General features: G+C 40.1%; 4 protein-coding genes across 9 annotated transcripts in view; 3 read left to right on the top strand and 1 right to left on the bottom strand.

Annotated features, from left to right (window-relative positions):
• LOC113415447 (perilipin-3-like) overlaps positions 1–1,477 on the top strand; it is a 13,112-nt gene extending 11,635 nt beyond the window's left edge. The window contains exon 8 of the mRNA XM_026672856.2: positions 808–1,477. Coding sequence (XP_026528641.2) covers positions 808–1,164 — 357 coding nt within the window. The 3' untranslated portion in view covers positions 1,165–1,477. The remainder of the gene's footprint in view (positions 1–807) is intronic.
• Positions 1,478–22,786: 21,309 nt separating this feature from the next.
• TDRD7 (tudor domain containing 7) lies at positions 22,787–70,085 on the top strand. Of its 3 annotated transcripts, none has more exons than XM_087957394.1 (17): positions 22,787–22,933; positions 38,244–38,456; positions 40,016–40,157; positions 40,995–41,202; positions 45,920–46,005; positions 46,962–47,179; positions 53,608–54,179; positions 56,349–56,535; positions 57,754–57,865; positions 58,918–59,120; positions 59,208–59,342; positions 59,786–59,866; positions 61,253–61,387; positions 63,616–63,726; positions 65,346–65,827; positions 68,500–68,660; positions 69,359–70,085. In XM_087957394.1, exons 2-17 carry the CDS (start codon positions 38,250–38,252, stop codon positions 69,553–69,555), a joined length of 3,237 nt encoding a protein of 1,078 aa, XP_087813520.1. In that variant the 5' UTR covers positions 22,787–22,933; positions 38,244–38,249; the 3' UTR covers positions 69,556–70,085. The 3 variants fall into 3 exon arrangements, with proteins under 3 accessions (XP_087813520.1, XP_026528719.2, XP_026528718.2); XM_026672934.2 differs by having other exon boundaries at positions 59,783–59,866; XM_026672933.2 differs by lacking the exon at positions 22,787–22,933 and adding an exon at positions 35,482–35,705 and having other exon boundaries at positions 59,783–59,866.
• A 1,884-nt stretch (positions 70,086–71,969) lies between these two features.
• On the top strand, positions 71,970–117,272 carry TMOD1 (tropomodulin 1). Of its 4 annotated transcripts, none has more exons than XM_026672931.2 (11): positions 71,971–72,381; positions 86,960–87,142; positions 91,714–91,870; positions 95,649–95,768; positions 105,513–105,602; positions 108,161–108,288; positions 110,096–110,203; positions 111,913–112,056; positions 112,916–113,060; positions 114,546–114,604; positions 116,380–117,272. In XM_026672931.2, exons 2-10 carry the CDS (start codon positions 87,023–87,025, stop codon positions 114,572–114,574), a joined length of 1,041 nt encoding a protein of 346 aa, XP_026528716.1. In that variant the 5' UTR covers positions 71,971–72,381; positions 86,960–87,022; the 3' UTR covers positions 114,575–114,604; positions 116,380–117,272. The 4 variants fall into 4 exon arrangements, with proteins under 4 accessions (XP_026528715.1, XP_026528716.1, XP_026528717.1 ...); XM_026672932.2 differs by having other exon boundaries at positions 114,546–114,610; XM_087957393.1 differs by having other exon boundaries at positions 114,546–114,620; positions 116,380–116,593.
• On the bottom strand, positions 116,835–141,343 carry TSTD2 (thiosulfate sulfurtransferase like domain containing 2). The gene is made up of 10 exons (XM_087957392.1): positions 141,173–141,343; positions 137,207–137,412; positions 133,924–134,231; positions 131,375–131,483; positions 128,774–128,899; positions 127,054–127,159; positions 126,034–126,152; positions 124,399–124,555; positions 120,932–121,072; positions 116,835–118,837 (listed from the first exon to the last, which is right to left on the bottom strand). The coding sequence occupies exons 2-10, from the start codon at positions 137,393–137,395 to the stop codon at positions 118,608–118,610; spliced, it is 1,485 nt and encodes a 494-aa protein (XP_087813518.1). The 5' UTR covers positions 137,396–137,412; positions 141,173–141,343; the 3' UTR covers positions 116,835–118,607.
• Between the last annotated feature and the right edge of the window lie 2,836 nt (positions 141,344–144,179).

Genomic DNA, 144,179 nt, shown 5'->3' with positions numbered 1-144,179 from the left:
AGAAAAATAAAAGAAACAATAGGACAGGGACGGTAGGCACGTTGGTGCGCTTATGCACACCCCCTACAGACCTCTTAGGAAAGGCATGAGGTCAATAGTAGACAGTCTAAGGTTAAATAAAGGATATATGAAAAAGGTCAGATGAAGAGCTGGTTCAAAGACCCTTTACAGAACATACACACATACACAAAATTGTGTGAGGAAGAAAAGACTTGCAGCCGCACCAAAAAAAGCATGCAGCAGCAGCAGGCATCTCACAACAAGCGGGGAGAGGACCCCCAGAATATCCACTCGCCCACCTGCTGGCTGGGCTGGGCTGAAAGAGGCACGTCTGCCGGGAGAAGGAAGAAAATGTGCTCCAGGAGGGCAGGCAGGTGGGTGGATGGCCCGGGGCTGCTGCACATGCGCACTGCATGTGTAATGGTTGCACACGCAGTGCGCATGTGTAGCAGCCCTGGGACATCCACCCGAGCTGTGCCACAGCCACCATGTGATATGGAAAGCTAGGAGAGCAACCGGGGCAAGTGAGCGACCGGGCAACCTGGTCGGGGACGTGGCCAGCCAGGGGTCGCTACCGGTTCGGCGACCCACGCCAAAAAACCGCTACCAATTCACCCGAAAAGGTGCAAACTGGTTGAATATCACCTCTGGCTGATATCGGGAACAACAATAAACAATGATGTCTCCATGCATAAGCCAGAATATTCAACTGCCCATGTCTCTCCCTCCCCTCCCTCTCTACCCCACTTTAGATGAACATCTATGATGTTCAATTAACAAGTCTTGTGTGTGTGTGTTTCATAACAGATGGAATCCCGTGCTCTTGTCACATCCTACATTGTGGCACAGAAGATGCAGGAAGTCTGCCAGAAAGTCTTAACTAACATGCAGGAGAGCCTTCCTGAACATCTTCAACAAAAAATCCAACAGGCTCAGTGTGATTTAAAAGAGCTACAAGATGTCCTCTCTACTGCCACATCTTTCCAGGATCTTCCCAGTGGCTTCCTGAAAGAGATCCCAAAGAAGATTAACAAGGCTAGGAAGGTTGTGTACGAAGTCATGGAATATATAGCTAAATGCACTTGTCTGTCATGGGTAGATGGACCTTATTATCCTGCTGAATATTCAGCAGAGGAATCCATGAAACAGAATAATGTATATTAATTCTTGACTATTAATAATATGGAGAATCGGTGTCTTCAACAGAGGTATTCCTTGGACAAGACTTAGGTGGCAGGGCCCTTAGAGAAGGAGAGAAATTAATAAATGGATTGACCTGTTTAAAGTAATTAATCACTTCCATAATATGCATGATCCTTTTAATATTATATAGTTGTAAGTGTACTTTATGTTGACTACTAGTCAAATACTCAACTGTATAACTTAATAATTTTAATTGCGATAGAAATCTAAGGTTTTAATAGGTGAGAGGCATTTGTACATTTTGTTTATCCAAATAAAATTGCAATTAAATAGCTGTGATGTGGTATAGCATGTCATAAGTGGCAGCTTGAAGTAGCGGGTTCTAGTAGTTGATCTGGTCCCAAAACATCTGAGTCATTGTTATACTTCAGGAATTGATAACTTCTCAGATCATGCCAAGCATTAATATGGCTTAACTAAAGTATATGGGTTAATATGTTGTATGAATCCAACTGGTCTACATTTCACGTTCATTTTGATTTTTGGCAGTTGGCCTTAGTAATAACAGATTGGTTATTTTCTTACAATTCCCTGGGGCAAGATTTTCGGATGGTTTTTGTAAAAGAGGTGGATGAGGAGGATTTAGAGGTGGTTTTCAGGGACAAGGAGGAAATGTAGGTCTGAGAGGTCAAAAAGAAAAATTAAGAGAAAATCAGGGAGTGGCACTACAACAGAATCAATGTGGTTGCTGCATTGAGGAGAGATGCTTAATAAACTATAGACAACCGTTACTTTTGACTCGGGGAATCAAGCAATGAAAATTCATAAACATAAGGCACGGAGGACAATTCTCCCTTTAATGCCAAGTGAATCACAATCTAGCAGCAAAGAAACAAGGTAAATTAGAGATGCAGTAATGTCCTGGCTGTGGGTTACCGGACTATCTGGTAGGGCAAAATATGTTAAGCAAATAATAGTCCAATTAAAGAATAATATTCCAATTCCTCGCCTCAAACAATATTCCCTTAAATTGGGGGCAAGAAAAGGTCTGCAGTCAATCTTCAGAATCGGCTAATGGTTGTTGAAAAGAAATCTGGCTAAAATAGGCTCAGGAAGCCCAGCTGCCTCAGGCTCTCCCCGTTGCCAAGGCCTTGCTGTACACCAAAAAGGAGAGAGTCCCTTTGAAATGATCTAGGCCAGGGGTCTCCAACCTTGGCAACTTTAAGCCTGGAGGACTTCAACTCCCAGAATTCCCCAGAGTTGAAGTCCTCCAGGCTTAAAGTTGCCAAGGTTGGAGACCCCTGATCTAGGCCACATCCAGGAATTCAGGCCTCTTGCGGTTAGAATATCATGAAATAGGGAATAGTTAAAATCTATTTAGTACAGTTGTTTGCTGCTTTATCTTCCCTTTCTGTCTACCTACAGTTAAACCAGTCAGCTGCATTGGACTATCCAGTACACTTCATGCGGTTATACCTGGGATTGAGGTTGCCAAATTGGAATAGGGATTGTTTAACATTTTGGCAGCTGAGAAGTTTACATCAGTGTGACTATAGATGCCCTTGGTTGATAATGGGCCAAAGTAATTTCAATATCTTAGGTGACTCTTCAAAACCAAATGGCTTTGGATTTCCTATTGGCCAATCAAGATGGTGTACGTGCCTTGCTAAATACACTGCTCAAAAAAATAAAGGGAACACTAAAATAAGAAATCCTAGATCTGAATGAATGAAATATTCTTATTAAATACTTTGTTCATTTCATAGCTGAATGTGATGACAACAAAATCGCACAAAAATTATCAATGGAAATCAAATTTAGCAACCCATGGAGGTCTGGATTTGGAGTTACACTCAAAATTAAAGTGGAAAAAAACACTACAGGCTGATCCAACTTTGGTGTAATGTCCTTAAAACAAGTCAAAATGAGGCTCAGTAGTGTGTGTGGCCTCCATGTGCCTCTATGACCTCCCTACAACACCTGGGCATGCTCCTGATGAGGTGTCAGATGGTCTCCTGAGGGATCTCCTCACACACCTGGACTAAAACATCCCCCAACTCCTGGACAGTCTGGTGCAACGTGGCATTGGTGGATGGAGCGAGACATGATGTCCCAGATGTGCTCAATTGGATTCAGGTCTGGGGAACGGGCGGGTCAGTCCATAGCATCAATGGCTTCATCTTGAAGGAATTGCTGACACACTGCAGCAGCATGAGGTCTTGCATTGTCGTGCATTAGGAGGAACCCAGGGCCAACCGCACCAGCATATGGTCTCACAAGGGGTCTGAGGATCTCATCTCAGTACCTAATGGCAGTCAGGCTACCACTGGCGAGCACATGGAGGGCTGTGCGGTCCCCTAAAGAAATGCCACCCCATACCATTACTGACCCACTGCCAAACTGGTCATGCTGGAGGATGTTGCAGGCAGCAGAACATTCTCTACAGAGTCTCCAGACCCTGTCACGTCTGTCACGTGCTCAGTGTGAACCTGCTTTCATCTGTGAAGAGCACAGGATGCCAGTGGCAAATTTGCCAATCTTGGTGTTCTCTGGCAAACGTCCTGCATGGTGTTAGGCTGTAAGCACAACCCCCACCTGTGGAAGTTGGGCCCTCATATCACCCTCATGGAGTCTGTTTCTGACCGTTTGAGCAGCCACATGCACATTTGTGGCCCGCTGGGGGTCATTTTGCAGAGCTCTGGCAGTGCTCCTCCTGTCCCTCCTTGCACAAAGGCAGAGGGAGAGGTCCTGATGCTGGGTTGTTGCCCTCCTAAGGCCTCCTCCACATCTCCTGATGTACTCGCCTGTCTCCTGGTAGTGTCTCTGGACACTACGCTGACAGACACAGCAAACCTTCTTGCCACAGCTCGCATTGATGTGCCATCCTGGATGAGCTGCACTACCTGAGCCACTTGTGTGGGTTGTAGACTCCGTCTCATGCTACCACTAGAGTGAAAGCACCGCCACCATTCAAAAGTGATCAAACCATCAGCCAGAAAGCATAGGAACTGAGAAGTGGTCTGTGGTCACTACTTGCAGAACCACTCCTGTATTGGGGATGTCTTGCTAACTGCCTATGCTTTCCACCTATTGTCTATTCCATTTGCACAACAGCATGTGAAATTGATTGTCAATCAGTGTTGCTACCTAAGTGGACAGTTTGATTTCACAGAAGTGTGATTGACTTGGAGTTACATTGTGTTGTTTAAGTCAGGGGTCCTCAACCACCGGGCCGCGGACCGGTACCGGTCCGTGGAGCACTCTGTACCGGGCCGCAAAGAAAAAAAAATAAAAAAAAAATGGCGGCTTTCTTCGCCTTCGGTGAATGCTGCTGGGATCGGGGATCAAGGACACAAATGAAAGAAGGGGAGGGAGAAAGCAACCAAAGCCTGTCCTGCTCTCTGGCTCAGCAGCTTCGGTTTCCTCCCGCTTTGTTCCTCTCTGTCGCTCTCTCGCTGCTCCACCAGCCCAGGAAGAAACTGCTTCAAAGAAGCCGGGGGGGTGGCTTTTCCTGTCGCCGCAGCTCCTCCGAGCGCCCGTTCACCCCCACCCGCCCGCCCGCGCGTTCAATTCAGTGCCCCGTTCTGCCTGTCTAGTTGTTTGGGAGCAGCTTGCTGAGAATAATAACTATTCGCCTCTTTTTATCAGCCGAAGCTGCTCCAAACGAAGAAGGCAGGCAGGCAGGCAGAACGGAGCACTGTGGATTGAACCGCACGTGGGAGGGCGGGTGGGGTAAACGGGCACTTTGGAGGAGCTGCGGACAGGAAAAGCCACCCCCGGCTTCTTTGAAGCAGTTTCTTCCTGGGCTGGTGAGCAGCGAGAGAGCGACTGAGAGAGGAACGAGGCAGACACCTGAGGGAGGGAGGGAGACACCTGAGGGATGGGGCTGAGGGAGGCAGGGCCGAGGCGCTCCCTGAACTTGGTGGTTTGCTGGCAGACGTTTTATTACCCGACTAGGTAACAACATCAGATGTTACCTAGTCAGGTAATGAAACGTCTGCAAGCAAACCACCAAACTCGGACTCTTCCTCCCCCCCCCTCCCGGTCCTTGAAAAAGTGTTTGTGCTTGAAACTGGTCCCTGGTACAAAAAGGTTGGGGACCACTGGTTTAAGTGTTCCCTTTATTTTTTTGAGTAGTGTATATGCACCTATATTGATCAGGGATATCAGATCCTTATGGATGTCCACTCTATCTTACAATTCTCCAACTTTCATGACATAACTCAAATAAGTTCTTCCATGCCCTTTTATAATCTTTGTAACACTTCCTGGCTGCCTAATTTGGGATGATTAAAAACATTTTAATATATATTTTATGTATTATAATTGGAGAAATTGCTTGCTGCTGTACTCGGTGTTTACCTCATGTCTTCCACTGTGTAAAACTTTTAATACCCAAATCATCAAAACAAACTTATAATGCTAAGTTCCTAACACTACCTCAACTCATGATTAAATAATATACAGCCTATGAAAGGCGGTGCTGACTTAAAAATAGGTTCTTTTGCACTGGAGGCCTGGTGTATGGAATGATGGCCGTGTTGACTGTTGCTGGGCAGAAAAGAGACAATTGGTAGAAAGGAATTATGAAATTAAGTATCAAGTTTTTGAAGTTGTATAGAATGCTGGTATAACAACTTGTGAGCACACTCCTTGTAAAGAAAGAACTTGGGTGCATGCATACTTTTTATTACTGAAGCAATAACAAGTTTGAATTGGATTTCTCTTGTCCTGCATGTATTTTGGAGAACCTGACACCAGATTCCGGAACCTTCTCTTGACTGTTTTTTTGTTTTCATCTAACAGGATGCTACAATGGTTGTAAGTGCAAGTATTGGACATGTCTTTTTTTTTCCACAGCTGTTGCAACTTTGAAAGATCACAAAATGAATGGTTGTATGTAGAGGACTGCCTATATATTCTATGAAGCTGGGAACTACGTTTCCTGAAAGGCTGTTGAATCACATTCAAAAAAATATTGATAACTGAGATGATATTTGAGTAATTTCCTGGTTTATTTGTCTGGGTAATACCAGAATTGAAAATCACAAAAAGAAATATACCAGGTACAAATAGAGATAATCCTCAACTTACGACCACAATTGAGCCTGTTACTGGGAGAGTTGTTAAGTGAATTTTGCCCTTTTTATGACCATTCTTGACAGCTGTTAAGTGAATCACAGTTATTAAATTAGTAACAGTTGTTAAATGACATTGACTTTGCTTGTCAGAAGGTTTCAAAAGCTGGTTGCATGACTCCAGGACACTGCCAACATCATAAATATGAGTCATTTGCCAAGCGTCTGAATTTTGATCATGTGGTTATGGGGATGCTGCAATGGTCATAAGTGTGGAAAACAATAAAATCACTTTTTTCAGTATTGCTTGAAACTTCAAATTGTCACTAAATGAACTGTTGTAAGTTGAGGACTATCTACTAATTTTTTAAAAAAGTAAAAAAATAGACATAAGTTTTATTTATACGTACGTGCACACTCGCCTGCACATAAAGCAAAGAGCAGACAAGATGGCGTTTCTGAGGATAGCCGAGTTAATTTAGTAAATGTAATAGCTCAATAATATTAGTAACAAGGAATTGGTCTCATGCATTGCAGAGCCTTCTGGTGGTGGGGATATTTTTCAACAACTCCACCCTGTTTGTCCTTTTGAATATATAGTAGGGGGCGTGCATAAGCGCACCAACGTGCCTACCGTCCCTGTCCTATTGTTTCTCTTATTCTTTTATTTTTCTTATATGTACCCATTTCATATATTCACAACTATGTATACACTTGTACTTATTATCTTGTAAACAATTGACAAATCAAATAAAATAAAATAAAATATGACTGGATGGATGGATGGAGAGAGAGAGACAAACAGACAGACATGCAACTTTCCACTTCCATTTGGATTTTAAATAAAAAGAGATGATTTAATCCCAAACAGATCACTACATCATCTGTTTAAGTCACTTAACGTTAACTCTTTAACACAGTCATAGTTTTAAATGATTGCTTTCTTTTTTTAACAACTGAGCTCTTTACACAGTAAAGATTGTCTTGCTTTGGCTATGAAAAGAGTTCTATCAAACCTGTTGTTCTACTTGCTTTGCTTCTATGTCTCGTATTGCCTCTGAAGTCATAAAAGCAAGGTCAATAAAAGAGCGCATATACAATGCTAGTCCTAATATTATGTAAATATTTGTTTGCTTTTATTTCTTAGAAATGGTATGACATCTAACAATGAAGTCCAGTGTGGACCGAAAGAAAAAAGCACACTGAAAAAATAAATAGAACATAGTTTGTACCATTCTACTAAGAGATTTTAATAAAATTTGTGACTAGGCAGATGCTTTAAGGATAGAGTGTAATACTGTTGTGTTACTTCCATGTAGATTTTGGAAGAAACCTGTAGGCCCAATGCAATAATTGAAATAATTGAAATTTGATATATTCTTTCTGCACTCATTTTTGTTTTGTTTCCCAACTTGTTTTTTTAGTATCAGTTTTAGATTTGAAGTCCGTTCTTTGTAAAATACCAAATATATGGGTGGAGATAAGTAGAGTGACATAAGAAGAGTTGACAAACGTTACAGAATAGAATAGGCTTGTAAAGAGAGCCATTGTGTTGAAATGCTTAAAGAGGAGGGTGTGCCATGAAGTTCTTTTTGACTCCTAGCAACCATACAGATAGATATTCTCCATAACTATCTATTCCCTAAGATGTTCTTTTAAATTTTCCAAAGATCTGTTCATCACCATTGTAACAACTATTGTAACACCATCTTGTTGATGGTTAGCTTCTTCTTTTCCTTCCTTCCATCTTCCCCAGCATTTTTCAGAGAGCTGGGTCTTTGCATAATGTGTCCTGTTGGAAGTTAAAAACCTACCCCTCTCCTAGGAAAATGAAATGTTTAGGATATACTAAAAAGGCAGAATATTTCCCCTAAAAAGAGAAGTAGAAACTCAGAAGCAAAAACTCACCTCAAGCTCACCCCCACCTTTGTTAATGGGTGGGCCATTAAGGCCTGGGCCAGAATATTCTACATAACAAAGCCCTCTACCCATCTCACCACATGGCCTGGGAAGATTGCATCAGCCATCACTCAGGTAAAGCCATGTGGTCCAGACAAAGTCTACAAAGTTAGCTAAGACACCAGCACCTGGGAGTCGGACAGCCAATGGGATACATTTCTTACATTTCTTAGGAACAGGAAACACTGAAGTAGGGCCCAACAGAGGGTATATAACCAAGGGTCTCTCAGCATCTTGCCCTTTCTTTTCCTTCACCCAACATCTTGAAGCATGTGATCATCCTTTTCACTTTGGAGCTCCAAGCCATGTAGTCCTGTCCACCATTAAGCCATCTTTCCAAACACCCTCCATGTTTCCAGTGTCTTTTCCCCCCACTTGGAACTGAACCCAGAAGGATATTTCTTCCAACAGTCGTAAGTAGAATAATTTGAGTCTAGCCATTTATGCCTTGAGTGAGAACTTTGGGTTGATTTGTCTGATGTTCCATCAGTTTGTTTTCTTGGCTGTTTATGGTATATTCTCAGATCCTTATACATGGAGGCCAGTTAACCTTGGGTGACCCAGTTATATTTTCGGTCATATTCTTTTTCTGCCACCCAAAACGTCTGGCTCTGTGACAAACCAGCTGAAGAATAGTCCTCATCACATCCATGAACAAGCACAGGACAAATAAGCTGGCCTTGCAATGATGGAAAAAATGCTTTAAAAAACAGATTGGTGAAATAGGTTTCCTTCTTTAAAGAGCTTCACACTAAAGGCAGCTTGACTTGTAGCCTTCTACAGTAGCTTCTGCAGAGGAACTGTATGGATGCAGAAGCCCATCCTGGCTTTTCCAAATGTCAAAAAGGAATATCTGAGGGCCTGCAAAACAAAGCAGAAAGAAGCAATATGTTCTCCCCATCATTAGAAGTGAAGGGAGGGGGTCACGTTGCCTTACAAAACAACTTTGATGGAGACTTTGCTCAAACCTTCATAAAACACCACTGCAAAGATTTTCACAGTCGGGTTGTGTAGCAGAGCATTACCTCAAGAAGCACCTGATACAATTTATATTTTTCTTACATACTGATAGGTATGCTTTCTTACACAAGTATACAATACCAGATTAATTTAAATATTGTATTAAAATGTTTCAACTCTCAGGTATTTGTAGGACAGGTTCATCAATTTGTTCTGTATTCTGCAAATCATCTCTTAGGAGTGATGCAGAATTAGGCCCCCCCTCTGATGTTGTATATCTTAAAGAAGAACTTATCCTCTGATGTGTCCCAACTATCCTGGTGCATTTTAAGCATTAAAAAAAAAACACACACATTTGTTTTATATTGGTCTCCCTATCAATAATCTCATCTTATTTTACTCTACAGCACTTTGGTTTTTCAGGTGTTTTTTTTATGGATATGCAGTCTGTAAATACTTTTATGAAATAAATAATAAATGTTTGCAAAGTAGGACAGATGTTAGTTGCTAAATATTCAACTTAAAAAACCAGCTAATACTCTTGATTAACAGTCACAAAGTGCTGGCATTTTTTTTTTTAAATTTAGTCGGTTACATAGTATAGTAGAATCCAAGATTGGTAAAAGATTAAATTTTAAAAGGAATCTTATATAGTATTGTAGGAAGTTAGCACCCACCCCTCTCCTAGAAAAATGAAATATCCTAGGAAATACGAAAAAGGCAGAATATTTCTCCTAAAAAGAGTAGAAACTCAGAAGCAGAAACTCACCTCAGAAGCAGAAGCTCATTACCTTTGTTAATGGGTGGGCCATTAAGGCCTGGGCCAGAATATTTTACATAACAAAGATCTCCAGGTAAAGCTATAGCAATTGCCCAAAGCCCTTTTCATTGCATCATCATCGAGCAAGGCTCAACCAAGCCTGGAATTCAGGACAGCCTACAGAGTTGCCCCTGCATTGCTCCATGGGAGTCTGACAACCAATCAGAATACAAGGTGAAATTCAAATCTCAACAGAGGGTATAAAACAAAGCACTCTCAGCATCTTGGCCCTTCCTTCTCTTTTCCTTCACCTTGGAGCATGTGATTATCCTTTTCACTTTGGAGCTCCAAGCCATGTGGTCTTGTCCACCATTAAACCATCTTTCCAAACAGCCTCCATGTTTCCAGTGTCTTTTACCCACTTGGAACTGAACCCAGAAGGATAATTCTTCCAACAGTATTGTTGGAAGTTATAACCCACTCCTCTCCTAGAAAAATGAAATATCTTAGGAAATACAAAAAGGGCAGAATATTTCCCTTAAAAAGAGTAGAAACTCAGAGGCAGAAACTCAGCCCTCTCACCCTTGCCAATGGGGCCATTAAGGCCTGAGCCAGTCTATTCTACAAAACAAAAGAGCCCTCTACCCATCTAACCACATGGCCCCTTACATCAGCCAGCACCCAAAGTCTTACAAAGTTTAGCTAAGACCCCACCCCACACCCCCTGGGAGTCTGACCGCCAATGGGATACATTTCTTACACAGGAACAGGAAACATTGAGGTGGGGCCCAACAGAGGGCATAAAACCCAGGCATTCTTAGCATCTCAGCCGTTTTTCTTCTTCACTCAACATCTTGAAGCATGTGATCATCCTTTGTTCATTCAGGAGCTCCAAGCCATGTGGTCCTGTCCACCATTAAACCATCTTTCCAAACAGCCTCCATGTTTCCAGTGTCTTTTTTTCCCACTTGGAATTGAACCCAGAAAGATATTTCTTCCAATAGTACTGTATTTAAAATCAACTAATCATTTCTCATTCTGAAAAGTTGGGAACAGGATTGGCTTAGAAAGTATTAAAAACACAAGCTATGCTCTTGTAATCCCACCTCTTTTTTTTTTTTTTTACAAGCATTGCACATGGAACACATAAAGTGCACACAATATAAATGAAATACATAGAAGAAGGTCATCATTCTATCAATGGGATGTAATTAGAGAAGGTTCAGAGGAAGGAAACTAAGATGGTTAAGAGACTGGAACATATTTCCTATGAGAAAAAAAATGGGGGCATTTTAGTTTTTAAAGGAAGCGAATGAGAGGGGACCTAATGAGTTGGGCAAATCAGGCATAGAGAGATAAAGGGACAAGAGTGCACTGTATTGGTGCAGTGTTGGGAGTTTTCACTCCAATGTGTGGAGGGTGAAGGATGTGTGTTTGTGTTTATTTTCATGGTCATGGTCATGATGTGCACTGAAGATGGTGTTTGATTTCGCTGTACAAGGTGCAATGACAATAAAGTAAACTAAACTAAAGAGGAAGATACTTTCTCCTTCCCAAAATACTAGAACCAGAGGTCAACCAATGAAATTGAATCTTGGAAGAATCAAGACAGACCAAAGACTTTTGTTTACACAACAGGTGGTTCAATTTTAGAATTCACTGGTCAATTCATGGAAATCAGGGGATCAAAAGCTGATAGTCTTGAGGGCAGTTGTGACTGCCTCTGTGGGCCCTCTGCTGGCCAGGCTAGTGGGCAGAAAGTCAGCTGCTGTGAGAAGAAACTGCTGGAATACACAGGCCAGGGGTCTGATCTAGCACGGCACTGCTCATTTTCTTTTCTATTGAATGGGGCTAACAGGATTTTGTTCTTTCTAGTATATATATATGTTTTCTTAAGTTTTTGCGGGTACTTACATGTATGGTATTCAGCTTTGTTTGGGTATTTTCCCACGTCATTATAGTTGTGCTTTTAAAGTTGTAGCAACGTTTCAGCAGAATCTCATCTGCCATCATCAGGTTTCCATCAGGCTGCCATCATCAGGCTTCCGGAACAGCTGTCCTGCCCTACACAAGAGGTACTACAGACAAAATCAGTAAGATACTACACAGGCATCACATCAAGACTGCCTTCAAAACAGACAGAAAAATAGCAGCCATCCTTAGAAACCCCAAAGATAAAATTGACCTGGAAAACCAAGGCATATATGAAGTCCCCTGTGCATCATGCCCGGCCATATACATTGGACAGACTAATAGAAGAATAAGCACCCGCCTGGATGAACACAAAAATGCAGTAAAAAAGCTGGAACACACTTCCTCACTAGTCTAACACATGGAAGCCACAGGTCATAGCATCAACTTCAATGGCACCAAAACCCTAGCCACTATAGAAAACCCCAGCCACAAAATTATCAGAGAAGCCAAGAGATTGAAAAAAGACCTGAAAGCATGAATAGAAGAGATGATTCCACCAGACTGTCAATTATTTGGAAGCCTGCACTCACAAACAAAAAAATTTCCACACCACTAGCCAGGCAAACACCTGGGCACAAACAGATCCCCCCCCCCGATACCTCCAGCTCAAACACACCCCAACTAGGCACCCAGATGAAACCTAGCTTCCTAACAAATGATAGCCGTCCATTTACTCGGAGCCAAGCCGCACTAAAAGCCTCCAATACAGGAACACAATGTTGCCAGCCGATCAAGACACACACACAAAAAGCCACAAAACAGACAGAAGATATTAGAAACACCAATCAAGCAGAACACAGCAAACTCCAAGACCAATAAGCACAGACCAAGACTCCCAACCAATCAGGATGAAGAAAAAACCATTCTGGCACAGCAGTAGGCTAGCCCCAAATTTAAAACTGAAACAACTGTAAAAGTCTGACTCACAGACGAACACAATACAGAAGCCTGATGATGGCAGATGAGATTCTGCCGAAACATTGCTACAACTTTAAAAGCACAACTATAATGACGTGGGAAAATACCCGAACAAAGCTGAATAATTAATATATATATATATATATATATATATATATATATATATATATATATATATATATATGTATGTATGTATGTATGTATGTATGTATGTATGTTATGTCCCACCTTCTAAAATAAACAGTTAAGGCTGAAAGCAGCAGTCCTTGTAAAGAAAGGCAGCAAACAGGAAAATGTTATGTCCCACCTTTTAAAGTAAACAGATAAGGCTGAAAGCAACAGTCCTTGTAAAGAAAGGCAGCAAACAGGAATTTTCACAGATAGCTCCAATAAGTAAAAGTTCCAACGAACTAAATCCAAGACTCAACAAGATTCTTCAGATCAAAGTCCTTCACAAAATAATTCCAATAAGTAGAAGTTCCAACGAATTAAATCCAAATCCCAACAAGATATTTCAGATCAAAATCCTCCAAACTGTGCTCTTCAGTTCTCTCTTGTAAATAGACACTTTGTTCCGGACAAAGTGCAAAGTCATATCTCTCCCTTTATAGAGTAACTAATTAGTCTAATTGCTGGTCTGCTCTCCTACTGTAACCTCGTTGGTTCCTCCTTGTCAGGAGACGTCTTGTCCTGACATCTACCCAGCAATCATCCAAATTATCATCTTCTTCACCTGAAGATAACATTTGTTCCTCATTATCACCCGCTCCCGGCTGACCACCTAATTGAAGGGTGGAGGAGTTTGAAGGTTCAAGCCGATCTTGCAAATCAAATGCATTCATCTCCTCCTCATCGTTAGAACTTGCTGATTCATATAAGTCCTCCTCGCTGGAGCTGTCATTCAAAAACCTGTAGCAGATGCCGGAATCACAACACTATCCTCACCGCAGGGCCCTTCCCCGGGTCTGGCGATCCGGATGCGGTTTCAAGGGAAGCGTGCATGAAAGTCTCGAAGCAGATCCGAAGCATGAAGTGTAGACGCATCCGTCCAGGAACAAACCTCCGAGTCATCTACCCTCCTCCTGACCAAATACTGGAAGCGACCTTTGAGCCAACGGGAATCAAGGACGCCGACCACCGTATCGCCAACAGCAGGCTCCTCAGAAGGCAATGATAACGGACCCGGTTCAGCAGAATCACGTAATCGACAAACAGAAGAATCAGGAATCAAAAGAGATCGATGAAAGACGGGTGAATACGCATGGATCGTGGCAAAGTGAGGCGGTATGCCACGGGATTAATAACTGCCTCAATCGGGAACGGACCAATAAACCGATGATCAAGTTTTCTAATAGGGCGATCGACCTTCAGATGTTTTGTAGATAGCCACACTTTATCACCCACAACTAACGGAGGTGTATCTCGACGGGACCGATCTGCAAACCGCTTATAATCTTCTTTTGCCTTGTTCAATTGTTGTATCAGTAGACGGCGAACTGCGTGTAGTTCTTCCAAAAACTCTCGGGTCTCAGGAACCGGGAATCCATCATAGTTAATGGGAAGAAACGCGGATGATAACCCATATTTGCAAAAATGGCGTGACACGGGTGGAGGTATGCTGCGAGTTGTTAAACGCGAATTCTGCTAACGGGAGGTATTTCACCCAATCGCTTTGTCGCAAATTAACAAAACATCTCAAATATTGAGTAAGAATCCCAATCACCTTCTCCGTCCCGCCATCAGTTTCCGGATGGTGCGCTGACGCTAAACATACTTTCACTTGCAAAGCCGCCATTAACTGTTTCCAAAATTCTGCCGTAAACTGGACCCCACGATCAGAAACCACTCTATCAGGCAGTCCATGTAGACGGAAGATATGTTGCAAAAATAACTGAGCCAGAAAAGGGACGATGGTAATTTCCGACAGGGAATGAAATGGGCCATTTTAGTCAACATATCCACTACCACAAGCACTGTTGTGAACCCCGATGAAGACGGTAAATGTGTCAGAAAGTCCATAGAGATCGCTCCCCATGGTCTACTTGGAGTCGGCAAGGGTTGCAAAAGTCCAGGAGGTGCACCGGATGCTGCTTTCGCTTGCCTACATTGAACGCAAGAAGCGACGTAAGAAGACACATCATGACGAACTCGAGGCCACCAAAAAGTCCGAGTGACCAAATGCAAGGTCTTGTGTAATCCAAAATGACCAGCGGCTGGGTTATCATGACATTGTGTCATGATGAGAGCCCTCAACGGTCTGGTAGGCACATATAATAAACCCCGATATCGAAGCAGATCGCCTTCAAAAGACCATGGAGAAGTTGGGCCAATGTCCTCCCGTCTCTGCTGCGCCCACACATCCAAACGTTGCGCCTCTCGTAGTTGGGCCCGTAAATCTACCGGTTCCTGCAGTACGGCTAGAGATTCCGGTGGTAACACTGTCCGTAAAGGAAGAGGATCTTCGGCATAAGTATACTCCGGTTTCGAGATAATGCATCCGCCCTCCGGTTCTGACCACTTGGAACGTAAGTAACCGAGAAATTAAATCTGGCAAAAATAACGACCAACGAATCTGCCTTTGATTCAATTTCTAGCCGTGGTCAAATGTTCCAGGTTCCTATGATCTGTCCGAACCTCCACCTTGTGTCGAGCTCCTCCAAATGATGTCTCCAAGTCTCAAAAGCAACCTTAATAGCTAACAACTCTTTTCCCCAAATGGTATAGTTATGTTCCAAGCTGTAAGCTTCCTAGAATAATAAGCGCAAGGAAACAAAAGAGCGCCATCCTCCGAAGCTTGTAACAGCACTGTCTCGATAGCGACATTAGAAGCATCTGTCTCGACCACAAATGGGCGATCCGGATCAGGATGCTTCAATATGGGTTCAGTTATAAATGCTTTTTTCAAAGTGTCAAAAGCCTGTTGTTGTGGAGGCCCCCACACAAATGGAACCTTCTTACAAAGAAGCTGGGTTATGGGATCCATTATCTTCGCAAAACCTGGAATGAAAGTCCGATAATAGTTGGCAAATCCTAAAAGTCGTTGCACATCTTTAACCCGACGAGGAGCTTCCCAACTACACAACGCCTCAACCTTTTTGGGGTCCATAGCAATGCCCACAGGAGAAATAATGTGTCCCAAGAATTCAATAGACGACTGAAAAAGAAACATTTTTCTAATTTAGCATAAAGTTTATGTTCCCGAAGACGCTGAAGCACTTGACGCACCTGCTGAAGATGTTGCTCTTTAGATTTTGAATAAATCAAAATGTCGCCAAATATATGACAACAAACTTATCCAACATGTCTCGAAAGATATCGCTCATTAAATGTTGAAATACAGCAGGAGCGTTGGTCAAACCAAATGGCATAACGGTGTACTGAAATGACCATAACGAGTGCCAAAAGCCGTCTTCCACTCGCCTCCCTTACGCATCCGAACCAAATTGTAAGCTCCACGTAAGTCAAGTTTCGTGAAAATTGTAGCTTCCCGTAACCGCTCCAACAATTCGGAGATGAGCGGTAAAGGATAGCTATTTCTCACAGTGATAGCATTTAAGCGTCTATAGTCACAACAAAGACGAAGTTCTCCCGACTTCTTCTTGACAAAGAGAACGGGTGCTGAAAGAGGGGATGACGAAGGTCGAATAAATCCCCGAGCTAGATTTTTATTCAAAAATTCTCAAGTGCAACTAGTTCAGGCTCAGACAAAGAATACAACCTCCCTTTGGTAATGGAGCGTCCGGTATCAAATCCACGGGACAGTCATAAACACGATGTGGTGGTAATTGATCTGCCTCCTGTTCACTGAAAACATCGGGAAATCCGACAGCTCTGAAGGAATCGAGGCAGCAGAAGCGACAATATGTTGGCCTGCACAGACATGTCTCAGGTGGTCCACACATTGCAAGCTTGGAAAAGAAACAGCGTTCTGCGCCCAAGCCACCAACGGATCGTGTAGACGCAGCCAGGATACTCCGAGCACCAAAGGAAGATGGAGGTTCAAGTGATATAAAACTTATCGCTCCTCGTGATCCCCAATACGCATACACAGTGGTTGGGTGGCAAAGCGAATAGGTCCCGACTTGAGTTCACGCCCATCTACGGTTTCCACCTGCATGGGGGATTCACAGGCACTAAAGGAACTTTGAAATGTTTTACTAAATCATAATCCATAAAGCTAGTCGTAGCCCCTGAATCCACCAGTGCCACGGCAGGGATTCCCTCCTTCCGAGATTGCAAGAATATGCGAGTGTCCAAAAGTAAATGTCGAGGAGGGCCAGAATTAACTTCAGCAATTTGAGATGAAAGTGAATACTGTGCCCGACCTAGGGTTTCCTGAGGTCGGGCCTACCCCGCTTCCCGACGGACCAGCAATGGGTTTTGATACAGGTCCACGAGTCCCCTTCCGAGTGCAGGAATTTGCAAAATGTCCCGAACCCCGCAATAAAGGCACAAACCTTCCTGAAATCTTCTCGATCGCTCCTGAACTGTTAAACGAGGGCGGAGTGCGCCTATCTCCATCGGCTCCTCTGCTGGAATTCTGGATTGGAAAACCTCATAGACGGGGTGCGTGAACGAGGAAACACAGGTGGCTCTGCAACGGTCCGTTTACACCCACGATGTTGTAGGCGAGCTTCAACACGTAAGCATTGAGTAATCAATGTGTCCAAAGTTGAAGCACGCTCTGCATGAATTAATTCATCCTTGATAATGTCGGACAAACCCTCTTGGAATGCTGCCATGTGAGCTGGTTCATTCCAGGTGGAGTCCATACACAACAAGCGAAATTCTGCAACGTATTCTTGCAATGAGTGTTTACCTTGAATAATATCCCTCAATTTTCTGTCCACAGTTTGAGATTTAATTGGATTCTCAAACATAACGTTCATCTGTTGAATAAACCCCTGGAAATCGCCCAGTAATGGACTATCTTGTACTAATAAGGGAGTAGCCCATTTGGCAGCCTGCCCGGTTAACAAACTAATAATAAAGCCAATTTTAACTCGATCGGTTGGAAAATCCTCCGGCCTCACAGAAAAATACAATTGGCACTGACCCAAAAATGTTGAAAACATGTCCGTTTGCCCAGAAAATTTATCTGGCATAGCTATCGGAATTTTTCTCACAGGGGGTGCAGGGGGAACTCCAGCTGCAGCTGAAACAGTTTGAGAATTGGCAACGAACGATAATAATTGTGTTACCTGATTTTGAAGGGATACGTTGCTCTGGAGTAATTGATTTATTTGCATCTGTTGCTGCTCCACTAATTGTTGCATTTGAGTTGAATCCATCGTTGCAAAGATGGTCTGTTAGGTCCGGAACAAAAATGTTATGTCCCACCTTCTAAAATAAACAGTTAAGGCTGAAAGCAGCAGTCCTTGTAAAGAAAGGCAGCAAACAGGAAAATGTTATGTCCCACCTTTTAAAGTAAACAGATAAGGCTGAAAGCAACAGTCCTTGTAAAGAAAGGCAGCAAACAGGAATTTTCACAGATAGCTCCAATAAGTAAAAGTTCCAACGAACTAAATCCAAGACTCAACAAGATTCTTCAGATCAAAGTCCTTCACAAAATAATTCCAATAAGTAGAAGTTCCAACGAATTAAATCCAAATCCCAACAAGATATTTCAGATCAAAATCCTCCAAACTGTGCTCTTCAGTTCTCTCTTGTAAATAGACACTTTGTTCCGGACAAAGTGCAAAGTCATATCTCCCTTTATAGAGTAACTAATTAGTCTAATTGCTGGTCTGCTCTCCTACTGTAACCTCGTTGGTTCCTCCTTGTCAGGAGACGCCTTGTCCTGACATCTACCCAGCAATCATCCAAATTATCATCTTCTTCACCTGAAGATAACATTTGTTCCTCATTATCACCCGTTCCCGGCTGACCACCTAATTGAAGGGTGGAGGAGTTTGAAGGTTCAAGCCGATCTTGCAAATCAAATGCATTCATCTCCTCCTCATCGTTAGAACTTGCTGATTCATATAAGTCCTCCTCGCTGGAGCTGTCATTCAAAAAACCTGTAGCAGATGCCGGAATCACAACATATATATATATATATATATATATATATATATATATATATATATATATATATATATATATATATATATAATATTAATATATATATACACACACACACACACACACATATACATATACATATACATATTTTCTTAAGTTTTCGCGGGTACTTACATGTATGGTATTCAGCTTTGTTTGGGTATTTTCCCACGTCATTATAGTTGTGCTTTTAAAGTTGTAGCAACTGTGGAAAGGGAACTTCACGAAGACAGTAGTGTCACTCAAACAGGAAAAGCCAAAGGGGAATATCAGGCCAGCCATAAAACAAACTTACATAGGAAAAGGAATCAAATAAAAGGTATTAAAGAATCCCTATAGACAAAAGCCTAAGTAATTAAGAAAACTAGACAAATAAGAAAAGGAAACCCTTACGAACACAGGACATACCAAATAAGCAAAACAAACAGCCAAAAGACACAAAAAAATATAAATTACAAAAGAGACAGACAGGAGATTGCCACAAGACAAATATGAAAATCCATTATAAAGCTAAAAGAGATTAGGAAAAAAATGATAATACAATCTAACCACCCCGCAGAGTTTGCCTTCCGCACTCCGTGGAGTTTGTCCTCCAGCAGGAATAAAGACAAACTCAAAACAGGATTTGACACATTAAGCACAAATACAAACATTCCCATGAAATCAACTCACAAAAGGAGAAAAGGGTATAAAAAACCAGGGACTTACCATGCGAAGCTAGCTAGCCCAGGAACGCAGACTTCTTACTGTCCCTTGTCTTCCTGAAAAATAAAAAGATCCAGCTTTCAAGCAGTTGTCCGTATCCTTGTGCCAGAGCTTTCCCAGCGGGAAAATCGAATCCTCGAAGGAAAGGCATTTTGACACTTTTCAACACAACATTTTGTCAGAATCTCATCTGCCATCATCAGGCTTCTGTATTGTGTTCGTCCAGATGAACACAATACAGAAGCCTGATGATGGCAGATGAGATTCTGCCGAAACGTTGCTACAACTTTAAAAGCACAACTATAATGACGTGGGAAAATACCCGAACAAAGCTGAATACCATACATGTAAGTACCCGCAAAAACTTAAGAAAACATACTGTATATATATAAATCTCCTTTTTCTCAGCTAGAAAGCAAGACAAAAAACAGTTGATAGAAACAAATCAAGGAGAGAAGCAATGTTAGAACTAGAGAGACATTTCCTAACAGTGACAACAATTAACCAATGGAACGGCTTGTCTTCAGAAGTTGTGGGTGCTCAACTTCTTATCACTGGAGGTTTTTAAGAGACTGGGCAGCCATTTGTCTGGAATGGTATAAGGTCTTCTGCTTGAGCAGGGGTTGGACTAGAAGACCTCCAAGGTCCCTTTCAACTCTGTTATTCTGCTACAGAGAACAGACTGCCTTGTCGAATTCTCCCCAATCTCCATTCAGATGGAAGGGAGTGCAATACAAATTATTACTTGCGTATCACAAGTAGTACCAAACATTTCCCAAGTTTTATATATGACTCATTTTTTTATTTACTGAACAGCCCATATTTTAACTTCTACTATTGTCTTTTGGATGTATATTGTCCATGCACATTCAACTGAGGTAGAAAAAGTGGAACTGTTGCCAATGTCTTGGTGGACAAAATTTATCTTGCTTTAGTGAGGTGTTTGCTATGAGCAACCAATATATATTTTTTGCTTTGTTCTGTCTGTCCCATAGTGTTTCACCAACAATCAAGTTGAGCTGTGCTGAGCTTTTGTTGTTGTTGCTGTTTCTTGTTCTGGAATTCCAGAATGTTTGGGTGTTTTTGGAGCGATGTGTTAAATTAAAACTGCCTGACATGAACTGGTAGAAAAACTAATGTGGACCTTTCCAAAGTCTAGCAAGAGTTTGTGCATATAAAGTCCCACGTGAGTATTAGAGCTGACCCAATTCATGCATTATTCAAAGCCATCGCAGAAAAAAAAATAGACCAATGCAAATTGACATGTTTCTTTTGAGTTCCAGAATTCTCTAATCTCAGTTATAAAAGAAAACACTGTTCTTGCAGGAATGGTGAGCTTGCTCATTAGTTCTGCAAACGAGGGAGAGGAATAGTGCATTATAGTTGCCAAGAAAAAAAATTAGAAGGATAAATAACATCTTTTGCCTAAACTATTAATGAAGATTTAATTGATTTTTCATGAAATGATGAAGCAGCAAATGATGAAACAACGATGAATGATGTGAACATTGCCTTCTGGCGAATAGAAAGAAGAAATGGGAAGAAAAAAACTTTGAAAAATACACAGCGTCACATTCTTGAGTACAGATAGTCCTCGACTTACAACTGCTCTCTTAGTGACCATTTGAATTTATGACAGACACTCCCCCCAAAAGAGACTTATGACTTGGATTCAAAGTTCCAATGTCTGCCCGCATGGTCATGTGACTGCATTTTGAGTACTCAACAGCTTGCATTTCTGGCTATTTGCAGCATCCCAAAACCACATGACTTTGATATACAACTTTTTAATGGAAACTGACTAAGCAAACCCAGAAGGAAAAAAAGAAAGGACCAAGCAACCCCAGAAGGAAAAACAGGAATCATTTACAACATACAATGTAAGAACTGAAATAACCACTATGTAGGACAAACAGGCAGAAGACTGGCAGAACGCATCCATGAACACCAACTGGCAGTCAGAAGACATGATGAAAATTTTGTAATTTCACAACATATAAACCACATATAAACCATATAAACCACAACATATAAACCATAGTTTCAATTGGGAAAAGGTGACAATCCGAGACCAGGCCAAATCCCAAAATACCAGGGAATTTCTAGAAGCCTGGCACTCTGACAAATCATTTATCAATAGACACATAGACTTTAACAACATCAATAGATTATGCAAAAGAGACAATCAACCAGCCCAAAAGAGAACAAAAAAGACTCCAGCACCACTCCAACAGTAATCAGCATCCAATCAATACCAATTAACAATCAATACCCTAATCAAGAAACAGCCAAAGAGCCCTCAGCAAATGGCCCAAAGAATCTTCTAGGACAACCTCCAACCACACAGATAAGCAAGTCACCAGAATATAAACTGACAGCAAACAGCACTGCTTACTTACTAGCACAGATGTTTACCTAGTTAGTTTATGCAATGAAACATTTGCAAGAAAACAAGCAAACTCAGACCCTTCGTTTCAACCTTGAGCTACTGTACAAATATTCTCTATTATTTACTTCTAGTTTCCATACAAAATTCCCATAACAAACAATGGGTTCAGGTAACTACAGCTGCATTCACTTAATGACTGCCATAAAAAACATTGTAAAATCAGATGCAGGCACATGATGAGCTGCTTTTTGACCATCACAACTTACGACCAAAATTGCAGCTCAATGTCATAAGTTGAATAATATCTGTAACCAGTTAACACACCCAATGCTCAGTCTATTTCTGGTAAACTACTCTCGAGGTTTTTTTTACTCGCAGTAAGCAACAGCATCTACATCTGATCACCTATACAGGTAACGCTCAACTTATGACCATACTTGAGCCCAAAAATTAGTAACATAGTTATTAAGTGAATCTGGCTTCCCCATTGACTTGATTGTCAGAGTTGCAAAAAGGTAATCACATGACCCAAGGACTATGCAATTGTCATAAATATGAGCTAGTTGCCAAGCAGCTGAATTTTGATCATGTGATCATGAGGATACTGCTATTGTATGCGTGAAAAATAGTCATATGTAACTTTTTTCAGTGCCATTGTAATTTCAAACAGTCACTAAACAATCTGTTGTACGTCGAGGACTACCTGTATAAAGGGATTTACAGTATACAAAGAGAACATAATAATTCAATACAGTAAATCTTTACTACATCCAGGTTCCACAGCTAGAGGTCACTGTATTTCACCAGGTTTTATCCCTGTATTTTTCTACTATATTTCCTCCTTTCACTTTCAATTCCTTTAATTTAGCTGGAGTTTCTATTCCCTGAGTAGCTGAATCTTCTGTGCTGCCACTGCACTTACCAGCCAAGAAACATTGCAATTTCTTCAACATAGCCAGGAAGGAAGAGGGGTAACTCTCCAAGGTAAGATATAAATAGGATGTGGATGGGGCAATTCTGAAAGAAATAAATGTCTGCAATAACTGGAAAATATCGCCTGGTTAAGACTTTTCAAAAAACGAACACTTTGGGACTGTTTTGCCTGAAGTGTAAGCTTTTTGCATATTCTGCAACTGTGAATTCTAGCAAAATTATTATAGGTGAATGATCGTTATCAATACAGCACAGTTTATATATATGTGTACTGAACAAATACTCTTAATGAGGAACATCCATTTAATTGGCCAATGGCAGGATAATTTGTTATAATTGATTTACTATTGCAGTCACATGCTAGACTAAGCGAGAACTGTTTTGAAGAGGAATTGTATAGGGCCTATCAGAAAGGCTTTCTTTCCCTTTCCCTTCATATTTTTTTAATCCCATATTTATTATTTTCCATAAATAACTCAAGGCAGTGAACATACCTAATATTCCTTCCTCCTCCTATTTTCCCCAAAACAGCAACCCTGTGAAGGAAAAATCAACCTTGGTTGATTTTAATCCAATAGATATTTATATATTTTACTAATCAACTTCCTTTCCTCTCCATGCCAAATTTTATCTAATTCTTGGTAGGACATGTTAAAACCAAATTGTTCTTTATCTTTTTTGTAATGCGTTTGTATCTGCGCATAGGGCCACCATGCTATCTCTTTTCCTTGAATTTGTATTTGATTCCTACCCTTTAACTCTCCGGTTTGATGTAGTAGATCTTTATATCTTACAATATTATCAAAATCTAAAATGTTTGGATGTGTAACCATTGTAGATAACCACAGTGGGACCTTACAGTAATGTACTTTTTTTATCTTTTCCCAAATAGTTAATAACACACTCCTTATATAATGCCTTTGAAAGTACAAGTGGTGTTTACTCTTTCCATCCCACATAAATGCGTGTCATCCAAGTTGGAGATCAAAGCCCTCTAATGTTAAGATCCTTTTATTTATCAAATTAACCCAGTCTTTGAGCCAGGTTGCTATCATAGCATAGTAGTATGTTTCGAAATCTGGAAGACCAAAGCCTCCTTTCTTTCTATCATCCTGTAATAATTTATATTTTATTCTGGGTTTTTTCCCCTGCCATATAAATTTGGATATATGTTTATTTAGTTCTTCAAAGAAGCTTTTTTCCAACTTGACTGGCACTGTCTGAAATAAGAACAACAATTTTGGCAAAATATTCACTTTTACTATTGCAATACGGCCTAATAGAGAGATATTTGTAATTTAGCCCAATTATCTAAGTCTTTAAATATTTGAATTGTTAATTTATCGTAATTATCTTTTTTAATTGATGAGCACCTAGCTGTCAGCCCTATCCCCAGATATTTTACTTTATTTACCACCTGTATCCCTAATCTCTTTGTTAGTTCTTCCTTTTGTTCATTTGTACAGTTTTTTGTTATCACTTTTGTTTTTTCTTTATTAATTTTTAACCCTGCCACCTTTCCATATTGTTCTATTTCTTCCATCAAAATGGGTGTCGTTTCCAGGGGATCTTCCGCTATAAATGCCATATCGTCAGCAAATGCTTGAAGTTTGTACTCCTCTTTTTTAACAATTAACCCCCTGATCTCTTGATTTTGTCGGATTTGTACCAGTAGTGTCTCTTCTGCTAATATATAAAGTAGGGGAGCCAAGGGGCATCCTTGTCTTACACCCTTATTTATCCTTATGTTATCTGTATTTTCTCCATTTATTAATATTTTTGCTGTTTGGGTATTATATATTGTTTTAATGAATCCTAAAAAAAAAATCACCAAATTTCATGCCTGTCTGTTGTTTAATAAGAAAATTCCAATTCAAACTGTCAAAGTGTCTAAGTGCCATTGTTTTAATTGTGTGTACTTCATAGAATTCTAAAACATCCATAATTATTCTTGTATTTGTCTTCATTTATCTATATGGCAGAAACCCATTCTGGTCAGTATGAATAATCCTACTTAATATTTTCTTTAATCTTTCCACCAATATTGTGGCCAAAAATCTTGTAATCTACGTTTAAAAGTGATATTGGCCTATAATTTTGAATTTTTTGTGGGTCTGATTGCTCTTTGTGAATAAGGGTTATATATGCTTCAGTCCATGACTTTGGTATATTAGCACTATCCAAGGCTTCATTATATAAGTCTGTCATTAACTCCTCCAATAACTCTTGAAACTCCTTATAGAATTCAGACGGAATTCCATCCGGGCCCGGGGTTTTATTTAGTTTTTGGACTCCAATTGCCTTTCTAATTTCTTCTGTGGATATTTTATTATTTAAAATACATTTCTCTTCATCCATAATTTCCGGTAAGTTTTTTTCCCTTCAAATATTGATTAATAAGTTCTTCTGGTACTTCTTTTTGATTGAATAGATTTGTAAAAAAGTCCTTGGCAATATCTTTCTTTTCCTGAGCCTGAGTACATACTTTCCCTTCTTGGTCTTGGAGAGCTACAATTGTTCTTTTTCCTTGTTCTTTTTTTATTTTATGGGCTAACCATCTCCCTGGCTTATTTGCATTTTCAAAATAATTTTGTTTTACTAATTTAATTTTTCAGGCCAGGTCTTCCTGCATACTTAAATTTATCTTATGTTTTACCAAATCTGTTTCTTTACTAGTGTTTTGATTATTTGGATCAATTTGTCTACTTACTTCTAAATCTTTAAGTTTCTCTCTCCACACATTTTGTTGTTGCCTTTTTTCTGTATTTTTAATACTATAGCAAATAGTTAAACCTCTCACATAAGCTTTTGTTTGTATCCCAGAGATTTTGAAGGGACATATGCTCTCTCTTATTTATTTCAAGAAATATTTTCAATTCTTTTCTCACCATTTCAATGTATTCGTTATCTTTTAGTTTACTATTATTAAATGTCCGTCTTCCAATCATTCTATTTCCTTTCCACTTAATTGGAATAGGGTTATGATCAGCCCATACATTTGGCAAAATCTCTATATTTTAAACGTTTTCCATTAAGCCTGGGTCCATCCAAATCTGATCTATTCTAGACCAAGAGTGATGGGGATTGGAAAAGAAAGTATATTGTTTTTTAGTTGGATATAGTTCTCTCCACACATCCTTCAAATTTAATTCCCTCACCATGTTATTAAAAGAAGATGGGAATATTCTCCTTTTATTTAATTTTTTTGGGGAGCTTTTATAGTCTTTGTCCTTGTCTGAAACAGCATTTAAATCTCCTACAATACATACACTTCAGTTTCTACTATCTTGTGATGGAGTTTATTATAGAATTCTTTTTGATTTACATTTGGGGTATATACTGTAACTAACAAAATCTTTTTCTGGTTTAATATTATTTCTATAAATAACATTCTCCCTTCATCATCCTTATATACTTGTTTGTGTTGCAGTCAATCTTTTATATATACTATGATACCCCTTTTTCTTTGATTTGAAAGAGCCCAATACATTTTTCCCAAATTGGTATCCTTTAGGAGGTCTGCCTGTTTATCTATGATGTGTACTTCTTGTGTACAAGTTATATCTGCATTTTGTTTTTTAAGTTTTTCAAATGACTGTTTTCTTTTTAATGTTGAGTTTAAACCATTGATATTAACTGAAAATAAGGTGATTTCTCTGTTCATGTTACTGTCTGTGTAGAGTGTTTTTTGTTTCTTTCCCTGTTCTGGGTTCTCTTGTACTTGGTCTGTTGTCCTCATCTTCTCTAAGTTTCTGAGATTCTGACTGTGGTGCAAGTTCTTTCTCTTCGGAGAGTTGTTCTTCCTGACTCCTTGTATTTAAATCTTCTCCACTTTCATGTTCTTCCTCAGGTCCCAGATATTGTTCGCGAAATTGATGCACTTTCTCTATTGTATCAATTTTATATTTTTTATCCTGCCATGTTACTAGGAGCCCTTCTGGGGTGAGCCATCTGAATGATATTCCATTCTTAATTAACTGAGATGACAAAAACTGGTGGCCCTTTCTTTGCTCCCTAACTCTCCTAGGTATTTGCTTCAACATTACCACTTCATGATCTTTATATATCAGTGGCTCATCTCTGGTCTTGCCGTATAACATGTCTCATATCGTCTTTCTCGTGAATCTGATGTGGATTTCTTGGGGTAATCTGTGTCTTTGGGTGTAATGGGTATATACTCTGTAGACCTCATCGATGTCATTCTCAATTTCCGGTTTGTCTTTCTCTGTAGGGCTGTTGCTATCAAATTCGCCATTATTTCACGTAGATCTTCCTTTTTATCTTCAACTACATTCTGGAATCTCAAATAAAATGATGCTTTTTCTAATTCTATATGCACCATGGAATCCCGAAGTTCACAATACAAGACTTTCCAATTTTGTTCCGATTCCTCTAATCTCTTTTCCACCACCTCAGTTCTTGCCTCTACTGTGTTTAATTTTTGTTCATTTTTTGTCATTGTCTCCTGCCTCTTTCCGATTTTGTTATCCAAATTTTGCATCTTGTTCTTCACTCTTCCTATTTCCATTCTCATTTCCAATTTCATGTCCTTGTGATTCCTCGCTATCAGTTTATGGGTTTTTACCATCATTTCCTGCATCATAGCAAGTGTTGACTGTACTGCCTGAAAACTTTGTGTGGAACTTGTCTTTTCCACCAGTAACATTGCGTCAATCGATCTCTGTCCCAGAGGTGAAGATGTCACTGTTGTAGGTTTCTTCCCTGATTTTACATTTGTAGTTATTGTTGCCATGTTAACTATTTGTAGAAGCTCTCTCCAATCCACCATCAACTATCCCTAGTAGAGTTATATTGTCTTTTCCTTTAAATACAGTATACATATTCATACATCTATTGTTAAATAAGAGTTTTCTATTATAGATAGTCCCAGACAGATCTTATTTCTATTTCTTTCTTTTTTTTTAACAAACTTTATTCAGTTTTTCACATTAAAAATAAAAATCTCTTTTTAGTGGGCAACATATTTCCGGGTCATCACCTTTACATACAAATATGACAGCAATTAAACATTTATATATGCATACTTAATTCTATTATTACCTTTTCCATTCCAAATTTTCAGTAAGGAGAGAAACAAACACATTAATTCTAGCCTCTTTCATTAATCTCAATCGAAACATCTTTTTGTTTCATTTCAATTATTTCAAATATAATCCTTTAGTATTTGTTTTTAAACAAAGATAAACAATATGTGTTTGCCTAATAATAATAATAATAAAGTTTAATTCTAAATTATTTCATTAATCTCAATCTAAACACCTTTTTATTTCATTTAAATTATTTCAAATATAATCCTTAATATTTATTTTAAAAATAAAAATAAACAATATTTATTTGCCTAATAGTAGTAATAATGAAGTTACCAATGTCTCTCCTTGCTTTTAATAATCTATATTAAACTTATTAATTTAGCTGGTTCTTTAGTCTGTCATATTCCCTTTCCATTATACTTTTTTTAAAATAAATTCTAAATTAATACAAATTTTAACACACACACACAAAAAAAAAATAACAAGTATAGGTTTCCCCTCTTTTACTATTTTGAGTGTGACACCTTAATGATTAGAATATACCTTTATACCCTCATCTCAATTCCCAATCAACCATTAATCATTACATCTTTTCAATTAGATTCCACAGCATATTTCCCCCCCCCCCATTAATAAGTCATCAGTATCTATATTACCCTATTTTCTAAATATTTTTAATTGCAGAAATATTCTTATTACCCCTTGTCACCCTGCAGAATCCCCTTTTTAATTCATCAACCATTATCTCTGAAAAAACAATTTCTTTTCAACATTTTACTAGTTCTGTGTTTCTTTCTTTCACATGCCTGTTTCTTACTGCTTCTCCTCCCCCTCTTTTCCCCATATCTTTTCTCATTCCAGTTTATATCCCTCTCTTTCTTAATATCTTCCTTTCCCCTTCTCTGCTGAATCTTCCTGCCTTTCCTGACTTCACAGGTATTCCCTCTTTTAATTGCCTTCTTAAAACTCAACTTTTTAACCTTCCTTCTTTCCCCACTTCTTTGTAGCGTTCTTTGTGTTAATTGTCTATTTAAAATGTCTTCTCCTTGAGTCAATTCCTCCTCCTCTGAAAATCTTTCTTCTTGTTCTTCAGTTGCCATTTCCATTTTTTCTAGCACAGAGCAAAGTGATTCGCCTCTTTCCTGTAGTAATTCTCTCATATTTTTAAGTTCCATTTTTAATTCCCGAAGAGATATCATCATTCTTATATTTTATGATCGTTAAAATCCACAAAAAGAAACTACTTTTACTTTCCTTCTTTCTTCTTTCAGTTTTTTAAGGTTCTCAGTTATTCCAGTCCAGGGTTTATACCAAAAACGTCAATCAGTCCCACAAACAATCTTTCCTTGCTTTTTCCTTTATTCTGGTTCTGCTTTCACTTTCTAGAATTCTTACTTTGTTTCAATATTTCTGTAATGTTATATCCACACCAGTTCATTCCAAAAACAGGATGCTTTCCCTTTTATTTGAACCAAATTTTTATCAAAAGGTGACACTCTCCATTATACAAAGTCTTCACCTTTTTCCCCTATTTTTTTATTTAAGGTTTTTCGAACCTCAATATTCCAGCACAGTCCAGTCTCCAATTTGTGAACTTTGTTGTTATTATTCTTTGACAATCTTAAGTCCAGGTTAGTTTTATACTTGTTTATTCCCAAATTATTTTAGTCCAATTTTATTAAATCTTTAATTCCAGCTTCTTCCTTTCCCGGTTTGAAGCCCCATTTAGCTGTCAAAAATATTTTTTTTTCTCTATCCCTTTGTAATTTCGCCGCTCACTTTTTTTTTCTTAAAAATTCTATGTTACCTTAATCCCGGGGTACTTTTATTTAGTTACATTGCCCAGTTGTCCCGGTTCAGATGTTATCCACCTCTTTCTTCCCTCCTGCACAAATCTTCTCGCCTCCTCGCCGACGGAGGGTAGATCGCAACTCTCTGCGGCTATCGTTTGTGCTCTTTTGTCGGAGAGCCCCCAATCATTTTGATTAGGGGCTGAAACTGCCTTGGAGGGGCAGCGGAGTAAGAGGAAGCAGCAAGCCTGATTGTGGGGAGCCGCATCTCCCCCCCCCCCCCGGGCTTGGTTTTTTTCCTCCCGAAGACGACTGTAGCGGTGGTCTAAAATGGCCACCCCGAAGAGGACGACTCAGCTGGACTAAGATTTGCGCAGGAGAGATCTTATTTCTATTTCTTAACTGGTCAAATATTATAAGGTTTGGAGAGTTAAATATTAATCCAATATATATATAGTTAATCCACTATAAATACAATTAAATAGATACCAGTATGCTTAATCAGAAAACATCAAAGCTATATAATCACGTAATTAATGTAAATAGTTAAAGCACCCAGCTCATTAATATATTTAAATATATGAATTTAACTATTTCCTTAAGGATATATATTTAATCAAAGTAAGTAAGTCTGATTTCTTCCCCCCCCCCTAGATTTCTTATATAGTACTTTTAAACAAAAATTGATTGGTATAATTTATCAGTAGAACAATAAGATAAAAATAATACTATATAATTATTCTTTGACCATCTAATTCATATGCTGATAGAATCACTTTCCAACAATTATTCAATTAATCCAAAAAGTTCAATCAGTATTAAGCAATATTCTGTATACAAATTTCTAATATACTGTATTTACCTCTATCAAATTAGTTTTCTACCAATGTCACTTAAATAGGTTTGTATCTTACCAATATCTATTAAATCAGATCCAGAGGTGGTTTTTTTGTTAATTATCTTACAACAACTCTTAATTCAAAATGTCCTCATTCCAAGTTGCACAGTCACTTTCTCTGTTTGTGTATTTTCTTGTTACTCTTTTGTTCTTTTATTCCCACACAGTCACAGTTCCACTTATAAACCTTAAATAAATCTTTCTTATTTTGTTGTCAGGATTGTCTATTAATATTTATCAAATTAAAGTTTCTTTTCCCCAGTCCTTTCTTCCAATCTTTCAATGCATCAAAAGTTCGTTTCCAAATTTTACACGCTTAATTGTCCTTTCATTTTCCTATACCACTTAATCACTTTCACTTCTTTTCCTTTCTTTCCCCACTTCTCAAATAAACGGACAATAAGGTTCTATAGTTCACTCCTCCACTCGCAAAGCAAATGTTATTATCTCACCCTTCGTCTCCTCAGGTTTCATGATTCCATTAGTCAGCATAAATTTCTGCCATTGTTTAAGTCAGCGCTCCTGTCAATAACTCCGCCGCTTCATCACACCACTCAATTCGGAGCTTCCTTCACAATATATACCAATATTCTGAAAATCTTCTTTAAATATGCCTTTCCAGTGCTCAGCCTGCTATTTCCCTCTTTTCGCTTTGGCTGGGCTGCTATGTCTCTGGTTCAAATCGTCATGGTTGTCACAATCTCCCTCTTCTGCCGTTGGTTTTCAGGGGGTTCTTCTTCCAGTCTCTGGGATCGCGGCACCTCCCCAAGACCTCCGTGTCTTTCCCTTTCTTTTGCCTACCCCTCCGAGGTCCAACACGCTCCAAAAAGCCACCAACTAGCGAAAATCAAAATCTTTCAGAGCGGCGATCAGCTCCTCAGGTCCGCACCGACACAGCGCCCAACCAGAAGTCCACCTAGCTGGCTTTCATGCCGAAGGTTTGAGTAGAATTAACAATATATTGGCTTCTAGGCCAGCACCTTCACCTAACTATTACTAACGGTTGCTAAAGTAATGGTTGTATTATAAATTGAAGACTATCTGTATGCTCAATCTCAATGCCACTTTCATTGCTTTAGAGATACGTAGGGTTTCCCTTCACTTTGGATATTGCACTATCAAAAACTTATGGACCTCTTATGACAAGATGGCTAGAATTAGGGCAGGGTTTCTCAACTTTGGTGGCTTGAAGAGATGCTAGGGAACTCTAGGAATTGAAGTGAACACATCTGAAAGTTGTAAAGGCTGAGAAACACTGATCTAGAGGCTGAAATTATAGTCCAAACACAGAATTTGTTCAGGTAAATATATATAATGCAACAAGGAGAAAGAAATAACATTTCAGATAAAACTAAGATTCAAACTACTGCCTAAGGTGTATGAATGTTGCTGACAGTTAATATTGCCATGTGGTGGTAGCATCAGAATATTTACAATTGCACACATAAAGTACAGGTAGACCACAATTGAACCCAAAATTTTTCTTGTAAAGTGAAACATTTGTTAAGTGAATTTTGCCCAGTTTTACAACCTTTCTTGCCCCAGTTGTTAAGTGAATCACTGCAGGTGTGAAGTTAGTGACAATGTCATTAGACAGATCTAATTTTCCCTTTGACTTTGCTTGTCCAAAGGTTGCAAAAGGGGATTGCATGACCCTGGCACACTGCAATCATCATGAATGAGTCAACTGTCAAGCAGCAGAGTTTTGAACATGGGGCTGCTGCAGTGGTCATAAGTGTGAAAAATGATCATAAGTCACTGTTGGAAGCAATATCCTTCTGGGTCCAGTTCCAAGTGGGGAAAAAGACACTGGATTCATGGAAGTTGCTTGGAAAGGTTTAATGGTGGACAGGACCACATGCCTCAGAGCTCCTGAACGAAAAGGAAAGGGATGCTGAGAATCCCTTGGTTTCATACCCTAACACCTTAGTGTTTCCTGTTCCTGTGTAAGAAATGTATCACATTGGCTGTCCGACTCCCAGGTGCTGGGGTCTTAGCTAACTTTGTAGACTTTGTCTGGACCACATGGCTTCACCTGAGTGCTGGCTAATTCAATCTTCCCAGACCATGTGGTGAGATGGGTTATCCTATCATTTCCTGAGGGCCATGTCTTAATCCCATCACTCTGGAGCTAAAGGGGGGGGGCAGGGAGCTGCAGGAAGCTGCTTTGTCTTTTAAAACATATTTCTCCTTTTCTTCATCCAGGGAAATATAATATTCTGCCTTTTTAATATTTCCTAGAATATTACATTCTTCTAGGAGAGGGGTGGGTACTAACTTTCTACATCACTTTTTTCAGTGCCATTGTAACTTTGAACAGTCACTAAATGAACTGTTGTAAGTTGAGGACTACCTGTATGGTGCAAACTCATTAGAATTGAACCTCAAACTTTTATCATATTTGTTAACTAAGAAAGCATAGGAAGGTTTGTAGTGTTTTCAGCCATGAACTTTACTGAGTTTGATTTATGATACTTTTTAAAGTTCAGTGGAGCAAAACCTGCATCCATTTTTTAAAAAATGAGTGTCCTGTAAAAATATTAAAGTTTCAAAAATACAAAGCTATATTTTCATCAACATACATGTCTTTAAAAAAAATGCTTAGCTAAATTTATTTATTTATTTATTTATTTGATTTGCCAATTGTTTACAAGATAATAAGTATAAATGTATACATAGTTGTGAATACATGAAATGGGTACATATAAGAAAAATAAAAGAATAGGAGAAACAATAGGACAGGGACGGTAGGCACGTTGGTGCGCTTATGCACGCCCCCTACAGACCTCTTAGGAAAGGGGTGAGGTCAATAGTAGACAATCTAAGGTTAAAGTTTTTGGGGTTTGGGGAAGAAACTACAGAGTCGGGTAGAGTATTCCAGACATTGACCACTCTATTGCTGAAGTCGTATTTCCTGCAATCAAGTTTGGTGCGGTTTACTTTGAGTTTGTATCTATTGTGTGCTCTTGTGTTGTTATGGTTGAAGCTGAAGTATTCATTGACAGGTAGGACATTGCAATGTATGATTTTATATACCATGCTTAAGTCAGACCGAAGACGCGTAATTCAAGGTTTTCAAGTTCTAGAATTTCAAGTCTGGTGGCATAAGGTATTCTACAACGAGTAGAGGAGTGGAGAACTCTTCTTGTGAAATATTTCTGGACTTTCTCAATTGTGCTAATATCAGATACGTAGTGTGGGTTCCAGACTGATGAACTGTATTCGAGTATTGGTCTAGCAAATGTTTTGTATGCTCTGGTTAGTAGTGTGATATTACCAGAGAAAAAGCTACGTAGGATTAGGTTAACAACTCTTAATGCCTTTTTGGCTATGTAGTTGCAGTGGGCTCTAGCACTTAGATCATTAGAGGTGAGTATTCCAAGGTCCTTTACAGAGCTTGAGTCATCAACAAGATCTTGACTATTCAGCTTGTATTTTATTTTCTGATTTTTTTGCCAATATGTAAGACAGAGCATTTATTTGTTGAGATTTGAAGTTGCCATTTGTTTGACCACTCTGATACATAGTCAAGATCTTTTTGTAGGGTAGCAGTATTGTCTGTGGTATTGAACAGCTTTACATCATCAGCGAAGAGAACGCAATTGCTCTTAATATGATCACAGAGGTCGTTTATGTAGAGTATGAAGAGAGTTGGTCCTAGAACACTGCCTTGGGGAACTCCACTATTGACAGGTACTGGATTTGATAGTACGCTCCCGATTTTGACCATTTGTTGTCTGTTTGACAGGAATGCTTCTATCCAGTTATTCAGTTGTCCAGAGATACCATAGGATTTTATTTTTAGGAGTAGTTTGTCGTGTACCACTGAATCAAAGGCTTTACAGAAGTCTATGTAGATTGCGTCTATTGCTTTGCCCTGGTCGAGTTGTGTCGTCCATATGTTTTTGCAGTGTAAGAGTTGCAGATTACAGGATAGTTTTTTTCTGAAGCCAAATTGTTTATTGGAGAGTAGGTTATTTGTCTCTAAGTGAAGGATGATGGATTGGTTAATAATTGATTCCATGATTTTACAGGTGACGCAGCATAAGGAGATTGGCCTGTAATTTTCAACTAGGCTTGGGTCTCCCTTTTTGAAGATGGGGATGACTGTGGCTTGTGACCATAGGTTAGGCAAGGAGCTGGTTCTGAAAGATTTTTCAAAGATTATGCTTAGAGGTTTGGCTATGGCAGTGGATAGCTTTCTTAAGAAGTAGGCACATATTCCATCCGGTCCAATAGATAGAGATGGTTTTAGGTTGCGTAGTGCTTTTTCAACATTGTCTTCTGTGAAATCGATATGTATTAGATCATTGTTGTTATCTGTGGTACGGCTAGGAAATACTGGGCATGATCCATTGCTGTTTACAAATACTGAGCCGAAGAATGTGTTAAATGTGTTAAATGTGGTTGACTTTTTGATAGATCAGTGTCTTGCACTAACTAAATCAGTATGATAGCTTGTAATCTAATATGCTGTGCAAACCTACCTAATATAACAAAAATATAGTTTGGCCTGTTGTATGAACAGAACCAGTAGCTAAATAGAGAGAGAGAGAGAGAGAGAGAGAGAGAGAGAGAGAGAGACTTCTACTTAATACTTGAGGCAAAAAAGCATCTCACACCCGATCAAAGCCCTCACAAATCATATTCTACGTGCTGTATTGGTGTCCAGAAATTAACTTGGAGCTCAAATGAAGTAAATATTCATAAGCACTGCCAAATGAAAGCACTCCCAACTTAAGCAAGGGTGTAAGGAAAACGCCCGATTGGGGGAAGGTCAGCCTATATACTGATAATCAGTTACAAACCGCCTACTAAGAAGGCCCTAATCCTATTGGCGGCCTTCACGTGTTGGAGGTCGAGGGCGTGGTTGGTCGCCGGAGCCAGGGCTAGTACGCAGGCGCGGACGTTTTATACGCTGTCCCCCCTCTGTGTGCGTGTGTTTCTTCAACATTCTATTTTTTTTTATTTTTTTTTGCTGAGTGTGGAGGCGCCGTCATTTCGAAGCTGAGGGAGAAGTTGGGGGAGGAGGAGAAGGTGGAGGGTCCTGCGGTGGCCGGCACAGGAGCGCCGCTGAGAAGCAGGTAAGTGGCCTTCTAGTGGTCCCACCCGGCATTGAGGCCGGCGGGCCACGGGAAGTCAAAGCGCCGAGGGGGAGCCGCCCTCTCCGCGGCGAATTGGGACCATTGGGGTAGTCCTAGGAATTGGGCGCATTCCTTGCCTTCTTAGCTCAGGGAACGGCCGTTTTCTGCAGGAAGGAGGACTGCAGAGGGGGGTCTACCTGAGCCGGCCGAAGTACAGCTTCCCCCCTTCCTTTTTTTTTTTTTTAAAATGAAAAATCGTTGCGGCGACGTCTAGTCAAGTAGCCTAACTCCGGCTGGGAATAAATACTTATTCTCCCGCGGATTCCCCGGGATCAAAAGGGCGGTTCGTGCATGACTCTGTATTAGGAGGAGTCCCCGAGACTTAAAATATCGAAGGGGGTGGGTGGGTTATACTTTCTGTATCCGTGCTCAAAATAATTACTTGCATAAATACTCTTTACACTTTCGTTATTCGTTTCTCCTCTCTGCCGTTTCTATTTAATTGCAATCGTTGGTGCTGTGGGGAAAAACGGGAGGGAGAGAGATGAACACGCTCGTTGCTGCTGCTGCTGCTAGGCATCACTTTTAGCATTACTTACTTTTCGTTCCCTTCTTTCTCGCTCCCTTCATGCCATCCCAAGTTTTTTTTAAAAAAAACAAACCTTGCAACCTGTGTCTTGTTCCAGCTTCATTGCTTTCGGTTGTTTTTTTTTTCTTTGCAATAATGATGCGTGGAGCTTATTTTTATTCATACTTCCAAAGAGGCGTTAATAAAAAAAACCCTGAAGTTTATACTTAGCATTATTGTTAAAGGCACAAAGATGTGTAACCTAAATGTGAAATGAAATCTATAAGAAAAAGCCTAATGAATGTATTTATAGGGATGATTGACAATCCTTGGGTAATTTTTTGCCTTTGATGTTGCCATTGGCTTGGGTCAGCATTTATTAGTTTGTCTGATAAGCAAGATCACACTGAGATTTGATGATTTTATTTGTCAAGTTTGTGTTAGGAAATATCAATAGTCTTGCAGATGGGATTTTTTTCCTGATTTCTGATGGTTCAGCTTTTAGTTTGGGTTCATCTTGCAAATCTATTCAGAATTACTATCTTTTATATAGCTGCTGATGTTAACAGTATCTTGAAGACTCACTAGCTATTATGTGATATATAGCAATTCCTTGTTTGTTATCCCTTATTGCCATTGGGTACAAAGAGCTTTGGATCATGAGTTTTCATTCCTTTCTCCTTGCAACATGGAGTCAAATTAACTAAAAGCATTTGCTTGTTTTTTAAAGCAGTTTGTTCAGTTTTAAGCTTGGGTTAATGAATCAAGGTACTTAGGAAATTGGAATTTCCCCCTAAAATTTGAAGTTAACTATACTACTGGATTTGGGCATGATTCAGCATTTCATATGTAGATGATGGACTGAATGCGTCAAATAAACAATGGAAGTTATCTCCTACTTAGTATTTTAACAATATTTATATGTGCCAAACTCTTCTACATGTGGAAGTTATTTTTGAGGATATTCTATATTTTAAAAGAACAGTAAAGGAAACATTTTGTCTTTCTGATACGCACAATAGTGGGGCTGATATAATAACGATACATGGGAAGATTGGCTGCAGAAATGTACTGAAAGCTGGTAGCATTTGGTGGAATGCAGAAGTGCTTTTTTCTGCTTTTCAAATGACTATCAAGTAAAATGCCTGCTAAATCTCTAATGGGTATTATGCATTTTCTTTCAATTTTCCCAAGTCAAAAGTTCTTTTTTTGATAAATGGACTATTCCAATGATTGTTTATTCTCTGGTTATTTTAGTTGTTGAAAGGGATTCATTTATTTCTTATATTTTGTGTACTCCATTCCAAGAGGATAGAATAATGTAATGAAAACTTGGCCCATATTGCCCATAAAATATTTCAGGGAAGAACTCTGGACTTCCTGTGATAGGAACTCATTTTAAAAGAGTGCTATAGTTTATATAGTCCTTTATGGTGTATGATGGATATGAATGCAGCTTTATATAAAAAAGGGAAATTTGACTAGGAGTAGGAGCTTAAAAAAAGTTTACTCCACCTGTATAGTTTAGGAGATTAAAGATTTGATTTATGTTTATGGTTCTACCTCAACAAGATAAACAATATCTATTGGCTTTTTAAAGAAGATATTTTTGTATCATACTTCAAAAATTATAAATTTTATCTCCTATATATTTTTCTATGGGGGAAAATGGTTCTAAGCATGGATAGTTTGTATTTTAGGAAAACTATTATTGCTTTCACTTGTTACATTTCTATTTTTTCCTTCAGAAGCTGATAAATGCAAGGTATTCTTTTCAACAGTCCTGCACAATCTTTTTATTTTGGGGTGCTTTGTTATTACAAAATAATTAACCCATCTCCCTAGTGTGATGGGATATTTAGTTTTAAATTCTGAATATACTACCACTGAATTTCTTGCATATTAATGCTTCAAACTCTCACAATGCTTGCCAAATTTCCATGTAAAATTCAAGTGTATTTCTATTGCAGATAAAGATGCAGGAAGCAGATCTAGTAGCAAAAATGCTTCGAGCTGTTCTCCAGTCTCATAAAAGTGGAGTGCCCTTTTCCTATTTGCAAGGGGAATATAAATCTTTAACTGGAGATTGGATTCCTTTTAAGCAGCTGGGACATGCTACATTAGAGGGATATTTGAAGAGCATTCCTGGAGTTGTCAGAATTGAATGTAGCAGAAGTGGTGAGGTGAGATACCTTTTCTTTATAATTAAGCTGTATGTAATGTGCAATAACTCTAAACATTCCACAAATGGAAACTTGTTAGAGCTGTATTGTGATTATTTTAACACAAAACAAAGCCTATATCCAGGTATTTGTACATACTTAATGACTGTCCTTGTATAGTTCACATGGTGGGATAACTATGTACTGTAGTCTTTATTTTATTTGTAATACATATACAAAGATCCGTCTAAATTTTTTGAGCACTGCCCCCAAACTTGAGGAAATGTACATGTTTTAAAGGTAACAAATAACATTTTAAACTTGCATACCATCTGACTCTGAGTGACTGGGTCATTCCCAACAATCAAATTACAATAAAATTAATAAAACATTAAATATGGCAAGTGCACTCCCTTGCCCCAGGCCTGGGTGAAGAGCCAGGTTTTTTTGGCTCTTTTAAACAACAGCATCCAGATCTTGGTTAGACCTCTTTCCAGAATGCAGGTCCTGCTACAGAGAAGGTGTGCTTCCATAGCCCTGATAGATGGCATTATTTATTCAAAGGCACCTAGGGAATGCCAACCCTGTAGAATCAGATTGGCTGGGCAGATTATTGTGGGAGACAGTCCCTCAAGTAACCTGGCCCTGTGCTGGATGGGGCTTTATAGACAGCAACCAATACCTTGAACGCCACCCAGAAAAAAAAGGGCAACCACTGTAGCTCATGAACCCAAAATGTTACACAGGTATACTGAGGCATGTCTTTTGCTGCTCACACCGTCACATTCTGAAATATATTGAACCTTTGCTATTCAAAGACGGTTCCATGTAGAGAACATTACAGTAAAGAAGCCACAGGTAGACTAGGACACTATTGACTGAAGGACTGATCTAGGAAAAGGGTGCAAAAGATGCACCAGATGAAATTATGCAAAGTCTTTCTTATTCACACCTGCTTTTCTTGCAGGAGTTGTGAGGCCAGGAAGACCCCAGCTTTTGTACCAACTTCAGAGGGGGGAAGGGCTGCCCAATCCAAAGTAGCCAGTGGGTTTCATGCCAGCTCCTTGATTTCATCGCCAATCTTTTCCCCTCTCTTTGTGGCCTCCAGCAGCTCTTGCAGCCTCAGAAACGTTTGTTTGCCTCCAGGGCTTCATGATAAACCAAAAAGTTAATACTATACTGGGTTGTGGAGGTCAGCCAAACCCACAAAAAGTACCCATACAGATACAAAAAGACAACATTCATGCCAATCTCCAGTGTAACCTATCTGATTGCCATTTTTTTAAAAAGCACCAATTGTATGATCTATAGGCTGAAAGCAATGTTTCTAAATGGCACTGGAGAGCATAGTACCTAATAATGTCCCATATTTTCTTTTCTGGAAATTAACATTACCATAATCTGTAGAGTTGTGGCAGATGTGTAGGTATAAGTTAAGCTTGCTTTTTAGCGCAGTCCGAGCCAATGATAAGAAAGTTTGAAATGGCTTCATAAAGTATACAAACAAGTATCTCCCATAATTAGGAATATATAAACTTATTAATACATAATCCATCTATGTTTCTTTCCACCTGACGTAGGTAACTTGCCATGCTGTTGTTTGCCAGGAGACTGCAAGAATTGCTAAGCTTGTAGCCTGCCAGAGAACTTCAAAAAAAAAATCAAAACGGCAAGTGAATTGCCAGATGAGGCTGAAAAATACAACCCCCCTCGCCTCAATAGGTAAGCTTGTCAGTTGCAAAACATCATGCTAGAGCACACTGAATGAATTAGCTACTTGCTAATCATGGCAGAGCTTTTCTAGTGTGGCATTTCTGCTGACTGCAGTGAACTGTGCTTACGCTTGGACAGTTTACGCGCGCCCCTCACAGCTGCATGGTAAAGATGCTAATGTTGGAAAGAAAAGGAAGATCTGTGCCTATAATGCCATAATCTATTTTGTAATTCAGCCTCTAATTTCATAATCCCATGATACTTCATAATCCATTAAGTTGATATAAAAGTGCATTCTTCAGTATTTGGTTATTTTGTAAAATACAGATTTCTGAAACAACTGGATATATTTCTTTCAAAATGACTATCCTATAAGCTCATGGACTGCATGCATTCTTGCCCTGTCCATGAATTTTTATCTGTGACAAACTGGCATTTTTCAAAACAGCAAACTTTTACCTTTACCAAAATAAAGATATATTGGATGTTTATTTCTGTCGGACATACACCACAAGGGTCAAAGTGCTTCGACTTTGCTCACTTGGTGACATCATTGTGTTACTTGGACTTGCTCTTTGTAGCCTATTGAATACTCTGTCTGTGTCTGTCTCTGTGTGGGAGAGGGGGAAAGAGAGAGATCACCCAAGCTGAAAGAAATTACAGAATCCTGATATAAGCTAATAACATTAAAATTAATTCTACATTTTAGATATCAAGTGTTTATGTAAAATGTACTTATCAGATTCTCAGCTTCAGGTAAAGAAATAACTTCTACAGAAATACTTCATAGTCATAGGTAAAAAAGAAAACAAGGCTTAGAATGAGTTGATTTTTGTTGTATTTTAGGCAAACCAAAGGACACTCTAAGAAAACCTGGGTTCATGAGTTTTTCAGAAGAGGCTACGAGGGGTACAGTCCCACTGCTGAGAGGCAAGGGAAATCAAACAGTTGTGAATCCTAGTATGAACCTTACATCATATCCTTTATCCACTGAATTTGGGATGGCTGTACCTAATGAAGTTTTAATACAAGGACACGTGACCATGGTGAACAGGTTAGAAAACTTGTCAATGGCGGTGGAAGTGATATTTTAGAATTCTGTATACTTAACATGAAATTGCTATTTAATGGTATAAGCAGGTATTCCAAATATAAACTTCAATGATAAGTGAAAGCATTATAGGAATTATAGACCAATAACATTCCTTGTTTTCCACTGGAGAGTAGGAAGTCAGAAAACAAATGAGTTCAAACATCCTTGGGATAAACAAACATCCATCATTGGACAAAAAATTAAAAATGAAAACAAATATAAAAATAATAATTAAAAGTAATTAAATTGATTAAAAGAAAACAAAATAAATCCAAAGGGCACACTGGATGGATTACTAGGGTTTTTTTCTGCCATCAATTTTCTATGTTTCCATAAAGGGGTAATACTTGGATGGCAATGTTTTAGTGTAATGCATGAATTGCTCCACTTTTCACTGTCTTCATATATCTCCATCAGAGAAAATAAATGGATGTTAACATTAGACATACATAGTCAAGAAAGAAATGTGGAAAAGTAGAGGAACTTCCTAATTTATACAGGCCTTTAATTTTCAGTGTTCTGGTTTAAAATTTCTTATAATCTGATAAGTGAGCCAGATTGGTACAGTGGTTGAGGCACCAGATTAAAAATGAGACTGTTCTAGCCCTGCCTTAAGCATGAAGGCAGCTGGGATACTTAGGGCCAGTTTCTCGCTCTCTCTCATCCCTAGGAAGGGGGCAGTAGCAAACTGCTTTGAATAACATTGCCAAGAAAACTGCAGGGACTTGTTCAGGCAGTGGCCAACAATCAAACTTCTCTTAACGGCTCATCTATACGTACATACACACAATCTGAAAGGCCCATAGAGAAATAAGGTTGAGTTATGCTAGCAAAATAGATAACTGATTATAAAGTGATAGCCTGCAGTCAATGTTTCTTCATATTTATTCATAAGCAAGTATTATTATTCCAATTATTTAAATATAGTATGGTTTTATTAATGTTAATTTCAAATGTAATTATGTTAGATAACATAGGATAGGACTATTTCTAGAGCTACTGAAGTGAAGGCATTAATAGTAAAGAATGTAGCCTTAAGTTCTAACCGCATACATGTAAGTCCTCAATTTATGACTATAATTGAACTTAGAATTACAATAGTAAGTCCTATTTGTCATTAAATGGTTACCATGTCACCAGTCTGATTTTATGAACTGTTTTATAACTATTGTCAAACAAACACTATGTGCCATTAAACAGACCCATTGTATCCAGTGGGCTTTCTTTTTGGCCAGGAACCAGAAGTAATGCCAACTTCCAGTAAAAAACATAAATCATGGTCATGTGACTCTGTTAAGTGCAAAGGATCAGGATTATATGTTATGTTGCACCACAGGTTATTCAAGTCTATACACAAGAATCTAATCAACTAAAGTTCAGTACTAAAAAAGGGTCAATGGAATTCAAGAGAGTTTGGACTTGGACCATTTGTGGGAACGTAATAACACTAAGCTGATGACACTTAACTCTACCCCCTTAGCTTTGCCTGTTCCTTTCCTTTCTGTAGGGTGCTGAAAACCACCATAATTTTGGGCTAGTTGCCAAATGCTCAAAATATGACCATGTGACAGGGGGGCAATAATTGTGGAGATCCATCATAACTTTGAACAGTCATTAAGCAACTATGTGTAAATCAACAACTACTTGTACAATGTATTTATATATTTAAAGTAAATTGAGCTTACGTATTTGCTTTTAAATTACTATTTTTCATTCTAAGTGTAGAGAGCTGTTCGATAGACTTTTGTTTATAAACTATATTTCTAAACCACATAATCTATATTTGCCTTCATAAAATTTAAACTATGTATCTAAACTCGAAACAAAAAATTAGCTTCTGGGGATTCTTTCTACAATATTAGGAGAAATTTAATATGTTAGATATGAATAGCTGTACTGAAGGTAAAACTCTGTACCAATTTCCTTTAGTTGTTATACTGCTTGAATAATCTATTGAAGAGGGGAAATAATTTCCATATATCTAAAATAGTACTGTGATTTCAAAATGGGCAATAGTCCATTTTTAAAGTTAGTCAAAACTGAACTGTTAGGTCCCGTTTTGTAATTCTGCGTAGATTTCAATTATAAGAAAAAGCTTTATGCCAGATATTTAGTGATCTGGTAGTATTGTCCCCTTCCCCCTTTCACATTCTAAAAAATCAAAATTGACAAGCTCAGCTGCTGTGCCATCACTTCTCCATGTATTGTTTGCTGATGTTGTAGATCATCAAATGATAATACAGATAGACCAGCAAGGACTGTTGTGACTGGATTTTTCAGACTAGTTCATATTGCCTTGTTAATCCTCCTATTACGCTTTTAGGAAAATGGTGCTTTCAAACTAATATATTAGTATTATTGTGAGTCCTTTTTAGTTGAGAGTGTCAGCTCTTTGAGGTGGGCCAGATCAAGAAACAAACACCACAATAATTATATGAATGTTAGTTTATTGTTGTAGGGTACATTAGTAGAATTTTAAAGGCCTCCATTTTATCTCAGGTCACTGTTGTACATATATTAAAATCAAGGCAGGGTACTTTGGGTTTTTTTCTCATGCTTCCTTCTATTTTTGAACTCTGTAATGTCTTGTTCAAGTTCCTTCTTTACAACAGATTTCTTCCTCCTTTAAAGTCTCTGTCATAACTTCTCCAAATCAGCTGTTAATTCCTTTACAGAGGAGTTAATTTAGGTGGAGAATGTATCTCCCAAATTCATTGTGATTTAGACATGAAAAGAAATAGTAATAGCAATAGCACTTAGGCTTATATACAGCTTCACAGTGCTTTACAGCCCACTCTAAATGTTTACAGCAGGGGTCTTCAAACTTGACAGCTTTAAAACTTGTGGACTTCAACTCCCAGAAGCCATCCTCCAGTCATGTTAGCTCAGGAGTTCTGGGAGTTAAAGTCCACAAGTCTTAAACTTGCCAAGTTTGAAGACCCTTGGTTTACAGAGTCTGCATATTCCCCCCAACAGTCTGGGCCCTCATTTTACAGAAAGATGGAAGGCTGAGTCAACCTTGAGTCAGTCAGGATCAAATTCCTGGAGTGAGCAGTGAGTTAGCTTGCAGTATTGCATTCTAACCACTGCTCCACCATAGCTGTTTTTAATAAAGAAGAAGAGGGATTATGTAAGAAAACATGGAACACCCTGTTTCAAATACAAAATATTCTGTATACCTCTGTTAAAAATATACTCTGTTTTCCATACTAGGTTAGTCCATTATTTCCCCTTTTTCCCATATAAACACAAACGTAGCTGTAGACAGTTAGCAACTATAATTCTAGATATTCTCTTTCCCAACTTGCCTGAAATGACTCTAGGAAATAGGCGTCTAGTAGGGGAAGGCGTCTAGCATTGGGAAGCAGCCTATAATGAAATGCTTTGCTGTACAACAAACTTAAAAGAACAAGATATGTTGTTGGTTCAGAAAAAAATCTGAACTTCTCCAAAACTCTCCATCAAGCTCTATATTGAGCAAAACAGGAAAGTGAGAATTAAGTAGAAGGAAAAAAAAAGTAGATGCCCAAAGGCCAAATATAGTCACTGTTTTAGGATGGTATGCACAAGAGAACAGGCAATTTAAGTCAGTTATATCTTTATTGGGTCCTGGGAAGGAAATAAAACAGTTTGGGGGATATTGGGACCAACTGAAATTGAACACAAAATTGATACAGTTTTGATTGAACCTAATAAATATTACCCAGTTGTAGATTTGCATGGAATTGAAGTATTTTCTGTTAAGTGTTTTGTAAATTCTAGATTAAGCTAAGAATTGTAGGGCCAATGGAAATAGCCATGATTAGTGATCCCATCTATGAAAATACGAAATCCTGTGGTTATATAAATGAGACTTGCATTAATGTGGTATATTTTTAAAAATGCTAGCCCTTATATTTTCAAAATAAGAGATCACCCAATATTAACTATTTTCTGTAATATTACAGAAGATTGAGAGACTGAATAGTGGCTCATGATCCCTCAAATATTGCCCAACCATGATAGACCTGATATTTTAGCTATTGTGTACCAGTAATATATAAATTGGCTCATGTTTTTTATACTTGCAGTATGTAACATTCCTGGGGTCATGTGATTGCAATCTTCTGACAAGCAAAATCAGTGGGGAAGCCAGGTTCATTTTACAACTGTTACTAACTTAACAATTGCAGTGATTCACTTAACAGCTGTGGCAAGAAAGTTCATAAAATGGAGCAAAATTTACTTAACAACTGTATAATGCTCTGCCAATGGCCACAATCCCCCCCCCCTTCTAGTTTTTTTCCCTAATTTACTAGAGATTGGAGTTCCTGGGTTTTTAGGATAGTTCTGTTTCTGCAAAGACAAGCAACAGAGTTTTCTTGGCTTATTTTCTGAGTGTGTTGCTGAGTCACTGAACCATGCAAGGATAAGGAGGTTCATGAAAATCTTATCCTGAAAGCCCGAAGAACTGTCGTGTTTTCTGATGATGGAAGCCAGTGAGGTCTGCACAGATAGAGGATTCCGTGGTAGTTGATCTTACAGAAAAGGACTTTCTGAAAACAAATTGGCCCTCTTATGTAGTAACTTAACAGCCATAGCACCTGAAAACAAGAACGCGGGTATAGAGTCTATATAGTATATTGATTGTTTAGCTGCAGTTTTTTTAAAAATGAAAACCTGAGTCTTTGCTTTTTAGGCCTGAGAGAAGACTTGTGGTTCCACCAAGGTTTCAGAAGGAGCTTCAAGTTCATTTGACAAGAAATGTGCCTTTGGACATCAGTGGTATGTTATTAGAGTCAACATGTAGTTCTCATTCATGCTTTATCTAGGTAACGATATATCAAAAAAAGGTATTTGCTGATGGGCAAGTCCTCTAAGACTATAGTTCTAAGTTAGATAGGCAAACCAAAGTTTATACATTATTCTGAGCCATGACATCACAATTACTATATTCATGCAATACTCTGAGGCAAAGGAATTCTGCATTAATGGCCTATAGTCTTACACATTTTATGAAAAATAAAATAAAGCCCTATTATCTATGAGTACGGATGAAAATGTGTTAATGTATCAAACTGAATTTACTTTCACAATTTAAACTGACCTGAAAGTTTTGCAGGTGAAAATAAAGTGGTTGCATTGTTCTATGATCAGTTTGGAATTTGTGTTTGCATTGATTGGTAGTATTTATACATTCCCCTACTTTCTGTTTTGTTACATTTATGTTAAATTTAGAATAATGAGCTTAACTTCAAAACAGAATTGTAGGGGAAGCATACCTGAAGTAATTCAGCAGCACCAACACATTCATTCCTCTTAGCACCTAAAAACAGAACTTGTGCTATGTCAGGGAAGACACAACTATTATGACAGTTGACTGTATTAATGGATCTATATGCAAACATCAACAGCCAACTTTGCTTTAAAGTTTGCAACATAATGGTTCTTTGTGCTAGTATCTTAACAGGTGAAAGAAAATTCATTATTTGTATTTATTTGAATATTTACATAAGCTTTTAACTTTTTTAAAGTTGCAGTTTTTGAATTTAAAGATTTCTGAATCTTCCCTTCTCACAAAGAAAATGTAATTACTACAATACTTGGGTGATGAATTAAGCCTTGGTTTAATTGTGGCTTATTAAATAGAACACACTCTGGCATATTTTATACTATTAATAGTTTTGATTATTGTTACTTTCAAACTATATTTACTCAAGAATATGTTTTTGCTTTTGCAGAAAATGTAAAAGAACCAAGACAATTAATGCAACCAGTCCCCCCTCGCAACTCAAATACTGATATAAATGAGATTCAAAAAAGAATAAAGGACATAATAAATCAATTCAAAACTGGAATATGGTTATCGAAGATACCACACTTGTACAGAGAGGCATATAATGAAGATTTTAATACAACTTTGCTGGCACAATTTGAATACTGGCCACATGTTTGTGTGGTAGGTGCTAACTTTATCAGAGAAAATAAAATTAATTTTCTGATTTGAATGTATGTTTAAATTTTTCAAATAAAAATCTTTAAGATGGTTTACTTGGCAACCAGAATTTAAAATCAGCTTGTAAAAGTCTAGATAGCCTCATTTGAATTAGGATTATCAAAGTGTTGAAGCTTGTCTATAGGAATATAAACACTGGTAATTCCATTCTTTTTTTTTAACATTTTAAAATGAACTTTATTTACAAGAATTAAAAACATACAAATTTGAAAATACAAAACCAATAGTGTATACATAACACATTCCTCTTTACATTTGATATCGAATTTGATACGTCCTGATAATCATTACTCATACTTCTCACATTTCCATTAACTATCAAATCTTAATCACTACATAACTTGCAATGCTTTACTAATCTTCTCGTTGGCTTATAACTATTAATTAATAATAAATTCATACTTTTTGAATAGTAAATAAAAAATATAGTGAATATAAAATGCTAGTAATGTAGAAGAAAAAATATTTAACACCTTTGTTATTCTTGTACATTTCATAAAGATAGTTGCATATAATTTGTTTCTAGGGTTCATTTATGTGTTTTCCCTTTACGGTCTACCCAGTTGTACCATTTGTCCTATATCCTATAATAATCTGTCCTATATCCTATAATAATTTGAATAGTAATATGTATCAGTGGTACATTTGGATTCTTCCAATATTGTGCTAAACAAATCCGTGCCGCTGTCAATAAGTGGATGGTCAGATATCTTACTTTAGGGGTATAATCCCCTTTAATCATTCCCAACAAGAACAGTTCAGGTTTCCACTCCAGCCCACACTCTATAATTTCTTCTATCCACTCTTATTTTTAACCAATATTTCTTTGTCTCTGGGCAGGTCCACCATAAATGGACATAAGTACCAAATTTCCCTTTGCATTTCTAACAGCATGGGTTTGCTGTCGGAAATATTTTGGCCAGTCTAGAGGGTGCCAGATGCCATCTTTGTATCATTTTGTACAAATTCCCCTTATGTGCCACTGATCTAGTTAATACAAGATTTTTTTGCCAGATTTCTTCCCAGTCATCCAGATCTATACTGTGACCAATTTTTTTTTTCCAGGCTAACATAGATTCTCTCAGCCATTTCATGTTCTAATATACATACATACATACATTTATATTATATTATATTATATTATATTATATTATATTATATTATATTATATTATATTATATTATATTATATTATATTATATTATATTATATTATTATATTATTATGTTATATTATTATATTATATTATATCTATCTATCTATTCTATATTTATATTATATTTTATATTATATTTTATATTATATTATTATATATATTGTATAGTTTAGAAATAAACCCTTTCTCAGGACTTTGAGAGTATTTTGTCTAAATGCGTATCTTTTGCCTCAATTCCATATTCCTTTACGTCTTTATTATATCTCAATTTTACTTGGAAGTGTGACCAATTATCAATCACTATCCCTAGTGCTTCAAGTTCCTGTATCGTTTTAATTCTTCCCTCTTTATCTAATATTTGATGGTACTTCAGTTTTTTACTAATATCCATCATATTTAAGTGGAACATTGCCTCCATCGTTGAAAACCATTTCGGAATTTTGGTACAATGATTTCTTCTAATGTCAGCCCAAATTTTAATTAGTGACTTTCGGAATACAGGTCTAGCAAAGTATAGATTGTTTTGGCTATTCTGGTTCCACAAAACTGCGTTGCCACCCTAATTGTAAGTCGTGGCCCTCCAATTTTAGAATTCTATTGTTCCTCAAATTGATCCAATCTTTTATCCATACTAATGCCGCCGCTTTATAACAGATCTCCCAGGCAGGGAGTCCAAATCCACCTCTGCTTTTGTTATCTTGCAAATATATATTTTTTATTCTCGTTTTTTTCTTTGCCCAGATAAATTTCATCACAATTTTATCTAATTCTTTGAAGAATTTTTTATCCAATAATATCGGAATTGTTTGAAATAGATATAATATTTTGGGTAAAACATTCATTTTGATTGTTGCTATTCTGCCTAATAATGATATTTGCATCTTATTCCAATTTTCCAAATCCTTTTCAATCTTTTTCAGTAATTGGGTGTAGTTGTCCTCCCGCAGATTTAATGATCTAGCTCTTAACCAGATGCCTAAATATTTGATCTTATTTACAATTTGTAATCCCATCTTTTCTTCCGATTTTTTTTGTTTGCTATTTGGCAAATTTTTAACGAGCATTTTAGTTTTTTCCTTATTAATTTTTAATCCTGCTAATTTACCGAATTTATCTATTTCATTTAATAAAGCTGGTCCTGAGTCTATTGGGTCTTCTATAACAAAAACCATATCATCTGCGAAGGCCTGTAATTTATACTCTTGACTTTTAATTTTGGTTCCTTTAATTTCTTTATTTGATCTAATTCTGTCCAAAACAGTTTCTAGAATTGTTATGAAAAGCAGAGGTGAAAGAGGGCATCTCTGTCTGACACCCTTATCTTTAATGATTTAGTAATTTCTCCATTTAATAATATGTTAGCCTTTTGCGTAGCATAAATTGCATTTAACATTTTTACAAAATTACCTCCAAAGCCCATCAAGTTAATCTGCTTCTTCATAAAGTCCCAATTTAAGTTATTGAAAGCCTTTTGCGCGTCCAGGAAGACCAAGGCCACTTGGTTTCCTGGATGTTTTTCATAATATTCTAATATGTCTATTATTATTCTTGTATTATATCTTATCTACCTCATGGGAAGAAAGCCGTTTTGATCCGAATGAATGTTGTTGCTAAATGCTTTCTTTAATCTTTCCACCATTATCGCCATAAAAATTTTATAATCTGAATTTAAAAGAGATATTGGTCTATAATTCTTTATTTGGTTGACATCTGCACCCTCTTTCGGAATCAATGTTATGTAAGCTTCCTTCCATGATTCTGGAATTTTAGCTTCCAGTAATACCTCATTGCAGACTTCTAATAGCATGTTCTCTAGTGTGGCACTTATCTCTTTATATAATTCATTTGGTAACCTATCTGGCCCTGGTGTTTTGTTTCTTTTTTGTTTTTGAATTGCCGCCTTTAATTCATCTAAAGTTATCACTTTATTAAGCAGCTCTTTTTTATCATCCAATAAAGGGTACAAAATTCCTTCTTTCAAATACTCTTCTATTTTATTTAAGTCAACTTCCTCTTGTTTATAAGGATCCTCAAAATATTCTCTTGCGATTTCCTTTTTTTTTCTCCAGGTCTGTCTCTATTATTCCATTTTTATCCTCTAATTGATATATCGTTCTTTTCTGGTTTTCTTTTCTTAATGCCAGCCACCTACCGGATTTATTTGCATGCTCAAAATAACTTTGTTTTGTATATAATAATTTTTAGTTAATTCCTCTTGGTCTAAAATATTCATTTCATGTTTAACTAGTGCTAATTCATTTCTAATTTGTCATCCCTCGGGGTTTCCATTTGCTTATTTTCCATTTTCTCTATTCTTTTTATTAGAGCTTTCCGCTTTCCCTCTCTTTCCTTATTTCTATTTGCTGTAAAAGCTATTGATATTCCCCTTAAATATCCATAGATTCCTGTTTCTTATTAAATTTTTAAAAAACTGGTCAGTTCTTCCCTAACTTTTTGAATATATTCTTCCTCCTTCAATAGTTGTGAATTGAGTGTCCAGCTACCTTTTTTATAGAGACTATTTTTCCATATTATCTGTACCGGATTATGATCTGCCCACGTATTAGCCAAAATCTTTATATCCTGAATCTCCTTGCATAACTCGCTATTTACCCAAGCCATATCTATCCTGGACCATGATTTGTGTGGGCTGGAGTAGAAAGTGAGTAGAAATATTCCTGGGTTTCTCTTCCTCCGCACACCCACAAGTTCTAATTCTTCAACCATCTCTAGAAATTTCTTAGGCAATGTATTCCATTTCTTATATTGTCTTTGTTCACAGGCATAATCTTGACTATTGTTTGTTATTGCGTTGTAATCTCCTATGATACAAATTCTTGAGTTACCAAATTCTATTAATTTCTCATATAAAATTTTGTAAAATTCACTTTGATTTTTATTGGGGGCTAAAAAGACACTAATAATGTCTTTTTATTTTGTATTACCAACTCTACCATTACTATTCTTCCCAATTCATCTTTATAAATCAATTTTTAGTCTATGTCCTTTTTTATATATAGTACTACCCCTCTTTTTTTCTCTTCCGCCAACGCTGAATACATTTTCCCCAGTTTTTTATTCACTAAATATCCTTGGTCACCTGTCTTAATATGAACCTCTTGAATACAAATCATATCAGCTCTTTGTTTTTCTAACTTAAAAATACTCTTTTTCCTCTCAACTGGATCATTTAACCCATTAATATTTATAGATATTCATTCCTTTATCCATTTCTCTTCTTACTTCTATCCCTCCATATTTTTTACTCATCGTTTGACTTCTAGTCCTCACCCCTATTTCTTCTCTTCCAAGTATCTCTTCACCTCCTTCCCTCTCCTTCTCCCTATCTCTCCCCCTGCTTCTAAGTTGTAATTCTTCTTGACTCGAGGTCTCGTGATCATCTCTGCTGCTCGATTCTTCTTCTATTCCTCCTATTTGATCAAAAAATTCTTGAGCTTTAGTCAGACTATCTATTCTCAACCCTTTTCTCCTTCCATATTACTAAGATGCCCTCTGGAATGATCCATCTAAAAAGTATATTTTTTTATTTAGATAATTCGGTAATTCCATTCTTAATTGAATAAGATAGTTGTTGAGGGCTTCCTGATGAATTTATAGCGGGTGATCTCATGTTTTAGAATCCTAGAAGTATCACTATACCTTAGTAAAATCATCAACTTAACTTCTGTATCTCATGTGCTCCTGTATATGCCTCTCATCTGACCTCAGCAGTGTTCTTAATTCTCAAAAGTATGAAGATTTTGTAAAATTCTGTCAAACAACATGATTCCTCAGGCAAAATCTTTTTGTATGTTTGCTCCAAGGTAAACCACACATGATTCAATGGAAATTCTTTGAAATGGATTTAGAGAGAATTTCCACCTTAAATATAGTTATTTAATAACTGTGCATATGATTGGAGGGACGGTAGAAAATTGGTATCCCTGGGCAGCATTAACTTTTCAGATCAAAGGGAAAACAAACGATTTTAGGTTATGTTTCTAGCTAGGCCTGGATTAAAAGCACCATAAAGAACAAGCATGTGTAGATGGGAACATGCTATATTTGGAAAAGCTATTTGTCTTGAAATGTACATCCTTGCATTATCAATTTGGGAAATCATTTTAAGAGTTATGTTAATTTTTTGTGTTAACAGTCTGTTTGAATATGCTGTAACTTGAAGGTTGCATTCTCACATGCATAGTCCACTGGGACTTTCCCAATTTATTTTAAACGTAAACTTATTTCCAAATGTGTGTTTACAGGATTAGCCCAGTTTTAAAATACCCATTAAAAATCAGTGATATCGAGGACTGATTTGCATAGCCTGATGCTCTCAGATGTGTTGTCTTTTGATTTCCCAAATTCCTAGACAGAATGGCATTTGAGCACATCAGTTGGTAATTATGAGAGTTGCAGTCCAGTACCTGTAGGGATCATGGTTGTAATTAATTGCCATAGCTATATGAAAAATAAGACATTCAGTCAATCAAAATAAGTAATTTGTGTTGGAAAGATTTACCTGAACATAAGAAAAAGAGGTAAGAATTTCTTCCAAAATCTGGGCAATCTTTGCTCACAAGTTTATATATTAGGCTTACATGCTGTTCCAAGACTCAGCATGTTAAACCTCTAAACCATGGCAGTCAAACCCACGGCCTTTGGGCCAGATGCCTTACATGCTGGCCCCAGCCACGCCCAGTTTAGCGAAGGAGGGAAAAGTCCCAATATATCATACGACACCACTGTGATGACGTGAGTTTGACACCCCTGCTCTAAACAACAGTAGCTTGAGAAGAAATATACAACAATGTCAAAATTATTTAGCTATTGGGGAAAGCATAATGGGTGTAAAGTTTTATTCTTCGGGAGGGGAACAAATATGTCCCCACATACCGAAATGTTGAGATAACTAAAATTACAACAATTCTGTAACCGTTTTACAAAGAGCATGCCTATTGGATATCCAGAGGAATGCTATTCCAGAGAAAGGGGGCAGCAACTGAGAAGGCCCAGCAACTCTGGGCTACCTGCAGATGGCATTCCAGGTGATTGGGAGGGAGGAGATTTCTCTTTCAGTTCTGAAAGGTTAACAGATCTCAGAGAGAGGATGGTCTTGCAGATATCTAGATCTTGATTGAGCTTATGTAGTGTTGAGCTTGAATATTTGATTCAGTCTGATTTTTTTAATAGCTGCTGCTTCTGTTCTTTCAAAGGCAGAGAAGGTATCTTCTGGTGGTCAAAAAGATATAATTCTCTACCCTCCTGGGAAAATTCATCATCCAGGAAAGGGTGTTTCAAGCCAAGAAAGAAATCCTCAGCCTCCTTTAATAAAACAGGGCGTGGAAACTAAAATTGCTACCATTCGTGGAGACTTCAAGCAAAATATCTCAGACATCTTGACAAAATATTCCAGTGGTCTTTGGGCTAATGCACTCCCAAAAGTATATGAAGACACATACAAAGCAGCGTTGCCTCAGAATCTTTTGGACAACCTTGATTTGCTTTCAGATATATGTACAATCAGTTACATTTCCGAAAATCCGAAAAAGGCAATTCTGTATGCAAACCCAAAACAGCACCCAGGGAAGGACCTGAATATTATTGCTAAGAACTCCACATGTGAAGGCATGCAGAAACCAGCTGAGCACCAGTCTACTAAAGCAAAGCAGGACTCCCAAGGGGATGATTTTGAACACGTTCCTGTGCCTCCTTTAATTATCCCAGAAGAAGTATCACCATCTGTGTTGGTAGTGGACCTGTATTCCACAAATGACGTCGTCGTTAGGTATGTTTATAAACCTCTCTTTCACGTTTCTCTGGTGCATGGAGTTGTTTAAAATCACAGATAAGAATAGGAAAAAAAACTATCTCCTTCAGAACACTTCCAATTGGGCATATACTGTTGTGTATTGCCTCTGTTTATCGAAAGTTCTTTATTCCAACAGATTCTTTCTTTGGATGTTAGAAGGGATTTTCACAACATCCTGGAATTCTCCGCACATCCCCCACCCAATTCCTAAATCTGTTCCACATTGTGTGGGAGGTCCTTTGGAATAGCTTGGGAGATAGCGGAAAAAGAATGCAAATGGAAATCTAGCATTTCCATGAATGAGTAACAGTTTGGTGTAGTGGTTAAAGTGCTGGTCAGAGACCAGGAGACTGTGAGTTCTAATCCAGCCATTGACATGAAAGCCAGCTGGGTGACTTTGGGCCAGTCACGCATTCTCAGCCCAGCCCACTTCCCAGGGTTGTTGTGAACAAACAGGACAGAGGAGTATTAGACGCATTTGCTACCTTGAGTTATTTATAAAAAAAAGTGGAATACTAATCTAATAATTTTTTGTAGTAGCAGGAAAAATTTGCAATATTATAAAGTATATAAAGAGAAATATACTTATTGAGCAGTAATATATGTTTTACTATACAGTACATAAACTTGAAATGTTGTTTCATTTGGCCATCATAAATCACCAAATCTGAAAATAATAATTACATATTGGTCCATAGATTATCTAAATGCTGTGGCATTTTAAAAACTGAAAACAAAGCAAAATAAATAAAAACCCCAAGCTTTTGTCACCAGGCTGCCACAATTTCAGCATAGAATCAAAGTGCAACAGATTGAATGCTTCCTCTATGTCTATGGATCCATCTGTCAGCACTTCTTGCTGCCTATCCTGTCAAACTCCCTTTGTTTTCCTTTTTGGAAATGTACTCATGGTTTACTCCTTTTGTAACTCTGATTCAATTACACCTCTCTCTCCAAGTCATGTATATAATTCGTCTTTGGGTTCTGTGCTATTTTGATGCTGTTTCTTTGCTTCATTGGTAAATTGCTTTCATAAGTAGCTGTACACCTGAAGCTGTAAATCTTTCTGCCCTTGCTAAGATTTTTTTTCAGTTCCCTAATCATTATAGCAAGCATCAGTGTAGTAAGGTGCATTTGGTGAAATGGGTGGTTATTTAAATTTGATTAATACACACATACATACAAACAAGGTCTTCGCTTCAAGTAACATCTAAATATGAATTCCAATTAGATGCATTAGTTACCTCTTTTTTGGCAAGTAGTGTTAAAAGTTCATGCAACCACTTTTTTCTGTAGGATAAGTTAACTTAAATAAGTTAGATTTAAATGACTCACTGTTCCTCTGAATGCTCTACTCTCTTACACCTCTGCTGAAATCTCTGCCATTTTATTTCTAATTTCTGGTAGCAGATTACACTGTGTAGTTTTCATAAGTTACTTTCTCTATGGTCAAAAGACTTGGATAACCAAGAACTCTATTAAGTACTAAAAGCACTGTACATAAAATACATTTTTTTATTTTTATTAATCTTAAACTCTGAATTGGATTAAAAGAGAATAAGAAAATGAAGGTATTGTTTTAAATATATTTTGGGATCAGAGACTGTTTTAATTTAAAAATGAATACATTTAAGAACTCGTATAATAAAAAGCATAGTAAACACATTCGAAAGTCCAGTTACATTAACTTGAGATTACAGGTAGTCCTCAACATACAACCACAACCGGGACCAGAATTTCTGCTAAACAAAGTTGTTAAGTGAATCATGCCCAATTTCACAACAGTTTTCCCACAGTTGTTTAGTGAATCATTGTAGTTGTTAAGTGAATCACGTAGTCATTCAGCAAATCCAGCTTCCCCCATTGACTTTGCTTGTTTGGAAGCTGGGTGGGAAGGTTACAAGTGGTGATTACATGACCCTGAGACCCTGCAACCATTGTAAATATGTCAAACACTCAAATGTTCTTCATGTGACTTGTGGAGAAGCTGTGACAGTCATAAGTCACTTTCTTCAGTGCCAGTGTAAAACCTTGGTTACTAAGTGATGGTTGTAAGTCAAAGACTACCTGTATTAACAGTTCAGCTACTCCAATTGTTCATACTTAACTGATTTATACTAAGTTGTGTCCTACTGAAATCCATAGGTATGTAGGCGCAAATTATTCGGGTGCCCAGGAATCCATGGAAGAAGAGATGAAAGATTGGTACAGTCGGAATGCCTCGGTTTCGCAAATCCAGTCTCCTAAGGTTGGACAACTTGTTGCTGCACTTGCAGAAGAAGATGCTTGGCTGCGAGCAAAGATTATTTCAACAGAGGGCAATAGAATAAAGGCAAGCGCAAAAAGTATCTGTACTGAAAATTATATAAAAAATGGATACTGGTCCCAAATTCCATTCTAATCAGTTCTTTTATTGTTATAGCCCCCATCGGTATTTCTGACTGTATGGTTAAAAATATCCAATGAAAGAATTTGGTAAAATTTCTATTAAGGCCAAAAGGGCATTAAGTCAGCCATAGGTAATAGCAATAGAACTGTTTGTTCTTGCCTTCCTGCTAAAATCCTTGCTTCTGAAATAGTACTGAGATTTTGTCTTTTACTACTTATACCAGTATCCCACCTGTGGGGAAATTGTAATTCTTGGGATGTGGGTTTTTTATTCATTACACTTATATGCTGTCTTGCATTCAGAACCTGAAGGTGGGTATTTGTGTTACTCCTCTTCTCTTTTTGCCCCACAACATGTGGATGAAGTTGGTCTGAGAACATGATTGGGTCATAGTCCTCCAGTGAGTTTCCATGGTTAGAACTTTTCAGTTCTAGTCCATTACCTTCACCACTACATCTCTCTCTCTCATTACAGTTCCCATCAGATCCTGCCAGTGTGGCTTCTACATATTGAGAACTGCACTTAGCAGTTTTCCTAATATGCCAACAAATACTAACCAGTCCCTTTCTCCTGATTGAAGCTGGAGGTAAACATATAGGAAAGCACAAGTAAAATAAATCTAGATGTCCCCGTTTCTGTGTGGTCCTTGGGAGAGAAAGATCAGGAATAAGGAAGAAAGGGAAACAAGTTATAATGGCCTTCAATCCCTATTGTACCTAAAATCTCTTGCCCACAAATAGAATATTTTAAAACTTTCTTGTAAATAGAAATAATTATCTATATGAATAACTTGGTTACATATCTTATGGCTTAATATTTCCAGTGGCATGGATTGGTCTCAGCATGGTGTCAAGTATATTTAAGAATTACTACACTTCAAAAAAAAATCCCTGAATATTCCAATTTTTTTGGATGGAAAGAAGGCTATGGAAACTTCAAGACAAATAAAAACCCCTCTCCTGAAAACTTGAGGCCTTTTATTTAATAGATTCTCATGTTTGTAAAGCATACGCTTGCAGCTTGAACAGCCAGTTTGGTGTACTGGCTGAGGATAAGGGGAGTTGTAGCCACATTTGAAAGGCAAATCCCAGGGAAAGTGCAAAGAACTGTATTGTGACTAATTAAGATTCCTGGTTATCTCTTACTTTGTTGTGTTTCTAGGTATGCTACATCGATTATGGTTTTAATGAAATCATTGAAAATTCCAGAGTGTACAAATTAGCCAAGCAGTTCTATAGATTGCCATTCCAGGCTTCCAGATGTAAACTAGCTGGTAAGATGTGCCTTTTTCTTTTCCGTAGATACAAATGCTGTTTGCATAGCATCCTATTAACAAATGGGAGAAAGAGATTATAGACTATATTAATCCAGCAGACTTGGAAGATAGTATTTGGCAAGGCCATTTTGTACTCATTGACACAATGAGTGGGCTGACCTTATGACTAGTTTTCTCTGAAATGAATGAGAGATCAAGACAGACCTCTTTTTGCAATTATATTTATTTAAAAAACTGTATAATAAAAGCATTCATCTGGGCTAAAAAGGTTTTTGTTTGATAATGTGTTTAAAACCTTTCAGAAGTTCATGTTACCTTAGTAGGCAATCATGCCAGCACATTCATTTTGCACATAAGAAAATAGCAGAGCCATTGTTCCCAGCTGACACGAGTTAGAATTTGACTTCGATACTTTTCATGATATTGCTGACATTCTATTGTATGAATGTTGGTTAGTATCTGAATTGGTAATAGGCTGTCCATTTGCTGATCCCTTTTGATTAGAAAAATAGTTGAATAATGTTTGCAAGCAATTTAGACAAATTACAATCCTAGAATGAAATAAAATTCATTTCATGATCCTTATGACAGTTCAACTTTATAGAAACCCCATTGATGTTTAATAATTATAAAGAGTTGTGTACACTGTGGTAGAATTCCCTATAAAGTAAATTTGGTTTCTTTATGTTGTATTCTAAGTTCCACATAGTTTTTATGATTCTTTCGCCATTCAAGGAGGAAATAAAAATTTCAGAAGTTTTAGAAGCCTATGATTTTACTCGCCTTTCTAATTTTTAGATTTCAGCAGGTATTGATCTTGCCTTTACTACACTGGGAACTCCAAGCTTTCATAATATTTATAGCACTTCACTTTAAAAAAAAGAAAGCACAATAAGTGGCCAGAAGAAAAAAATAGACAGGTGGAATTCTTTTCAATGTTGTAATACAATCCTTATGCTAAGCATTGACAGTCCTAAAACCATTTTGAAACACAAAAGCTCTAGTTTGTTTTGTAATGGCTATTATATATTTTGATTATCTTAACATAGGTTTAGAGGCCTTCGATGATGATCCAATCTTGGTAAAAATGGTAGAATCTCAAACTTGTGGCAAGATATTTGCTGTTGAAATACTAGAAAAAAGTGATGTTCCCCGTATTATTCTATATGATACATCAGGAGATGATGATATCAACATTAATGCAACTTGTCTGAAGGTACTGCGGGATAAATCACTTGAACTCCATCTTCAGGTACTGTCTTCACCTCTTTATAACACTTTAATAAAACAAGTTTTAACTTGTAGAGGCATTCAATGTCTTAAGTACTTTTCATCGTAGGTAGATGCACTGTATACAGATGTCCGGGTAACCAATGTTTGCTCAGATGGAACTTTATATTGTCAAGTGCCATCAAAAGGCCTGACCAGACTCCTTGAAATTTCGCAGAAACTGGAAAACTATTTTCACCATAGGGTGAGTCTAACATTGGCTTTTGTCTTAAAAGATTTCCAGGGCAGTTGCTAGTAATTTCCTTATAAACAAGTAAAGAATTTCAAAGGTATTGATCACTCATTTTTGCAGACTAGTGTAGGGTAGGTATTTCTTTGCGCGCACACACACACATTATCTAGCTAGGTTTGCAGTGTTAAAAATAAATGCCCCATGCTGAACGAAGCCTGAATATTTGTTTAATATAGAAATCCCTTGATCTTTGAATATTGTGAGACTGTGGCTGCTTAATGTTTTTGCATTGAAGTAGTATTACATTCAACATTCGTTTTGGATGGTTAATAATGTTAATTAATTACAAGTAAATACTAAGGGTGTGAGCAATTTATGTAAGCACTATGGATTCATCTTACATTTCATGGTAACCACTATCATCACATAATCTGATTTCAACTCTATTCCAGCAGGCAACAGGATATTCTATATCACTACCTTTTTGTGGCATGATCTGCTTGCTTAACTATAAAGGAAAATGGGCTAGAGTGGAGGTAAGTAATATAATACTGACAAAGCATATAAGAAAAACTTTTTTCTAAAAATTGGAGGTTTTATGCTCTAATATCTTCTAAGTGGGTAGCTTAACTGAACATTGGCTTAAGAATAAGTGATGTTTCCTTAACCTGCCTATAGGTTAAATTATACAGAGTAGAATCTTTATTGTCACTTTAAATGTACATTAATCAGCATATATTAAGATGAATACACACATAATGACACAAAGAAACATCACAGTCTAGTTTGGGTGTATACATATACATGGTGGGGAAAAAAGAATCCTGCGAGTTTACAAGATGGATGGCATAAGGAACAAAGCCGTTACAGAATCTAGTAGTCCTGCAAGAAATACTTCAAAACCTCCTCCCAGAGGGGAACAACAGAAGCAAACTGTGAAATGTGTGTGCGGGGTCTCTAACAATATTTTAAACTCTAAGCATATAGCGCTTATAAACAGTATCCTGAATAACAGGAAGCGAGCTTCCTATAATCTTCTTGGCTGTCCTTACCACTCTCCGTATGGACCTTTTATCTGAGGCACTGCTACCATGAAACCAAACAGTGATGCAGTTAAAACGCTCTCAATCGTACATCTATAAAAAGTGGCCAGGACAGAAGGAGAAAGATACGCTCTCCTCATCCAATGCAGGAAATGCAAATGCTGGTTTGCATGCTTCACTAAAGATAACCTATGAAGAGACCAAGTCAGATTGCTAGTTATCTGCATCCCCAGATACTTAATACTACTGACCACCTCCACAGTTGCAGCCTTGATAACAAAGTGAAGTATGACTATGCAGGCTCTTTCTAAAAGCAACCATGATCTTCTTTGCTTTGTTAACTATGTTCTTCTGAGCCAATTTGAGGTGGAACCAAATTCCATCTCATTGTGAGATGGAACATTGCTCCTTTTCTTGTATCAGTATAGAAACAAATAATAAAAGTTAGTCCCACCAGTGAAATAGTAAAAGAAAATTCCTATCTTTTCCTTGGGAAGCAAACATGCTTCTAAACTACAGCTTCCCACCACAGTCAAAAAAGACCAGCATAATTTGGCATCTTAATTAGTAACTGGGAGTTGCTGTTCAACATGTTGGGATGCCACTTAGTTCCAAAATCTAATCTAGGACAATTGTTTTGAGTCTCCGAAATGAATAATTAGGAAAGTGAAGGAGCAGCACACTGCCCTACAATTCAGATTGCTGTAGATGTAGGTGGGTCAATAGCTACAGTCATTGGTTGGCAAGTTCTTCATTGTCCGACGGCTTAAATGACAGTTCCAGCCATAAGCATTATTAGTGATTTATCAAGCTTATGCAACTTATCTTTCTATATGTTAAATAGTCTGCTATTTTGATATTACTCCCACCCTGTCTCAGGTAATAAGTGTTCACAGTAGCCGGACTCTTGATGTTCGATTTATGGATACCGGAACAGTGGCATCTGTAAAAGTGTTGGAGCTGATAGAGATTCCCTCAATATTCCTGCGAGAAATCATCTCAATACCACCTCAGGTATGAGAATCTCTTTACTAATTCTCAAGAGACCCAAAGGTGCTTTTTCAAGAGGCAACTGGACTTTCTTGTTTTATCTTTGAAGATGTTTTGCTTGTTATCCAAGAAGCTTCTTCAGCTCTGACTGGATGGTGGGGAATGGAAGGATTTATATTCCTTGCAGACAGCTGGTCATTTGCATTATTTTAGAGCACAGTGATTAGAAAGCAGTACTGCAGCTAATTCTGCTGACTTCCAGCTGCCAGCAGTTTGGCAGTTGGGTCTCACTGGCTCAAGGTTACTCAGCCTTCCATCCTTCCAAGGTTGATAAAATGAGGACCCAGATTGTTGGGGACAATCTGTAAACTGCTTAGAGAGGGTTGGAAAGCAATGTGAAGCTACATATAAATCTAAGTGCTATTGCAATTGCTACCGTGTTTCTCACATAATAAGGCCGGGCCTTATTTTTTTTTGAGCCCGAAAAAACAGCTAGGCCGTCTTTTCGGGGGTGACTTAATTCCCCTTGCATACTCGCCAACAGCCGCTCCTAACGGGTGATCATGGCCAAGCGCAGAGAGCTCCCTACTCCCACCTTTGCTGCAGACACCTTTGGCACCCGCCGCTGTTGCTTTCCTTCTGCCCATTCCGCCGCCACGTTTGGAGCTGCCGCTTCCGTGTTTGGAGTGCCGCCGCCATTTGGAGCTCCAAACGCGGAAGTGGCAGCTCCAAACATGACGGCGGGCGATCTTTTTATTTTGGTCCGCGCGAAGTTCAGAGCGAGCAAGAGAAGGGAGACTGCGATGCCTCCATCCGAGATGGCAACCTCACTAGTGGATCACAACGTGGCTGGAAGCCTGAATCGGCGGGATACGATGGCGATCTTTTGGAGCGAGAGGAAAGGGAGAGAAGAGTTGCGAGGCGTAATTTGCAGGAGGAAGTGGGTGTACCCCACGGCAGGGAGCCCAAGGAAGAAGGGCTGGTAGGCAACAGAGAGCGTCCCATAGCTCCGGAAGCAGCCTAGAGACGCGCCCGGGAAGAGGCGCAGATGCTGCCTTGTAGTCCCCAAACCAACTGCGTGCGCCGCCTTTAGTTATGTGCGCTCTGCTCTTTGGGCATCTCTGTGTGATCGCGACCCTGTTCTTTCCACCTGGCGCCCTTGCTGCTTTTTGGCTCTTTAGCGACCGGCTTCGTGTTTGGAGCACGTTCGCATTTGGAGTTGGTTTGGGGACTACAAGGCAGCATCTGCGCCTCTTCCCGGGCGCATCTCTAGGCTGCTTCCGGAGCTACGGGACGCTCTCCGTTGCCTACCAGCCCTTCTTCCTTGGGCTCCCTGCCATGGGATACACCCACTTCCTCCTGCAAATTACGCCACGCAACTCTTCTCTCCCTTTCCTCTCACTCCAAAAAGATCGCCATCGTATCCCGCCGATTCGGGCTTCCAGCCACGTTGTGATCCACTAGTGAGGTTGCCATCTCGGATGGAGGCATCGCAGTCTCCCTCTCTTGCTCGCTCTGAACTTCGCGCAGACCAAAATAAAAGATCGCCCTGCCGTCATGTTTGGAGCTGCCACTTCCGCTTTGGAGCTCCAAATGGCGATGGCGCTCCAAACACGGAAGCGGCAGCTCCAAACGTGGCGGCGGAATGGGCAGAAGGAAAGCAACAGCGGCGGGTGCCAAAGGTGTCTGCAGCAAGGTGTTTGGTGGGAGTAGGGAGCTCTCCGCGCTTCGCCATGATCGCCTGTTAGGAGCGGCTGGTGGCGAGGAATTCCTGCCCGCTGGGCGTCTCCTAACGGCAAGTCTCCCCGCCTTCCCCCTTATTTTGCATATTTTAAAATAGGCCTAAATTTGGGGGAGGGGCTTAATGTGATTTTATGCCCAAAAACATGCTGGGCCTTCCTATTGGTGGAGGCCGTATTGTTGGAGAAACACGGTATTTAGAAAGTTGCTGAGGCAACTTGGGGGTTTGTCTATGTCCTCAGGGTCACCTGAGTAGTGCAAATGGGTGTGGAGCCGCCTTGGAACAACACAGTCCTTTCAGCCATTCCAAGCTGATAAGAGAAATGAAATGTGTTCAAAGAAAAAGCAAGAAAGACTAGTTGGCTCTTGAAAAAGCATCTTTGGGACAACCATGATTTGGATGACTGAGAATCTCCATAGACATTCCTCATGAGAGTTTCAAGCAGCTTAACCGAGAATGAATCTTGCTGTAATGTGTAACTTGAATGCTATTGCAACTTTATATTATTTAGGCAATAAAATGCTGCTTGGCTGATCTTCCACTTAATATTAGCATGTGGACCCCAGATGCTGTACTTTGGCTGAGAGATACCGTATTGAACTGTCCTGACTGCAGCATGAAGGTAAATGATAAAAAAGTAAAATAACAATGGAAAAGCAATGAAACAATAACAATAAACAATGAAAATACAGTAATTAAATGTTTTAATATGTAATTAGTATTTTAAGTAGAATTTTATTGTTTTGGTATATACTTCGGTATTTCATCATCACATTTTATTTATCTAAATATATTAATATAATAACCTACTAAAGTCTTATTCAGTAGTACAGTTTTGTACTTACTTAACAGTTAAGCATTTTTGCAATTACTGCTGCCTTGCATTGGTTAATAAGGTCTGGTACTCCATGGTTGTGTTTCTTTTATCTTGTTCATCCTTTTTGCAAATTGATCTCCTAACTTTTATCCTATTCATCTTTTCCCTGTAATATTATTGCTGAATTGTACCTACATCTCTTCATTGACCATAACAAAAGATTTGATTAGTCATTCTCAGTGCTGCAAAAAAATAACTAATATTGCAAGTCATCCAAGAGGGAGGATTGCATATCTATTATTTCTGTTTATCCTCAGGTTTTAAAATTATTCAGTGAATTTCTTCTCAATGAAGCAAATGGGAAGGATTTAATATATGTACTTTTGGGGTATTCCAATTTAAAGAGGGGTGGGTGTCAGTGTAGTTTTGGCTTTTACCTATTAAATAAAGCCTCTCCAGATGTATTTAAGAATTCAGAATATTGATATTATCTCTGATACAATTTACAGTCTGTAAAATCTTCCTGGCAAGAGGCAGTTGCATTTAAATACCCTCTTGCACATTGTAGCAGCGCTACCAAACATAATCACCAGAAGGATTGTGGGCATTATATGTATCTTAATGTAAGCAACTTTGTGATTCGGTATAACACCACCACCGTACTATTCTGTCAGTTGCAAACTATCAGAACAGTGCCGAGAATGGTTCAAATGGGTTTCTTTATTGTTAATCACCAGTTAACAAGAATCTCCCCTTGGAAATGGGAGATATATAAGGGACTGACCTCAAACATTACTTCCTCGAATGCACTCTAATCTGCAATATCTTTTAACCCCACCGTCCCTCAGGGTCTCCTCTCCTTCAGCCAATGGTTCTACCACATTTCGTAACAGAATAACAGAATTGGAAGGAACCTTGAAAGTTGTTCTAGCCCTGCTCAAGCAGGAAACAATATACCATTGCAGACAAAATGATTGTCCAATCTCATCTTTAAAACCTCCAATATTGGAGCATCCATAACTTCTGGAAGCAAGTTGTTCCTTGCTTAATTGTTAACTTTTAACAATTTTAACAGTTTGAACAATTAACTTAATTGGTTAATTGTTCAAACTGTCAGGAAATTTCTCCTTAGTTATAGGTTGTTTCTCTCGATTAGTTTCCATTCATTGTTGCTTGTCTTGCCTTCAGGTGCTTTGGAAAATTGGTTGACCCCTTCTTCTTTGTGGTAGCCCCTTAGATATTGGAACACAACTAATATATCACCCCTCTTGAATTTGTTTATATGTTTACTTGATATTATCTTAATCACTTGTCAACATAATGCTGGTACAACGTTTTTTGAATTAAAGCTCTCTATGTTATTGTTCTGATGAAGACGTAATTTGTGGTCATTGCAATATTCTCTCTCTCTCTTTCTCAATAAGGTGGTTAAACTGGATAACCAAATTGCACACATCTATCTGTTTACACCAAAGAATTTTCCAGACCCTGATCGCAGTATAAATAGGCAGATCACCAGTGCTGACTTGTGGAAGCATCAGAAGGATGTTTTTCTGAGTGTCTCTCTCAGTAATCTCCCTGGAAGAAGGGAAACGGATTTACCAATGCAGTCAAGCTTAGGGCCCAAGCAGAGCTCTACAGATACAGTTCCTCATATTCTGGAATCCCGCAAGGTGGAAACCACTGTGAATATGCCACCAACCCTGCCACTTGTCCAGTCCCGGGAACAGATGGATGTTTTTGTTGCGTTGGCATGCCACCCAGGTTACTTTATCCTCCAGTCCTGGCAAGAGATACACAAGTTAGAAATGCTGATGGAAGAGATGCTTCTATACTATAACACAGCAGAAGATGGAGCTGTTTCTGTTGAAAAAAACAAAATCTATGCAGCCAAAGTGAAAAACAAGTAAGAACTTTTATAAGTACCCCATCCTATATTTGGGAATTGTATTCTGTTAACACAGTTTTAAATGAGGCTACCGTATATACTCGAGTATAAGCCGAGTTTTTCAGCCCATTTTTTGTGCTGGAAAAAAACCCCTCGGCTTATACTCGAGTCAGATTCCCCTCTGAAAAAAAATGGTGTGGAGCTCCGGAGCTGGGCAGGCGCTTCCCTGCTTCCGTGTTTCCTTTGCAACTTTTAAGCATGGGGGTAATCGGAAGCAGAAAAGTTCTTGCAGGAGGATATATTGTTTTTTCTTTTTTAACTGTTTTTAGGGGGAAAGATCCACCATCATGTGAGAATGCTCAGACACGAAATCTATCCGCCCGAAAATAAGTGTGTGTGTGTGTGGGGGGAATTTTAACAGAGGGAACATGTAGGGAAAAGGCAAAAGCGACAGAAGATCCTTCAGGGGAAACTGAGGGGAGACTCACCCTTGGTCCAGATGAGCCCCTTCCCGCCCCTAAGGAAGCAGAGGCAGCCAGCAAGGGCAGGCAAGCCCCACTTCACGGACTCTGTCCGTCCTCGCTCCCACCCAAAGCCACGAAGTCCCCCAATCGCGCAGCCCAGAATCGCCCTCCCTCAGGGGGCAGCAACGACGCCCGGTTTTTCCCGAGACAAGAAGCTCCGCCATGCAATGAAAGCGCCCTGGCTCTAGGCTCGCGGGCTCAGAAAACAACGCGAGCCGAGGTGGCTTCGGCTCCGCTCGGCTTCTCCAACATCCGGCGCCGCCCTGTTCTATGTGCCGGGCCCGGCAAGTCCGAGCAGCCAGCGCGTGGAGCAGGACGGCGCCGGAGATCGTTGGCTGCCTCTTTCGCAGCACGGGAGGCCTCCCCGGCTGGCCAGCTGCTCTTCTCCTTCTCTGCCTGGGAGGCTTCTTGTGCTGCAAAGAGGCGGCTAATGATCCCCGGCTCCGCTCGGCTTCTCCAACATCCGGCGCCGCCCTGTTCTATGTGCCGGGCCCGGCAAGTCCGAGCAGCCAGCGCATGGAGCAGGGCGGCGCCGGAGATCGTTGGCTGCCTCTTTCGCAGCACAGGAGGCCTCCCGGCTGGCCAGCTGCTCTCCTCCTTCTCTGCCTGTTTGTTCTGTGTGGCGAGGAGGAGGAGACCGGCCGGCTGGTTGGGGGAGGTTTTCTGCGCCGAGGAGGCGGCTGCTGGTCTCCGGCTTTGCTCCGCTTCTCCGATGGTCCGGCGCAGCCCTGTTCTTTACTTGGGCAGCCGGGCGCCGCAGCGGCGCCCACGGCGGCAACAGGCAGTTCCGCCCGGGCTCCGCTCAGGTGTCCGGCTGGGGCTGTCGGGAGTTGCTGCCGCCAGTGCAGCCCCAGTCCCGCGTCACCTCGGGAGGGGGAAAGGCAAAAAGCGCTGGCCAGCCGGGGGAGGCCTCCGGTGCTGCGAAAGAGGCAGCTTTTGCCTTCTCCCTACATCTCCGCTCAGGTGTCCGGCTGGGGCTGTCGGGAGTTGCTGCCGCCAGTGCGGCTCTGGTCCCGCGTTGCCTTGGGAAGGGTGGGGCAAAACCAGGACCGGTGAGCCTGAGCCTCTGGTGCCGCTGCTGCTGTTGCAAAGCGCTGCCGCGGCTCTTCCTTTTTGCCTTTCCCTTCCCGAGGCGACGGGACTGGGGCCGCGCCGGCGGTAGCGACTCCTGACTCAGGGGGCCTCCGAGGGAGGGGAAGAGAGTGACTCCTGCCTCCCGCTGTCATCATCATCATCTTCTTTTGGGTTAGTGAATCAATTAAACCTTTCATGATAGTGAGATCGTTTCCCAAATTAATTATTTTTATTTTTGAAATTTACCAGTAGCTGCTGCATTTCCCACCCTCGGCTTATACTCGAGTCAATAAGTTTTCCCAGTTTTTTTTGTGTAAAATTAGGTGCCTCGGCTTATATTCGGGTCGACTTATACTCGAGTATATACGGTAATTTAGTCTCAAATCTATTTATTTCAATGGGACTGAGATTTGACATAGTTAGATTCAATTTTCATGTCCTCAAAACGATTAAAACAATTTTGATGACCAAGTCAAAGATTATCTATTCCAATACTTTCTCATCATCTTTCAAATGGGAGGCAATCTCCCTTCCCCTGCTGTTTGCTATAAATATTTACTGTAGTGTCTAGGATATTTCGCTTAAATTTGAAGATAAAATTTAAGATTATATTATTTTGTCATTACAGTAGTTTTCTTCTTCCTATGTGCTTTGTGCTTTATTAACTAGTTGTCTTGGCTTTCTGCTTTTGTTTTTTAAAGATTCTGTAAATTTTATAGAAAGAAAGAGGAATAAATAAATATACACAAAGAGCTGTGTACCTTTTGTGCAAATAGTTTGAGAGGACAGAGACATTCCTGAACTGAGGCATTATTATTTGCTTTTGTTTTTTGTTTTTATAAGTGATCTATCTTTCACTTTAAGTAAGAAAAGGGGAGAAAGGTTTTTCTTTTCTTTTTTGCCAAATGGTCCAGGTCGGCAGCTCGAAGTGGGGAGTCACAGAGGAGTTTTTGATACATTAATACCTAAAAGTTGCATTCTCAGAGGCATTAAGGCATGGTGTCAAGTCCACCCCTTACTTTCTATGAATCTATTTATTTCATTTTAGGTGAGTAGAGTCCTATCCTTTTTTTTTGCTTGTTTGTTTCTTAGATGGCACAGAGTGTTAATAAAAGGATTGTTGGCAAATGGACTGGTGACAGTGTATGAGCTGGACTATGGAAAACATGAGCTGATTTGCATCCAAAATATAAGACCTCTTGTGGATATGTTTAGAGAGCTGCCATTTCAGGCCATAACAGCCCAACTTGCAGGTATGTTGTTCTGATATATTAAAATAGTGACCACAAAAGTGAGAACATTGAACAAGACAGACAGACAGACGCATTTGAGGCCAGTTAATTTGATGAACTGATATTTTGCAAAAAAAATGAATCTTGATCATTGTGTCTTGTTCCTAAAAAACAATGTTCTAAGCTATTTTCCCATTTTCCTGAAAATATTTTTCAGTGGAATCTGCCAGATCTTGCTGCTTTCATTGAAATGACAAAAGCAACATTGCAGTAACACCTTGCAAGCTCAACCCTTTTTATATGTGTATGTGACATTATGACTCTCATAAGGTTCATCATTCTGACATATGCACATACATACATATGTACACACACACATGCACACGCATGTATGTACATAGACCCTCACAAGATATATTGTTATTTTTACGTACTTTACATAGTTAACAGTGGGCATTTTAAAATTGCATTATAATACCAATCTAAAATATACAGTACAGTATCTCATTATTGATTAATATTATTTCTTCAGTTTCTTGACCAAGTTAATTAACCATTATTGCACAAAAATCAGAATAAAAGCCATTGTATTATGCAGGAAGGCCAGTTTTCTGGCAAAGGTGTAGCTCATTTAATGAGTATATGGATTAAAATATTTCTAAAACTTATTGTGATGTTTTATGATTTTGTTTAATTTTCATTTTTGCTACTTTCCCTAGGAATAGAATGGCAGCAGTGGTCAGAGGAAGCGTCAATAGTCTTCCGAAACCATGTGGAGCAGAAACCTCTAGTGGCCCAAGTAGAAACAATTATTGAAGGGACTAATCCATGGGATCGGAAAGCGATTGTGTTTTTGGTGGACACATCACTACCAGAGAAAGATATATGGATTCATGACATTATGAATCAATTGTAATGGAGATTGCAAAGGCAATTTAAAACTTTAAAATACTAATAATTTAGCAAAATATAAAAAATATAAATATTAAAAGAACTATCTTAAATCAGTTTGCTTCTGATTCTGTTAACTTCTTACATTAGAACAATTTCTTTTTGCTTCAAATTAAAAATTGGTCTGCTAGTTAGAAACTTTTAAATATGTTGAACTTTTATTTAGCTCATGCAATTCGGTTAGATTGCAGTGGTTGCAAAGCAGATTATTAATCATAATCCATTGTATCTTCTGACTGTAGATTATGTGTCACTAACTCTAAGCTTTCACAAATGTACTTGACTGCTAATCTGGTAATGGGCATGTCAATGCTTCATGTGTTTACTTGCACTATACATTATTTAAATGCAGACCAAAAGTATTTGTGTGTATATATGTGTGTATGTGCATAGCAGCCTGTATTATATATATATCCATAACTTTCATACTGTTGCATGTGGGTTCTATTCTTAACTATACTTTACCCATACACATATACACATAAAATACACACAGGTTTTTGCATGACATACTTGATTTCTGTAATATTTGTTAGTATTCCTATGCTAATTAAAAGCTGAATCCTGTATCATAACTGCATCATACATAGAGTTCAGTAGGGCTAGGCACAGAATTAATTTGCTAAATTGAACATGAGCCCTTGCTTTGAGATCCATTGGGATATGTACAAATATTTTTAACATTTTTGTAACCATTTGTGCCTCTAACCCATGAAACAGAGAATGGAAATTCTTGCAGCTATTATTGGGTTTGTATACTGAGCTACTGAAACTTCCATGCTAGCCAGTACTAGTCCATTCTAGATGCAAGTGCATATTATCAATATTTTTGTATTGTCCTTTCACTACATTTCTGAATGTTTTTTACAAATAATGTCCATGATTATGAGAATGTAAAGCATAAAAATATGTAAGATCCTTTTTTTAAAAGTGAAAATTCATCCTGTTTTGGAGTATGTTAACACAAAGGGTAGGATGACATTAGCTTTCAAGTTTTGAAGGAAGGTTCCTAATAGGGAGATATTTTCCTCTTTATAAAGCTCAGGTTAAAATCATTGGGTGAGAATCTGAGGTTAGATAGATTCCTTACTATGGAATTTTGCTTCAACACATCAAGGCATTAGACTCCAGTCAATCTGATACAGCAATTAAGGCATTAGACTACAAATTGGGAGACTCTGAGTTCTAGTCTACTCTTAGTCCAAAGCGAGCTGGGTGACCTTAAGCCAGTCTCTCTCTCTCAAGCCTAGGAAGCAGACAGTGGCAGGATTCGCCTGGCAACAGGAATAAAAAAAGATTCAAAGGCGCACAGCTGAGGTCTTCAGAAACTATATGAAAAATTAATCTTAGGCAATCTCAATTGCCTCACTAATGATTTATGGTGCTTTCTAGTATCATCCAACCATACAAATGTCACCTGGCCAGTCTTTACAATGGATGCACAGCACCATAACATACTCTTAAATGCCATACCGCCCCCCCCACAACGCAGGAAACAGGCCCACCCAAGCTGTTGGAAAAGCTGGCAGCCTTGTACCGCCGGCCTGCCACTCTAGGCCCCGCCAAAAGGGGGCCCTAGCCTCTCCCGGCCACTCCACCGGCCCCACACGCCAGCCGCGAGGTCTCGTTGTGACAGCCACCAGACTGATTGAACTAGAAACTTGAAGTCTGGTCTGCTTGCGGACACGCGCCCCTGCAGAACTAGCTCCAAACAACACAAGGCCAGACAAACAAGAACGCCAAACTGTGCAGACGACTCCAAAGGGGCGTCTGGTCTCTCGCTCTGTGTCTCTTCCCAACCCAAAACTCCTAGATGACCTACCTTCCTAAGGGCTGGGGCCACCCCACCCGCCCTGCTTTGCTCTTCTTTTTCTACCCATAGCAGCTCGAAAAAAAAAAAAATTCCCCCCCTGCTGACCAACTTTTTCATGATTAAATAGAAAAAATATAGTTAACATTAAGTATGCTGCTTCTGTTGAAAGATAACAGCTGATAAAGCCTAACAATTTTTTGCACACCTCAGTTACATTTAGTTGATCTCAGAATAAGGAAAAAAAATACTACTCTGTCACTGTTAACAATTATACACAATTTAAACTAATCTGATTCAAATTAAGGCGTGGAGACATGGCAAGAAAAAAATCCATGTATTTGTATGTCAGTAGGGGTGGGGGCACCGTATTTTTACTCCCAGTAAAGAGGAAAAAAGTACGCAAAATAGTGGGTCTTAAGCACCATGAAGAATTCCTTTTATTTCCAAAAACCCAGGAGCAGCTAAGGTGCCCCTAGCACTTTAAATGCCCGCCTGCAGATGTTACAATCTTTGAGAACATACGATCTGGGCACACAATATACCGATGGGAAGCGCATGTTTTTAAATGAGGGCGAGAGTGGCCCTGGACGAATGAACGTTGTCTCATTCCTGGTCGGCCAGTAGGCTAGGACCCCAATCTATTTACGGCCACGTAGGGGCGGCCGTTCTGGAATCGCTTTTCTAAACATAGCGACTCTTGGCTGTTGCCTCTCCTCCGCACGCCCCGGACGCTTAGAACGTCGGCAACGAAGAGCCCCCTCAGCCAAGGCTCCAGCCGAAGCCTGGGGACAAGTGGGGAAGGTCGGCCTTCCGTTTGCCGTCCTCAGCCCCGTGAGTGACAGTAGCGCTGGGAAGGGGGAGGGAGGAGCCCCCCGTCTGCTTTCTGCGCAACGTTAAGAGCTCCTCTGCGGGGGACGCGCCTGGCGACCGGCGGCGTGCGCCCTCTTCCACGAAGCCCACTGCCTGCAGCGGCAACAGGTAATATGTGTGTGCAGGCAGGTTAGGGGTGCCCAAGCTTTGGTGCCCTTCGAATTGGGACCTCAGTCCCTCAAGGAGCCCCGGCGTGAGCCGCTCAAGCCATATGTGGCCAGAGCGTTCCTCTGCCACCAAAAGGGGACCGGCGTAGGCACGGCGCCTATAAATAGCCGCTGCTTCTACTCTCGCTGCTATTTGGGGTTTTCTCTCTGTGTGTGTGGGTTGGGGTGTGTGTGTGTGTGTTTGTTTTTTTCTGGGGTGGAACTGGGAAGGACAGAGCATGGCAAAGGGGGAAATTGGGAGTTTCTAGTTTCCCCTGACAAAGCGGGAAGTTTCTATTCTCACAGGTAGCTCCGGGGCAAAGTGGAAGCAGTCGCCTTTCTGCCTCGTAGCCCTGGCGGAGAGAGTGGGTGCCCATGGAGGCGACTGAGCTTGGAAAAGTGGCTATTAGGTTGTTGCCTCTGTGTTCAGACTTTGGAGCTTGGAAATAAAGCTGGTGAAACGTCCTCCCCTCCCCCAAGAGTTAAGTAATGGTGGGGAGTTGGTGGGGGGGAGGGAGAAGGAGACAAAGCTGTTGTAAAGCTCAGGGCACCTGCTGTTTAAAAGGACCAGGCAACCAGCAGGAAAGTTGCCAAGATTTGGGGTTTCTTCCTCTTGATACTGCACAGAACACGCAAAGAGGATGCTTCTAAAAGATAACCCACCTCTAACGATATGTTTAGCTAATACAGGTTGTCCTTAACTTATGACCATAATTAAGCCCAAAATTTACATTGCAAAGTGAGATACTTGTTAAATGAGTGTTGCCCCATTTTGCAAACTTTTCTTGCCACATTTGTTAAGTGAATCACTGTAGTAGTTAGTAACAAGGTTGTCATAAATATGAATCAGTTTCCAAGCATCTGAATTTTGATCATCTGACCAAGTGTGAAAAATGGTCATGTCACTTTTGTCAGTGCTACTGTAACTTCGGTCACTAAACAAATGATTTTAAGTCAAGAACTACATGTACAAACTATTTTTGTACATAATTCTAATTATGTAATTATATTTTATTATTTTACCCTACCATGTGGTATGAACTGTTGTAAGTCGAGGACTAGTAGTATCCTACCCGTCACATATAGAATGGACACTGACTTGACCACTTTAGGCTAGTCAGTGTATCTCACCATAACTTAATGTGCAGGTAATCCTGGACAACTTATAACCACAACTGAGCCCAAAATTTCTATTGCTAAGTGAGACAGTTGTTAAGTGAGTTTTGCCCCATTTTACAGCCTTTCTTGTCACAATTGTTAAATGGATCACTGTGGTTGTATAGTAACATAAGTGAATCTGACTTCCCTGCTGACTTTGCTGGTTGGAAAGTCCCAAAAGTGATCTCATGATCCCAAGACATTGCAACTATCATAAATATGATCTAGTTGCCAAGCATCCAAATTTTGATCATGTGATTGTGAGGATGCTGCAACATTCGTTAAGCGTGAAAAATGGTCATAAGTCACTTTTTTTTATGCATTTGTAATTTTTTTTTTATAAAAAGTTTTTTATTTTTATAACAGCAACAAGAAGAAACAAAACCTTTCTGTTCAACAGTGTGTCAGTTGGGTACATATATCTTTGTGCACATAACATTATCATACATATTTTACTTGTATATGCTTATAATTGTTCTAATCAGTATTTTATATCACATGTATCACTTATTATATTATCCTTAACATAATTATTAACTTTCAATGATATATTTCACATTCATTTCCTTACTCTAACTCATTCGTTTATCAGTAATAATATATTACATTGTACTTACATATTTCAATTTCTTACTCTTCTATCCAGCCATTCATAAAATAAATTCCAAATTTTATAATAATTTTTTTCTTCTTGTTCTCTAATTGCCATTGTCAATCTACTCATTTCTGCACATTCCATTATTTTCTTAATTATTTCTTCATCCATTGGAGTTTTGTCATTTTTCCAGTTTTGTGCAAATACAATCCTAGCTGTTGTTAGTAAATTGATAATCAAATACGTTAAGTCTTTGTTGTAACCCTCAGGCAAAATTCCCAATAAAAATGTCTCTGGTTTTAAGTCTATATGCTGTTTTATCATTTTCTCCAGCCACATGTGTATTCTAGTCCAATACTTTTTGGCTTCTGTGCATGTCCACCACATATGGTAGTATGATCCTGGTGACTTCTGACATTTCCAGCATTTTGCTGACTTATCTTTAAACATCTTAGCAATTCTCATTGGGGGTAAATGCCACCTGTAAAACATCTTATACAGGTTCTCTTTATAGGCCGTTGACATAGTTAATTTATAGTTTTTAGAACATAATATCTGCTATTTATCCAAATCTATTCCATATCCAAAATTTTCCCCCCACGCAATCATTCTTTTACTTGTTCTTCTAATTTCACTCCTAATAAATAACCATATAATTTTTGATCAACTTCTCTTCAGTGCCTGTTAGGATTTTATCCAATTCAGTCAATTCCTTATAAAACCCAGCCATCTTAACATCTTAATACCTTGTATGTATTTGCAAGTACGAATACCAATTTATATTTATCCCTTGTAACTCTTAATTCTTGCTTTGTTTTGAGTTCACCCTTTTAATTTAAAATTTCTTCATATCTAATAATGTGTTCCTTTTTAAAAACCTGTGGGTATGTAAAGGCTTCTAATGTTGATAACCAGACTGGTATTTTCATATAATGATAGTTTCTTATTTTTTCCCATACTGTTAATAAAGCATCCCTAATATAGTGTCTCCTAAAATGTCCATGTAGTACCTTACTTTTTTTATACCATAAAAATACATGCCACCCCAATTGTAAATCATGCCCTTCTAGTGTTCATAATCTCACATTTTTCAATACAATCCATTCCTTCATCCACATCAATATTGTTGCCTGATAGTATAGTTCCCAATTGGGTAATTCAAAAACCCCTTTCCACCTTTACATTCTGCAATAGTTTTATCTTAATTCTTGTCTTTTTCCCCTGCCAGATAAATTTCAACATCATTTTATTTAAGTCATCAAAGTATTTTTTTTTCAGTTTTATTGGAATTGTCTGAAATAAATATAATATTTTTGTTCATTTTAATTGTCACTTTTCTACCTATTAAAGATAGTTATAAGTTTTTCCATTTTTCCAAGTCTATCGCAATCTGTTGTAATAATCTCTGATAATTATCTTCTTTAACTGTTCCACATCTAGCTGTCATTTGTATCCCTAAATATTTCACTTTTTTTGTAACTTGAATATTTAATTTGTCCATTAATCTTTTATTTTGTTTTTCTGTCATATTTTTTGCCAAGATTTTTTGTTTTTTCTTTGTTTATTTTCAGTCCTTCTGCTTTGCCAAACTCCTCTATTTCTCTAATCAACTTAGGGCCTGTTTCCAAAGGTTCTTCCAATATAAAGAACAAATCATCTGCGAAAGCTTGTAATTTATACTCTTCCTTTTTTATTTTCATTCCCTTTATTTCTTCATTTTTCCTAATATTTCTATTCAAAATTTCCAAAGTCAGTACAAACAATAATGGAGATAGCGGACAGCCTTGCCTGGTTCCTTTTTGAATGTTAAAGTTTTCTGTCAGTTCTCCGTTTATCATTACTCTTGCTGTTTGCTTGTTATATATCGCTTTTAATGCTTTAGTGCAGCAGTTGCCAACCGGTGGGCCACGGCCCACTGGTGGGCCATGAGAAAATTTTGGTGGGCTGCAGAGAAATCTCACCCCCAGAGCACTCCCCCCCCCAAAGCAATTAATCCAGGCTGCACAGAAACACAAGGCTGCTCAGCCCACATGGCCCGTGGGAACCCTCTCCGCCCACTCACTCCTTACCTGGTAAACTTGCCTGCTAAATTGCTATTTTTCCTTTTTCCGACCATCATCTGTTAGCTAGGAAGCAGGAAATGGTTGGATTTCTTGCTTTCTAGATAGTCTTTAGATCTTCGGCTCAGCACAGCTGAACCTCCCTTAGGACTGAAGGTTTGTTTGCAAGCAAATTCAGTGCAGACTCATGGCAAGCAAATCTGAGAGACTGAGCTAGCCGATGTCAGCTAGATAGATCACTGAATGATTCTGTGAGTGACTCAATCTGCCTGCTTTGCCTGATTATGGGTAAAAGTTGCTCTTTTTTAAAATAAAAAATTCAATATTTACACACATGGTGTGTTGTGAGTTAATTTTGTGAGTTTGCTTGCTAGCAAATTTTATGAGTTTGCTTGCAGGCAAATTTTATGTGAGACTGAACTAGACAATGGCAGATAGATAGATCTCTGAATGAACCTGTGATTCTGTGAGCAACTCAATCTGCCTGCTTTGCCTGATTTTGGGTAAAAGTTGCTCTTTTTTTTATAAAAAAATCAATATTTATATAAATATTTATATTTACATACAAGCCATGCCCAGCCAGTCACATGACTACCAAGCCACACCCACAAATTAGGCCACACCCACAGAACCGGTTAGTGGTCTCTGGGATCTAAAATTATGAGTTTGGTGGTCCCTGAGGTCCAAAGGTTGGCGACCCCTGCTTTAGGGAACCTGTCTCTAAAACGCATCTCCTCCAATTGCATCAACATAAACTGCCAATTCACATTATCGAACGCTTTCTGTGCATCTAAGAACACTAATGCCATTTGTTTCTCTGAGTGGGTTTCATAGTATTCCAGAGTATTCAATATTATCCTCATATTATTTTTTATTTGTCTCTTAGGTAGAAATCCATTTTGATCTGAGCATATAAAATAGTTTAAATATCTTTTTAGTCTTCCTGCCATTATTGAAGCAAATATTTTATAATCAGCATTTAGCAGGGAAAGTGGTCTATATTTTTTTGTTTGCTGTGCGTCAGTATCTTCTTTTGGTATAAGTGTAACATATGCCTCTGTCCATGAGTCAGGTACTTTATTTTTTGTCAAAACGTCATTCAATACTTCCAACATTGTACTAGAGATAACTTCCTGTATTGCCTTATAAAATTCATCTGGTAGCCCATACGGGCCAAGGGCTTTCCCAATATTTTGTCTATTTATTGCTTCTGTCAGTTCCATCATTGTTATTTTCTCGTCTAACATGGTCTTTACTTCATCAGGTAGTGTGATGACCCATAGTCTCTCAAAATAACCCAAAACCCAAAACATATATTAAAGTCTGGTAAAGCCTTTAACTTAACTTCACTGTTTTATTAGGCACAAAAGTAAATAATGAGGCAAACAGAAAACCAAAACAAACCGCATGGATGAGAGTTCTGAAGCAAGCCAAGATAACTAATTATAAAGTCCAGGAAAATAACAGAGAAAAGTCCATGGGAAGAACACTAGCAAAGATAAGCCTCTTTCAAGGTGAACACTAATTGATTTCAGCAATTCTAACTGCGCAGTTGCAAACTTACATACATAGCTCCCAGCTGCAAGCCACGAGGAGGATCATGGTAATCTCCTCTTGAGTAGACCTCGCTTTTCCCTGATCCTCTCCTCCCTGCATGACCTAGGATGGATAGGGGATGGGCCTGGATCCTCCTCTGACTGCTCAGCTGGCCCCTGCCTTTCCCCAGCCTCCTCCACCACCTCTGGAGCCACACTCCCACTCCCTGTTGGCTGTTCCTCCTCTTCCTCAGAGTCAGACTCCACCAGGGGGATGACAGGTAGTCTTGGTAATTCTGCCAATGCCTTTGTAAATTTGAACGATCATTAAATTAATAGTTTTAAGTCGAGAATTTACTATATGTCAGAATGTGATGGGTGGATGGGTGAGATTTGAAGGTAGAAGTAACATGTTGCTGACTGGGGAATTCTGCACATCGAGGTGTTCCTAAATTGGAAAAACACTGTTGACACAGGGGTGTCAAACTCGATTTATCGAGGGCACATCAGGGTTGAGTTTGACCTCGGGGGTGGGGGGAATGGACATGGCTAGGGTGGGTATGGCTAGCTTGACGTCACTTGTGTCAGGGGCGCCTGTGATGACCTGAGTGCTCTGCCAGTGAAAATGGGCTCCCAAGCCCCGTTTTTGGCTTTGACGGTCTCCTGCAACCCTCTGCCAGCGAAAACAGAGCTCATGGCCGTTCCGAGCTCTGTTTTCACTGGAGAGGAGAGGCACCATGGGCCGGTCTTCTGTTTCCAGGGTGGACCCGCGAGCCAGATCTAAACACCCCATGGTGCAAATTCGGCCTGCGGGTCTTGAGTTTGACACCAGCTGCTTGGAGGAAAGGCAAAATATGAATTATGAGTACAGAAATAAATAACAGCAATTATGAATACTTTGAAAAACAAACTCAGAACTTCTGGTGCATCCCAGATAATACGTACTACACAAACTTTTAGTGGCGGTTTCTTATCAGCTGGTTGCAACTAAAATTAGGGCTAAAAATGTTAAGGAATTACTCCCTGTGAGTCACCCGGGTGGAGAACTCATTTGAGCCTCCAAATGTTATCGTGACTCTCCTAAGAGTCTGCTTTGAAGAATAAGATAACGATTGTGCATATCCATGTAATAAAAGAGTGGGAAAAGGTATTGTTTGATGAAAAGCATTCCTCTTTATTCTTTACCCAGGACTATAGCAAACCTATAATGTTGTTTTTGGCAAAATTAAAGGTAGTTGCCTCTTTGCCCTGTTCTATTTTACATAATCACTGATAATCCAAGAAACTGAGTCACATAATGTGACTTGTGGGTGGGTTGCCATGCTGCAAGATGGGAATATTGCATGAGGAAACCTGCTGGCAAGCTAAAGTAATCAGTTTTGTAAGACCTGTTATTGCACATTTACAGTAACTTTGGTTTCCTCTTACTTTTTTTTTTTTAAGCTCCGGCTTGATTGGTGAAAAGTAGCATATTTTTTTTAAAATAGATTATTAGATTGTTGCTAAAATATAGGCTCAGAAACCCCCCCCCCCCATGGTTCTAGCAAATGTTAAGCATACATGACTAAACATATTTGCTGTAAGTAAGCCTGTAAGTAAGAGTTAGGAAATACTCATCTATTGAATTGTTATGTATCAGGCTGCTGTTATCGGCACAGGAATAGGTTTTCTTTTCTAAGTAATAACTTATCCATAGGATGCAGCTTGGGCCTGAAAATAAAGGCAGGAGAACTCTAAACCTTTTGTGAATTTAGGATGATACAGATCGTATTGTATTTCAACTACCATATGAAGGAGATTTTCTCTGGGCAGAAGAGGAAAAGGAATATTTTCAATAATTACGTAACTGGAGAATACTAATCAAGTGTTTCTCAGTCTAATCAAGTGTGGACTCCAACTCCATGGCTGGCTGAGGAATTCTGGGAGTTGCTGAGATTGAGAAACACTTATACAGATAGTCCTTTATTTACAACAGTTCATTTAGTGACTGTTCAAATTTACAACGGTAACTTATGAACTTATGACCGTTGCAGCATTCCCATGGTCACATGATTTACATTGGATGCTTGACAACTGGTTCATATTTATGATGGTTGCAGTGTCTTGGAATCAAGTGATCATATTTTGCAAACTTCTGACCAGCAATGTCAATGGGGCAGCCAGATTCACTTAATAACCGTGTTACTAATTTAACAACTGTAGTGGAGTCACTTAAATATGGCAAAAAAAAGTTGTAAAATGGGCAAAACTCACAATGAATTTCTCACTTAGCAATATAAATTCTGGGTTCAATTGTGGTCATAAATTGAGGACTACCTGTATAGTTCAATTCCACCACCTAGAGCCCTTCTCTAAGGGAGATGCGGAAATAAAGAAATATGAAATATAAACAAATAAATAAATCCCCTTTTCAGTGCAGGAGTTTTGCAACTATAGCATCTGTCATGCCCCTGGTGGAGAATGACTCTGAGGAAGAGGAGGAACAGCCAACAGGGAGTGGGAGTGTGGCTCCGGAGGTTGTGGAGGAGGCTGGGGAAGGGCAGAGGCCGGCTGAGCAATCAGAGGAGGATCCAGGCCCATCCCCTATCCATCCTAGGTCACGCAGGGAGGAGAGGATCAGGGAAAAGCAAGGTCTACTCAGGAGGAGATTACCATGATCCTCCTCATGGCTTGCAGGTGGGAGCTATGTACTGTATATAAGTTTGTAACTAGTAGTCAGAATTGCTGGAGTCAAAGTTTAGTGTATTTCTTTGAAAGAGGTTTATCTTTGCTGGCATTCTTCCCATGGACTCTCCTTGGTTATTTTCCTGGAATGTATGATTAATTATCTTGGCTTACCTTCGGAACTCTCGTCAATGTGGTTTGCTTTGGTTTTCTTTTTGCCTCATTATTTACTTTTGTGACTTTAAACTGTGCCTAATAAAACAGTGAAGTTAAGTTGAAGGCATTACCAGACTTTAATGTATGTTTTGGGTTTTGGGTTATTTTGAGAGACTACGGGTCATCACATTTTGACTCCAGCCACCCCTTCAACTTATTTTTGTTTTTTGTGGGTTGACCATGGATCAGCTCACAGCAGAGATTGCCCAGTTAACCCAGCAAGTGGCTTTTTTGACTGCACAGGTGGCAAAAATGCAAGCTGCCTGGCCATGCCGAAAATGCCCAGTGGTAGTGCCAGATGAATTCGATGGTTTGCTGGCCCAATTTCCAGCATTTTTTGGGCAGTGCCAGCTTTACATGAGCCTTCGGCTTGAGGACTTTCCCACTGACTGGGATAAGGTGGGGTTTTTGATCAGTTTGTTGTCAGGCTCTGCAGCACGTTGGGCAACACCTCTGTTGACCCAGCCCAACCAGGTGTTGGACAATTACGCTGAGTTTTGCCGTCAGTTTCAGGCCATGTTTGAGGACCCTGTTCGAAGCCAAACAGCAAACAGACGTTTGAGAGAGTTGAAGCAGGGGCGTGGCTTACTCATGGATTATATTGCTAGTTTTCGGGTGGTTGCTCAGGATGTACAATGGAATGAGGCAGCACTATTAGACCAGTTCCAGGAGGGTTTGTCGTCAGAGCTCCTGGATGAGTTGATACGCATTGAATGCCCTCGCACCCTTCAGGAGCTCATGCATTTGTGTCTTCGTATCGATGTTAGACTTCAGCAGCGACAGGTGTGACGACGGACAGAGACTGTATCTGTTTCCAGCAAGACGGTGCCCTTGGTGGAAGTGCCTTTGGAGGAACCCATGCAGTTGGGGGCTGGCTGTCCTCACCTGACTCAAGTAGAAAAGAATAGACGTCATCGTGATGGTTTATGCCTCTATTGTGGCAATCGAGGCCATTTTGCGGCGAAGTGTCCTGTTAAGACATCCACAGCAGTGACGCCTGCGGTGGCGGGAAACGAGCACCGCTCGGCCTACGGGGGTCTGTAGGTCGGGGTGTAAAGTCCTTAGGCCCGCCATCTTCACCAACCTTGTATCCTCACCACCTTTGACATCTCCACCACAATTGTTTTTGGTGAAGCATCTTGTGCTGATAGCAAGTGTGTTCGTGCCTGGTGTGGGAGCGGTGGAGATCCAAGCCTTGGTCAACTCAGGGGCCAAAGCCAATTTCATGGATGCTCACTTTGTAGAGCAGTGGTTCATTCCTCAGCAACGGGTGTCCCTGCCAGTAATGGTAGAGACGATTGATGGTCGACCCCTTCGTTCAGGATCTGTGGTTGCTGCAACCAAACCCCTTTGCATGCTTATTGGGCAGCATGTGGAGGAAACCATGTTCTACATTACCGCAGTGCCTCATTTTCCGGTGGTGCTGGGTTTGGAGTGGTTACAGGCCCATGATCCACAGATTGTCTGGTCGTCTGGAGCTGTGCAGTTCCTTCATAGGAAGTGTGTCAACCATTGCTTGCGCTGTTGTGCAGGTAGTGGCTACACCCATGGTCTTGGATCTACCTGCGGAGTTGGTGGACTTTGCTGATGTGTTTGGGGAGAAGGAGGCTGATCAGTTGCCTCCGCATCGGGCGTATGACTGTCCAATTGACTTGTTGCCCGATGCAAAATTGCCGGTGGGTCAGATATATTCCCTGTCAGAACCAAAGTAGGCCGCATTGCAGCATTTTATTGACAAGAACCTCTGGAAAGGGTTTATCCAGCCTTCTACCTCCCCTTTGGCTGCACCAGTGCTTTTTGTGAAAAAGAAATTGGGGGAGCTACGTTTGTGTTGTGATTACTGCAGGTTGAATGCAATCACAGTGAGGAATCGGTACCCGCTTCCCCTCATCCCTGAACTGATTGAATGGCTTCGTCAAGCTAAGATCTTTACGAAGTTGGACTTGCATGGGTCCTACAATCTGGTTCGCATTCGTGCAGGGGATGAGTGGAAAACATCTTTCCGGACGAAGTACTGGCATTTTGAGTATACCGTGATGCCTTTTTGATTAACGCGTGCCCCAGCTGTGTTCATGCATTTTATGCATGATGTTTTCCGTGATTTGTTGGATCAATTCGTGGTCATTTATTTAGATGACATTTTAATTTACTCAGACTCCCTGCAGGAACACTGGCAACATGTGCAGCTGGTGTTGCAACGTTCGTGTGAAAACCACCTGTTTGCTAAGCGTGAGAAGTGTCAGTTTGCACAAACCATGATTGACTTCTTGGGACATCGTATTTCACCTGCCGGGGTGGAAATGGACCCGGAAAAAGTACAATCATTGCAGGCGTGGGAACCTCCACAGCAGGTTAAAGATGTGCAACGACTGTTGGGGTTTGCGAACTACTACTGCACATTTATTCCCCGCTTAGCTGCCTTGACTGCTCCCCTTTCTAATCTGCTCAAGAAGGGGGAGAAGTTCCATTGGGGTGCTGAGGAGCAGGCAGCTTTTGAGGCGTTGAAAGTCGCCTTTGCTTCCGAGCCTATCCTCAAACACCCTGATCCAGGCCAGCCATTTGTGGTGGAAACAGATGCTTCCAATGTGGCTGTTGGTGCAGTGCTCCTCCAGGCCTATGCTCCCGCAGGCACCTTGTTCCCATGCGCTGATTATTCCCGGAAGTTGTCGGCTCCAGAGTGCAACTATACGATTTGGGACAAGGAGCTATTGGCGGTTAAGGTCACTTTTGAGACATGGCGGCGGCACCTGGAGGGGGCTCGTCACCAAATTGAGGTTTGGACGGATCATCACAATTTGGAACACCTACGTACAGCTCGGACGTTGAACCAGCATCAGGTGAGATGGTCCTTATTCTTTGCTCAATTTGATTTCCGGGGACCTATGTTCCGAATGGAGGGAATCAATGTGTCGACACTCTATCTCGGAAGCCCGAGTATACCTGAAGGGAGGATAAAATCTTGCCCACTTGGACGGTGATTCCGTTGGAGTGGTTTGCGGCCACCGAGGAACCTATGGACCTCCGAGTGAGGATTCAGGAGGTGCAGTGGCAGGACCCATTTGTGACAGCTTGACGTCGAGAATTGGATGAGAATGGGAGACAAGAGACGTATATTGGGGACCTGTTGCAGTTCCGTGATCGCATTTATGTGCCTGGAGGTCCTCTTCGTTGCCTTATCCTACGTCAATGTCACGATAGACGGCGGCGGGACACTTTGGGGTGTTCAAAACACTGCACCTCATCTCTAGGCCTTTTTGGTGGCCGAGACTTAAACATGATGTGTCGGGATATGTGGCGTCCTGTGGGATCTGTCATCAAGCCAAGTATGCTCCTGGTGTGCCCCCTGGTCTATTGCAGCCCTTGCCCATGCCAGAACGACCATGGGGGGCAGTTTCATTGGATTTCATTGTTGAGTTACCACCATTGAATGGTGCTACAACCATTTTGGTGGTGGTGGATATGTTGACTAAAATGGCCCACTTTTTTCCGTGTGCAGGTCTTCCATCGGCCAAGATAATGGCTCAATTGTTTATCTCCCATGTTTTCCGGTTGCATGGGTTACCAGACCGCATGGTATCAGATCGGGGGGTACAATTTACGGCACGCTTCTGGCAGACCCTACTCACGAAACTGCAGGTTCAGGCATGTCTGTCGTCTGCTCATCACCCCGAAACTGATGGGGGGACAGAGAGAGTGAATGCTATTTTGGAGCAGTACCTCCGCTGTTTTAGCAATACTCAACAAGACAATTAGGTGGAAGTGCTGCCGTTGGCAGAATTCGCTTATAACAATGCTCAACATGCATCCACCCGTATGTCCCCTTTCTTTGCTAACTATGGGTTTCATCCACGACTTTTCCCTTTAGCCCCGTCTGATTCCCCAGTTCCGGCAGTGGATACATTTTTGCAGGAGTTAAAAACTGTGCACCACATGGTCCGCAATCAACTAGAGAGAGCCAAGAAAGACTATAAACGGTTTGCAGACCGACATTGTCACAATGTTCCACCTTTAGTGGTCGGCGATCAGGTTTGGCTCTCTACTTGATATTTACCAATGATGCGACCATCAAAAAAGCTCAATCACGGTTAATTGGGACCTTTTCCAGTCGAGGCAGTGATCAATCCTGTGGCTTATTGTCTCTCCCTGCCACGAGCCATCCTGTTTTTCATTGTTCCCTGTTAGTCCCTGTCTCGGCCAACAGTCCGCATAGACCGGCTCCATCACAGCCGGCCCCAGTAGCCCATCTGGGAGAGGAGGAATACGAAGTGGATAGCATCCGAGATTCATGCCAGTTGCAAGGCTGATTTTAGTATTTGGTGGCATGGAAAGGTTATGGACCAGAGGACTTCACCTGGGTTGATGCCACTGATGTTCATGCTTCTCGTTTGGTCCAGGACTTTCATGCTCGGTTTCCTCAATGTCCTCATCCGCCTGGTCCCGGGGAGGGGGCCCTGCGGGGGGGATAGTGTTATGCCCCTGGTGGAGACTGACTCTGAGGAAGAGGAGGAACAGCCAACAGGGAGTGGGAGTGTTGCTCCAGAGGTGGTGGAGGAGGCTGGGGAAGGGCAGAGGCCAGCTGAGCAATCAGAGGAGGATCCAGGCCCATCCCCTATCCATCCTAGGTCACACAGGGAGGAGAGGATCAGGGAAAAGCAAGATCTACTCAGGAGGAGATTACCATGATCCTCCTCGTGGCTTGCAGGTGGGAGCTATGTATATAAGTTTGTAACTAGGTAGTCAGAATTGCTGGAGTCAAAGTTCCCACTTGACAATGAATAAAGATTAGACAATTTAAGTTTTATAATCTTCCTAATTACAGTTCTCATATGCTCTACTTGGAATATTTGGCTGTATTTGATTAGATGGGATAGGCAGTTTTGTTCTTCAGTTTTGTTTGTATAAGCCTGGTATCTATAAGCGCTTATTGGTTTTGTCTTTTTGTCCTTGTTCCCTCATGAGCTCTTCAATCTCGTTCTTCTTATTTTGGGTTGGGGAATCCCTTTAAGCCCAATCTTTAGTCATAATTACCAAAAATGGATTTGTTTCAAGGCTAGACACAAATTTTGTCAAGAACTCTCAATCTCCTGGGTTTTTTTCTGATTCCTTTACAATTATATCAAACTGACTTCTTCAACTACCATTAAGGATATCATATTTGGCCTGGAAACAGGTAGTCATTCAACAAACACTTACTCATTCAGGGACCAAAGTTACAATGGCAGTGAAGGTGGGGTATTTTTGGTGGGCTCTCATAGTTGTAGCTGTCACAGCATCCTGTAATCATGTAATTGCCAATTGTGACTTTCACTGCTGGCCAAAGATAGCCGACTTGGAAGCCAACAGGAGGTAACAAATGGCAATCATGTGACTGCTGATTGTGTGGAATTCCCCTAATGACAGCAACTGGGATTGCCAGAACTGCAGCGTAAGTCAGTTACAGTCACATGATATCACATCTTATGACCGTTTAGTGACCAAGGTCCCCATCCCAATTACCGTTGGCAAGTGAGGACTACCTATAGAGAAAAGAGATTGCAGCAAAGCATTCATTTTTTTTTTCTGCATCTGGTTTAGGCTTTCATGGCCTGTATCAGTTGGGCAGTGTTGAGCTGTAGTGTTGATTGTCAGGATTTAGTTATCACAGTCGAGACAACGTATTTCCTGATCTTTCGCCTGGCTGGCATCTTCAGATGTAAGATGGTCTGCTAAAACAGCGGTTCCCAACCTTTCCGGTTTTGTGGACCAGTGGGGGAGGGAGGGGATGATTCTGCGTGAGCAGTGGGCGTGTACTCCATTTGCACAAGTTGCGTGCATGTGTGCTCCCGCCACTCACACAAATGGAGCTTCGTGCTTGCACATGTTTGCCTACTGCTCACACAAGTGGAGCTACGCACCAGCTTGCCCACCGCTTCCACGGCCTGGCTCCAAATGGCTCATAGGCAGGTAGTGGGCCACAGTCCGTGGGTTGGGTACCCCTGTGCTAAAACAAACCACAGAGGACTGAGCAGGGAATACAGGGATTGACTGGGCTCCTGTCAGGCGGTCTGACCTTTAATTGATCTTTAGCCAAGCAGGTGTCCAATTGGTGCAGCAGGTCAGTGAAGTTGGGTCTCTGGTTCTCTGTGACCAATCCTGATCAGTAATTTTTAGAGTGCTGATTCCTCATTGGTCCTTTTTTATTTTTATTGGATTCTGGTTTTCTGTTTCTCTATGCTGCCATCTAGTGGTTATGATCGTCCTGATTTCTATACAGTATTCTACCATTGTGCAACTTAAGTTTTAATATTTTTATTTTATTTTTTAATCATCCAGGTCCTATATTTTGGGAAGAAGAGACTTAAAAGCCAGCAAAGATCAAAAAGCCAATTCTCCAAAATGTCATACAGACAAGGTTTAGAGAAGTACCGAGATCTAGATGAAGATCAGATCCTTGGAGCACTGACAGAAGAGGAAATCAAGATTCTAGAAGATGAGCTACTGGAACTCGATCCAGATGTAAGTGCTTTAAAAGAATAGTTTGTTAAAAAATATTTGGGTTTTTTTTTTAGTGAGTTTTAATCATGATTAAATTTAACTTCCAGTTTTGAGCAGCAGATAGTGGGAGCAAAGAATAAAGCAAAGAAATACAGGTAGTTATGATGTTCATACTGCAGAGAGTTCTTGGTTAACAACCACTCATTTAGTAAACATTCATTGAACAGAGTGGTGCTTATGATCAGTCCTGGAAGTTCCAGCTACTCCAGTACCCATATTGTCATGTGATTACCACCCAGGTCCTTAGAAACCAGCTCACACTTGTGATGGTTGCAATATCCTGTGGTCATGTGATTGCAATTTGTGACCCTCCCTGCTGGCATTGCATAAGCAAAACTGGCAGGGAGGGTCGCAAGTCACTTCTGCAAGTTGTTCCCACTCGGACTGCTTTTTCTCCTGAGGAGTCCTGCTGTGGAATACAAGATCCTGGGGAATCTCATTTTCTTCACTCTGTGGAGCACACCTGCCTGCACACCCATACTTACACCAAGCTGCAGCATCTCTCTGCCCCCCTGCAGTAATACTACAGCAGCCACCTGCGTGCCTTCCCACATTCCACAGTAGCCACATGCCACAGCAGAACATTATTGGAGAACCAAGAGAAGTGAAGCTAATTCAGCATGAGCTAGAGCCAAAACAATATTAAGGACTACCACATGGCAGGAAGTATGGTAAAGCATTGTTCCTTTTTTCCCCCCTTATTGAATTTGCAGATAGCCACCTGTTGGCCCTGTTTCAAGTGGTACAATCCCTTCTGTGGAAGTATGGTTGGAGATTCATTTACAAGGCCACTATAAGGAATATAGCAATAGCACTTAGACTTATATACCGCTTTACAGTGCTTTACAGCCCTCTCTAAGCGGGTTACAGAGTCAGCCTATTGCCCCCAACAATTTGGGTCCTCATTTTACCCACCTTGGAAGGATGGAAGCTTGAGTCAACCTTGAGCCTGGTGGGATTTGAACTGCCAAAATGTAAGCAGCTGGCTGCAGCTGAAGTAGCTTGCAGTACTGCACTCTAACCACTGCACCACAGAGGCTCCTATGCTAGGTAGCTAATGGATAGTATGACTAATATTCATTCCAAGCTGGACCAACCTTGATGCAGGTCCATGGAGTTTACTGAAGTTTAGTTTTGCTTGATTATCTAGGCTGAATTTGATCCTATTGGTCAGTGCTGTGAGCTTGACCATCTCCGGTGTTAGATCCTGGTTAGCCAAGGCTTCTCAAAGGATGTGTGGTTGGGTCTGGGCAGTGAGAGAGTTTAAAGAATAGCGGTCTGTTTCTTCCTGAAGTTGTCATAAGTAGACCCAATGCTGCAGCTTCAGAAAGTCCTGGAGAAAGCAGATTATTCCCCTTTTAGTCATGTTTCAGGCCCATGTATGGAACCAAAAGAACATTGAGTGCACTTGGGGATGACCACTGAAAGGAGGAGGATGGGGGTAATGTACCTATTCTTATTTCAGTGATATTGAAAGCCATCTGTTCATGGCTTTCAGGATCACTGATCATGATATCCTTCTGGACTGGTTCCAAAGGTTAGGAATTAGGGGTACAATTTTGTACTGGTTTTCTTCCAGCTTCGTTCTAAGTTGCAGTCTCTGTTGATGGGGGCGGGGTACAGCCCATGTCTTATTTTGAGTGGAGACCCCCAGGGAGACCCCCACTCTCCTTAACATCTAGAATGAAGCCACTGTTGAGGTCATTCAATGACACAGGGTGAGGTGTCATCAATATGCTTGGTATTATATCTCCAGGCCAACCAAGTGATTTTTGTGGAAATTCTGTTTTGGTGTCTGGAGACTCTGGGGAAGAATAGGCTTACGCTCAACCCTAACAAGATTGAGTGGCTGTAGATTTTAAGGTCTCCCGGACTGATGATTTCCAATCTGGATGTGGAGACGTGTACTTCCCCAAACACAAACAGTGGGGAGTCTTCCTAAATTCACAGCTGCTATTTGAGAATTAGGCAGCAATGGAGGCCAGGAAGGCTTATTCACAACTTTGTGTTCTGTGCCAATTATGTCCCTTCCTGGGTCAGCTGATACTGTCCATGATCAGTCATGCTTAGTCATCCCTTGAGCAGATTAATATGTTTTTCATGGGACTTCAAGGTGCCACATGCATTGTTTAATTAAACAAATGGGATTCTTCTAGAAGAACATCCAGAAACTGCAATTGATCCAGAATATAGTGGTACAAGTGATTATGGATGTTTACAAGTTGCGCTGGATCCAAATATACTTCTGGCTGTATTTCCAATAATTCATTGGAAAATGCCAAACTGTTATGTGTTTTATTTTTTATATTATGTATTTTACATATTTTAGTTAATCTGCTTTCTTGTTTGTATGTGTGCCTTCAAGTCAGTGTTGTCTTATGGTGACTGCCTGGACTTATCCCTGCAGTTTTGTTGGCAAGGTTTTTCAGAAGTAATTTGTTGTTGCATCCTTCCTATGGCAGAGAGAGAGGAACTGATCCGAGGCCATCCAGTTGGCTTCATGCTTAAGGCAGGACTAGAATGTCCAGTTTCCCAGGTATATACACCCTTAACCACTATACCACAATGGCTCTAGAACTATAAACTACCTAGAATCATGTAAAAATGAGATGAGCATCTATATAAATGAATGAATTCAAGGTGCTGGTGGTTTCCTATAAAGACCTTCATGGCTGGGCCTGGATGTCAGGCTCACGGGGTACACATGTTAGCTTTGCAGGATAGTTCAAACAGAAGTACCACCAAAAATACTAGCTTTATCTTTATTATAAGATTACATTAACAAAATCTTACACCAGAAGCACGTTTTCATCAAAAAAAGATGGTGGCGCCAGCGCTTCCGGTGAGCTTTTCCGGGTAGAAAGCTCACCGGAAGCACGTTTTCATCAAAAAAGATGGCGGCGCCAGCGCTTCAGTGAGCTTTTCCGGTAGAAAGCCATTTCTACCCGGAAAGCTCATCGAGCGCTGCGCCGCATCTTTGATGAAAAGTGCTTCCGGTGAGGTCACCGGAAGCACTTTTTCATCAAAAAGATGGCGGCGCCCAGCTGATGCCGGTACCGGGCCGCGGCGTAAAAAATGTTGGGGATCACTGTCTTACACGACTGAAAGTACTTCTATTCCTCACTTTTCCTCACCTGAAAACTCGATTGGGGTAACTAGATTCCTTCAGATATGCTTTCACCACTCTCCTCCTTTGATCTCAAAATTTCATTTGTCAGACTGCTATTTAGGCTGCAGCTCTTTCTTCTCCCAAGGCCATTCCCATATATCTTTGCAAGATCGGACTAGGAAATCAATTCCACAGGAAGTATAGAAGGATACTTTATAATATAATATCAGAATCTTGCAAGTCTGACTGCTTTTTCTCTTCTTTTTTTAAACTTCATCAGTCAGGGACGGCCAGCCTGAGTTTCTGTAGGAGAGAGAGATTGGCAGAGCCAGAAGGAGGAGTCAAGTGAGGCATCAGTTTTAAGTTGCTATGTAGTTGCAAGAGGACAAAGTGCAACCACTCTTGAATGCCTTTGATCCTTAACTAATTTTACCCAGGTTCAAATTATTAGTCTGTGAATCTTCCTGTGCATAAGCTTGAGCAATAAATCAGAACTTTCAGGTGTGGACCTGGTTGTCTCTACCTAGTATCTTTGTTCCGAGAACTTAAGAAATGTTTTTGTCCTTGGACAAAAAAATTTTTTTTAACCATTTTGGAATATTTGCTTCAAGGCCACCTTCCTGTCTCTCTATGTTAGTTTATCTGTGGGGCTTTTTCTTTCCAATGGACTCCAGCTGACCCATCAGATTTGGCAGAAGGGGCATGGTCTTGGTTCCATTGATTAGAGAATATTCTCTTGGCAGGATCCAGGAAATGTATGTTGTCTATTATAGCCCCTACCCTTTGGATCACTGTACACTTGAGATTAATTTGGCCCTGACTCTGCTGGAGTAGACTGTCTCCTATTGACCTCTCCTCTTTCCTAAGAGGCCTGTAGGCCTCTTAGCACCAACGTGCCTACCGTCCCTGTCCTATTGTTTCTTATATATTTTTCTTATATGTATCCATGTCATGTATTCATAACTATGTTTATACTTATATCTGTTATCTTATAATCGCTTGACAAAATAAAAATAAATAAAATAAAAACAAATAAATAATTTGGCCCTGACTCTGTTGGAGTTTTGAGAAGCCCTTAAGCCTTGGCTGTTTTCCCAGAGATGGAGAATGGGAGTTTAGTTGAACCCATGGAGGATTATTTGATTAGTTTCTTCTCTTATCTTTAATGCTATTTGCTTTTGGTTTGTTTTCCTTAATATTTGTTATTGTTATTCTCTGTATATATTTTAAATGTTAATTTGGTGGTCAATTGAACAAAACAAACTTTTTCTTCACATATATTATGATTTTGTGAATGCTACTCTAAATCAATAGCTAGACACTGCCAGCGTGTGGGTGTTCAGTGGGATTTCATTAAAAAAGATAGGGTGATGGATGATGATCATGGAGCTTGAATGTTTTTCCTCCTTTCTCCAAACTATAGAATGCAATATTACCTGCAGGAATGAGACAGAAAGATCAGACCAAGAAAACACCCACAGGCCCTTATAAAAGAGATGTTCTTCTGGCACATTTGGAGAAGCAGGCAAATGACACTAAAGACCGAGATGATCTGGTTCCCTTCACTGGGGAGAAAAGAGGTAGGAGATACACATCTAGAGTACTGTGCTTCTCATACTGATAAACTTAAAGATATTCTTAAGTACATCCCAAAACCAGAATGGGACAACTCGCCCTGGCCAACTTGCTGTAGCCAACTCACAAAATTTGCCATGGTCAATTCGCCACAGCCAACTTGTCACGGGACAATTCAACAATTTTATTTAATTATTTAAAACAATTAAAAAATATTTTAATTTTTGTCATTCACATTTCATTGTGTCCCTCCTTTTGCATCCTTTCTTTTTAATGACTCTTTCCACCATTTCTTCAATATTATGTAATTTTTGTCCCGTGGCAAGATGGCTGTGGTAAATTGTTTTCTGGTGAGTTGGCCTCAGCAAGGATAGGATAGGATAAGATAGGATAGGATAGGATAGGATAGGATAGGATAGAATAGAATAGAATAGAATAGAATAGAATAGAATAGAATAGAATAGAATAGAATAGAATAGAATAGAATAGAATAGAATAGAATTCTTTATTGGCCAAGTGTGGTTGGACACACAAGGAATTTGTCTTGGTGTAAATACTCTCAGTATACATAAAGAAAAGGTACATTCGTTAAGAATCAAGAATCATAATGTACAACACTTATTGATATTCATAGGGCACAATCAACAATCAAATCATACTAGGAAACAGTCAAGTGGGAGGGGATGGGTGATATGGAGTGGTGAGAAGATTAACAGTAATAGTAGTGTACACTTTGTAAATAGTTTGAACAGTGTTGAGGGAATTATTTGTTTAGCAGAGTGATGGCTTTCGGGGGGAAAACTGTTCTTGTGTCTAGTTGTTCTGGTGTGCAGTGCTCTATAGCGTCATTTTGAGGGAAGGAGTTGAAACAGTTTATGTCCGGGATGTGAGGGTGAAGTTGGCCATGGCATGTTGGCGACTATGTGTTAACTGTGGTGAGTTGTCCTAGACCCCCCCAAACCGACTCCCATAGCAGCTTAACTTGTATTTTATGTTTGTGTTGTCTTTTACTTTAAAACAGCCCCCCCCCAACGTGGCATCTTTAAGACTTGTGGATTTCAAGCCGAATGAATAGGCTGAAAAATAGCTTTTATCTGTGGGCTGTCAGACTTCTGAACGTAACATAAACACCACAATTAGGTTTAATATGATCGACTTGCAGGGCCAGCACCAAAGAGACTCGTTTCAATTTCATTGTAGACATGTTGTGCATTGACAATAAACGTTTGATTTATTGATTGATTCAACTCCCAGAATTCTGGGAGTTGAAGTCCACAAGTCTTAAAGTTGCCAAGTTTGGGGACCCCTGCTTTAAAGCAAGCCTTTCTTCAATAACTTTGGCCTTTCGTTCCTCTACCCTCATGAGAAAAGGAGCAGGTGCTTCAGCGTGAGCCTAAATTTAGTCTTGCTCCACCAACAGGCTGGACCGCCTGGTCCTTGCCCTTTGTTTCGTGCCATTTCATAGGAAGCAGGAACAAAAATAGCTCCAGTGTCACATTCCACGCCTGGAGCGGTACTTTTCTCTCCCCATCCCCCACCCACCCCCATTCGACTGCCCTGTTTTATTAAAAAAAGGAACCCCTTTCCTTATGTTTGTTCTATTTTGTGTCTTGCTTTCACGCTTTCTATTCCAAAAAAATAAACAAACTCCAAACCAGACTTTGTCCTTTTTTCCAAGAAAAAAGTTGGCAAAAGAAATACAAAAATATTCTAATTTTGTCCTTTCATAATCTTTATTTTCCCTTTGGAGTAAAGATAGCATTTCCACCACTGCATACACACATTTCTTTTGTTCTGAGATTTTTTTTTTTAAAAAAATAAAGATCCATTGCTGAACCACCAACACTAATACTATTTTCTCACTAATTTTGCAACTTATTGAGCTGACTTTTGGGGGTATTTTGTGCAGCACCTTGATTGGCCTTCTCCGGGCACCAAAATTAAACAAGGCTAATACTCCAGAGAATTCCAGGGCTAGACTAGAAAGGGAATCCAGAAAAGGCCATTGCAAACCCTCCTTATATTGTTGCTAAGAGAGCTACATAGATACGTATTCATCAGCAGTCAAGCACTATTCAAAGTAAATTTTGGGCATTTTCATCCACAGCAGCAATAAAGCACTTCAGAGTCTTGTTCATTAATCATTGAAGTGACATAAAGCCTCTCTTTGTTGCTGTTATTTGGGCACAAAATGGTTGAAAGAGTGTTAAAGTTGCTGTAAGTTGCAAGTGGAAAAAATGTCTTTTAGCTTTACCTTATGTAAAACAAATAGAACATTACTTTTAAAAGTGTGTGTGAAAATATAAAGAAGGAATTTGGTTTCCTGTTGAAAGAGCCAAGCCTGAATGAGCACATCCTGCAATAAATCACAATTTGGAGAAAGGCCTGGGTGGGATATCACCGAAGGTGCCAGGCCCCCCGAAGGCATGCTCTGATTCTGTGCCATTGCTATTTTAAAATGAATACTAGTCACAGTTAGGCAGCCTTAGAAGTAGGATGCTAAAAAATATAATATGATTTTGCATTAACATAAACTGATGTAGAATCACATAAAATCCAGCCTCTGCTACTTTTAAGTGTAAGGTTAGCAATCACGCTGTGAATCTTGAAACCTGATATAAATAACACACACACACAGAGAGAGAGTAAGGCTTTTATTTAGTATGCTATGACTGTCACTCAGTGTTGTATCTATGATTTATGAAGATTGTATTTTAAGATTATGCTTATCACTTGTTGCTTGTAAGTACCTTCAGAGCTTATACACCAGAGACAACTTCCTCGTTTGTCCAATCACACTTGGCCAATAAAGAATTCTATTCTATTCTATTCTCCTATGAGTTATTAGTAGGTAGAGAGGATGATTTTAACTGGGGAGGGGAGAGTTTAACTTCCCCTTTTCATACAACAGAGTTTCATTGCCAATGCCTCTCTCCCCCTTCTTTTAGAGCAGGGGTGTCAAATTCGCTGCCCACAGGCTGGATATCTCATATGCTGGCCCCAGCCCTGCCCGGTTTAGCGAAGGGGGAAAAAGTCCTGATACGTCATGTGACACTGCTGTGACAACGTGAATTTGACACCCCTGTTTTAGAGTCTTGAAATGTTAGAAACTATGAAAGAACCTTAGGTAGGAGAGTAAAATGTATTGATTTATTTGTTTATATTTCACCTTTATTGTTTATACAAATAATTCAAAGTGGTGAACATGTTCAATTAAGGTAAAGGTTCACCTCGCACATACATGCTAGTCATTTCTGGCTCTAGGGGGCGGTGCTAATCTTCATTACAAAGCCGAAGAGCCAGCACTGTCCAAAGACGTCTCCATGGTCATGTGGCCGGCATGACTAAATGCCGAAGGCGCACGGAACGCTGTTACTTTCCCACCAAAGTGGTCTCTATTTTTCTACTTGCATTTTTACATGTTTTTGAACTAGGTTGGCAGAAGCTGGGACAAGTTAATGGGAGCTCACTCTGTTACGTAGCGCTAGGGATTCGAGCCGCCAAACTGCCAACCTTTCTGATCGATAAGCTCAGTGTCTTAGCCGCTGAGCCACCATGTCCCTTTTATATTCAACATACCTTCTTCCTATTATCCCCACAACAACAGCCCTGTTGGGCTGAGAGAGAGTGACCCAACCCAAAGTCACCCAGCTGGCTTTCATGGCTGAGGCAGGACTAGAACTCAGTTTCCAAGTTTGGTGCCTTAACCATTAAACTAAAATGTATCTAATTGCCAACCTTCTGGAATGGAGCTGAAGCTGTTACCACTTCATGTATTTATAGGAAAAATCTGGGTCCCCAAGCAGAAAGCTATTGATCCAGTTTTGGAAAGTGTAACTCTGGAACCAGAACTGGAGGAAGCCCTGGCAAATGCTTCCGATGCTGAACTCTGCGATATTGCTGGTAAGATGCAAGAATGAATGTATTAGCTTTGTTGTTGTTGTTGCTGTTGCAATTATTCTAAAAGGCTTTGTGTTCTCGGCATTAGGGCAAATTTTAAAATTTGGAACTTTTAAATAAAAAAAAAATAGATTTCAAAAAGTCTTAGGATAATTTGTGCATGAGAGAATCATGCCAACTGCAGGATCAGGTGTTGGGTGGGGGGGAAGAGTCCAACTGCAGGATCAGGTGGGGGGAAGGGCCCAACTGCGGGATCTGGGAGGGGGTGGTCTGTTTGGAGACTGAAAGGAAAATCCTTCGTAACACCTTTTTTTTTTTGCCTGGGGCATTTACATTGCTCTGGCTTTGATTTGCCACCCTTTAACATTTAACAACCTGTTTCCTGAATAAACAAATGCTCAATAGTTACAATAGCACTTCAGGAGAACTTAAGACGCCAGACTCCTTCCTAATTTCCTAAGAGAAAAGTTTGTTTCTGATGGGGACCTCTAGGTATTTGATAAGCTGAGGGTAGTTGCTTCTTGCCTTGCTCCTAGTGCCTGTTGGGTTCTTGGGAAGGAAGGGAGGGAGCAAGTATGGATAGGTGAGGGCCTGGGTGTGGTTTCTGGTGACAGGAATCTTGGGTGCTGGGCAGGGCCTTAGCAGCAGCTAAATCTTCATCACAGCGGTGCTTGCAAGGGGTACAGTTGCAGGGGATAAAGCAGAAGTTTTTAAGACTTTTCCTCCCAGAGAATCACTGCCTGGAATTCCGGCAGAGAGGCAGCAACTGACTTGCATGATGGTAAATATTCATCTTGTGAACACGGGATTTCCCTCCCCCCCCCCCAAAAAAAACCCCGGAGAAGCAATGGAGGCTCCAGACTTCACCTCTCATTGAACTATGCCTTGGATATTCACACTCCCTTAAACACACACCATCCCACCTGTAAGCACACACCCTCGAAGAAGTAATAGGTGAGAAAAAGAAACAAGACCACTTAAAAACCAGCTTTGATTACTCTATTTGATAATTGTGTGCAATGGCACACAAATAATCAATAGGGTTTCAGTTGCCATATTCACCGACAATCCGGAAAATCCGTTGGTCTGCATTGCGGTATTTCTTCCGTTTCATTGGAGGACTGTGTCCTGACAAGAGTTGTTCATAAAATGCATCCATGGCTCGTTGAACCTTGCGTAGGCCATCTATAAATTTCCAAATGGTTGGATGACACATGCCCTATTGTGCTCGGCACCTTCGATAAGCTGCTTCCGAGTGATTGTTTATACCAGGGGTGCTGGCTGAGGAGCTGTGTGAGTTGAAGTCCACAAGTCTTAAAGTTGTCAAGGTTGGAGATCCCTGGTTTATACAATCCTCTGCCATCTGTGCTCGCTGGAAAAGATACATTGCTGTTGGGAACAAAGATGGCTGTTTTCCATGCCCCCCCCGCCCCGCAGGACGGCCAACATAGGTATTCTCAAACCAGTGTAGGAGGCGAAGCAGCTATCCCTGAAGATAACTTTCCAGAGCAGTAAAGTATTTATCCAAGTCTGGGACAGATACGAAAGCCAAAGCCACAACCATTTTTGTCCTCACAGCGAACTCAGTGTCCGTTTTGTACTCATGTGTGGTTCCATCTCCAACCAAATGCTTCCTCATATTTTGTGCTTGATGAAAAAAGCACTTTTCAAAAAAGCACTCTTTCTGGGAAGCATTCCCTAATGGCATTCATGGCAGCCGATTCAAAATCACAGCGAATGGAACATGGCTGTGTGTCAGGCACCAGGTTTTTAACAAACTCAGCCGGCCTTTCATAGGTAGTACGTTGTTTTATTGGTAGAAGTGCATTATAACACAGGATGCACTCCCTCACATTTCTTGGCTAGGATGACATGCACCCGTGCAAAGAGTTTTGGAACTATGACAAAAGTCCCATCTACATACCAGGTATCGGATGACTGCAAGATGTCCAACCAAGTCCTTCTGCCAAATATTAGGATCTTCTTTGACCCCTCTCCAAAATTTCCTAGTAGGAAAGGCTCTTGCAAGCCAGGAGTTGGTGAGTATGTCTTGTATTCCTCAGGTAAAATGAGGTGATCAAGGCTTACTGGGTCTGAGGGTCCTGCCCGTATTTTGTTCCTTTTTCTGCAGATGTTTTTTTGCACTGCTGGGGTTGCTGGTATTGCAGGGTAGACTCTGGGCTCACATTGGCCAGACACATCTTGATAATTTTGGATGCGCCTTCCACTGTCTCCTCCTCTGCCCGCCGTTTCATGCTGCTCAGCAAACGCACCACTTCCACAGGCTGTGCTGATGCGTGTGTATGTGTGCGTGTGTGTGCGCGCGAATAAATGCTCATTGATTCTTTTTATTACTTCTCCAAATCTTGTGTGAATTCTGGCACTGCATCTATCACGCTGCTCACAGTGCCAAAAAGTAAGGCAAGAATCAACCACACTTAGCTTCTCAAATACATAGAGGTACCCATCAGAAACAAACTTTTCTCTTCCTTTCTTGCTTGCTACAGTTACATCCGTCTCGCAGGCAGAAGTCTTCTTACCAGCAGTGACACAACAGTGAGTGCTTGTTGTCCCCAACGAATGCAACGTACAGTATTTTATTGGCTTCACATGTCAGTGTTGGGGTAGTGGTCTGAGTTACATGGAATGATGGAGACTGACCAGAAGGAAAATCCTTTGTAGGTGTGGATAATTAGGAGGAAATCTGGTGTCTTTTAAGTTCTCCTGAAGTGCTGTTGTAACTGTTTAGATGCAGCATTTGTTTATTCAGGAAACAGGTTGTTAAATGTAAAAACACATCTCCCACAAAAAAAAACCAAAAAAAAAAAAACCAACAAAAAAAAAAAAAACCCAAAAAAAAAAAAAAAACCCCAAAAAAACAAACCCCAAAAAACCACAAAAAACAAAAAAAACCCCCCCCCACCCCCCCCCCCAAAAAAAAAAAAACCCCCCCCCCCCCCCCCACAACAAAAAAAAAAAAAAAAAAAAAAAAAAAAAAAAAAAAAAAAAAAAAAAAAAAAAAAAAAAAAAAAAAAAAAAAAAAAAAAAAAAAAAAAAACCCCACCAAACAACCCCCCCCCCCCCCCCCCCCCCCCCCCCCAACCCAACACCCCCCAACAAAAACCACACCCCCCCCCCCCCCCAACCCCCCCAAAAAAAAAAAAAAAAAAAAAAAAAAAAAAAAAAAAAAAAAAAAAAAAAAAAAAAAACCCCCAACAAAAAAAAAAAAAAAAAAAAAAAAAAAAAAAAAAAAAAGAAAAAAACTGGAGGCAAATCAAACCCAGAGCAATGTAAATGCCCCAGGCAAGGTGCTACAAAGGATTTTCCTTTGAAGGAGTCTTCAAACATCCTCCATCATTCCATGTAAAAAGACTTCCCTAGGAACCTCAGTTTGCATATCTTGACATCAAGATATACAGATGAAATGGGAACAGTTGAGGTTGGGGAGATAAAACAGTCCCCCTTTGCACATGAAGAGAATAGTCAAATAAACTAATATTCTGCTCCCCCCAACCCCCCTCAACCTGATCCTGCAGTTGGGCTCTTCCCTCCGTTCCTTGTGCAGTTTACAAGATTCTGTAATTACCCCAGACTAACATTGAAGTTCCTGAAATATATGTAAGTCTTGCTTCCTTGATCTTGTTCAGCTATGTGGAGTTTGACACACTTATATATTCCAGTATTGGCAGATCAAATCCCACCACCAGGCTCAGGTTGACTCAGCCTTCCATCCTTCCGAGGTGGGTAAAATGAGGACCCATATTGTTGGGGGCAATATGCTGATTCTGTCTTGCCCACCAAGCCACGCCCACCGAACCGGTGGTAAAAATATTAGAATCCCATCACTGATTATGGCCCCATACAATATGTGAAAACAGACTAAAACATGATACCAGTGGCTCTTATCTGAAAGGAAGTCTAATGAAGGCTTTCTGTGTGTGTGTGTATGTGTGTGTGTTATTGTTTTCACTCTCCTTGTACTGACCAGATTTATATTTCTTCTTGCTGTAACTGGAGTTGGACAACAGAGTAAGCAGCTGAAGGCTTCATAGGCTAAAGTCTCAATTACTCAGTTTGCAAGATGCAAATATTTGGCTTAGCCCTTTGCAGTAGAATAGAATAATGGCAAAACAAGCTGCTTATGGTATTTCCTTCCTTCCTCCTTTCAACTTTTCCTACCCTTCTGCACACAAGGTTTTGCAAGGCTCTCCAAGATAGTCCTTTGAAAAAGGCTTGGAAAACAATTGAGGATAGTATATGTGGTTGGACAGCCAATCCCACTTCACAAAAAGAAAAGAAAATATAGTGGTTTCTTATTTCCCCCTCCAACCAAGGGTTCATTGTCTGCTATAAAACTGCATAAGCCATTTGTAATCCGGATAGCCTGGCTGGGAAAGAGCTGGGAAGGGTGTAAGGCAATGTTTCTCAACCATGTCAACTTTAACATGTGTGACTTCAACTCCCAGAATTCCCCAGCCAGCACCAGTGAGAAACACTGGTGTAAGGTAAGTATTATTTCTAAAGATTGATTTTTGAAACGCTGATATTGGGATGGGAAGAAAAGTATGATCCATTTAATGCCTTCCCGTCTTGCCAGCATAGCAAATTAATTTCACAGGAAGTGTAAAGTTGGACAAGGATTTGAAAAGCTGTGAAGAAAATTACAAAAGCAGCAAATTATTGAACTTTCTCTAAAAAAGAAAGAAAAGGAGACAACTCTGGATTATTTTACTGGGGGTGTTCTGTCTTTTGATTGCTACTGTTCTGTCTTTTGATTGCTGGCTGAATATAAAGACAGACAAACATACTCTACAAAGGCTTCCATACAAAGTTTCTTTATTGGGTCACAGGGCATCCTCAAATATAACTCATGGTTATGTTGAGATCCATCTAGTGTCCAATTCTTTGAATAGTTGACTTCATAGTGTAAAATTATAGTGATCTTTCATCCCATAACGCTGGAACAAAGGGTGAGACACCAGCACGGTGCTGGGGTCCAAGCAAGAGTAAAGGAAACTCCCCCAACCCAACCAAGGGTCAGTTCGGTGACCAATCAGAATTACAGATGTGACCACACGGCATGAACTACATTTCCATGATGCATTAACTACATTTACCATGAGGCATTCCCTTAAGGGGACAGCTCCCAATTCTAACTTAACTACCTCAATTCCCAATTACCTATATACTGTCTGGACAGCACAGGGGGGAAATTATAGACTTTTTCAAATATAGAAAACAATACGGGGAGAAATTTTTATATGAATAAAGCATAGTGAAGCTGCCCCCTGGGTAAAGCAAATTTGATATTAAAGCACAGCAAATCCTTGATTTAGTGGGCTTGGTATACAGTGAAATATTTTTGTTATATTTTGACTTCACCTTGACTCTGTCCATTAAAGTTTCAAGATACAGCATGATACTTATTTTGTCAATTATATAAGTCACAATATATAAGTGAGATAAATCAAAGCAAATGATGGAAATTTGGATTTAATGGACATCCCTTTCCCTGAATGATCCAGTCAATCCAAATGTCTATATTTTGATTCTCTGTAATCCATGGTGCCTAAAAGAATCAGCTCTTCTCTTCCTCTCTATAATGCCTAGGCTAGAGCAACTGGGAGAGGAGGACTGTGTACAGCTGTCATGGCTGTCCAGTAGTTTATTTAAGCAAAATAAACATATTGAAGCAAATATGGCACATTATGATGTCACAACCCAGGTTCATGTGGAGAAAGAAGTATAAGAAACCAGCATGTATCTCTTTGTTAGATTCATATTCTGCCTTTTCTTCTGGGACTCAGAGCTATCTTTTTCACCATTCCATCTTATCTGAGCTTGGCTTTATTCTCCAAAAGTGTGAATTAACCCTCATCTCTCTGATTTCACTAAAATCCCCCTCCCTTTATTCAGCTCAAGTTCCCCGAAGCAACCCCATTCCTGCCTTAACTATGTCTGTTTTTTCCAGCCTGCTGCCTCTTCCTCTCATATTTCCATGACATCATCCATCTCAGCAGAAGTTGCAGAAGGACTGTAAGAGAACCATGCTGGTGACCTCATAGTCCTGCTTTACGAATGCAAGACTGCACTAGGCCTGCCGCGCACCCCGCTATCCAAAACTATTTGTCCGCTTTATCCTTTTATTCTTTTTGCATAAAATGGATTGTGAATTGGAATTTCCACCAAAGGCTTGCTCATTGGTTTTTACATTTCCTTCGTCACATGCAGACTGGCAAAGTGGAACATTTTCCCTCCCTGTGCACTCATGAATAAAGATCTGCCAAGAATCCAACTTGTGTTAAAATGGCAAATGGGTATGCAGCTAATGAATGTAGCCCAAGCTTATGCCAAGATGGGATAGTTACTAATGAGTAGTTCTCATATCTGTAAAGAGCAATAACTGATTCTTCTACCCAAAGACAGTATAGATTTTTCAAATACATGTGCAATACTCCAGGAGTTCCAAGAGCTGCTTATGTATATTTACATACAAATGCATCTACATACCATATTTATGCTGGCAATTTGGTGCACTCCTCATCCACAATATTTAGTGCATGATCCTGGCTTTATTCTGTCCTCCAATAATTTTCTACTAGGCCTAAGTAATTCTGTTATCTGTTTGAATTGAATGTATTTATTCCTATGGCTGCTTCTGGTGCAGGGTTAACAGAATGAGACATCTAACAAAACAAAGTATTAGTAAAATCTCTGCATGAGTCACTGTGTTGAGACCTTGCTTTGTTTTAATGAAATAAATGCAAGAACTTAATGATTGCAATTAAGTTCCCCAGTGCAGTTTAACTCTTTTTAGACCTGGTACCTTCTAAAGTAAACTTTTTAAAATGTGAAGATTAAGTAGATTTTCAGTTTTATTCTGAAAGAGAATGCTGCATCAATTGTTTGGGATAAATTATCGCATCTCATAGCAAATCCTGTGTATGTAACAGTTCAAGGGACTAGATTACAGTATATACTGTATATACAGGTAGTCCTTGTCTTGCAACCATCAGCTTAGTGACTGTTCGAAGTTACGATGGTGTTTTAAAAAGTGACCTATGATTGTTTTTCACATTTACAACCATTGCAGCATCCCTGCGATCATGTGTTCAGAATTTGGATGCTTAGCAACTGGCATGCATTTATGATGGTTGAAATGTTCTGGGGTCATATTTTGTGACCCTCTAACAAGCAAAGTCAATGGGGAAGCCAGATTCATTTAACAATTTTAATAGAATTTTTGAGTTCAGTTGTCATAATTCAAGGACTACGTGTCGTATAACTTACTTGGAAGACTGCAATCTACTGAAATAATTTGCATAAGTATATTCAGCAGAAATCATTGGAGATAGGCAGTCCTTCAAATAGCCCCATGCCATGAAGGGACTTAGAAGTCAAAACCAGCATTGCAAATTGCTGGTTATAAATCTATTGGCCATAAGTGCAGCTTGCAGAGCGTAACGTGTATCCTACATTGCAGTGCTGCATTCTGGACCAGCTACAGTTTCTAAGTGGTCTTCCAGAGCAACCTCATGTAAAGAACATTGAGGTTGTCCAATTGGTAGATGCAATAAGGTCAGATCAATATTTCTGCCTTATCACCACAAGACAATCCCAGACATGGACTCTTATCTGTTTCTTTAGCTTGCTTCTTTAAATTCATCCAGTGGGGCTCCAGGCATCTCTTTGGGAGCTTTATCTTTTGGAGTTTCTTGGTAAGCCAAGGAGCAGTCCCCATTTGGCAAACAAGAAGAGGCCATGAAGGGAACATGTTCCAATATCCAATCATTATAAGCTGTGACCAAGGCCTCTGCCAAATTGCCCACTCTCATTCTGGAATCTCTCTGGACTCATAAATTGCTTAGTGCAAACTAGTCAAATAGGCTTTGTCTACCTACAGCACAGGAGGTGGAGGTGTGGCACCAGTAAGTCAAGCAGTGAGGTAGGAATTCTCTTCCAAATTGTTTTAGAAGCAGACGCCTCATTGATTTTTGGGCTAAAACCATACAGAAATGGAAAAGTCGATTAGTGAAAACATAGGCCTGCTGTTTACAAGAGATGAACTGATATCTGTGAAATCTCAAGTTGAATTGATAAATTATTTATATATAGGTTGTTTTATTCTTATTTGCTGGCATATTTTTTTTCTAAGCAGGGATTTTCCAAGTATATTCCTTAGGATTCTCAGCATTTTAGGAGTCCTAATTGAACAGATAACAGTAGTGTGGAGACATGGTTATATAGAGATGCATGTCCAAAAAGTTGGTCTATCATCAAAAATTCCTTGTACTGTACAACCAGCCATAGGAATATATAGCCCTTCCAGGATTTATTTCCATGAGACACAACTGGTAAAAAACTTCCACAGCCCTCATTAGCACACAAAGCAAAGTGAAAATAAGGCATCAAGCCCATTGTAAGATGTGCTGTAATGGATTCTATCCCCTTTCTGGGATATTACCAATATTAATTCTACTTAGTAATGTTTCTTTAAGAAACTTTAATTGGGAAGTGGTAGACTAGAAACAAAAAGAAAAATATTTTTTCAAAATTATTTTGATTTTTTTAAAATATAGCTGATTGCATTTTTAAAAAATAATGCAAGGAGTTTTTTTAAAAGATGTATTTCAGAAAGATGGATAGGTAGATAAGACAAATCCTTTGCAACTGAACATCTGACTCTGACTTTTTTGCAGCTTGTTAAAGAACTTCTGGAACATGATCGAAGCTAGAGTTTATAATAAAGCAAATTAAGTACAGAAATATATATTTTATATAAAGAAAAAACAATTTGGAAATGCTGTGTTCTGAATCAACAAGAATACAACTTACTCCATCATCTGCGTTGTAACAAGTCCTTTTTGAGGCTGTAGTCTTAGTCATTCAATCAATGATTGAATATTTTGTTAAGGATTTACAAAAATTGTAGGTGACAGGCAGTGCTTTAGAAAAGAGCTACTTAATTTTCATTCAAATGCAAGTCTGGAATGCCTGCTCTAAGATGGTGCTGTTCCAACATATATACCATATATACAAATAACCGGCTAAAATATGCAATTATCACTTATGGTACTGCAGAACTTACTATATTCCTAACAAAAAGCCATGAAATGTACAACTGTTCAGCATGTTGCATGTTTCCTAATCTAGGAGTGGATATAACTTTATAAGATATTATTTTTCTGTGTGTGTTGTTTGTGTGCAGATTTAGGCAGTAGCTCAGATTTTATTCATACTGGAATTAGAGGACAAAGGCTGAGGCTGAGGCTTTGCTAAACCATAATGCATTACTGCAAAGAGCTCACTTGGTAAAATATAGAAATTTGCCAAGTAGTGAAGAGAACTGTATTTATTCCAGTCCTGTTTCCCATAGTAGGTGGATGCAGTGAAATTGTCCTACATTTAATAGAATATGCAGGTCATTGTCATATCAGTTAGGAATCCACTGATAATGGATGATTAATTATCCAGTTTAGTATGTTGCTGCTTACTTTAAAAAAAAAAACCTGTCATTAGCCAAAGCATTGTGAAGAAATAAGGAATCACATCCTATTTGAACATACAAGTTGTGCTGAGCTTCAATGGATCTTCTCAATATTCCCTTTTCAAAACAAATATTTTATCACTGTTCACATTTTTTCTAGGCTACTTATGTCTTGGCCAGATTATCACTTTTGCAGGAATGACAAATCTATAAATTTATTTAATTTTGTTTTCTTTTATTTTTTTCCTTCTCTCATGTAGCTATTCTTGGCATGCATACATTGATGAGTAACCAACAATATTATGAAGCACGAGGGACGACAACTATTGTCAACAAAGAAGGATTGGACAGTAAGTAAGATTTACAACACTATAATAATCTAACAAAGGGAGTCAAAAGCAGCATTTTTATAATTATAGTTAATAAAACAGTATAGATTCAGATTAAATCCAGATTCAAGAGAGGAAAGCAGATTCAGAATATGTGAGAGTGCTCATGTCATACTCTGTGAAGGCACATTAATTCAAAAGGTGCCAACAGGTATGTATGTTTCCACACTATTCAGAATCACTTTTTCCCTTTCAAATCCAGATAATTGCTCAACACTTATATTTGTTTTTTGTCCCCATATAATTCAGTGTGTTCTTACATTTAATGAAAAGAGCAGAAGGCAGTGAAAACAAAGGAATAAACATGAGTTCCAAGTGGCTCCAAATATCCTTTTGAAGATCAGTCTAACAATTAGCTTGCTGCTTGGGAGGACTTTTCACCTGTTGAATTTAAACTCTGTAATATTAAATGGAACTGCTTTTCTCCCAACCTTGTCTCCATGCATTTTTTTTCTTTCTGTCTCTTGCCTTCTCTTATTAAGCATCTCCAGAATCCAGTGCTTTCATGGAAATTACAAAAGCAGTGTTGTGCTGTTTGCAAGGCAAATTTTGCCCCTTTGTGCATTTGTGTAATCACAACATAGAGCTTTTATGGACCGTACCTTTTAATCACTGAATCTTCCTTTTCCTCCTCAGAACAACTTTCCTCTTGCTCCAGCTCTATTCTAGTTATTTCTTTTTCTCTCTTTGGTGTGTGTTTCTATTGGAAGGAAGGAGGAGATTATGTCTGCATGTGTTTGTGAGAATGATTTGCATTTCTGAGTAAGAAACAGAATAGTTGGTATCTGTAGATAGTGTTAATTAAATCTGTGAATGCATCTTATTTTACAAGCAATAATTTTAATTAGTAGTTCTTAATTCAGTTAACACCTTTTTTGCATAGTTCCTGCTCTGTTTTTGAAGTTCTAACAAGTATCTATACACAGAGAAAGAAATAGGTCAATAGCTTATTGTCAGGGCAGTAAGAATCTCCAAATTTGGTTTCAATTGGAGTCAGCAAATCTAGTTTGATAAGATGGGGAAGCTGAGCATTTGGATTTGCTGGAATTATAAGTTTTCTTCTCCTTAGTTTTTCTTTCAGAGAATCATCTTTAATTTTTAGGTAAGGATGCTAATGGCACTTGTGTAAAGTACATTGATCACGTTAATCCATATCTCCATCTTTGGAGTCATATGCCCTGGGAAAAGTCACTTCTTTGAAATAATCTCCAGGGAACGTTACTGATTAGTGCTTTCTATCTAGGATTGATTATTATAGAGGAACATATTCTCCTCTATAGAGCAGATCACTTGAGAATGATGAAATTATTAATACTGTACAAATGTTAAATTTAATTGTACTGGAGTTTCAGAAAAATACACATTTTAGAATTGATTAAAGAACCACTTTTTCTAAATACATGCTTATATAATATGAAAACTTTTTCTCCTAATTTCTGGTGAGGGCGAGTCATTTTCATGACATACAATTTGTCATTGTTCACTAAATAAGCAAATACATTGTCAATATCTACAATGAATGTAGATTTTAAAAACCAGTTATGATGAAGCACAGAAAAAATAGCTTTCCTTCCTAGCATGCAGTTTATGCACCAATTTTTTTTTCAACCATGAATTTCAGAAAATAAGACATTCAAATGTATTTGCCCCCTTTTCTTTGGTCTCTAAACTGAAAAAAAAAATCTTAAAAACAAAGTCCAAACAAAATCTATAAATCATACTATTCTCTCAGTACAGCTGCTAAGAGACATAAGACATTATTATTATATACATTTATTTATAAACTTATTTAAATTCAAATTCTTCAACATGGGATGACACATGCCTGCATCTGTCTCCTCTGTGCATCTGTAAGAGGCATATGAAAGCATTTTTTAAAGAAAATAGAATAAAAAGGAGCTTACTTATCAAGGTACCAAAGCCGAGTCTGTTCCATGTCTTTCCAAACAACATTATAGATATTTTCATCACCACTTGGCCAATAAGAACTTACAATTATCAGGGGTTGGTACTGAACTTATTTTAATTTATTTTCATAAGAATCCAGCATCAAAGAATCAAATTCTTCCATTTATACCCTGAGTGAAAGAAATGCTGTTAGAAATATTGTAAACTTTAGGACAGTGATGGCTAACCTTTTTGTCATTGAGTGCCAAAAGTGCGAGAGAGAGAGCGTGCACCCATAATGCAATGCATGCCCGCCCCCCTGCTTATGCGCGCAGGACCTCCCCCCCCAGTGCTCCCCCTGCCTCACTGCGCATGTGCACATGTCTCCCGCAGGAGGCGCACGTGTATGCGCAGTGGAACTGAGCTGGGGCAAATGGCTCGCGTGCCCGTAGAGATGGTTCTGCGTGCCACTTGCGGCACACGAGCCATAGGTTCGCCATCATAGCTTTAGGAGATCAGGGTTGAAACCTACAGGATGAGTAAGAGTGAGGCTACTACTCTTTCTTCATTGTATTACTAATGTCTGATCAGAAGCAAATAGACATGGATCTTTATCTCTTTCACTCATGTAGGTATAATTAAGCCCACCCAGTATAAACCAGTTCCTGATGAGCCAAATTCAACCAATGTAGAAGAAACTTTGGAACGAGTAAAAAACAATGATCCAGAACTTCAGGAAATTAATCTCAACAATATTAAGGTATGGATTCTTTTCTACCTGGGTCTGCCTTGAGTAGGCAGAGGGGGCAAAATATGTATTATGGTCTACTAAATTACTGTGCCAAAAAGATAATAAAGTCAGGTGCAACTCATTTAATGACTGCCTTACTTAGTAACAGAAATTCAGATTCCAGTTGTGGTTGTAAGTCAAGGACTGTTTGTACAGAAATACTGTGATGACCCAGGGTGGGATACAAAACAAACACAGTCACAGAAAACAGGTGAAGCCCCTTTTATTCCTTCGCTTTGCCTCTAAGCTCCAAATATCTTTGATGGAAGATAAAAAAACTCCCACACAGTTACACGAAGATGGAAAAAAGCAACACAAACAAGGCAAGATAAGGGCTGGAGGATGTCCACAGATAAAATATACTGGGAAGGACGCTAAACTCAGAGAGGAACTATAAACTATAGATATTTACACACTTTGTTCCCAGCATTTGCCTGTACGCAGGTCCATACTCTTATTCAGTTGTCACAGCTGCAGCCCATGTAGAGGATCAAGGACTTCTCATCCTGAGTAGACCATATCTCTCCCTTATCCTCTCCTCCCTGCATGCCCTAGGATGGAGAGGGGATGGGCTGGGTCCTCCTCTGACTGCTCAGCGGCCCTCTGCCCTTCCCCAGCCTCCTCCACAACCTCCAGAGCCCCACTTCCACTCCTGAGAGAGTTCCTTCTCTCCCTCAGAGTCAGTCTCCACCAGAGGCATGACAAATACATTCTTTGGGGTTTATTCATAATAAAGAGGCTCGCTACTGACTTTTCCCAACATTTTTTAAAGATGTCATAGACATAGGCTAACTTTGAATTGTCACCCATTCAAGTATTTACCAAATGGGACCTGCATTCCTTTTTTCCAGCTCAACCAAGGTTTGCTATATGCTGCCATTTGCATTCCCCTCTCCATGACACAGGAAGTTCTACTAGAGCAAAAGTCTTCATACTTGGCAAGTTTAAGATTTGTGGACTTCAACTCCTAGAATTCCTGAGCTAACATGACTGGAGGAGGAATTCTGGGAGTTGAAGTCCACAAGTCTTCATGCTGTCAAGTTTGAAGACCCTTGCTCTGGAGAATAAAGGCAATGACTTTTCCCTCCATTACTTGAATTGGCTTTCTAAAAAGGTATCTTTTCCACACCAGAACTACAGTTGAATCATAAAGTAGAAGTTAAACTGAGATGGTAGTTCTAAAACAATATATATCATTCTTTCCATCAAAAAGCAGTCAATCATTTCAGAGAAAATATTGTTGGCATTAATGTGACAGATGCTTTCCCTGTCTATCTCTCTGATATTTAACATATGAAACAAAGCTGAAGCTGCAAAGAAAACCAAGCGACTGCTGTTTTTTATACATGTTTTGCTCCAGGCACATTTTGGACTATAATTCTAAATCAAGGAAGAATCTAAAGTAATGCAGAAGGACGAAAAGGACATACTACTTTCCAAGTGCAGTTGCTTGATTTTCTTTGCAATATGTTTTACCACATTCTACCATTTTTTTAAAATGAAGTTGAGGTTCTTACCTTCTGTTCCCACTCCTCATTATCCAGGCAAGATGGGTGGTATGTAAGTTAAATAAATAAAATAAAATGATTCCAAATGGGTTTATTTTTTGATTCAGAGTTCAGCAGGGGAAAGGTAGCATAATAGCACCAAACTGACGTGTTTGAAATGATTTAAAGGGTGTTACTGGATTTAGGAGATTCCTGATTCCTTGGAATTTGTGGTTATGTCCCAGTAAAAACAGTTCACATCACCCTTGTCTGATGTTTCTCTTTTAAAGGACATTCCTGTGCCTATTTTGAAAGCCTATGTTGAAGCTCTGAAGACTAACACCTATGTGAAAAAGTTCAGCATAGTAGGAACAAGAAGTAATGACCCTGTTGCTTTTGTAAGTGTCAGATGACTTGCACCTAATCTTCTCAGGAAAGCTTTTATTGGGATTACCTCCTTTAATGACTTCCTATTTGGTTGAAATCCAAGTCTCATATAAGAACACTGCCTTTTCACAAGAGGGTGATCAAGATGGGGAGGAGATTGGAAACCAATTCCTGTGAGGTACAGTTAAAAGGATGGGTACATTCAGTCTGGAAAAGAGATGATTGAAATAAGATGTGATAGTAGTTTTCAGAAGTAGGGTTGTCATATAGAAGAGGGAGTGAACTGGTTTTCTGCTGGGCTAAAAACTAGGACCAGAAACAGTGGGAGGAAACTATAGAGAAGGACATTCTGATTAGTCATGGGATGTATTTATTTTAAGGAATTTCCAGATAATAAGAGTAATTCCAGGTAATAATAATTATTAGAATAGGTTGCCTCATGAGGTAGCATATTTTTCTTCACTGGAGATCTTCAAACAGAGGCTGAATAGTTCCTTGTCCGAAACGCTTTAGCAATTCCTGCACTGAGCAAGAAATTGGGACATATGGCTCTTTCACACAGCTCTTTGAACTATGCTATTTCTTATTCAGTGGTTCCGGCTTCTAATGAATCATACTTGTTGTAAGCTGTTTGTTTGACTTATGACAGACGTGGTTGACAGAAACAGAAGAAATTGGGGCAATGGGTAAAGAAGGAAGGGGACTGAGTATGTTAAGCTTCCAAGCTGTCAACCTCTGAGGAACTCATTCTGTAAATTCTACAGTGGAAAGATCCACTGAAAGGCTGCAAGTTCTTAGAACAGAGGTCTCCAAACTTAGCCACTTTAAGACTTGTGGACTTCAGCTTCTGGGAGTTGAAGTCCACAAGTCTTAAAGTGGCCAAATTTGGGGACCCCCCCCCCCTGTCTTAGAAGAATACAAATCCCTACAGCTAAAATACAGCCCCTTTAAAAAGGTAACTTATACTCTTGAGGCTTGTCATATGTTCAGTCTTAGGTTTCTTGGTAGCAGAGCTGTACTCTTTACAAAGAACTCTCTATCTAATCATTAACCAAATTTGAGGACTTCTATTGTTGCAAATGAAGGTAAATATATGTGTCCCAGGATAATGTTGCAGGATCAGAGTCAGTCTCCAGGACCAAAGCTTTATTCTTTCACGCTGTTCAGCTCATGCTGGAGCCCATCATTGGGGAACATCTCTGGAGAGAGAGAGGTTGATGAACTGCAGCACAAGTCCGAAAGTTTGGAAGAATAAAGCTTTGTTACCAGTGACTGACTCAGATTGGATCCTGTAACTTCTATTGTTACCCTCATAGCTGATTTCCAATCACTAAAAGCTAATTTCTATTTTCACATGAAAAACAATCTTATGTTAATTTGTTCATTATTAGATTTATATCCTGCCTTTGCTTTGTACAACTTCCTTGGGCTGTTGGTTGGCAGCTGTGAGCTGAACTAGCCAAAAGGTCTAATTTAGCAGGGCACCACTAATGTTCCTCACAATAACAACCCTCTGATGTGTCAGAGCTTCTTTGTGGGTTTCTCATTCACCCAAAAGATAAAATAGAAAACTCTGGTTTGAGTCAGTAGTGTAATTAAATTATGACAAAAAAAGCATTCTTATATTAATGATGCTGTCATTAAACCTTTGCTTAAAGTTATTAGTAACAAGTATATACAAGTATTTTGCCTTTCTCTTTGTCTTCTCTTTCACTGGAAGGTGTTGGCAGAAATGATAAAAGAAAACAGCGTATTGAAGAGCTTAAATGTGGAATCAAATTTTATTACTGGATCTGGAATCCTGGCCCTGATAAAAGCACTGCAGAACAACACAACACTAATTGAACTCAAAATTGACAACCAGGTAACCTGTGTAGAATAAGACCGGCTTCCACCAAATTTTACAACCCCAGCATTAACTACCTCTTCCATTTTAAATCTGGACTTCGTATTACAGCACTGAAATAGAAGGACACTTGAGGATATCAGGGGGAATAGCCAATGAGCATTACATATGCTTGTCTTTTACATTCAGCTTAGAGATGAAACAGGTCTGTGTAGATCAGTATTTCTTAATCTTAGCATCTTGAGGCTGTGTGGACCTCAACTCCCAGAATTCCCTAAGGAGTTCTGGGAGTTAAAAGTCCACACAGCCTCAAGCTGCCATGGTTGAGAAATACTTGTCCGTACTGTACAAGGATGATGGATGTTTCCAGGTGGCTACAGTGCTTTAGAAATGCTATGTGTACTTTCATTCTTTGATATCCTCAATCAAAGGCTTCCTATTGCATGTGGAGGGTGTGGGAGTGTAAATGACACCTGGCATAAATGTCTTTTATTCTATCCTGACTCCTTAAATTGTTGGTTGCTAGAGCAATATATTATTAGAGCAGATTCCAGAGAATTTTCAGTCTAGATTTCTTTAAGGTCTAAATTGTCTAGATCTTAATTTCTCCCAGACAAACCTGGGTCTCCAATATTACAAATAATTCTATTAGCCTCTTTCTTTATAGTTTTGGTAGGTTATCATTCCTCCCATCCCAGTCACAGGCAACTCTTCCTCTTATTACCTCTTCCCCCTTTTCCAGCATAATAGAGGGGGCCATTCTTCTCTCTTTTGATGAACTTTCTCCTTTGTACTGCCACATTATGTAGGCATAAACCTGCAAGCAGCTAAAATTCAAGTGTTTCTATGCTATTTTTTTTCCTATTCTTTTTTTAAGTGCCAGCTTTTGGGCAACAAGGTAGAAATGGAGATCGCCAGTATGTTAGAAAGGAACACCTCTCTCTTGAAATTTGGTTATAACTTCACTCAACAGGGACCCAGACTTCGGGCCTCCAATGCTATGATGAACAACAATGACTTAGGTGAGATTTTTTTTCATAAAAGTATGGGTTCTTGGGGTGGACATGACCATGTTTCTTGATTCGTTACTCCAAGAGATAGCATGGTTATATATTAGCTTTCTTTAATTGGCTGGTTGAAAATTCTGGGAGTTGTAGTCCAGCACTAACTGAAGAACATCAATCTGGGAAAGATATTGTTTGTTGGCTCCCTAGTGGGCAGAAGAGGTTGCTTTTTTAAAAATCTTTTTGCAGTTCATCAATTTTCCTTCATTCAATATTTATGGGGGTGGAGAGTGCTGGATTCATATGTGGGAAGGATTTTTGTGAGGAATGCAGGGTGAATGTTGCTTGAGATCAGATTTTACAAAAGAATATCACAAATTGGCATATTAAAAGGAGAGAGACCAAGATTCTACCTAGAATTATAAAAACAAGCCAAACAAATAAATAAATACAAGAAATGGACTCCTTCATTAGAATTGCAGCTAAAGTTCCTGTTTCAGTTGGAAGCTTTGACATATGTGGAAAGGTAGGTCTTGATTTTTTTTTTAAATGAAAAAGCATCAGAGTTTTAAAATGTGGTCTCCTTGCCTCAATTCCCTGGCAGCTATTCCTGCAGTATTCAAAATATGAGTTTGACATTGATTTTGTTTAGGGTTTTTTTTTTTTTTTTGATGTTGCCAAACTTTTCAAGAGAAAAAAAAGCTTATATCAAGTGGGATGTAATTAGTGGTAGATGAGCCTGCCTTCAGATGTTTCCAGTCACTGGTCTGGGACTCTGGACCAGTACTACCTGCTGTCTTAACTTGCAGTATTTCTTCATGGACCTGGAAATCCTTTTATAGAAAATGATTTGCATTCAGTCAGGACAGTTTGCATGTAAAGCATGCAGCATATACAGCGTATAAAGACTATAGAGAGAGAGAGATATTACAAACTCTCTAGCTCACAAACAGTGGGAAATCTTGACCTCTTGTGGAACTACAAATTAGCTTAAGGGTTTCACTAGTGCTTCTTATGGAAGATCAAACCTATTGAAAAAGGACCTGCTCTGCAAAATATGCTGTGCCTGTATTATACTGCATTTATGGAAATATAAAGAAGAAACTATATGGAGCTCAGGGTTGACCTGTGGAGTCTTTGATGCTCTCTGAGCTTGGTTGTTGGCTTTCAGACATTTCATTACCTGACTAGGTAACATCCTCACTGATCATCATCACTGATGACGTTACCTAGTTAGGTCATGAAACATTTGCAAGCAAACAGCCATGCTCAGAGAGCACCAAGGATTCCATAATACACGAAGCTTCTGTCATTGATTGGATGAGCAGAAGTACTGTAATAGCAAGGAAGAGCCCTATTACATGGGGAGCAAGCTGTCACGATGATTTATTAGTCCGGATTTTGTAAGTAGAAGCAGATGTCAATTGGCTGGGGACTGGTCTCAGTTGACCTCCTTGGTGGAAGAGCTCTACAGAAAATATCTGACTTAGTTCTTATTTGCAGCTCGTATCCATCGAAGTGACGGTCCCTGACATAACACCTCAGCCCTGGAACTGGAAGACGTATAAGTATTTCCCTCCAATCCCCTCTTGGCAATTGCTTTACTCTCCTTCCCAGATTGGGAAGTAGTAGTGCTTCTCTGCTACTCCACTTGGTTCTGACTATCCCCTTCCACTTCTGTTCATAGATTTCTCTAGGATGTCCTTTTTTTTCTTCAGAAATAAACTGTCTTATTGGAAGGAAAATTCCTCCTATCTTCATGGTTGAATGACTGTGACTCTTGCATTCTGTCCTTGCTCTTCCTTTGCCTTCTGCTTTCTTTTGTGATTGACTTTTGCAATTGAATATCATGTGATTTCAGAAGGGAACAATAGTTGTTTAAAAACAACCTTTCTCAATGTAGACAGTCCCAAAGGTTTTCAGCCCAAGCACAGATCATGTAGCTGTCCAACTAGGACTAGACCAGGTGCAGCTCCGGTGGCCTAGAGGTGGAGCTCTCACCTCACAATCAGGAGGCTGTGAGTTCGATCCTAGGTAGAATATTTGGAATAGACTCTCCTGCTGGAGCAGGGGGTTGGACTAGATGACCTCCAAGGTCCCTTCAATTCCATCTGATAAAATTCCATCTGATCCCTTCCATTCAATCTGATAAAAACAGGGCAGCACTTATTTTTTCAGGAAAAAACACCTGGTGGATCCGTTTTGTGAAGAGTTACTTCAACAGCTGGCATTTAACTTGATTTTTCCAACCAGGTGAAGATATTTAAATGTTTATTCCCATGTACAAGACCTTGTAGTCCTTCCACAGTGGGGGAAAAAATCAAACTGCTTGATCGTTTCAGCCATAAACTTGTCTTTTGCACCCTTTCCTTTCAGTTGCAACTCTTCTAACTAGAGTTGCTTTTTCCTGAAGAATCGTTAAGTGGGAAACTGCAACCAGAGTTACTTAATTAAGAATCCAATTGGAACTAATTTCTGCAGAAATTTGGAGGGGGAGAGAAGAAATAAAGCAAACCTGCGGAGTCGAGTTTTCTTCTTAGTCTAATCGCAATGGACAGTTACATATTTTAAGTCAGGGTTTTTCAAACTGGGCTGTCCAAGCTTAACTGAGTTTTGTGGAACTAATGGGATAAAAAAAACTCCGCAAGGAACAAATGAGAAAAAGAAAACTTTGAATACAGCTGACCATATACTCTCACCTCAACAATGCTCTTCAGGGGCATCAGTAGCAACACTGTCAGGGCAAGGATTGACAGTTGATATGAGCAGCTTTTTTGATCAGGGATTCTGATTCCTCCCCCCCCCCACACACACAAAAAAAAAACAGGTTCTGCAGCCTGAAAATTTGAAAACACCTGCTCTAGGCAGAGGGTGTGGTCGTCTTGTGCATATTTGCTTTTTAGTTTGCTTAACATAAGGATTGCTTCTGATTTGATAGCTATAGCTATAGCTATTGCACTGTTGATTTTTTAGAATTCTAGGAATTCCAGTTTCATTCCTGGGGGAAAGGATGTAATAGTTCTTAGTACTTCACAAACATACGTTTTCCAAGAAGATTGATTAGCCACAATAAAGGCACAAAAGGAGCCCAGGCAATTAATTCAGCCTAGGTTAGTGTTTTCAGACATTTGATTTCTCTCTTTAAATACCCAACATTAAATTGGTGAGGTTTGTTCAATGATGAGGTTTTAGTATTCTAATTGTTGCACCCGGGGTGACTTTTTCCTTCTCTCTGATGGTCTTGTAAATTCAAGATATTAGAGTATTTATAGACCTCCCTATTTCTATACATAAGGCATGTATTCTGACCTCAACTGTGTTTTTTTTTTCCCCTCAGTGAGAAAAAGACGACTTGCAGACCTGACTGGACCCATCCTTCCAAAGTGTCGAACTGGAGTGTAGTTTTGGTTGTGGAGATGTGTCTGTAAGCTTGCATTGGTTTATGATGGCTTACAGGAGCAGAGTAAATGTGCGGTGATTTTATGCAGCTTGTTTTTCATACGACACCCTTACTCATGAAAATTTTAAATTAAATAGTTATTTTAGGCAAAGGTCTTCATTATTGATTGGTAGAATATAACATTTTTATTTTTAAAAGAGTAATCCAAAGTTTTAGCCTGTCAATCATAAAAGGTGCAATTCTGAATTCTGGTGAAAGATATCATGGCTCAGGAACAGCTTGAAGTTATAGTTAGATTACAGCCTAGTTTTTGTATGGATTTGTGCGTGTGTGAGTGCTCTGATATGCATGAGTCGTTAGTAACAATAAAAATAGCAATACTACTCTGTAAATGTAGCAGAAGTGTTAAAAAATACTTTATTTTGAAAGAATTAGAAAGATTCGGCTAATTTGACAGCATTTTTATCATCCCAATATACATAATCACTTTAAAGACTTGAGAATTGCAACCAGCCCAGCAACCTTCAGAATCCTAAATTGCAACTGAGCACTTACAATCAACTATTATACTTAAAGCAGCTCACAGCCCTCCAGCACAAAAATATGTAAGGCCACTGTTTCCCTAAGCCAGGGTTTCTCAACGTTGGCAATTTTAAGATGGTGGCTGGGGAATTCTGGGAGTTGAAGTCCACCAGTCTGAAAGCTGCCATGGTTGAGAAACTCTGTCCCAAGCAAGTCACAAGAAAGGCAGCTGCTGAATGGCATGTTGGTTATTTCTAATTTTCCTGAAGAACTGAAGTTAAAATATAGATTAAATCTGATAAATCACACAAGGGTGTGTCAGGCCTCTTTATGCTTGCAAAGTGAACATTTTATTTTTGTATTATGTTTCTGTTTCGCTATCTCGTAGCGATAGTCTCCCTGATCTAACATGCTTTTGCAAAAAGCTGCATGGGATATAATGCTTGCAAGCTTTATTTGAGGCTCTGGATTCATTCCAGTCCATTTGCTCTGCAAGAACAGAGTAATTAGTACCTAGGCAAGATTTGCCAATCTCCCTACACCTCTTCTCGCTGCAGAAGTCTTCAGTACTTCCTCGATGGAGGTTGACCTTCCTTACGTTCTGCAGACAATGGCTGGAACTTGAAGCCATAGAAATATGATTTTGTCTCTTGCCAAATGGGGGTACCATTTGATTTTGTGTCTCCCACTTGACAGTGTCATATTCTGCCCTCCCCAAATGGAGATGAGAGTTCCACAGCTAAGGAACATGGTGAATTTCCATTGATGCTCATAGTATTATTAGAACCTGTAATGATTCAGAGCGGTGAGCATCCAGGAACAGGCATAGATTTAATCTTTGGACTCATTGTTCACCCAAAGAAAGATTGGAGGATTTAAAACAGCAAAAAGGATGACATTATTATTAAATTATTATTATTATATCTCTGTGCAATTTAAGGCAGTATACATAAAGCTTCCTCCTATTTACAGACAGGAGATATTTTAGATGTTGAACATGCCCTTTAAACTTTGAAACATCTCTTCCCTAAAACTGGGGCAAGTTTGACTTGTTTTATGGGAATTAAGGAGCAAAAAGAGCACCTGTCCCTAACACTCCTGAAAATGGATCAAAAGATCGAACCCCTCTTACTCTAATTATATAATATTAGCAACCATAATTCCTATGGGCCAAAGTGTAATCCTCAGGATGAAAAAAGCTCGTCTTAACCCTGCAATACAGCCCAACTCACAGTCAACAAATGACCTCCCATTAGTTCTGTTACTGCTAGTGGGCAGCATTCATAACTGGCACAGAATTCTATGCAACTTGTTAAAATTAATGGCGAATGCATTACAGCCTCCCCTGTTGAATTGAGACCCATTTTTCTATTTCTTTCATTGTTTGTAAATTAGGCCGTTCTAAAGCATCACATGTTAGAACCTCAAGCTGTCTTGGTGGAAGACTCTAAATATGGTTGAATCCTTGTCCTCAGTGCAATTTCTTCTGAGAGGAATCTAATCACGCCCTGAAACTTCGACGGCAGCTGGAACTGAAGAGCTGCTCAACTGTCCCACATGATTAAACTCCCTCAAATCCCATTAAAACACACCTCAGAACCACATCTCATGCAATCATGAGGGAGTATAACTTCAGGGTGTTGTCAAATACATTCCACTGGTACCCGCTGCCGGGTCCCTGTACATTCACATTCCTCTTTGAAGGTTTGTCTTGAAGGTGCCAAAGCCAGTGTAAGACCTTTCTCCTGGCAGAGAGGACAACAGGCTGTAAGCCCTTTTTGTTGGCATTGCTGGCATGTCAGGACAAGTTGACGGCAGAGCTGAGTAGAGCAAAGACGATACTGGTCCCAGAGTGTTCCACAGTAACGGCAAGCTGGAGGGGAGGAAAGCAAGATTAGATTGGTTAGGGGTATATGGTTACTGCTGACCCTATTTTTCTGACGATCTTAGGCAGAGTATGATTGGGTTCATACAGCTACCAATTACCATCCATGGTTTATTCAGTAAACCACAATGGATTGGGATTAATTGGGACAGCTAAGTCATAAATTGTGCTTTATGAGCACAGTTGTTGGGATCACATAGCACATTTAGCCTAAAACAAACATTCCACATTAGTTATTATGTACTGCATTTAGGCCCCATAATTATTCTGCAAGCTTACGCTAGTCACGAGAGGCTTCTCCTTTTACAGTAAGCCTTAATTTAATGGACTCAAAAGGAGGGCACATCTATTAAATCCAATTGTCCGTTAAATCTGATTATAGGTCATCTGTATCAGCATACATCTTTTGCGTACCGTGTTTCTTAGAAAATCAGACAGGGCCTTATTTTCTTTAGACCCATGAAAAAACGGCTAGGCCGTCTTTTTGAGGCGTGTCTTAATTTCCCCCATACGTGCCTTGCCTTTCCACCGGACTGCTTCTTTAGTGGCCGAAAGGAACACCCCACGTGCATCCTTGCCTCTCCGATGGGCTGTTTCTGTAAGGCCGAAAGGAGCTATTCCTCAAGCTTAGCACAGACTGAGGGAAGAATGGCAGGCAGGAAAATTCCTCCTCCCCGTTTTCCTCCCGTTCTCCAGAAAGCGTCCATTCCAAAACTTCAGTGTTCGGAATGGAGGCTTTTTGGCGAACGGCCGGAAAATGGGGAGGGGAATTTTCCTGCCTGTCATCCATTCCTCAAGCTCCCTCTCCCTCCCCATTTTCCTGCCTTTCGCAAAAACAGCTCCACTCCAAGCCTTCAGCGTATCCCAGGGACCCTACAAGGCTTGTTGTAGCGTTGCGCATGCAAGCAGCGGCATTGCCGTGAGTTTCGTCACACTGGCCCAGCCTCTTCAAGCACAACCCTCTTAAGGATTGCTGTGCCATTGCTGCGAGTTTGGATACATGGGTGCAGCCGCTCACAGCAGGATGCCAGCTGCAGCGGTGTGATGAAGCTCACAGAGGTGCTGCCATTCATGAGTGCAACACCACAACAAGCCTTGCAGGCTCTGCTGCAAGAGGAATGGATAACAGGCAGGAAAATTCCCCTCCCCATTTTCCTGCCTTTCATGAAAACGGCTCCATTCCGAACCTTCAGCATTGCAATCCTGGGATACGCTGAAGGCTCGGAATGCCTCTGCTTCAGCGCAGAATGACTTTTGCCCCTCTTTGTGGCCGAACAGTTGCCCCCCGCCCCCGGTACTCGCGCCACCATTCGTGCTGGCCATGCCCATCCCCTGGTCTTATTTTCGGGGTAAGGGTAATATTAGGCCCACCCACCCCCCAAAAAAACTTAGGATTTGCTTATTATTGGGGTGGGTTGTGTTCGCTGAGAAACACAGTACTTACATATTTTTTTTAAAAATGGCAATAAAACCTCCGTTTAGCAAATTAACCTTAAATGGGATTGAAGAACAAGTTTAAAAAAATGCCCCTTGTATCTGAAGTCCATTAAACTCAGTATATTAAAATGAAGGTTATCATATTCCTACAATCACAACCTTGTATTGCAAATTAGTTGAAAAATATGGCTTGTCTTCCATTTTCCCATGATAGAAGAAGGGCAGATAAGTGAACTTGAATTTCTCTGGTCCAAACTCAACATTTTAAAACACTCGAGGGAAGAGCAAGTGTGTAACTTAATGAGGTACAGAATGTCCATTCTGAGTTTTAATTGTCTTTGCCCAAGCCATAGTCAGTATGTAGGCCAGGATGAAGGATATGGGCAGTGAGTCAGTCTCTCATTTAAAAAAAAAAACCCCAAGTATAAAGGAAAAAACTCTTGGTACTTCCAAATAATTTCTCCCAACTAGATGAACTGGACTGCAGCCTCTCATTAGGCCCAGCCATCTTGCTCTTCATACAAAGGGCAGCTAATTGAAGGAGGCCAAGCAGGAGGGAGCCCTCCTATAGTAGTTTGCAAATACCTGGCTTACAGGATGCATATAGCAAATGTACCGCTCAGACTGAAAAAGAATATATTTTACCTGAAATGACGTCACTGTTTGAGGAAATGGCATAACGTTCATCGAAAACAAAAAGCTTCCCTCGGTAGAACCCATCAGGAAATTCTTCTAGGTACTTGTGGATGCCACCTTTGAGATGGTACACTTCTGTGCATACACCCTGGTTGAAAGCAACACCACACCCAATATAGTTTTTGAAATTCTGAAAAGCCAACAAAAGATTCTACAATCTACCACAGGTTTGGTTATCAGAACACATGGACTATATCACTTGGCTCTATTTTGTTACGAAAGATTTATTTCATGAGAGCATATATAAACCAAGCAAGGGGGGAATTTTCTACGTTTTTCTTCTTTTTCAACAAAGACTGAGAAGTATTAGAGTCTGTAACAGCAGAAGCCAACCTGTTCCATATCCTAAAAACTAACCTAGAATCATGCTAGGCCATTGCCTATGAGCTCAGAGGCCTAGCTCTAGAATGGGTGTCAAACTTAAGGCCTGAGGGTTGAATCTGGCCCGTGGGGTGCTTAGATCTGGCCCGCGGGGCTGCCCAGGAAACAGTGAAGGACCGGCCCATCGTGCTTCTGCCAGCAAAAACGGAGTTCGGGAGGGTCCCGGGTCACCGTGGGCCAGTCCTTCGCTTTTCACTGGCAGAGGCCTAGCAAAATAAACTAAAAACAAAAGGAGAAATGTTTTCCCTTTTGCACTTGAGCATCCATGATGGGACAGGAAAGGAGAAAAGGAAAGAGGAAAGGCAAAAAGAAGGAAAGATGGGAAGAGAGCAAGGAAGGAAAAAGAACGAAAGAGGGAGGAAGAAGAAAGAATGAAGAGGGAAGGAAAAAGAAGAAAGGAAGGAAGGAAATTATAATGAGAAGGAGGGAGGGTCTGAGGGAAGTCTGCCTTAGCACTTGGCCACCACAGCTGCTCCCGACATGACTGACGTCAAGCTGTCCCCCTACCCCCTGATGTCAAACACAACCCTAATGTGGCCCTCAAAGAAATCAAGTTTGACACCCCTGCTCTAGGGCAATGCTGCTCTAGGTGTGTAGACTTCAATTTACAGAACTGTCAGGGAAGCCAGTCAGATGGAGCGATTAAGGCACCAGGCTAGAAATTGGAACAGTGTGCATTATAGTCCCACCTTAGGTACAAAGACAACCTGGTGATTTTTGGGGCCAGTCCTTCTCTCTCAGACCTAGGAAGCAGGCAAGTATCTAACCACTTCCAGCACTTTGCCAAGAAAACGGCAGGGACTTGTCCAGGCAGTCCAGGAGTCAAGACTGAAGTCTAAAAAGAGCAATACTGCTCTGTCAATGTGGATAATGTATATTTGTGACCTCACAAGAGTTAGCAATTTAGTTACCTCTGAATTTGTTTTGGAGAACTTGTTTTTTCAGAGATTGACCCAGGAGTGTGAAAACAAAACACTAAGACTGAACAAAGTGACAAAATCGCCAGAACAGCCTGGCTATTAATTACAAAGATCTCTGAATCAAACTCCTTCCCTCCCCTCCTAGCTAAAGACAAAAGGAAAACTGGAGTGCACAAGATCTCCATGATACAAAACTCTCCCGTTTTTATTGTTAAATTAGAATATCTTGCAAAAGTTCACTTATTTCAGTAATGCAACTTAAAAGGTGAACCTAATATATGAGATAGACTCATTACGTGCAAAGCAAGATAGTTCAAGCCGTGATTTGTCATAATTGTGATGATTATGGCTTACAACTCATGAAACCCCCAAATCCACAATCTCAGAAAATTAGACTATTACATGCAATCAATAAAACAAGGATTGTACATCGAACAATATTGGACCTCTGAAAAGTATAAGCATGCATATGTACTCAGTACTTGGTTTGGGCCCCTTTTGCAGCAATTACTGCCTCAATGCGGCGTGGCATGGAAGCTATCAGCCTGTGGCACTGCTGAGGTGTTATGGAAGACCAGGATGCTTCAATAGCGGCCTTCAGTTCTTCTGCATTGTTCAGTCTCATGTCTCTCATCTTTCTCTTGGCAATGCCCCATAGATTCTCTATGGGTTCAGGTCAGGCGAGTTTGCTGGCCAATCAAGCACAGTAATCCCACGGTCATTGAACCAGGTTTTGGTGCTTTTGGCAGTGTGAGCAGGTGCCAAGTCCTGCTGGAAAATGAAGTCAGCATCCCCATAAAGCTCGTCTGCGGAAGGAAGCATGAAGTGCTCCAAAATCTCCTGGTAGATGGCTGCGTTGACCCTGGACTTAATGAAGCACAGTGGACCAACACCAGGAGATGACATGGCTCCCCAAATCAACACAGACTGTGGAAACTTCACACTGGATTTCAAACATCTTGCAGTGTGTGCCTCTCCATTCTTCCTCCAGACTCTGGGTCCTTGGTTTCCAAATGAGATGCAAAAGTTGCTCTCATCAGAAAAGAGGACTTTGGACCACTGAGCAACAGACCAGTTCTGTTTTTCTTTAGCCCAGGTAAGACGCTTCTGACGTTGTTTGTTGTTCAGGAGCGGCTTGACAAGAGGAACACGACATTTGAAGCCCATGTCCAGGATCCGTCTGTGTGTGGTGGTTCTTGATGCACTGACTCCAGCCTCAGTCCACTCCTCGTGAAAGTCCCCAACACTTTTGAATGGCCTTTTCCTGACAATCCTCTCTAGGCTGCCATCATCCCTGCTCCTTGTGCACCATTTAAAGGCTCAGGAACCCTTTGCAGGTGTTATGGCTTAATTAGCTGATTAGAGTGGGACACTTTGAGCCTAGAATATTGAACCTTTTCACAATATTCTAATTTTCTGAGATTGTGGATTTGGGGTTTTCATGAGCTGTAAGCCATAATCATCCCCAATTATGACACATCATGGCTTGAACTCTCTTGCTTTGCATGTAATTAGTCTATCTCATATATTAGGTTCACCTTTTAAGTTGCATTACTGAAATAAATGAACTTTTGCACGATATTCTAATTTTTCGAGTTTCACCTGTACCACAAAGAAGGTTGGGAAATGCTTATCTTTTACATAAAATTCTGGAACCTGGTTTGGCTGTTTGCTCCTCAGTAGAATGGCCATATGCAGAATAAATTTTGCAGCAAGGGCAAGATTTGCTCCATTTGTTTTTCCTGCACTGAGCAAAGGCATCTGTTTAATGCCTAGTTGGGCCCACAAAGTTATTAAAGGATAACTTTGATCTTTATCTAAACTGCAATGATTCATCCATCACAGGTCGTGAAAGAGCAGGTGCTCTCTTCCAGCTCTTTTTGAACAGTAGTGGTAATTACTTCGAGCCAATTTTGTGCAGATTAATTTGTGGCTATCTAGAGTCTGACTTCATTCATAATTAAGTAACTTCCAGAAGATTGGACCTGTTAGATCTGTCAGGGAAACTATGAATGCCGTGTGCAAATCCTGCTGTGTCCTACACCTGTCCAGTGTGCAAATGTCCTACACCTGTCCAATTCCAAGTCATGTCCTCTCCCCTGAGATGACTCCCCTTAGACCTGAGGTAGGCTGAGCCCCTCTCGCAGCGGATTCCTCCTGTGCAGTACATCAGGATGCGCTTGCCCCTGAAAAGGTCCAGATTCTCATCTATGTAGATGGGGAAGTAGCTGAATTTCCTAATGTTGGGAGCCAGACAGCCCTGGAAATGCCCCTGCAATTAAAAAAAAAAAATTACTTAACCTGTGATATTAAAAGATAAAACAGGAACAAATGCAGATATTATGGCACCCCGGTGTCTCATTGCTGGATTTCTTCAGAACATAGTTGTTTTAACAGCAAATTCTCATACAAATATATCCAAACATTCAACCAGCACATTCATTTTAACCGGTTGGCTCTTTCCTGTCCCCAGTTCCAACATAGGTCCACTCTCTCTTCATTTTAGATATTTGTAGCCCACAAGTACAACGATTCATTGAGAACATTCACATTGTATAGCTGCTCATCTTGAGTACATAATTCATAATTAATTACAACAGAGTGCGGGTGAGCTGGACTGAATAAAGTTCCAGCCCTGCCTGGAGGCTGAAGCCTGATATGTTGATAATTCTCCCAGTGCTAATGTCCCAAAGGTGGTTTTTCAGGAGGCAACTGGACTTTCTGGTTTTTCTTTGAAGGCATTTCACTTCTCATCCAAGAAGCTTCTTCGGCTCTGACTGGATGGTGGGGAATGGAAGGATTTAAAGCAGTTCAGAATTACACTGGTCTTTTTTTGCTATATAACACCACGGGTCTACTGGTATTTCCTACTCACATACACTGCCCCTCATCTGGTTTCTCCAATTTTGTATTGATGCATTCAGTTTTTCCTACCAGATGCAGGATCTCTCACCCTTATCGCTACTGCTGCATAGGACTCAGTGTCCAGACCTCTGAAGGGAAATTCGTTTTGCCCTGTAAAGAGTTAACCAATCTTTCTAACTTGGTGTCATCTGCAAAGTTGGTAACTGTATCTTGCCTTCCATCTTCAAGATTATGTAAAAACCCAGTTTTTAAAAAACAGGCTATACACCTCAAAAGTTTAAACAAAAGGGAGATGTCAGGTCTGCCATGTTCAGCTGCTTCGCTTTGTTGGCATCCTGCCTTAAACCGATGGGGGAGGAAAGGAATTTGGGAGAGCTTGGGCTGGAGAGAAGACACATGAAAATGGGGGAGGAAGACAAGCTGACAGGGACCAGATGGGTCAAACCAGAATAAAGCAGCCTCCAAAGACACCTGGTCTGGGAACGGAATGTGAAATTACTTTGAGAAGTGCCCAGCTTCAACGTGGCTCCCCAAACATCAAACTGGGATGCTATTGGACACTGTTGAACTGATCAAGTGGGGAGGGCCAGGGATAGGGGGAAATTATAACCTTTTGCAAGATCTAGCTTTACTTTCACCGCAACCACTTAACTGTAGTAAAATAACCTATCACTTCAATGAAATGAAGTTGAGGGTCTTTCTCTCCTAAGAATCTAAGTTGGGGCAGGTCTTACAGGAGGAGGAACAGGCCATGACTGGTATTTAAAAGCCTCTTAACATGGACATGTATGTGCCATGCACAGTTTCTATTATGTATTCATACAATCTCAGGTGTGTAAATCCACAAGGAGAAAACAACAACACACCCAAATTAAGGCTACCTACTATTTTACTTTCATAGAAGTTCCTGCAGTCCAGCAAAATTGTATCCATCTGGGCATTATGACCCTGAGAAAGGTATTTCTCTACTTCTGCATGAAAATCCTTTGGAGCCAGACGGATTCCTACCAAGAATTAAAAGACATTAAGAAGGTAAGTCTGTGCAGTGAGCCAAACTTGCATATTTTACACACACACACACACACACACACACACACACACACACACAACCTCCTCAGCAAATCCTACTTTATTCCAGAATTTTTTTTCTAAATAATAGCAGACTTCAAACATGAGTTTAATCCTGCTCTGCACCGGCTGTTTTTTGCTCCTTGAGATTACTGTCTCCCATTTGATTGTTGTAAAGCACAGTTGGCTCCGTTTCAAAAGGGATGAGTTTGGATTTCCAGCAAAAATGTTCTGAGTTCCCCATGTCAAGTCATTGGCTGGGAGGAAAGCGGATGGAAAATAAAAAAAAAAGAGCGGGAAGAAGAGAGAGACAATACAGTGGCCACACCCACTTTATATTTTTATTCCACCTTTCACAGCACCTTTGTTTCCCCAAGAAATTAAAGGTCATCCTTGACTTAACCACAATTGAGCCAAAAATTTCTGTTGTTAAGAGATACTGTTGTTACGAGAATTTTGCCTCATTTTACGACCTTTTTTAATCACAACTGTTAAGTAAATCATAGTTGTTAAGTTACTAACAGGATTGTAAAGTGGATCTGTCTCCCACATTGACTTTTCTTTGCAAAAGGTCACAAAAGGGGATCACATAATCGCGGGACATTGCAACCATCATAAGTACGAATCAGTTGCCAAGTGCCTGAATTTTGATCATGTGATTATATGCTGCAATAATCGCAGCTGTGAAAATCGGTCATAAGCCACTTTTTTTCTGTGCCATTGAATTTCAAAAGGTCACTAAACAATCCGTTGTAAGTCGAGGACTACCAGTACTCTGGGAGAATTCTACCCTTGACATAAAAAAAAAACCCTGATCACCTATGACCAGTTCCATACCAGTTTCTTTGTAAGAGACTTTTTCTGGGTGAATTCCCATAGGCACTATTTCTTCAAACACACCAATTCGAAGATCTGGGAAACAGTGGCCTCCTCCTGCACTGGTCTGAGGAATCAAGGGAAGGAAACAAAGAAGCAGTTGCAGGAAACTTTAGTTGTCATGTTGGTTTAAGACAGTCAATAATCTCCCCTGCCCCATCACCCCCTCCCCTCCCATCGGCCCCAATCCTCTGGAAATCAAAGGTGAGAAAATCAATGATTATGAAAGGCCCACCTCCAGCTTAATTTAGTCAAACAGATTTAGAACCAACAGTCTTGAATAAAGTTTGACAAGGTTTGATTTTCTAAATAATTCACTTGTCCTGTTTGAGAGTGAAGAAGACACTCAAAGTGAAGACATTTATAGGATCAGGGGAGACATGACAGCGGTCTTCCAATATTTGAGGGGCTGCCACAGGGAGGAAGGGGTCAAGCTATTTTCCAAAGCGCCTGTAGGCCAGACAAGGAATAATGGATGGAAACTGAACAAGGAGAGATTCAACCTGGAAATAAGGAGAAACTTTCTGACAGTGAGAACAATCAACCAATGGAACAGCTTACCCTCGGAAGTTGTGGGAGTGCCAACACTTGAGACTTTCAAGAAGAGATTGGACTGCCATTTGTCAGAAATGGTGTAGGGTCTCCCACTTGGGCAGGGGGTTGGACTAGATAACCTACAAGGTCCCTTCCAACTCTGATTATCTGTTATAGGTGCTTTCCTGAAGGGCACAATTGCCTTGGAGACCTAACACAATCCACTAAGGCAAGGGTCTTCAAACTTAGCAAGTTTAAGACTTGTGGACTTCAAGTCCCAGAATTCCTGAGCTAACATGACTGGAGGAGGAATTCTGGGAGTTGAAGTCTGCAAGTCTTAACGCTGTCAAGTTGGAAGACCATCGCTGTCAAGTAATGTTCTTCCCTTGATAAGCTAAGTTTGCATGCATTCCAGGTGAAATTATCTAAGCACAGTTTGGCTGGTTCCTCCTTTTTGCCAAGGTAGGTTGTGGAGTGGGTGAAACCATCAGGAGCACACTTGAGAATGATCCAATAGAACACCTACACTCAAAACTAAACTTTTAGCTCCTTATTTCTTACATAGCCCTTATCCATGCAGGAGAAGATGGAGATGCACTCTGTTCTTTCTTGAAGATGAAGGATAGCTCTCTACCCAGGAAAAGGAAGAGGGAGATCATTGCCCTCCTCCTTTTCACGTCCTCAGAGAAATATCACACAAGATGAAATAAATCATACATGGAGCCAAAGGCCTTTCTCCGTTGCTCCATATATACTCCTCAAGGGTAAGAACATATGTGGTCAGACAGCAGTAGTTCCCTTTCCCAAAACTCCACCTGCTGACATCAGCCTCTTAGCATATATAGAAATATATCCAGCCCTTGGACTTGATACAGTTCTCAACTCATAATCTACACAAACAATACATCAACTAAGAAGCACTTTTGCTGGGTTGCCAATCATCCCATCAGTGGGGCAGTAGAAGACTCAGATATGGGCCTGAAATTATTGAAGAAAGCAGGTGGGATTTCTTTCGCTATAGGACCTGGGAGAACCGTGCATTCTTACCACTTAAAAAAAATTCACAAAGCAAATGTTTTGGGGAAGAAGAAAAAAAAAGGTCATTGTTGGGTCACAAGGCAGTCAAATTGCTTTGTCTAGCTCTCACCTTGAAATCTTCCTTTGTCAAAATGCCTTTGAAGAGCGGGTGAGATAGCATTGCATCCACATATAGGTTAGTAGATGTCCTGCTCCCACCTACAGTTCCATTAATTCCTTCTGAAGCAATTCGCACCTAGAAGCCAAGCAGGAAGAGTCATTTACAAAATATGCAACCAAGAGCCGTGGTGGCGCAGTGGTTAGAGTGCAGTACTGCAAGCTACTTTTTCTGACTGCCGGCTACCTGTAATTTGGCAGTTCGAATCTCAACAGGCCCAAGGTTGACTCAGCCTTCCATCCTTCCAGGATCGGTAAAATGAGGACACAGATTATTGGGGGCCATAGGCTGACACTGTAAACCACTTAGAGAGGGCTGGAAAGCACTGTGAAGCGGCACATAAGTCTAAGTACTATTGCTATTGCTGTCTACAGGTAGTCTTCAACTTACAACAGTTCATTTAGTTACAACAGCACTGAAAAAAGTGACTTACGATTGTTGCAGCATCCCCATGAGTCACATGATCAAAATTTAAATGCTTGGCAACTGATTCATATTTATGATGGTTGCAGTGATCCTCTTTTTGTGACCTTCTGACAAATAAAGTCAATGGGAAAGCCAGATTCACTTAACAACCACGACATCAACTTAAAAATGGCAATGATTCACTTAACAACTGTTGCCAAGAAAGGTTGTAAAACTCGCTTAACAAATGTTTCACTTAGGAACATAAATGCTGGTCTCAATTGGGGTCTTAACTCGAGAACTACCTGTATATTCAGAAGGGATCCTAACAGAATTCACTAGGACTTACCCTCCAGAAAGTATGCACAACATTTCAATTACGCACAACCTACAATTTGTTCTTGTTCAGCGGCATCTAAATTTAATTCAAACCAAAGGCAACATCAAGAAAGGGAGAGGCTTAATATATTCTTAAGAATTATCTTGCGATTGTCTAATGAAACCTGCTCTGTATCTGTGTTGGAGATGCTGGCTGCTATTTGCTTTGCTCCTGAGCTTGATTTGTAGGAAACACTTAAAAAAACAACAAAAGGAGCTCTCTTCCCATCCACCGTTGTTTGAGGCAACAAAATTGCCAAGTTTGGAGATCCCTGCCTTACGGTGCCCAACGAACATCTCTGCTTCACTCTGAAAACGAAACAATATTTTTAAAGTTGTACAAACCCAGTAAAATTTTGACAGCTACTGAAATCCTGGAAGATCTTGCAGGAGACACATGCGTTCCCTTGACATTTTGATTATTTATTGGTTTGTTTAGACAAATCCAGAAAAGGCTGTGAACCTGTTCCCTACATAATGTCTGGATGTGAACAAGAGATGAATCAGCATCTCGATGGTGCAGCAGCCTCAGTGGCGCAGTGCTTAGAATGCAGTACTGCAAGCTACTCCCACTGCAATTTGGCAGATCGAATCCCACCAGGCTCAAGGTTGACTCAGCCTTCCATCCTTCCGAGGTGGATAAAATGAGGACCCAAATTGTTGGGGGCAATAGGCTGACTCTGTAAACCGCTTTGAGAAGGCTGTAAAGGGCTGTAAAGCATTATATGAGTCTAAGTCCTATTGCTATCTTGTTCCTCCAAAATTGCTGTCAGGGATGATTCTAGTCAAGGTATTTAGAACCATTGCCAGGCTGTCTATCATAATGATGCTGATGTTGATGATTTGTTGGAACTATACCTGCTTTCCCCCCAAATAATGGTGTTTAATATAACTAACATTGTTAATATATACAGGTAGTCCTAACCTAGGACCACAATTGAGCCCAAATGTCAACTCATAAAATATTTCTATGGTCTTTTTAGAGTTGCCAACAGAAAGGGAGGGGGCAGCAGTGCAGCCGCTTGCAAAACCGAAGTTGCATTCCATAAATGTTTTCAAAGATAGTAACTAGGTGACCGAAGTTTCTGTCGCGCAAAATTCTAACTGGAGAGCATGATTAATGACTCTTGGCTATGGATGTGTCCCATTGGAGAATATGAATTACGATACACCCAAGGGGGTGGGGGGGAAACCAGGGACAAGGGTGACAATGAATTATGTGCCTCAGAGTCGGCTGTACCCAGGCAGTGCCGGCATGTCAACTCCCAATAAATCCTTTTTTAAGTTTTGGAAGTTTGGCTCGAGACTCATGATTTAAATGGGGGTAACTGCCGGAGCCCTGACACCAAAATTTCAACGGCTAAGCTAGACAGTTCTTAACTGAATTTTGCCCCATTTTATGACCTTTCTTGCCACAGTGATTAAGTGAAGCCACTGCAATTAAGTTAGTAATATCTCGCTTCCCCATTGACTGTGCTTGTCAGAAGGCCGCGGGACACGGAAACCGTCATAAATACACGCCAGTTGCCAAGTGACCGAATTCTGATCGTGTGACCACGGGGATGTTGCAATGGTTCATCATTGTGAAAAAATGGGTCCTACGTCACTCTTTGCAGAGGTATCGCAACTTTGAATGGTCACTAAAGGAATGGGTGTAAACCGTGGACTATGTGCGTAAGAAAGAATATAAACAAATGAATTAAAATCTCAAGTTAAAGCTCAGATGAGAGAAGGGTTATTTCAAAGAGGGGAGAGTGTTGAATCACTTACCTTGCCAGTTAGATGCAGATGCTGACATAAGGCCTCCTGCCACACACAAAGCCCCACAGGATCGGCCACCTCGCAGTAGCAATAGTATAGCAAAACTTCCCCATCTTCACTGAAAAGAGGGGAAGGAAGATGTTTTTAAAAAGAGACTAGGCCAGGGGTGTCAAACTCGTTTTCATTGAGGGCCGCGTCAGGGTTGTGTTTGACCTCGGGGGCTGGGGTGGGCGTGACCAGCTCAACACCTATGGTGGCCCGAGTGCTCTGCCAGTGAAAACAGAGTTCGGGAGGGTCGCTCACGGTCGGTCCTTCACTGTTTCCAGGGCAGCCCCGTGGGCCAGATCTAAGGAACTGCAGGCTGGATCCAGCCCCTGAGTTTGACACCCGGCCCTAGACTAGATAGTCACTTATCTGAAATAGTATAGGTTCTCGTGCTTGGACAGGGGGCTGGACTAGCAGACCTCCAAGGTCCCTTCCAGCTCATTCATTCTAAGCCATTCTAAGAGTTAAGTGTCAAAAGTCTAGATTTGTATGACTGAAAGTACAAGCCCCTTAACAGCTTGGGGCTAGATTCTTGCCTTGTGTCCACTTTGTGATTTTGTGTCTCGCCTCTTGATTGATGCAATGAAAAAAAGCCATGTCATAAGCATTGCATTTTTATTTTTATTTTTATTTAACTTTGCTCGGGTAGTAAACTGTATTTCCGAGCACGAATGCGTATACACACACCTCCCTTTGAACCATTTTGTCTCTCCTTCTCCTACCTTTCAGATTTTTGCGGCAAGTCACAAACGTCGATTACAAGCATTATGATTACAGACCCAGAGAATTTGGAAGGAAAAAAAAAAGAGAATACAGGTAGTCCTCAACTTACAACAGTTCCTTTAGTGACTGTTTGAAATTACAACAGCACTGAAAAAAAGTGACTTATGCCCGCTTTTCACACTTATGACTGTTGCAGCATCACATGGTTGAAATTCAGGCACTTGGCAATTGGTTCACATTTATGACGGCTGCAGTGTCCTGGGATCATGTGATTTCCCCTTTTGCGACCTTCTGACAAGCAAAGTCAACGGGGAAGCCAGATTCACTTAACAACCATGTTTCTAACTTAACAACTGCAGAGATTGGCTTAGCAACTGTGGTAAGAGTGTGTTGTGGTTCGCCGGCAGCCGGTGCAGACGGCAGCGGAATCGGACAGTAGGGAAGAACGGGGACCAGTTCGGTAGTCTGGGGAGGACTCGGATGAGGGTCCTGCGTCTGATGCAGAGATGGGGCCAGGACCATCTGGGAGTGGGGTGCTGCCTTTGGAGCCTCTGGCAGCAGCGAGGTGGAGGAACAAGGGGAGCCTGTTCCCAGTGCGCGTGTGCGCAGAGCTGCCAGAAGGCAAGAGCAGCTAAGAAAAAAGGGGCCACTCGGGAGTAAGGATTAGAGGTGATTGTCCCTTCCATAAGGTATAAAGGACAGGCAAAGGTAGAAAAAGGAAGCAAAGTCGTTCGTTCTGTTCAGATTAAACCTTGAAGCTCTGTGTGGACTTTGTACTTCAGTTGGTTTTTATAGTTCATTTGGCACTTTAGTTGTTGGGAGCAATTCAAAGGAGAGAAAGGTGGGTGCTTATCTCGAGGGACTGTTTGGGACTCATTACAGGCTGGGAATGAACATAATTCCCAGCGCTGAAAGAAAACAAGAGTTGTTTTAACTAAGCGTGTGCTTAATTACAGTCTCAGGAAGCCTTGGTCAGAACAGAATGGTTGCATAACATCTTTCTCACTTAGCAACAGAAACTTTGGGCTCAACTGTGGTCCTACATCAAGGACTACCATGGTCACTCATATATAGGGAAAGTATTAGTGAGAATGATGGATTGAGTTGTTGTCACCTCCCAAGTTTTTAAAAAGAGAAGAAAATTGTGCAGCTCATCCTTCAGGTCAAACCATCCTATTGGTCCTCATTTTCCCAGACAGAGCCCCTGCTTGATAAACACCTTGCAATGGATGGTAACCTGAGTACATCAACAAGACTTTAAGAAGAGCCTATTCCTGCCCTGCTTCCATTCCCTCAACTCCATTTCTCCTTCCTTAAATGAAGAAGCTGATGTTCATAAAACACCTCCCAGTCTTGAAATGTTCAACTCTTAATTACTTACCAAATATTAATTGTTCAGTTTTGTAACCACTTATCAAACTCAATTCAAGGAACCATCCCTAATCCTTTATAGTCATCCATTATATTTTCAGGAAAGAAATAGTTTCCTTAAGGAAAATGAAGGGGTATAAATGGGACGTGTTAAAAACCTAGCCATGACAGCTAAACTAACTAGAGGGCAAGGGCATTTGAACAGGAGATCAATCAAAGATAAAATACTATCAGTCCTTGGTAGCAGTGATAATTCCCAAGAACGTGCTCCTCAATCATGGACAGATCATCAGTTTTTCTGTGATTAGAGCCTTCCTAGATGACAGATGAGTGATAATCACCAGCACAGCAGAAGATTGTCAATCATTAGGAAGTGGGATGAGTGAAGACAGAACAAATTCAGGGTAATTATTTCTTACCTTTTCATTTCATTAGGATCAATGTGGCTTATATCTGGGAGCTTGTAGATCACTTCTTGGTTTCTGTCTGGAGTCTTGTTGGGCCTAGACATTTCATCCACAGAAGCAGGGTTAATTCCGATGTCGGCCATCTGCTTTAAGATCAATGATGCCTGCTGCCCAACATCACCTGAATGTTGAGAAGCCACATGTCTGTGAATGCCGGTCAGATCTTTGAAAGTCTGTTGGCAGCATCTCCAGGAAATTTCCCTTGGGCAAGCAGACATGTCCACTTCCACTTCCTTAGCTTTCACAAAGAGAGCAAACGCCTGCAAACAACAGCAAAGGAGGCAGAGGGAAGGTTAAGAGCAAATATAAAGGCTGGGCCTCTGAATAATCTGCATTGAGGCCTGAAATTCAAAACCTACAAATGACAGCCAGCAGAATGCTAACTCAGCAAATACAGATTGCAAGCACTTTGTGCTGCATTGCTTCACCAATGCTTACAGTTTTGAATTTGTCTAATTAATGTAATTCATGTTAGATCCATATAGGACAGTAATGGCGAACCTTTTTGTTGTTGGGATGTGACGAAAGCGCACGCATGCCAGCACCCACAATGCAATGCGCCCTGCCCCCTGCACATGCACGCACAACCCCCCGCCCCGCACCGTGCATGCACACACCTCCCAGCTGATTTTCGGCCCATTTGTGGCCGTTTTCACCTTCCCGGGGGCTCGAAGGAAGCCTCTGCAGCCTTTGGAGGCCGAAAAACGGGCCCGTTTTGGCACTTCTGGTATTTCCAGAAGGCCTGTTTTTCTGCCTCCAAAGTCTGCAGAGGCTTCCCTCGAGCCCCCAGGAGGGCAAAAACAGCCTCAAATGGGCTGAACATCAGCTGGGAGGTGTGTGCATGCACGGTGCGGGGGCGGGTGTGTGTGTTGTGCATGCATGTTCAGGGGGGCAGGTCACATTGCATTGTGGGTGCTGGCATGCGTGCGCTTTCGTCACATCCCAACAACAAAAAGAACCCACTTTGTAATTGACTAAGCAAATTGATTTCCTTCTGTGCAGACAAGAGATTTGTATTTATTTAAAAGGCAAAATTCCCTTTTTATGGCCCTGTAGTCCTTATTGGGGTAGACCTGAAAGGCTCTTATAATTTTAAAAGGCATTCATATAGGCAACGCTATCCAAATCTTGCAAACTGAAAAACTTCCGGTCCAACTTATTTGAACTGGAATCAAGTTATAAAGGGAAGATGGTGACTTGGTGATCATCTCTAACGAATCAATACCCCTTCTCCAGGTACTTCTTTCAAATTGGACTACTCTAAATGGTATAGAACAGGGGTTGCCAACCTTTTGGACCTCAGGGACCACCAAACCGCATAATTTTAAATCCCGCGGACCAGAGACCGTGGGAAAATCCCCCCAAAAAAGGTCTGGAGGAAAATTCCCCACCCCGTTTTCCTACCGATCGATCATTCTTTATTTGGGATTGCAGGATACCATTTCCAGCTCTGTTCTCATGGGGAGAAAGAGAGAGAGAGACTTTTGACTTCATGCAAGGAAAGCAGCAGAAGCAGCAGAAGTGTTTCTTTCTCTCCCCCAAACTCCGCCAGAAATGAGTCTTTGTGAGACTTGTCGTTCCAGCGCAGCCTCTTGGAGCAGGATGCCTTGCAGGGTCCCAAAGACTCATTTCTGGCGGAGTTTGGGGGAGAGAAAGACTTTTGCTGCTTTCCTTGTGTGCAGCCAAAAGCAGAAGAAGAAAGAAGCAGAAAAGAAGCAGCCCGGTGGCCAGACAAGGCATGTGGGGCGAGTGGGGCAAGTTCCCCCACTCCATCCTTTTCCCCCCACCCCTCACTACCTCATGTTATTCGTAATGCAAGTGATGCAAGCCTTGTGTTCCCATGGTCCATGTGGGAGGCGCAGCCTTGTGTTCCCGCACAGTCTGGATTAATTGTTTTGGGGGGGTGACATTTCTCTGCGGACCACCAAAATTTTCTCGGGGACCACCAGTGGTCCCAGGCCCACTGGTTGGCAACCACTGGTATAGAACATGCTTCTCCTCCCGATTCTCCCAGCAAAGACTTTTTTTTGCAATCAGCCTTCAGCAATAAATGTGGATTATTTGGTCTAGATTTGAACACATCTTTCTGAATAGGCACAATGTATTGACAGGATACAGTATGCATTTCTTTTTAAATTTAGTTCATGATTTAGTGTATGGGTGTGTGGAGCCAGGAAGCAAAGCTTCATTTGCCACAGCCTTACCAGCTTCAACCTTTTCAAACCTGGGAAGAAATAATGTTGAATGTGGCTTCAGCAAAGTAACCATTTACGCCTGATAAATTTTTCAGGCAGCAAATGGGAAAAATATAGAAAGGATGAACCAAGATCCCAAGACAAGAGGAAGCAGATAGGGCAGCAAAGATGACAGATGGATAATCAAAGGGTGACAGATAGTAACTGGAGAAATCAGACAAAGTCATAGAGCCAGAGGAAGAAACAGAGGGCGATGATAGGATTGTTGAAAGCCAGCTTGGTGTAGTGGTGAAGGTTCTGGCTTAGAAACCAGGAGACAGTGAGTTCTACTCCGTGTCTTAGGCGTTGAAAGCCAACTGGGTGACCTTGGGTTAGTCACTCACTTGTGTGAACCCACTTGTGTGGGGAGAATTGGGGGAGGAAGAGGTATTAGGTATGTTTACCAACTTGTGTTGAAGATAGATAGATAGATAGATAGATAGATAGATAGATAGATAGATAGATAGACAGACAGACAGACAGACAGACAGACATAGATAGACAGACAGATAGCTAGACAGATATAGACAGAATTTATTAATTTTAAAGAATAGGCAAAGAGAAGAAGTAAATGGGGATCAGAAACGGTAACAGTAATCAGAAAAACACTTTACCATATGAAGTTATTGTGATATCAATTCTCTTTTGTAAATTCTAGTCATGAACGTCACCATCCTGCTATAGTGTAACCAAGAAACAGAAATCTATGATGCTGTATGTACCTGTCTCCATTCCTGGGGTTTTGTTTTTTGCTTGTTTGTTTTAAACAGGAATCTTTAATCCTGCCTATAAAAGGATTGCAGTGAAGGTAGAGGGCAGAACATCCCTCGTTTTCACATGCAAACTGGAATAATTTGGCACATCTGCAATAATATGGCACATCAGTCATGACACTAAAGTCAGAATCACCATTTATGATTCAAGTACAAGTGGGATGAAGAAACTCAGCTGCACAACCATTTTTTTTCACCTGATAATAGACACTGATGAACAATCAGTACCTTCTTCTTTGCAGAGGTGTATTTCTTTTTGGCACTGCAGTCTACTTTGGTCTTGAGATGGCTTCTGGGTGGGAAAGAAAGGTGCTCCTTCAGCTCAAGCTCTGCAGAGGTTAAGAGGCAAACTCCCACTGCATCGTCCCCATCAGGCAACGGCAAAGAGATCATGTCTACGTCACAGCAGCCAGGCATACGTTTTTCTCAGTGTCCTAAGGACGAGCGTTCCAAAATAGGGGGTTTGTTAAGAGGCACGCAAGGAAAACAAGACAAAACAAGGAAATAACAGACCTGCAGGAGCATTTCCACACCAGGTTTTCAAACCGGACCTGAGATCAGTTTCAGAGCTGCCTGATTGCACATCAGTAGAATCTACCCTACCGGTAGTCCTTGACTTGCAACAATTCGTTTAGTGACCATTTGAGGTGACCAAGGCATTGACAAAAATTGAACTTATGACTATTTTTTCACACTTATGACCATTACAGCATCCCCATGTCACATGACCCAAATCCAGGCCCTTGGCAACTGCTGGCCTGTATTTTATTAGGACAGTTGCCGTGTCCTGGGGTGAAGCGATCACCTTTTGCAACTTTCTGACGAGCAAAATCAATGGGGAAGCCAGATTCACTTAACAACCGCGTTACCCATTTAACAACTGCAATGATTCATTTAACAACGGTGGCCAGAAAGGTAATAAAACGGGGCAAAATTCATTTAACCACTGCCTCGCTTAGCAATAGAAATTTTGGGCTCAATTGTGGATGTAAATCAAGGACTACATAGCAATAGCACGTAGACTTATATACCGCTTCACAGTGATTTGCAGCCTTCTCTAAGCGGTTTACAGAGTCAGCCTATTGCCCCCAACAATTTTGGGTCCTCATTTTACGCACCTCGGAAGGATGGAAGGCTGAATCAACCTTGAGCCTGGTGGGATTTGAACTGCCAAATTGCAGGCAGCCGGTAGTCAGCAGAAGTAGCCTGCAGTACTGCACTCTAACCACTGTGCCAACGAGGCTACATGTATTTTATATGTATTGCTAACTCTGCTGCAATGTATATTAAACCAGAACAAATCTTTCTTCTCTTGCAGCATGCATTCTACTGCCCCATTAATAGGAATTTTGACCTCCATCTTTAGTCACCCACAAAGGGAACACTTGCCTTTCCCTGCCTTCGAGTTTTTTCCTTTTGCTGTAATGTGGTTTCCTGCATTTGAGGTTCAAAGCTGAAAGGATTATTTCCTCAACATTGTCTAAAGGACTGAGGACCAGTGAAGTTTGCTCAGGAAGCCACCCAATCACAATCAGCCTAAAATTATTCCAGCTATATTTAGGGGGAGGGAAAGGATAGATTATTTCCCTAATAATTTATTTGGAATCATTATTTGGTGGAATCCTTTACTATAAGTCTGAGCAAAACTAAATAAGATTTGTTACGTTTAATAATTATTATAAGCTACAGAAAAAATGTACAAAATATGGCATACAGGAAGAAAAAAATGTATACTTGAACTTGCATAATAGTTTCTTTTTTAAAATAGAAGTGGCACCTCAAATTTGGTGAGAAAGTGGCAGGTGACTTTTTCTTTTATCCTAAATTGTCTTTGTGGTGACTCATGCTAAAGTCAGAATCATTTTCATTTCTAGTAAATATGGTCTTTCTTTCCAGATAGAAGCCGAAAGGTAGTATATGGTGCTTTCCAAAATTAAAAGATACAAGCATCTGCAGAAGCCTCAGACGTAACCTGAAATTAGACCTACCTGGTAGCTTAAAATGTGGTCTAATTTCTCTAATTAACAGTTGCCATTTTACTGTATGTCTTTGAATGCTGTGCTATACCCTCTGTATGAAATATTCATGTTAGTCACAAGGTTACTACGGGAGACTTTTTAAGCCACAGCTGGTCAAGATCAATCTGTCCTCTGAAAATATAGGTCTTATTTTTAAACTTTATCCACCTGCCCTATCAAATGGTACCGATAATGTTACTGGTCTGCTTTAGAGGATTTATGGAGAAAATTATTATATTATTTAATTCAGAAACAAGTTGATATACTGTTTCCCCAGCTGTGATAACTTATACTGTATTATTCTTCATCAAACATCTTATGAGTCAAGTGCTGTATTTTTGCTCCTTCATGTGCTGGGCAAATGTAGGTTCTAATGGTAAACATCCTAAGAACATTGCCAGTCGCTAGTCTGATTTGCTGAGCCACACTGAAGTTGGTTGAATCTGAGTTTATGCAACTTATTAAGCAATAAAGGTTTTTCCCCCCTTAATACCATATGCAATCCTAGCCATTCACTCAGAATTTTGGTTTACTACTGCAATATAGTGGCCAGTAGACATTTTGCATTATATCCTGAACTACAGATAGTCATCGACTTACGACAATAATTGAGTCCAAAATTTATGTTGCTAAGTGAGACAGTTAAGTGAGTTTTTCCCCATTTTATGACCTTTCTTGCCACAGTTGTTAAGTGAATCACTGCAGTTAAGTTAGTAACACAGCTGGTAAGTGAATTTGGTTTCCCCATTTAGTTTGCTTGTCAGAAGGTTGCAAAGGTGATCGATCGCATGACCTCAGCATACTGCAACCGTCATAAATATGAACCAGTTGCCAAGTGTTCAGATTTTGATCAAAGGGCAATGGGGTCATAATTGTGAAAAATGGTCATAAGTCACTTTTTTTCAGTGCCTTTGTAACTTCAAGCGGTCACTAAACAAATGATTGTAAGTCAAAAACTACATGTACAAACTATCAAATTCTATTTTACCCTACCATGTGGTATGAGCCCTGTCTATGAGAGGGTGAAAATTAATGGCAATTCTAAATGTTATAGCAGAATTTATCTTATTGCATTTGAAGATGCAAAAAAATGCACTTAGGAGTATCTGCATGTAAACCAGAGCAACTTCTTTTTACATTTGCACTTTTCATCTTAACTGGGATCTCCTGCATCTATGAAATAGCTGTCAAAGCCATCTTTAGCTTTTTAAGCAATTCTTTAGTTCCTTCAGCACCTATGTTCTAACTACAAAATACCATCCAATAAGTTCATTTCTAGAATTCAAATTACAGTGTAAGCAGCTAAGAATGTAAGTATTAAGAATCACGAAATCCTAATTCAAATTTTAATTTGAAAGACACTCATACTGGGATTCAACCGACCTCTCTTCTGTGACACAAAATAAAACTCTGTATGACCATAATACCTTCCTTTTTATGGCTATTTTAAGAGTATGTTCATTAATGCCTTGAATTTATTTATTAGACTTGTACAGCAACCCATCTCACATACCTGATGAATTCTTACCACAAAAATAAGTTAGGAGGCTGGGAAACCCTTTTCAGACTAACTGTATGTACCCTGTTTCATTCAAGAGCCCAAGTTTTTGAGAGACGTAGTAAAAGTTGCATCAGATGCAACTTTTGAAAAGGAACTATTAGCTTCCGATTCCGTGTTTCCCAATCTCGGCAAACTTTAAAACGTGTGGACTTCCCCTCCCAGAAATCCCCAAGGCAGCATTCTGGGAATTGAAGTCCACACCTCTTTAAAGTTGCCGGGATTGAAAAACACTGTGTTCCCTGGGTTTTAGAAATCCGTTTCAGGGGACACGTGTGCACAACTTTTGCCGGTCGACTGAGCAAAAAAGAAGTTAACCGCGAGGGCGCATATTCCGAATTAGATTCGTAGCTAAGGAATCCTTGATGTAGAGAGGGTGGAGGGGGAACAAAAGGGAGGCGCAGAGTACAAGTTTTGGACTTTCTCCCAACTGCGAGCGATTGACTTGCCTTCCCGTTCAATTCAATAGGAGCCATTATAAGAGCGAAACCAGGGCAATCGCCACCTGGGTTGTGCTTCTTCGTCCTGCAGTTTCCTTGGCATGCAACCCCGCTAGATTCCTGCCTCCGTTTCTTCTTCCCGCTTTTCTGCAGTTGCCCTGCTTTTTTTTTTTTTTACCTCGAGACGCGCGATCGGTACACAGAAGCTCCCTGTCCAGTTCAGTCCCTCCTTCCTCGCTTCCTTGGCCGGCTGCCGAATTGGCTGGCTCTGTCTTCGAAGCGAGAGCATGGCTGGCGGCTGGCTCCCTTAAGCCTTTACTCCGCCTCCTCCTGGAAACACTTCGCTTGAGGGACTGCCTGCAATTCTCAGTCTTTTTTTAGACAGGACTGCAAGGAAACAGCTTTCCCTCAGAAGTTGTGGGAGCGTCATCACTTGAGACTTTCAAAAAGAGATTGGACTGCCATTTGTCAGAAATGGTGGGGTCTCTTGCTTGGGTGGGTGGGGGGGGTTGGACTAGATGACCTCCAAGGTCCCTTCCAACTCTTGATTATCTGTTATCTGTAACATATGAAATAGTTTGGGGGGTGTCACAAGCGTGGGGCTACTTGTGATGATACTGGGAATGAAAGCCAGTAAGAATGACTGCCAGGCAATTGTCAACCTGGCTAACTTGACAAGAAGATCATAGCGGAAGATACAATTTGCAGCCCATTGAAACTCTTCCTTCTTTCCTTCCTTCCTTCCTTCCTTCCTTCCTTCCTTCCTTCCTTCCTTCCTTCCTTCCTTCCCTTATTTTTCTTAACCCCACATCTCCCTTTAGCTAAAGTACTTTTCAAATGTTAATAGGTGCTTTCTTTTTTGTTTTCACTTAAAACTAGAATTATATTGCCTTCTTTTTGCACCCAAAGGATTTTCCTTGAGGATGTCCTAATAATATTTTTAAAAACCCACCCATAGAAGACTCTCTTTTGTGTCTCTGCCTGAGTTACCATTCTGGAGTACTTTATACAGCCAGTCCCTTTGAGTGGGGTAATCTTCCCCTTCCAGCACAGCTATTGAGATTTTAGAGAACTATCAGCATTTTAATTTTTAAAGTTTTATAGTGATTAGGAGGCAGGCCCTACTCATGCTCACTCAGTCACTTCTTGGTTGAACTAATGCAACAAACTCTATTCTGCCCTTGAAGATTATCTGGAAGCTTCATCCAGAGTGCAGCAGCCCAAGTATAGTGTATGTTGATTTGCCCAGTAGGTTTCCAGGTGCAATTCAAGGTGCCAGTTGTCACCTTTAGGGCTCTACAGGGTCAGAATCCCTCATGGGATTTTCTACCAAGTACATCTGTACCTCCCACATGCTCCCATAGGGAGGGCTTGCTTCAGGTCTCGTCTTTTACATTTTCTCATCTTATGGGGACTAGGAAGGGGCTTTTTCTGTGGCTGCCCCCAATTTCTGGAATGATGTTCAAGCCTGCACTCCCTTAGCCAGAAGCCTACTGAGAACCTGCTGCTCACACAACAATAGTTTTTATACCCAGATGTACAAAGTGTGCCAGCTACTGCCATGCTGCTGCTACCTTCTGGACCAAATGTAGCTTCTAACTATTCTTCAAGTGATTCCCAATGTAGAGTTCACTGAAATAGTTCAATTGGGAGGTGATTAAGGCATGAGTACTCCCTATCTAGGAAAGGGTTCAACTGGAGCATATGATGTACAAAGGCCCTCCTGCCTTTGAGCACCTACTCTTTGAACAGAATCCAAAAGTCCCAGAGAATTCCAGATTGCACACCAGCTAGGGAAGTGTCACCCCAGCCAGAATTAAAGATCTCAAATCACCAGATACAGGTACTTTAAAACCCACAGCACTCAGTCTTATCAGAATGAACAAAAGCCAAATATTTCTATTCAGTTTCAGACAGCCTCCAGGCACTGGGGAAGCATTTCCATAGCATCATCTGGTTGGCCCAGGGCAGAGATACACTGTATAGCTGAATATCACCAACATACTGATGATGTGTATGTATACATACACACACACACACATATGGGGGGGGACTCAATTTATTTCAGGCCTCAATTAAAGAAAATAATTTCTACTCTTCAAGAAATGAACAGAATTTTGGGTGACCCACAAAACCACCTGCACTGTTAACACAAAAAATTACCTTTGAACTTCTAAAAGAGATATACCATAGCTGTAATAAGGAAGTGACAAAGGTAGCAGAAACAATTAGGGATATGAATCCTGTAAGCTTCCAAAATATATATGGGGAGGGGAAGGGGGAGAAACAAAAAGAACTTGGTGGTTTAGAGACAGATAAAATGTCCAGAAAGTTTTAATTTCTAGGAAGAAGGCAATGGCAAAACACTTCTAAATAACCTTGCTAAGGAAACTGCTGGAATTTGCTTAGGCTGTCTCTAAGAGAATCGGACAAGATTGAACAGAGGAGAGGGGGTGGAATTGCATAGAGCTTGTAAACATGACAAATTTAATGTGTAAGATCCATTCTCAGAAAACTCAAATAGGTGAAAGAAACTGAAGCATACAAATGGAGGAGGAATACGTTAAGGTGGCAGCATTCTTTGGGTTGGCATGGCATGTAATAATCCCAGCATTTGCATCCAATCACTCTTCAAACAAGCATACTCAGGATTACAACCATAAAAGTTCTTCACTTTGACTTAAACCACAATTCCACTCCACTGACATAGTTAAACGACATAAAATATATTCAAAACACGTAAGATCAAAACATTTTATTTTATTCAGAAAGATATATCTAATTATATATATATGGCAGATGAGATTCTGCCGAAACGTTGCTACAACTTTAAAAGCACAACTACAATGACGTGGGAAAATACCCGAACAAAGCTGAATACCATACATGTAAGTACCCGTGATTTTTGGAAAAGTTCAAAAAATTATGAAGTAATGCAACCTGTAATTCAGAATCTCAATCATGCCAACTGTCCCTGTATTTTTAACTACAAAGAAGATATTTAAGACTTACATTCTGTCCTTTCTCGAAATCAAATTTTCACTGTAGGAATGTAAATTGAGTTCATAAAGATCATGAGAAAATTATGATCTTGGAAACGATGGAAAAATTAACTAAACAACCTTACAGAATTTAATTATCACCCCATAAGGAATATCAGATATATTGGAGATTAATTCTGAATT

This window comes from Notechis scutatus, chromosome 2 (assembly GCF_049901735.1).
Source record: "Notechis scutatus isolate UNSWTSFEM ecotype Mainland chromosome 2, rNotScu1.2, whole genome shotgun sequence".
Lineage (NCBI taxonomy): Eukaryota > Metazoa > Chordata > Lepidosauria > Squamata > Elapidae > Notechis > Notechis scutatus.
This window is presented reverse-complemented; position numbering and strand designations above follow the sequence as displayed.

What these genes read in the sequence shown, in the direction of transcription:
- TMOD1 (XM_026672930.2), top strand. Translation starts at nt 87,023, where the DNA reads ATGTCATACAGACAAGGTTTAGAGAAGTACCGAGATCTAGATGAAGAT. An exon ending in TACTGGAACTCGATCCAGAT is followed by an intron (nt 87,143 to 91,713) that starts GTAAGTGCTTTA and finishes TCCAAACTATAG; the next exon opens with AATGCAATATTACCTGCAGG. An exon ending in GATGAACAACAATGACTTAG is followed by an intron (nt 113,061 to 116,379) that starts GTGAGATTTTTT and finishes TTTTCCCCTCAG; the next exon opens with TGAGAAAAAGACGACTTGCA.
- TSTD2 (XM_087957392.1), bottom strand. Translation starts at nt 137,395, where the DNA reads ATGCCTGGCTGCTGTGACGTAGACATGATCTCTTTGCCGTTGCCTGAT. An exon ending in GATCCTAATGAAATGAAAAG is followed by an intron (nt 131,484 to 133,923) that starts GTAAGAAATAAT and finishes CCCTCTTTTCAG; the next exon opens with TGAAGATGGGGAAGTTTTGC. An exon ending in TGACAAAGGAAGATTTCAAG is followed by an intron (nt 127,160 to 128,773) that starts GTGAGAGCTAGA and finishes TTGATTCCTCAG; the next exon opens with ACCAGTGCAGGAGGAGGCCA.
- TDRD7 (XM_026672934.2), top strand. Translation starts at nt 38,250, where the DNA reads ATGCAGGAAGCAGATCTAGTAGCAAAAATGCTTCGAGCTGTTCTCCAG. An exon ending in AACCCCCCTCGCCTCAATAG is followed by an intron (nt 40,158 to 40,994) that starts GTAAGCTTGTCA and finishes GTTGTATTTTAG; the next exon opens with GCAAACCAAAGGACACTCTA. An exon ending in CACGTGACCATGGTGAACAG is followed by an intron (nt 41,203 to 45,919) that starts GTTAGAAAACTT and finishes TTTGCTTTTTAG; the next exon opens with GCCTGAGAGAAGACTTGTGG.